This window comes from Haliotis rubra, unplaced genomic scaffold, assembly GCF_003918875.1.
Source record: "Haliotis rubra isolate DU_JTF1 unplaced genomic scaffold, ASM391887v1 Scf114, whole genome shotgun sequence".
NCBI lineage: Eukaryota > Metazoa > Mollusca > Gastropoda > Lepetellida > Haliotidae > Haliotis > Haliotis rubra.
The window spans coordinates 1,377,258-1,521,436 of record NW_025765048.1 but is presented as its reverse complement, the minus strand read 5'-3'; the positions used below and the strand labels follow the sequence as shown (position 1 = coordinate 1,521,436).

Genomic DNA, 144,179 nt, shown 5'->3' with positions numbered 1-144,179 from the left:
ACATAACCTTGCACCACACAACAATGTTGTAACAACATAACCTTGCACCACACAACAATGTTGTAACTCCATGAGTGTGAACTGCAAACCAAAACCCTGCATAGCACATCAGTATTGGATAAAAACAGCACATATCAAACATGAAATTGATTAAACTGCCCGTAAGGCCGTACAAAGTATTTCATTAAACAATAAAATTACTACGCACAGTTACGCAAATGTTCAAAAAGTTCAAATGAACAAAATGTAATTGCCACCTGACGTTCAAGGCTCGAGTGGCCACAGCAGCCGTCCACAGTTGTGAGTTGTGTCTGCTTCTTGGGGGATGAAATCCCGACGTCATGCAGGTCCAGAGATGTGATGTGTCGATCTGGGCATAATCGTGGTTCATATTCTGGATTTAGTTCACTTTATTTATTCAAGAAGACCACCAACGGTGGTGCACAAGAGACCAACAATGTACGACATGTTAAAGTGAACAGGTCTGCCAGATGGTCGGTACTGAATTTCACATAGTTTTACATATTTTTCTTATTATGTCAGCATTTCTTTCAATTTAAATACGTGTGTTGTATTGTACAGGTACAATGATGAATCTGGGATGTAACAGTACTTCACATTTAAACAAGTAGTGGAATTCCTCCCAACTCAAGGATAATTCCACGAATTACACGGTCTGCCTCCTGCAAGTACATTGTTCCACCGTCTCTGCAGGTGACTTATGGTTTATAGCTGAGGATCTGGCAAAGATACGCTACCAGGCAAGAGTACATCAATGTCCGGTAGTCACTAAAATATTTATGGTAATGTCCATTTGAACTGTGTCATTGCCAAGTATAAATCACAAAGAATGCACTTGTCACACATAAGGGAAGCAGCTTTGTCAAAGGACTGCAACCATCAGCGAACTCACTTGGTACGGCCTCGACAAGAATTGGCACCCCTGGCACGAGCGGAATCACATAAATATATATTTGTATAAAAAATAAACACATTTCATGGGTTTTAAAATGGCACTTTCGATAGCTCCGCAGTGGAGGTTGTACTTCATCACATGGAACTTTCCTTTTCTGCAGAAAATAAAATCTTCTGTAACACTATAAATACAATTTGATGAGTGTGTCAGGTTTTATACAGTTGTTTACAACACTCCAGTAACGTCACAGCAAGGGACACCAGAGATGAGATACGCACGGGAATCGAACCCGTGTCTCCTTCAATACGAACAAGTCTTCACCCCTGGCCACCCATGTGTAGCAATTCCAGCAATTTCCCTCTATACACTTCAGGCACAGGTTTCATGCATACAGCTTTGGTCTTTCTGTTGACATAGATAGGCAGTTGGAGGGCTTGTGTCAGGACTCGAACACACCATTCAGCATTCTTACAGGTAATCACAGAAAATACGTATCACACAGTTCTTATGCTTCATCTAAAACTGTTGAAATCTTCGCTGTCCCACTTAAGTATTACATAAACAACTAACCACGTGATGTGATACGACTACAAAAGGCACTCCATGACGTGGTATCACCAGAGTCTATCGGCGTTATTTGGTAACGTCAACACGACAACATACGTCGAGGTCACTGCGGCGTCACGACGGAGGGCCATTCGATAATGCCCCTTTCGTAAAATATGTTTCCAGTAAAATATATAGAAAAGCCCAAATATAATTTTAGACATGATTTCATTTTCACAAGCAATGGCATTGTTGATATATATGTTAGCGTCAATAAGGAAACTCCGTCAGTAGCGTTACTGACTAAAACGTCTAGACAGTAAGTCTACTGACTGAATTATATCTTTTATTCTTCCGCTTATTGCCTAAGTCAGTAGTGTTACTGACTACAACATTTCCCAAATATTTAGATTTAAATAGATATTTCTTTATTTCTCCATTGATGGTATAAGAGTGAAATACGGTGAACAAAACAAATGTTAAAAGTTAGTACCGACAACCATAACACAATGCACAGCGCATAGTTTGTTAATTGCTAGGTGAATCACTACTCCCTCATGATGAGTCAGCTGGTGATTGTCAGCTGTGAGCTTACTGTGCCATCTCACGTCAGATCAAGCCAGCTTGGGTAACCAAGATTGTAAAATTGTAACCTGCAGAGTTTGCTTTTCAGTTGGTTTTTAAGTTCCTATTTGAAAAGATGTCTGAAATTGAGACAGGACCACTTTACAAAGTTCTGTCTTACGGCCCCTTGAATCCAAACGAAGTGCAGAAATCGCAAAGAATTTACTGGACATTTTCAGTATTTTTGGAGCCCCTCACATCTTGCAGAGCAACAATGGTCGAGAATTTGTTTCTCAAGTTATCAGAGAATTGAAAGATATGTGGCCTGAACTTGTCTTGGTAAATGGTAGAGCGCGGCATCCCCAGTCACAGGGAAGTGCAGAAGGATCGAAATGATGACGTACATAGCATGCTGAATGCCTGGATGGCTGAGAACAGAAGCACAAGATGGTCTGTATAGGGCTACACTTTGTATAGCTTCAAAAGAATTCTTCACTGAACATGTAATATGAATATGTAATCAATCAATTTACTCTTGTGTGTATGTGAGATGAGATAAAAAAAATCAGCTTTTATGTATTAGGGAGTAACGCTACTGCCTACTATAAATTTCAGGCAGTATCCTTAAAGACTCAGTCAATAAGCTTACTGACTAACCTTAGGCATCAGTTCTCTTATTGACTAGGCTGTACCTTATTGACTAGGCAGTAACGCCAAACTGAGTTTCCTTGTTGACGCTAACATATATATTGAGATCAGTTTGAACAAGAGCGAGCTGATTCACTAGTCATCCTCTTGCAGCAACAGAGCATACGTTCATTCTTCACAACGTCTCAATGTAAATTACAACAGCAAATGTATGACAGTGTCCCATATCGGCTCTTATGATAAATATTACAACTACCCCCTTCTTGTGAGAAAAACAGCCACCCGCGTGACCTCCTGGGTTCGTTCTGAACACCACCAGGGAATATGTTCCGCCAACACTCGCGTCTTTCCGTTACTTACGAGAAGATCCGGACTGAGTCGATTTATCACGATGGAAAGGGTGGCCATGAGTTGGATGTTTACGAGATGCTCCATGCCCAGAGTCCCGAGTATATCAACATGGAGATGCCGATGAGCCCGACGAAAGACAAGAGAATCGTTGAGTGCCTGGTGTGACGAACGGTTTCGATGACGCGGAACGGGAGATGGGACTTGAGGATGACGAAGAGCAACAACATCACCACAACCACTTGCACCATCACCAACATGGAATCCTTGAACATGTCCTGCAACACACACACAGCACCGCAATGAATGGATTGATATAATACAGTACTGATGATGCCAATAAATGTCACTCAAGGATGTTTAAAGGCACTATATCACACCACACTTCTCAAAAATAAATACTGCATGCGCATTTCAAGTCAAAACATTGATTAAACATCAGTCTCGTTTCCTGTTTAGTGGGTTCCGTCCTATTGCGCAACTTAGTACAATAACCAGTCCAGAATTTTGAGACCAATTCATTTAACCGGATACCTAAATATTAATCAGTAGTATTTGATACATCTAAGCAAATGTATATTGCAACACTACGCTCCTTATAATCCTTGCAAACTTGTCGTGCAGCGGGTTCTGTCGTACAGCGAGCACTGACAAACAGAAACCTGGGAATCGTGGAAATCTCAAAACGAGGCTCTGCCGCTAGAAAAGTTTGGCGGACTGGTACGGACTTGATATTATATCAATCACATTGTGCGTTACAGAACTAAACTAAATAAGCGCAAAAGACACATAACATGTGTAACCAATGAGCCAGATGCATTGTGAATCATTTTACGACCTCATCAAACTGGGACAGTCTGTGACGTCTTAGTTAAGGTCATGCTGCCTACACCTCGCCATAAAATATAGAAATACGATGCTATTAAAGTTTCACCACACAAAATGACTGTATTACCCAAATTTACTAACATTAGGGAATATACGTTTCATCCGGCGGCCATATGAACAACGTTTGAAATCTACGTATCATCTGGCTGTCAGATTTACACACGTTTAAAGGGGTGTTAAAATAAATGAACACTCAACTCTGTATTTACTTGTATTTCACAGGTGTGTAAATCTGGCCATTGTTTTCATGTGTTTTCTAGCATGTGTAACGTATGTAAATGCTGTGATTGTAGGACATGCATTTCAATACCTTTGAAATCTCGTATGACCAGGGTTAGGTTTGTCATATATTTAGTACACGCGTAAATGGTTGGTAATGGGTAAATATAGTGTTACAAGATTAACACTACTTTAACATGTATTTCAATGGTTCTGTAATGTAACTGTCACATCGGGTTCGTTAGCGCGTCGGACCACGCCATAATGCACGGAGATCATTAGAAACACATGGCGAAGTGATACCCATGACTGAGCACCACTATTAACGTGCCTGCCTTTCTTGACATACACATGATGTCTGTTTAAAAGGTTACAATATTGGGTCTATGGGCCAGAGCGATATGCATGTTAGGGTGTGTGTGTGTGCATGTGTGTGAGAGGGTGTGGGATGGGGTAGGCCTAGGGCGGGGTGGTGGCGGTGGGGTACTGATAAGCCTTTCTGATCAGTAGGTAATACCGTTTATACTTTTTGTAATGGAAATTACATTATAGTTTAAATAATTGACCTTAGGTACACTTCTTATATATGACATACAAGGAGAGACTGCTTATTGCAATAAAACACAGACAGGTGTGTTCACATAGCTGCACAAATTTCATTATCTATACTTTCGAAAAAGATGATTACAATGTATTAATGATGTGAAGTCCTGTTGTAAATGTGTAAATATGCACATACTTGGTATTAGAGCTGTGCTTCGTAGTCTAAGTGGAGAGACGATATATCCTGATACCAGTTTAATGAGGCGAGACGATATATCATGAGTGAGTGAGTGAGTTAAAGTTTATAGTCACAGTGGCAGTATTTCAGCCATATCGTGACTAAAAATAGTTATAAATTCATTAAAACCTGTGTTACATTCACACACACACTTAAAGAGCTGTTGATCTCATAAAATTTCAGCATTTCATGTTTAAGTAGGTACAGTCAAACATGTTCAGCACGCCTTAAAATAATTTGAAACTGAAGTTTCCTTTGGGAAGTTGTGTTTCTACACCAATTCTTTCACAAACAATTCAATGTAATTTATATCAGAATTCAGAATCACTGAAAAAACTCTTAAGTCTGCTGTCTAAATTGTATCTTATCTTTGTTCTCTTTCTTAACAAAGCTAAGACATCATTCATAGTTGTGAATAAATGGTGTTATTTGTCAAACAACTAAAACATATTTCAATTGCTTGAAGACAAGTATTGTACAGTTCACAGAGTTTGAAATGTTCACACTCTATCACTTCTACACCAACTACTTTGTTCATGTAACAGATACAAACAAATATTCCTACTGTCCAACCAACATTAGAATGAGGTGCGCGAAAGACGCGTTTGTGAAAGGACAGCTGGGAGCGTGCCGTGAACTGATCCTCTATCTACTCGAAGGGGGAACAGGTGTGAAAACTTTGCGCACGTGATTTTTGTGATCCTCGCAGTAATCACTTTCTACGCAATGATTCGGAAACGTTGTGTTTCTGCTCGAGCATGTGTATACTAGTATCTTGTAAAGTGGACTGTTAAAAGAGTATTAAACTCTGCAGGTATTTGAAACTTATCATGTCGCACTCTAAATTGGGTAAACGGGGTCAAGTCATTCATTCACAAACACGTGAGGTTGCCTACAATGTCATTCAGTACATGTGTACTATTTCCGACAGCACACACAGTGCACTCAAAAAAGCCAGCGATGCTACTGGTATATCTGTCAGTACCTTGCGCAAAATAAAGGACGAAGGTAAACAGGGGCGTAGCTACCATCATGAAATAAAGCCCGGGCTCACACATGATTTTGAAAAGTTGGGCAAGCTCTCAACACTAACTAAATATAAAGTTTTGCAACCTACCGGGCTTACACGAAAAAAAAATTAATTCTTTCTTTCTTTCTTTTTCTTTCCTTTCTTTCCTTTATTAGTTTACACTTCGATGTATTAGTTTGAACACTTCGATGTATTAGTTTGAACACTTCGATGTATTAGTTTGGACACTTCGATGTATTAGTTTGAACGCTTCGATGTATTAGTTTGAACACTTCGATGTATTAGTTTGAACAAAACATTGTAGTTTGTGAAACATTGTCAACGTGCACATGATACTTAACACTGACGTAGTTTCATAGGTGTCGTGTTGAACATTATTTTGGTCTGTGTACCTCAATGATAACTGTGCTGAGCTATGACACCTCTGTGAACTGTAGCAATTTAATCAATGTAATGGTATGTTATGGCTTTGCCGGGTTTAACAGAAACCAAGTCAGAATCTCGCTGCTGGAATCAAGAGAGCTACGTGCTGTTGTAAGACCATACCCTCTTTTTATACCTGAACTGGTATACATTTTCTGGACAAAGAACTAAGTCATATTCAAGGTTGCGGTACTTCTTCTCATAGCTACATGCACAATTGTCCTAAAGGTGCCTCCACATGACGAATGTGAACCTTGCTCTCTCCTCTCGGTGTTCATATAGTACATTTGTTTGTCACAGGTGCAGTAGTTAAGCTGTCGAATGGTGTTTACAGGTTATTCATTGAAGACAAAAGATGTTTACCAGTCGTTGTCAAGTTAAGATGATAAGTGCTCAGTGTAGGTATTTATGCAATATGGAAATCCGTAATGTATGGTGAATGCAGTGACATAATGGCTATATTGCACCTGCAAGCAGGACCATATGAGTGTAAATAGTATCAACAGGGCACACAAAGGGTCCTGTGTAAACTCAACTGACACCTTTCACACCAAAGTGTGAAGAAGGTGGGTTACTTAGAAATACTAAGCTGTATATATGGTATACTTTGCTGTACATAACCAACGCATGCATACAAAACATCTGGAGTGACAAAAGACTTAGTGAGTGAATACGTAAATATTGCTTAAAGGTGAGTCAGCAGTATTGCAAGTATTTGCAGCTAAGTTTGTAAGAATATATGGCGAAACACTTAATTGTGTATGATTATATCAAAAGTGTGATATTTATTATCCAAAATGTCTTCTGGTGGAACTACGGAAACATAAACGACCCACTCTACTAAAATTCATTGTGTATGTAGAATATTTGTGCATATAATATATTGTGAAGCGGTTGCAATGGTATGTATGTATGTCCGCCCACGTGTTGGAAAAAAACCACTCATACACTCACTTGACTTTCTATGGCATGTTTGAACAAACACAGCTGTTAACCTTAATGATCTTGAAGAATATCTCATTTGTAATCGGTGTGATGGTCTGAAACTAGAATACGATAATGATCACGTGACCAGCTACCTTAAACTCTTAGTGATTTTTTTTTCATTTGTTCCCATAATTGAATACAAGCATATAAAGTAAAGCCAAAAGTGTACATATGCATGATCAAAGTTCATCAACTGGTAGCATGAAGAAATTATAATGCAATAAAGTTATTCAAGTTTGATTACAGATTAAGTCAGAGATTGAAAACTGAGGATAAAGGAAACCATTTCTCTGAAAATTATCAAAATTATTGTTCCTTCTGGATATATGAATATTTCAACCGTGTAAGTTCTTTAACTTTTAAGAATTATTTTCTTTTTAAAGTGCTTTAAAGTGCAAGTATATATATATGACTTTTAGCATAAAAGATTATATGATTTAGCAATGGCTTATTACCAAAACCAAACCAAACCCAAGTCTTTCTTATTTCAAATTTCTGTTTGTTTTGGATTATCCAGTTTTCAAGTTCTTCATCAAGAAGGTTTGGGTTACAACTCATTCCCAATTCATGACATAAAGTTTCACTATCAACATTACAAAAACCATATATGTTCCTCCAATATCAAATTTAAGTTTCATGATCTTCAAAAGACTTAAAATATCATTACAAAGGTCCTTAATTGTTAAAATTCCATTTTTAGCCCAATGCCTAATAAAGTGATTTCGGTTTTTGAAATTATCACCATGAAAAAAGCCCCGGGCTTAGACATGATTTTGAAAATGAAAGTTGGGCAAGGTCTCAACACTAACTAAATATACAGCTTTGCAACCTATCGGGCTTACACGACAAAAATTGGCTTGCTACGCGCCTGGTAAATGCGTTCCCGCGATGGGTACCAGTACGTTCACAAGTCCAAGGAAAGTGCGTACTCGTACCGAAGGGAAAATTGAATTTGATGATTTTGATAAATGCGCAATTCGCAATTATTGTTCCTTCTGGATATGAATATTTCAACCGTGTAAGTGTCTTTAAAAAGTTTTAAGACATTATTAACTTTTGGTATTAATTTCTTTTAAGTGCAAGTATATATATATGACTTTTAGCATAAAAGATTATATGATTTAGCAATGGCTTATTACCAAAAACCAAACCAAACCCAAGTCTTTCTTATTTCAAATTTCTGTTTGTTTTGGATTATCCAGTTTTCAAGTTCTTTCAAGAAGGTTTGGGTTACAAACATTCCCAATATACATGACATAAAGTTTCACTATCAACATTACAAAACCATATATGCTCCTCCAATATCAAATTTGAGTTTCAGATCTTCAAAAGACATAAAACTATCTTCATTACAAAGGGTCCTTAATTGTTAAAATTCCATTTTAGCCCAATGCCTAATAAAGTGATTTGGGTTTTGACATTATCACCATGAAAAAAGCCCCGGGCTTAGACATGATTTTGAAAATGAAAGTTGGGCAAGGCCTCAACACTAACTAAATATACAGCTTGGCAACCTATCGGGCTTACACGAAAAAATTGGCTTGCTACGCGCCTGGTAAATGCGTTCCCGCGATGGGTACCAGTAAGTTCACAAGCCCAAGGAAAGTGCGTACTCGTACCGAAGGGAAAATTGAATTTGATGATTTTGATAAATGCGCAATTCGCCAGTACATTCAACACTGCTACACAGTAACCAAGACAATGCCAACACTGACAGTTTATCGCTTTACATACCCTCGGCACCTTAATGGTAAAATGGACTGCACCGCTATTCAGATGCACGGGTTCAAATGACAGGTCGGCATTATTCTTAAGTTCGTCTCACAGTACAAGGTTCACTTCAGAAGAATTTCAAAGAGACTCCCTTCCTATTCCTAATGCAATACTCCTTACAACTTTCAGCAGTACTTCAGTAGCATCGGGATATATCGTCTCTTGTGGCGATACATCGATGTATCACGGACCCTTGCGATATAAATATCCTGATGTATTGCCTAAATGTGTTTTGTATTGATGCATTCGTATCGCATAGTTGACTATGCAAACATCGATACTATCGATGAATCGTTACACCACTACGTGAGATGGCCTCTTTTGATTCGGAATACAGATGTTGTCCCATACGGACGTTTTCTCAAATTTCAGTTACCCGACGGAATATACTGTACACCTATTTTGATTCCATCTCTTGGGTAGATTATAGAAAACTGTTGTGATTGCAATTAGTTCATAAAGTTAGATAACTAAGCAGTTTCTGTAATTATTGAAAGCTTACTACCTGACATCATTTATGTTGCTCATGCGTTTTTAACTTTTGCTTTTTGCTGTCTGATTTGTTATACATTATATAATAATGTTAATCATTTTGGCATCCCAATATCATGGAATATAATGTGAACTTATTAATCTATCAAAGTACCGAAACGTTTTATAACTATGCTTTACGGTTATTGGGTGAAACTGTTAATTAAATGTACCTCCGTACAAAAGTTCCAGAAATTATTAGAAACAGAAAATTGCTAAATAAATGGAAAACTAAACTGGGTAAAGGTTGCAAACAGTTATTATTTATATACCTGTTTTAAATTATCAGTGTGCAGATCATGTCACAAACATGAATAAAAAACTGAAGGATGGGTGTGGAAAGAGTGGGGAAAACACGTGCAAAGTCTCTGAGTCAGCTGAGATTATCCGTCTGAAGGATGGGTGTGTGAAAAAACATCATATGTACATTTAACAATCACTTATCATTAAGTGCAACCAAAGCATTACAAAAACGCCATATTTCCAGACAGCATAACATCACCTTTGGCTGGAGTTCTAAATATTTGATACCGAAAGCCTGTCAGTTAACTCAAAGGAAATAACCCTTGTGTTTTACAGTGATGGCTTAATCATAGTCACAATGAATTATAGGCTGCTATGTGTTTCCAATGTGATTGAGTCAGTGAAATACTAATATTTACCAAATCAAATTCTAAAGGAGCTTTTCTTCAAGCAGTGACTTAAAGCCATACATAGCTAGACTTGCTTAGATTATAAACTTCATATAAGGCATCACAGATATTTCACAAACATGGTACAGGACCCTTAGCCTCATTAGCGTATTGCCTCACCACTTGCGAATTAAGCGTTGGCAGATGTAAATGTTACTGAAGATGTTGGTCCCCGCCAGCCGCCGGTGTTCGGTATTGTTTACTCTGTAACCCGAACCCTGCAGTGAGTTTTAACAGACGCTGAACCTGGGAATATCTAGATATGCTTCATTTAGGGCGTAAGCATTACAGTAAGGGCTGGGCGGAAGGGAAAATAATATCGTTCTCTGACTATGATAAAACAGAGACTATATAATAGACTATTGTATGGTCTCTGGATACAGATTGGGACAAGATATGGAAAACAAAATATTTGGACAAGACCATTGTTTGGGTCTTTTAATTGTAAATATGATTCCAATAGCTTAACCTAGATTTCGATATCCTTCGAATGTACATTTGGTTGAAACTGGAAAGTATACTTGTATCCCGTGACAAGAACGAATACTTAATAATTCAAAAGCATAACAGCACGAGTATCCATTTTGTCTTTTGCCTACATACGCTCAATCACATGAATTGTGTCTCCAGGTCACGGAGCATCAGTGGTTTAGGGGCCCGTATTGCAATTCTCGTGCGTTTCCATGTGTTGTTGACGCGGCATGGACGCCTTGTAACATCACTATTTGATTATGATTCACAAACACATGCTCATGATATGGTTGGAATCGTGCCATGGATTAGCAGATATTTATCATGAAGGTTTTTTATGTAAGTGGCTTGAAACGCGCTTTGACAAAGGCCTATAGGTTCGATCACATTAATATTCGTTTGACAGCTTCTTTTCTCTAAACAAGCTCACGCCAAAACTGATTTAAATTCTAATCGCAGATAAAAGAATAAGACAATAAATAGTATGCCAAATTATCGTTACCATGACAACCTTGTGACATTTCACCTTATGTAAGAGAGAAATAAATACGATGCTGGGTATGGCAGTACTACTGCAGATGATAGTGTATGTCGTAAATTTCAATAAGTTGCTGCAGCGCTATCCCTAATCACTGGATATCTATACAATTATATGTGTGATGGAGGAGAACTTGCGTCGCTACTTTTCTCAATAATCTGAATACATGTATGTAGCGTGAAACAGGCAGATACCTACAGAAGAAAGTGTTTGCCCTACCTGTAACAACCATGTCCCGTGTCTATAAAGGGGATATAATGTGGGAATGAATGACACACGTACTTTTATCTGGGCCCGTTTATGATGATACATATTGCGATCTTTCACAATAATCTCACTGGCTATCAGATTGAGGGTACGTTTCAAACATAACCGGTATTTCTATTATTGTATTTATACAGCAACATTCTTCGAACTTTCTCCATATACGTCCGCCAGATACATTGCACACTACCCCTTTCTCTCTTGATCTTCTCAAACGACTGTTGCAAGTTCGAAGAATCCTGGTCAAAGTAGAAAAGTCTTAAGACTATTCCCTACAAATCTGTAACTTACACATTGTACCATAAATGAGTAGAGCTTCCGTTCGGGGGAATATCAGGAAGACAACGATACCATTATCTCCAATGTTGTAGAAAGCACTCCACTTACTTAGGAAAACAATAACCCACTGAGATATTGCATTCTTGTCGGAATCAATATTTTCGGCACCTGTCAGATCTGAACTTGAACATGCGAGGTCTGCGTCTATGTCAGGTTAAAGGTCTGCAAGATGTTTAGCAACACTGGGGCGTAATAGTCATAGGCCTGCTCCAAACAACGGAATATATATCTTGTTAGAAGGACTTCTCCGACATGGAAAATTACAGCAATGCAACATCACGTTTACTTGTGTGACATTTGCTTTCGGAATCTGGGTTTATGGATCGTCAATTTAAACAGGACAATCAAGACGAATTTTACAAAAGGCACAGAGGCCCAACATGCCAATGGTATACGCACCCGCCTGTGCCATCCGGTCATAATCGCTACACGATAAAAACTATTCTTTTGTGTGGCGTTATTACAGCAAAGGCTGAGCGGAAGGAGAAATAACATGGTTCAGGCACTGTGAGACTATTAAGAAAGGTCACATGCAGTGCAATAATATTCCAATCATGTACTGCCAAAACTTATTTTACAGTACAGATGACTAAAGAAATTACGAGTTGGTTCGTGTAGCGTATTTGGCCGTGCTCAAAGAGAGATAGACTAATGCTTAGTCTCTGAATATATATAATTTTGATAGTAACAAACAAGCCCATTTAAATTGAAAAGGATCTACTGGGAGACTAGAGATTCAGAACCTGTGGAAATCTAGACTTGCTTTATTTAGGGCTTTAGCACTGCAGAGAGGGCTTGGCAGCAGGGAAAATAATGTGGTTCAGGAACTGTGAGACAGACTACAAGAGAGATAAAGTGCTATTCTGTTGGGACAGCTAGGGACACTTGCAAGGACAAAGGGGCAGCTCATCGCCCTTTTGTTCACCACTCACAAGATTTGCCAACACCGCAGACAAAGCGTAACTGATACTGGCAACAAGTGCGAGCGCAGCTTAATAAGCCATGTTAGCTTGCGTAATACCGCTTTCTTAGTCAGGCTCTTTTGATGATAAGAATAATGAGGTCACGTGAATGTTGATTTCAAACGTACTAAAATGTGTGAAAATGAAATTACATGAACCAAATAATTCACATGATGGAAACAAATGATCATCTTGCTTGAGCACAGGTAACATGAAGGTGTATGAACCGTTCATATACATACCCCTGAAATCCGGTATGATACATAAATATCTAAGGTGTGTAAACATTTGCACATGTGAAAATTTACAAGTGTTTCCCCACCTAAGTAAATTTACATGTTTCCAACCTGGGTAAACTTAGAACGAAATCGGAAATTTCAGCACCCATTGAAATTCAAAGGAATGCATCGGAAATACTGTATGATCATGTATTTACTGGGGTATCTGTTTTGCAATTCATGTTTGGAAATACCTGACAATCCGGTCATGGCATACATGAACGAGGTACTTGTGCATACGAAAATGTACGATGAGCATATGTTTCAAAGGTATAGATTCATATGAAATATATGCCCGAAGTTAGGAAATATCTGAAAACATACGTAAATCCGGTCATGGCATGCATTTCCTACTGTATTTAAGTTTATTTAATGGTTTACTATCCGGTTTTTGGTCCTGTGTTTAAAATTAAAATTCATTTTGTAAATACCATTTTCATAAAAAAAAATAAGGAATTGAAATTCAGTCTAACCATAGTTGTTTGTGATGTCTATTTTCACTTTCACACGAGAAAATGCGGATCGGCTGAAAAGTAGGTCATTGTCTGAATAGGTTAAGACTCATGTTTCGGTTTGTCTCAATAATACTAACTATCAGCCCTCTGGGAAGCTACCATATAAGTTATTCCAAAATAATTTACGTATTTATATTACAATATTAAATAAAAAAGTTCGAATGAATTAATGCAACATTGCATTAAATCGACTCTCGCCGGCCGAACATTATTTCAAGCGAATCCCATTGAGTTATAAATCAGGATAAATCACAAATGGGCTTCACACATTGCACCCATGTGGGGAATCGAGCCCGGGTCTACAGTGACAAGCGAACGCTTTAACCACTATTCCTAGCAACCACCATATCACCTCTAGCAACCAAAAACCAAACTAATATTTTTCAATACATTATATTCAGGTATTTGGCAGATGATAAAGCCATTAACATGTAGGTACAGTTATCTCCATAGCTGAATAGTAAAGATGAATAAGTTAGTGAATAGTGATTGTTTGATTAGCATTCTAAAAGTTGCTCAGTAACAAAGGTTACTGTGGATCACCAGCTGATAACGGTGTAAGAATCATCACCGAAACGTCTCTCTATGCAATAAACAAAAAGTTGTATCCATAAAGATTACCTTTGTAATTGATTGAACTGTGTCAGAAATGCTTCAGACATATCATGGCAACATTTTAAAAAAAAGTCTGTGCCAGACAAACCAGTGGTTGATAGCATGAACAATGATCCACGGGTAGGAGAAGATGTCAGCCAGGCTGAAACACACTCCATTCCTCGATCCCATTATAGTGCTAACAGCGACCACATCGACCCCCGGGATGCAAGGGGGACAATACTGGCAATGTATTAATGTATTAGTACGACCACAGAGACCATGGTTCAGGGAGAGCTGGTTTACGTCATGGACACGCGGGGGTTACATGGCAGGACATACGTGACACCTCTGAGAAAACTGGTTGTCAACTCTGCTGTGAAAACAGCTTCAGGTGAAGTCACAATGTGGACCTGGCGGGTCAAAATCTCTATAGTACCTCATCAATTATATGTAAAAATATAGATTTTCCAGGTTCTATTCCTTGAACAAACGTGAACCTTACACAGTGGTTATCATTCACACATAGTGCTAGCTCCATCCAGCCGTCTCGGGAAATATATAATGTATAATGTGGTCGCATGTGCACGAGCCATGTGAGCTAGACAATGGATCCTCGGTGGTGCTATTAGTGGACTGACCATGTGGAAACATCGGACGAACAAACTAGGCTAGTTGCTTCCCAACTACAAACTCTGTTACCGCCATAATAGGTTCTGTGATGTCATGGCAGGGCGGTGGGGTAGCCTAGTGATTAAAGCGTTCACTCGTCACGCCGAAGACCCGGGTTCGATTCCCTACATTGGTAGAATGTGTGAAGCCCATTTCTGGTGTCCCCCGCAGTGATTTTGCTGGAATAACGCTAAAGCCGGCGTAAAGCTAAACTCAGTAAGTCAGTGACATCATAGCGAAGACTTGCTGTTCGTCGTTGACGCACGAGCAACACGTGTCCAGTGGTGATGTTCTATGTTTCTGTGATAAGCTAACATCATAATGACTGGCTATACCAAGCGGTATTTCTCTCCTGATGTGAAGGCCGACATATTGGCCATAGTTACCTTCTCACCATACTGTTCTTAATACATGAATTATTTCCAAATGAAACTAGTGTTCTTACTATATATACTACTTACGTTTTATACTACTACTACCACTACCACTGCTGCTACCACTACCACTACTACTGCCACTACCACTGCCACTACCACTGCCACTGCTGCTACCACTACTACTGCCACTACCACTACCACTGCCACTGCTGCTACCACTACCACTACTACTGCCACTACCACTGCTGCTACTACTACCACCACTACCACTACCACTGCTACTTCTACTGCCACTACCACTGCTGCTGCTACTACTACAACAATTGCAGCTGCCACAACTATTGCTGCTTCTTCACTACTACTACAGCTGCGGGGTCCCTCAATTACTATTGCTGCTGGTACTACTACGAGTGCTTCTGCTACGGACTCTTACTTGGCACAACTTTGAGATACGATCACATTGCACATGATTACTTTCAGAACGGAGTATATCACGGATCATCAGTTCTGGCAGGTACACACAACCGTCCACCCAAGACAACGTCCGCCGTTTTGCCATTTCTCTCTATGTATAACCGATGAATTAATCGCCACGTTTCAACAGTGTCATATCCATTGATACAACAGCATCATATCCATTGATACAACATTGCCATATCCACTGATACAACAGTTTCATATCCATTGCTACAACGGTTTAGTATCCAGTGGTACAACCGTTTCAGCAGAATTTCTGCAGTCAGTGGCATGTCCTGAAGCCTTCGAAATCGTGTGGCCCATTGGCTACGGTTAAACTACAATTCATGTTTAAGTCCGCCAGGAATTATGTGCGACGTGTGTGTGTGATTATGTGTGACGTGTGTGTGTATATATATAAGTTTTTTGTGAAACATGGCTAGAGACCGACAAGGGATCATAGTCAGGTCAAATAGGGGATTCGAGCCCACAACCAGCTATACCTGTTTTTCTTCCCAAACAACAAAAACGTAAAACTGAAATTCCAGCAAGTTTGTCGGTGAAAAATATATAGATCATCTGGCAGTTACAATCAACCTATATGTAGCGGGGACACGTAAAGACATCCAGCAGTGTTCATGTTGAGGGCTCCAGTAGAATACCTGGAGTCCCGAACCACATGGCGCGCACGTCCATGTGTTCAACTTAAATCTTATTTCGTTGCAGACATTGGAAATTGCGTTCGCAAAGATATTTCCGAAACACAAGACCTAAAGGAAATACAAGTCATACAACAAGATTGGAAGCTGTTTACATCGTATAGTTAACTAAATAAACTATTCTAAGTATTTTTAATCCTCGCGTAACTACTGATCGTCAGTGATTAGGAGGCAGATGATAATCTGGGTGGATTATCATCGGGTCTAATTCGTGTGCAACAATCTTATAATGAATGTTAAATTTGTTGTCTTCACTAAATGGCGGGCATATACGGTAAAACAATCACATGATTAGGACATATGCAATGGAAGACAAACCATGCTCCCAAAAGTAAACCATTTCCCCACTCATGTTCAATAAAATATAAAGTAATTTAATCGAGAGTCACAGCAGCACATATAAGATATTTACCACATACCAGACTCGTTAACTAATGTGTTTTGTAATCACATACGACTTTAATGTCGACCAGGTGTGTGACCACGCCGTGATGTATCTGAAATACTGTTCAAAGCAGCTTTAAACCCAACTCACTCACTAAGTCACATGTAAGACCCGGTTTTCTACCCGTCAAGATCCGGGTTAGAATTCGTCTTCAGCAACCCATGCTTGTCGTAAGAGGCGAGTAACGGAATCGGGTGGCAAGACTAGGTTGGCACATGTCATCTTATCCCAGTTGCGTAGATCGATGTTCATGAGGTCGATCACTGGATTGTCTGGTTCAGACTCAATTATTTACAGACCGCCGCCATATTGCTGGAATATTGCTGAGTGCGGCGTTAAACACCAACCAACCTGGTTTTGTCTCCAACAATAACACTTACCACTCTCCCATAAGGTCTCCGGACGCTGAAGGCCCCTGGCACTGTCCAGTCATGGCCGCCAACACGACCCTTCCGGAGACAGTAGTCGGGGCCGCTGATGGTGTCCACGCTGAGACCGCGACTACAAACCAGAAATACATCAAACATAAACATTATCAAATCTACAAAAACAATTCTCGAATATACACAAGGAATTGTCAACTTGGGTGGAAATCTAAACAATACACAAAGAACTAACTCGAAGAAGCACATGTAGAGAGATGATCATATGTAGTGATGTGATGGTGTACAGTGATGTATCCATATGTGGTAATATAACTACATCAATGGTTGCCGTGAATGATCCTTGTAGTATTACTGCAAAAGTCATAACCCCACCATCCCACCCCTCTACCATATACAAACCCAACCAAACATCCCACCCGTACCCCACAAAAAATAATATGCCAAACAACAACCCCACCCACCCCACCCCCACACACACACAGACACAGACACAGACACAGACACACACACACACAAACAAAAACTACAAGCTTTATGACCACGGTTCATGTTTTCCTCCAACTTGACTTCCGGTGTATATTAAAAAAATATAGGTTCAAATGCTCGATTGATACTTAAATGTCAGTTCCAATATTACGATGTTTCTTTTGCCTTTCAGTATATATTGGGCCAGACAATCCAGTGACTGGCTACACAAGTAATAGTAATGCCTCTTGTCTGTCGTTTGGCCGCCATCACTACACGTGTAGTAGCCCAGCATACCTCAACATGCGACAGCGCTGTTCCTGAAGACGCGGAGCAGCTTCATCTAAATCCTTAACGTCTCTGGCGCTCCACAACCGTTCCGCCGCCGCTGACGCCCTTGGCCTGCAAATATAGAGTGTGTCTGTAGGTGGGAGAGATCACTGTTACTCACTAGCAATATTCCAGCAACATGAGAAAATAGTTTATTATATTGACAACGGTATAAGAATCTACACCGAAACGTCGCATCATAATACGCACAGAGAACTTAGTTAAGCATCCCTGACACATCTCATGATTGAATGAGCCCCGATCTTAACCCTTTGTGGCATATCTGGGACATGATTGGTCGTCGTGTGCAACAAAGGGATCCTCCTGTACAGAACCTGGCCCAGTTGGAGGCTGCTTTACACGAGGAATGGCGTAGACTGCCCCTTCATAGGACGAGGAGGCTGACAGGGGGTATGAGGAGGAGAGTGCTGCTGCTACAGTCACACAGAGGTTAAACTCGGTATTGACCTTGAATCGTGTAAGACACGCAGATGACATTTTGAATGTTCACCAATAAAATCAACATGAAACATACTTGTACAGACATGGGTTTGTTTAAAAGATCAGTGTGTTTTATTTAAAATGAGCAATTATTATCATCATAAAATCAACATGGATTCCAATAATTTTGTCGTTTTGTTTGAGTCAAAGGATCATACGGGTCAGAAAAACTCATATTTGTCGATCGTGGTCACCACGAGATGTTTTATGTACGTGTTGAAAACCTATCACTGCAAAAATACAGGGGTTCTTTGTGTACACAATAATGAAGTTGTTATCCATACAGTGGATGTACACCTGGCTCTAACTGTTTAACCAAATGGTACTGGTTACAACTGAACAAAACCACGTACCACTAATTGTTCTTTCATCGACCAGTACTTCTACCCGAATAAAGCATATACAGCCAAGGTCCTCAAGTACGAATGATCTCAGTAATCCACAGGTCACGGCTCAATGCTTTGCCTTTATCCAGATAACAATGGAAGACTTCCGACTCAAAGACAGAAGAGCTCATCTGGGACCATGTCAACAGGAGCGTATTGGGATCAGAGACAGACAGACAGACAATATATTTACGTCTCACGCATATCTTATCTTGCATTTAGCCTGTAATCTATGTCTCTATCCATCCATTCATCCATCTCTTCATTTTATCTGTCCATTCTGAAATGCTGAATGTATGAAGTACCTGCCAAAGTCGGGGCGGTGGGGTAGCCTAGCGGTTAAAGCGTTGGCTCGTCACACCGAACACCCGGGTTCTATCCCCACATGGATACACTGTATGAAGCCAATTTCTGGTGTCCCACGCCGTGGTATTGCTGGAATATTGCTAAAAGCGGCGTAAAACTATACTCACTCAGCTGCCAAAGTCTTTCTCTACTCGACCCAGTATGGTCAAATTGCATGCTCTCCGCCAGTGTAATAAATTTGGTCTCATTAAATAATAATATGAAATGTGTTAAATCCAAATTCTCCTCGCCATTATGTGAAAATTGTTTGTTCCTGAGATGTGTATTAGTACCTCACATGCCAAGTATATCGGCCTGAGCGAAATGAAGTTCTGTTCTGCTCTGTCGCTGTTACCCAATGAGGAGCCTCAAGGAGCTTCCTGGGTCTTGTACCAGCCCAGTTTATCTATCTGTATCTACCCGTATATCTATTGGTATCTAGCCAAATGTCTAGCCAAATGTCTAGTTGTATCTACTGTGGTACTGGTTGTACACCGTCTGGTGCGAGGGATTGGCAATATTTGATAGGACTGATGCATTCATATATATCTGTGATATTGTGTGTTAGCGGACTTGCACAATACAACAGCCATTAGCCCGACAAGTACATCGTCACACATATGGTTGTACATTGCTGTGTAAGTCACTAATCGTGAACACGATGTAGATCCCCATTTCACGTCGCCTCACCCGATGGGATTACCTGAGAAAGTACAATCGATATCACAGCACCCTGACACCAGAGTGCACAAGCACCTTCATCACACTACACAAATACACTGCTATATATCGATAGATCAGCCCGCTTATCACCCAATTCATCAATACCATTATGTTTTACAATGTGTAGCGTTGTCGCGGTAGACACTGAAACCACTTTAGACAGTATTGACGTGTATATTGTTTAGTCAGCCCAGATTCATTGTGTGGTTATTTATCCACGAGCTGCTGGGCCGAGTCTGTAAACCCTTTTATCGTACAAAGTGTAGCATCACGTTATCTGGAAAAATCAGACCCGCGTTCATGGTAGATCTGTTGAAAGTCCTGCACATTTGCGCAATAGTTAACCTCTGATACCGCCCCACTGACTCGTGTAATGTAACAATGGCCATGTTATTTAAACATCACAAATCGCCCCATTTATTAAGTAGATTGTTAATTAACAAACATACTAATATGTCCACTGTTAGTTTCTCCTCATAATACCGGGGCGGAGGGGTAGCCTAGTGGTTAAAGCGTTCGCTCGTCACGCAGAAGACCCGGGTTCGATTCTCCACATGGGTACAACGTGTGAAGCCTATTTCTGGTGTCCCCCGCCGTGATATAACTGGAATATTGCTAAAAGCGGCGTAAAACCCAACTCACTCTTCTCATAACACGAAACTTTTACTATTTGGGTATCTTTTTCATGCCTGGGAAAGTCTGTAACATCATTCCTTACCAGAGTCGGGTCATGAGATTCTCGTTGTCGACGTACTCTGCCCAGAGACACGCCTCTCCCCCCCCAGCACACGCGTCTCGTCCACGCCCTGGCCTGCAAGGGTAGAAAGCGTCGGTCGTCTCAACAACACATTCATTAAAATACATTTCTGATTTCAGTGACCGAATGATGTTTCATGTAAAGCATTCTAGCTGCTTAACAGAGCCTTGTATACTATGTACCCAAGATTGAGTAGCGTTATTCAGTAAACTTATCCCGATGGGATCTATATGGTCCTATATTGCAGATTAGACGTTAAATTCTCACCCGCTTGCATACTCTTTCACCCACTATTGGGAGTAAGTATGGGAAGCATAATGCTTCAAGGATGGGTGTGCAGGAAGCCTAATATTTCAAGGACAAATGGGTGAAAAGGAAGCCTGATGCTTCAAGGATGGGTGTGTGGGAAGCCTAATGCTTCAAGGATGGGTGTGTGGGGAGCCTAATACTTCAAGGATGGGTGTTTGGAAAGCCTAATGCTTCAAGGATGGGTATGTGGGAAGCTTAATGCTTCAAGGAGGGTGTGTGGAAGCCTAATACTTTAAAATATGGGTGTGTGGGAAGCCTAATGCTTCAAGGATGGGTGTGTAGGAAGCCTAATACTTCAAGGATGGGTGTTTGGAAAGCCTAATGCTTCAAGGATGGGTATGTGGGAAGCTTAATGCTTCAAGGAGGGTGTGTGGAATGCCTAATGCTTTAAAGATGGGTGTGTGGAAAGCCTAATGCTTCAAATATGGTCGTGTCGAATGCCTAATGCTTCAAAGATGGGTGCGTGGAATGCCTACTGCTTCAAAGATGGTCTGTGGAAAGCCATAGCTTCAAAGCTTTAAAGCTTCAAAGTCGTGTGGGAAGCCAAATGCTTCAAAGATGGTGTGTGGGAAGCCAAATGCTTCAAAGATGGGTGTGTGGGAAGCCGAATGCTGCAGGAAGCCAAAGATAGGTGTGTGATTGGAAGCCAAATGCTTCAAAAGATGCTTCAAAGGGTGTGGGAAGCCAGGAAGCCATAGCTTCAAAGATGAAAGCCAAATGCTTCAAAGATGGGGGTGTGGGAAGCCTAATGCTTCAAGGATGGATGTGCAGGAAGCCATAGCTTCAAAGATGGGTGTGTGGAAATCCTAATGCTTCAAAAATGGGTGTGTGGAAAACCTGATGCTTCAAAAATGGGTGTGAGGATAGCCCAATGCTTCAAAAATTAGTGTGCGGATAGCCTAATGCTTCAAAAATGAGTGTGCGGATAGCCTAATGCTTCATAGGCGGGTGCATTGGAAACCCCTCATGTTACAAGGATATGTGAAGCCTAATGCTTCCCGCAATGGCTTGTCATACCAAGCACATGCTAATACAATGAACCGTGGTCTTTGAGTTTCTAACATGGGCATGCCTGACAAATTGTCAGAAGCGGCACTCACTCACTCACTCATTTACCTGGGAACGCGGGATCACAGCTGTAATACTTGTACCAGTCCGGCCCAAACGACACCATGTCCAGGTACCAACACGCGGAGTATAACACCCGGTACCCTCTCTGGATCGCCTCCCGCATCAGCAGAGCGTCCCCCATCCAGATCTGGGCCACTGTGTCGTTCACCATCTGAACACACACATGTCACAGCGTTGTATGGATGAGAGCGTGTTTTATGCCGCAGTAACAGAAATTAGTATGTATTTTATTAATGATCTCGTTTGAATAACCACAGCGTCACTAACGAACACTGAGAGCAAACAAATCATGTTTTCATAGTTGTTATATGTAAATATGTTATTTCGCAGATCTTGAACTGCTAGGCAAATGGAAGTGTGCACAAATGTTTGATGGCGGCTAGAAATGACTGAAACAAGAACTTGTAATATACTTCCCATCAAAAGTGTAGACGCACTATTGTAAATATAGCCACTTACTTCAGGCAACTGTTCTAAACTAAATTTTGCAAAATCTTCCATACTGTTAAAATGTACTGTTTACACATGAACTGATGTATTGTAAAACAAATTCGTACAGTTGAAATGCTTATTGTCATGAGTTCAAGAAATGATAAAACCCAGTGAAAATTGGCGAATTCTTAACAAAACTTTACAACAAAAAGCATTACAGTTGTGGTATGGACATTAGGCTTCCAGTGTTGAGCGACTATTTTTCAACCCATCGTATTGATCCAGTTTTCAAATGTACATTTTCCCCCCGTTAGGTAACATCCTGAAACATGCTAACAGAGGGACATGTGTACTTGAACCTATTGTCGCTGTTAGATGTACATAATGTAACAGAGCCATATCGCAACTGAGAAATCTGATCTTGCATCAATCATCCTGTGATATTTCCGGGTTAGTCGCTCCCTCCCCCCTATCCGAGGCTTGCCCTGTTTCACCCTGTGGTTGATATACTAATGGAAATGAATATGGGAACATGTGAAAGTACAAGATTTCCTATATTCTTTTCCAGTTCTCTTCACATGCTTTGTTTTGCACTATGGGCGAAACTTTGGAATTAAATGGAGGAACACTTGAACCTTCTTGTGTTCCCTTATTAGTTTCCATTAGCATATAATTATAAGTGTTTCACCCTGTAACTGACCTGTTTTAAGATCAATTCTATCTTTCACCCAAAAGTAGACGTGTGTGACACCCTAACGGACATGTGTTTCCACTGATACCTTGATCTCTGTTTTAGTAGATGCTTCTTGCCACAGAAGGAACTTGACTCCCTGCACGCGCGATCTGCTGACCGCCTTGACGTCCTTCATGAATCTGTGGATGGAAGTATGAAGACAGTGGCCAAGTCAGAACTAGTGGTCCGAGGTATTCAGTGCGTTAAACAGTGCGTCTCATTCAAACAGGAGAGTTTGTACAGCACATACTGTGATGGCCAATAGTCAAGGGAGATAACCACATATTGTGATATCCAATTTTCAAGGGAGATAATTATATATTGTGATGGCCAATAGTCAAGGGAGATAACCACATATTGTGATGGCCAATAGTCAAGGGAGATAACCACATATTGTGATATCCAATTTTCAAGGGAGATAATTATATATTGTTAAGTCCAATAGTCAAGGGATATGACCGCGTAGGTCGAGAGACACTATACTACTTGCCTATTCTGGAAATACTGCCACAGAATTAGCGCATCGACTGGTGGATTTCGGCGCTTGGTCACAGTATTTTTAATCTTCTTCTCCAGATTCTCCAGGAGCCCTTTCTCACTGTTCACTAGCTTCGTACCGCTTTGCATCACCTCGTTGTTCGCCGTCCTGTTCAGTTCAAGATCAATGTACCTTTCTCTATTTGTGTCTCTCCATCTCTAGTATAGTCGACTCACGAAACTAAATCTACCTTAACTGATCACATGTTATCACAGAGACCTTGTACATGAAGTTGTGTAGCCTGTGCTACCTCTGTACCTCCTGTAACGGTCAAATATTGTCAAAATGAAAAGTTTAAAATAACAACAACAACAACAACAACATATATTAATTTAAAAAAAACCCAGTACTTACCAACAATCAGACGGAACTTCATCCCCACCAGCGTGAATGTACTGGTCCGGAAAAAGGTCAAGGATTTCCCGGAACAGTTCCTTAAGGAAAGCATAGGTGGAGTCTTTGCTGGGGTCAATGGGGCCTACCATTCCGTAGGTAGGATCATCATCATTATAGCACTTAGTAACCAGCTCTGGCCGGCCGTGTCCCCAGGCGTACGTGTGACCTGGATAGAACAACAAGTTGACACCGGATTTAGTCAACTGAAAAGGACAACAATATCAGTTTCCTCATCCAGCTATGAAACATATACAACCTTGCTTCACATTTCTTTCAAAACTAACCGGTGGGGCGCTAGTATTAATTTTCTTTACAAAAAGTTACAAATCTGTAAAAAAGGAAACGAGCCTCGTCGTATTAAGTATTACACCCTCTTTTTGAAATGAGGTGAACAAGACCCAGACCATAGCCACGCCTCTTTGGCTTAAGGTACAAGACGCAGGCTACAGCTACGCCCCTTCGACTTAAATTACGAAACACAGATCACAGCTACGCCTCTTCGCCTTAAAGTACGAGACACAGATCATAACTACGCCCCTTCGCCTTAAAGTACAAGACACAGAACAGTTACACCCGTTAAAGTCCGAGACACGGACCACAGCTACACCCCTTTGGCTTGAGTGAGTGAGTAAGTTTGGTTTTACGCCGCTTTTAGCAATATTCCAGCAACATCACGGCGGGGGACACCAGAAATGGGCTTCACACATTGTACCCAAGTGGGGAATCGGACCCGGGTCTTCGGCGTGACGAGCCAACGCTTTAACCACTAGGCTACCCCACTCCCCACCCCCCTTTGGTGTGAAGTACAAGACTCGGACCATAGCCATGACACAGACCACAGCCATGACACAGACCACAGCCATGACACAGACCACAGCCATGACACAGACCACAGGTCCAGGTCAGTGACACCGCCCCTGGTCCAGGCCACATAAAGGGGGGAGAGGTTTTGTGTACGGGTTCTTGGAGGTGGGCGGGGAATGGGGGTGGGGATATTTACTGACACCAACTGTGGTCTATGATCAATCTATGATCAATCACAACGTATAACAGGTGGAGGTCGGCCGGAGACAGGGTAGTGTGTAAGTGGCTATGATTTGCAGGTGATAGATAGATACAAGTGATCGAACTCTCACAGTCACGAGGCCGTTGCGTAATGCAGTCGGGTGGAACCTGAGAAAGTCTTCACAAAGCCCCCGAGTCCATAATGGCAGATACCCAGAGACGGAGACACATCCATTTGTACGACAACAGCACCATGTCGCCCTGATCTCAAAACATAGCCATCTGGTAGAGTTACCTGTTATGTCCTTTCAGTGTATTTGTTTTGCTGTCTGAATTTGTTTGTTATGCCTCAGTACATTTAGATACTGCCTGACATGCATGTCTGTACTTTTATAATCAATGTCACAGTTGTCTACGAACCGTGTATAGAATTGATGAAGTCATTAGAGAGAAATTCTTTTGACAAGAGAGAGTACAAAAAGTCATATGCAAATGTGTAAATATGGTTGCGACTATGAAAATTAAACATAGCCCTAATGACTCCTACTGGCTCGTTGTAAGGCAAGATAGCAACATTGGCAGACATCATTTCCAGAGATAACATATAGGTAGTAACATCGACTTGCACCATGTCCCCTGATATCATTGTCAGATATAGCATATAGATAGTAACATCGACAGACACCATGTCCCCTGATATCATTGTCAGATATAGCATATAGGTAGTAACATCGACTTGCACCATGTCCCCTGATATCATTGTCAGATATAGCATATAGATAGTAACATCGACAGACACCATGTCCCCTGATATCATTGTCAGATATAGCATATAGGTAGTAACATCGACAGGCACCATGTCCCCTGATATCATTGTCAGATATAGCATATAGATAGTAACATCGACAGACACCATGTCCCCAGATATCATTGTCAGATATAGCATATAGGTAGTAACATCGACAGACACCATGTCCCCTGATATCATTGTCAGATATAGCATATAGATAGTAACATCGACAGACACCATGTCCCCAGATATCATTGTCAGATATAGCATATAGATAGTAACATCGACAGACACCATGTCCCCAGATATCATTGTCAGATATAGCATATAGGTAGTAACATCGACAGACACCATGTCCCCTGATATCATTGTCAGATATAGCATATAGATAGTAACATCGACAGACACCATGTCCCCAGATATCATTGTCAGATATAGCATATAGGAAGTAACATCGACAGACACCATGTCCCCTGATATCATTGTCAGATATAGCATATAGATAGTAACATCGACAGACACCATGTCCCCTGATATCATTGTCAGATATAGCATATAGGTAGTAACATCGACAGGCACCATGTCCCCAGATATCATTGTCAGATATAGCATATATATAGTAACATCGACAGACACCGTTTCCAGAGACGTAGCTAGTAACATCGACAGACCCCATTTCCAGAGATATAGATAGTACTCCGTTGGGGACTATTTGCAACAATGAGCTGATAACAGAATCACTCGGAGGACTTACCTGGAACGTCGAACTCTGGAATGACTCGGATGCCTCTGAGTCTGGCAAACTCGACAATATCCGCAATGTCTTCGTGTGTGTAGATGTAGGAAGGGTGGTACGCTCCCTGGTGATGTACAGATATCACATATATACCTTTAAACACAATTCGAGTCAGTCCAAGCTCGATACAGCCATAGTTTACAAGGTTACTCCCACAGTCAAGAAATATCGTTAATTCGAAATCCTTCAAATATACATATCAAATTATCCATATAAGATCTATACCGGACGAATGTCGAGATTACTGAGAGAGAAGTAACAGTAAAGCTGTACTGAATAGAGTGTACTACCGCATGACCCCTGTGTGACCACGCCCACCACACATTAAGGCAGGTGCCGACACACAGTGACAAGGCTTGCTGGGCCAGTTTAAGTGTTCTAAGTTAGATATATCTTGGTCCTTATCATAAAAAAACAGCTGATCGTAATGACCCCTTATTTTGTAATATAAGTACTGTTACACAGCAGTGGAAGACTTGAAAATAACTCAACAATGTTCAAAATTCATTATAGTTTTACTTACGGAAACATGAACTTACGATATAATTTGACGGCATTATATAGAACAATATGTCCTAATTTGACATAACACGACACGGTCCTTATGTGACCACCGAAACCACCATATGGTCCAATTGAAGTCCTTATTTGACTTCTTACAAAATATGCCATGATTTGGCACTATAAGAGACATTCGCCGACAGCGTGGCTGCTCTATCGAAAAACAAAACGAAATTTCTGCCATGTTCAGTGACAATGTACACTGTCGCAAGCTATTGCACATTCTGCACGTGGTTCACAAACCGATTTCCACCCTTTTCCAAGTGGTGCGTTCGTGCGAATGTTTGGGTTTGTTCGGACATTCTGTCCATTTCCCCCACAATGATAACTCCATGTCTATCATAATTATACAACAATCATTACAATGTAATATTCAAACAATAAATATTCACATTTCACATGTTCTGAACCTGAAAAATAATAAATGTCAGTTCAAAGTTCACTCTCATTCTTAAAAGAAACACTATGAGTCCTCTCTGAAAAATAACAATCACACATATTCACACATGAAATCAATTCCTTGAAATGCACAAATGTTCCTGTGAATGTCAATAATGAAAATCTCTAACATACATACAATATTGCCCTTTCTGTGTCTCTTCTCTATTCAGTCCTCTTCTCTGTTCGATCCTCTACTGTTTTCCTGTTGCCTGTTCTGTTCCATCCTGTCGTCTGTTCTGTTCCATCCTGTTGTCTGTTCTGTTCCATGTGTCCATTCCAAAGGGCATACTTTTGTAACTAGTCTAGTAACTATGGCTTTGTCTGTTTTAATGTCCACAACTCTCACGTGGCCATCTGTTCCTGGATATGTCCTTGTGATAATCCCAAGCTTCCAACTTCCTCGAGGTGCCTCTGGTGATATAATGGTAACCACGTCATCTTCTTGTAGATCACGGCTGGGTGAAAACCATTTCCTTCTTGTCTGTAATGACGGCAACCACTCCTTCATCCAGCGCTTCCAGACATGACGCACAAGTTCCTGTACTCTTTTCCACCTCTTCATCGGACTGTAAGCCGTGACATCCACAGAATCCGGAGCAAATATCCCCCCACTTTGAACATGTAAAAATGGTTTGGTGTCAAAGGCACATCATCATGTTGGTGAGCACTTTGAAATGTCAGAGGGCGGGAGTTAATTAGACCATCAAGCACCAACAAACGCTGTCACCAGCTCCTCATCTGTTATATCTCCAGATCCCAGAACGGCATATATAGCTCGCTTGGCAGTCTTAATCATTGACTCAAACACTCCACCAAAGTTGGGAGCATGAGGAGGACTCAACTTCCAGATCACCCCTCTATTAGCCAATGATGACTTCACTTTGTCTGTATCCAGTTGAGCAACAAGTTGTTTCAGTTCATTTGCAGCGAAAATGAAATTTGTACCGTTATCTGAAAGAATTTCTTTGGGTAGCCCTCGTCTACTAGCCATCCTGTAGAACGCATTAAGAAAGGAGTCACTGTCCAATGCATGCGACATCTCCAAATGTACTGCTCTTGCTGCTAAGCAAGTGAAGAGGCACAAATAGCGTTTTTGCCTCGACTTCCCACGTCCTTGAATCGTAAGAAATGGCCCAGCATAGTCAACACCTGTCTGCTCAAAAGCTCTAAGCGAGTACCTCAAACGCATCTTTGGAAGTGGCGCCATTATTTGAGCTGTTAATTTTGCCTTTTGTCGATGACAATGTGAATATTCCTGTTCCCATTCGCGGATCTCCTCACGACCAGCAATTATCCAAAAACGAGATGACAAAACAGCAAGCATGTGATTTGTACCAATAACACGATTGCCGTCCTCATGATGTTTCCTGACAATCAACGTAGTCACCCAGTGTTTTCTAGGCAAATTGATTTGGAACTTTGTTTGGAACGGCAAAAAATCTGCATGTCTGAGTCTGCCATCAGACCTAAGCATTCCATCATCACCCAGAACAGGATGAAGATTAATGAGTTTGCTACCTTTGGAAATGGGTTTTCTATTTGCCATTGCCAAATTTTCCTCAGAGAATGCATCTTTCTGTGCATTACAAGGGCATTGTTGAGAAATATGTACACCCATGCAGTAATGCGTGTATACCTATTCCAATCTGAAAACCTAGCAGGTTCCAATAACCAAACTGAATCTGAAATTGTCACGAGTGATACAGCTTTGTTTTTTAGTTCAGCGTTGTGTGATGTTTTGACATTCACTTTTTGTTCTGGCAGATATTCTGGCCCATACATCCAAGATGCAGAGAACAGATTTTGAACTAATGTTCCTCTGGTGAGAATATCTGCTGCATTTAACTCTGAAGGAACTTGCTTCCACTGAGAAGTATCAGTGTGCTCCTGAATGAATGCAACGCGGTTGTCTACAAATGACTTAAAGTAACGACTGTGATTCTTGATCCAACATAATACATTTAGACTATCAGTCCACAGTACTGAATAGGAAGTACTGATTTCAAGGGCACGTGAAACTGCCAACATCAATCGAACTCCCAAAACAGCTGCCATTAACTCCAGCCGAGGAATTGTCACACTCTTTAAAGGAGCAACCCGACTTTTAGCGGCTACTAGATGACTTGAACTGTCACCGTTTTGGTAAGTGTTCACAAAACATAAGACTGCACCATATGCTTCTTCAGAGGCATCAACAAATGCATGCATTTTTGCTGTTCTGATATCAGATTTCACTTGTAAACATCTGGGAAATCGTAATCTAACTGATTTCTCTCTGTGAGCCACTGTGATGCTTCATTTTTCACATCATGATCGAGCACATCATCCCAGTCCATGCCTGACAACCACAGTTTTTGCATGATGATCTTTGATCTTATGTGAAATGGAGCAACAAAACCCAGGGGATCAAACAGTTTGGCTAACTCTCTGAGAAAGCCTCTCTTGGAAAGTGACAAGTCCTCTTCTATGATTGGACGACGAAAACTGAAATCATCATTCTGAGCTAACCAGACAAGACCTAATGTTTTTGCTGATGGTAACTCATCCTTGGCCAAGTTGACCTCAGATGCTTTATCTTCAACAGGTATGTGTTTGAGGACCTCTGGAGAATTTGATAACCATTTTGTTGATCACATTCCAGCTTTTCCCGACAAAGCAGTAAGCTGTTTGTACACTTCGATACCAACATCCACTTCTGGAACAGAATCCATACTATCATCCATGTAAGTGGATTTACAAACAGTGTTTGCAGCTTTTGTGAATAAATGCTCAAATCTCCTTGAGATGCATTCATGCCAAAAACTACTCTCCGAAATTCATATATCTGTGGTATTTCTGATTGGTTTAGTGATCTCCACAAGAACCTAAAGTAGGAACAGTCTTTGGCTGGAATTCCTATTTGTAAATACACTCTCTCAAAAAAGAAACGCAACCCCTGTTTTTTTTGGTAATGTTTATATCAATTTTAACTGGTTATTACATTTGTATTTTTAAAGATAATGCCATGAAATTTGACATGGTGAACCTTAGGTCAGCACGGTATAAGGTAACAGTTAATGCAGGTCAGTATCGAACTCTCAATTTACGCTAGGGGGCGTTGTCTTTAGTATCTCGTTGTAGAGCCACGAGCTCTAATCACAGCAGTGCACCTCCTCGGAACAGAACGAATCAGACGGCGGATGTTTTCCTGGGGGATTGCTCTCCACTCTTCCTGGAGTTCAACCAACGTGTGCGGTTGTGGTGTACGTGCACGAACACGACGATCCAGCTGGTCCCACAGATGTTCGATAGGATTGATGTCTGGCGATCTGGAGGGCCACGGCATCACGTTGACGTTTGAATTCTGTAGGAATGCCACTGTTGCACGAGCTGTATGAGGGCGGGCATTGTCATGTTGAAACAACTCCCTCTGTTGGTCGATGATCGGCAGAAGATGTGGCTGTAAGACGTCATCAATGTACCGTTGTGCCGTCAAATTGCCACGAATGATGACCAAGTCTGACCGTTGGTTGTAAGACATGGCTCCCCATACCATGATGCTTCCTCCTCCAAATCTGTCGACCTGTCGAACGCAGTTCGGTGCAAAACGTTCATTTGCTCGTCTATAGACACGTTGTCTACCGTCACGTCGTTGAAGAAGAAAACGAGACTCGTCACTAAACCAGACTCTTCTCCAGTTTCTTAGGGTCCATCTCCTTACGTTAGTACACCACCTGAGACGTTGGCGTCGATGTTGGCGTTTCAAGACGGGCCCAACAACTGGTCTTCTTGCACGTAAATTTGCCTCATGTAAACGGTTCCTGATGGTTTGGGCCGATACTCTCCTCAAACCTGGCACCTGTGTTGCAGTGATGGTGGGTGTGGCATGCCGATTACGTAGGTGGCTGAGTCGAATAAAGCGATCCTGAGCCGGTGTGGTGATCCTAGGTCTACCGCTCCTGGGACGATCTTCAATTGCATGGAACTGTGTGTAACGATTCCAAAGTCGTGAGATTGTTGTTTTGTGTACGTTTAGATGACGGGCAACTGTTCCAAAGCTTTCCCCGGCCTCAATGCGACCAATGGCAATATTTCGATTTGCTGTACTCAAACGGGGCATTTTCGAACTTGATTTGCAGAGCAAATTATGAGAGAAAAATTACAAACTACGCGTGCTTTTAAAACCCTCTACATGAACTGTGTTTTCAACGATTTGCACGTGCAACAGGCTTTTAGCATTTTGTACATGACAATTTCGCACTTTCTCAAATAACACGGATACAAAGGTCATCATGTGTGAAAATGGTTCCGTTTGGGAGCTATACTGATCAGATGGGAACGTATTAACAGTATTTTGAAGAAAATTCTAATTTACATTCACCATCTTTATTCTAGAAATGATGTCAGATATTTAGATAGGGGTTGCGTTTCTTTTTTTGAGAGAGTGTACATTTCAGCAATGTCACAAACCAAAGCTATTTGGTTTTTGCGGAATCTAAGTAATATCTCAAACAAGTCGCCCTGAACTTTCGGACCCTGGTGTATGATATCATTGAGCGAAGTACCCTGACTTTGGTTGTACTTCTGTCCGGTCATATCACAGGAAAATATGGTAAGAACCACTGACTGTCGGAGGTGTCTTCATTTGCAGAGACAATCTGAATATATCCCTTATCAAGGTAGTCTGAAATATACTAAGCAGCAAAAGAAACGTCAGTTTGGAATTTTCCTTCGCGAAACGGATAACTGTAAACACATTTAATGTTTTGATTGCATTTTTTTGACAACATCTCCAACTTTACCTGAGCAAAGACAATCCTTCCCAAACTCAGAATGGAGCCCAGGAAATAGTCGCAAAAACGCAACCTGATCTCGGAGATGGTACGGTGTTCTCCATGTTTTTCATGCAACTCATGCTGCACGTGCTGTTCACAAGGACCAGCCCTATAAAATGCACCCCCAAACCTGGTTGAAACATTCACATTACAACGTCAGCAGGATGCAGCGACTCACGACAGCGCAGAGGAACCAGGCGCTAGGAAGACTAGAAGGTCAACGTTCGGACCATCTACAGGCTGCAGCAACGTTTCTGGGCCACCAACACCATAAATGATCGCCCCCGTACTGACAAACCAAGGGTGACCACAAGACAACAAGACCGTCATGTTGTGCGACAGCATGTACAGAATCATGCAGGCATCCGAAACAGCACGCCAGACAGTGGGAACACACGGAAAACCAATCAGTACTGATACAGTACGCAGACGTCTTAACAGCGGGAACCTCCATTGCCGTAGACCTTACCGTGGACCTATCCTCACCCCTCGTCATCGGCGTGAACGTCTACAGTTTTCCCTACAACACCAAAACTGGCGATAGAGGCAATGGAGAACTGTTCTGTTCACAGATGAGAGTCGGTACTGCGTATCAACTGCAGATGGCAGAACAAGAACATGGCAACGACGTGGCCAGCGTTACTCCAATGTGTTATTGAAAGAGACTCATGGGGAGGTGCAAGCACCATGGTATGGGGTGGAATAGGCCTGAACCAGAGAGAGGATCCTGTGGTGTTCAAGAACCTTGGACCAGGGAGAGGAGGTGGCATCATAGCGGTGCACGTCACCGGAACAACATTTTCCAGCATGATAACGCCCGGTCCCATACTGCCAGAGCTACACGGGACTTCCTACAGCACAACGGTGTCAACATAATTAAGTGGCCAGTCCTTAGTCCCGATTTAAACCACATTGAACATCTTTGGGATTAAATTCAGAGGAGACTGAATAATGGCATACCAAAGCCGAACACAGCCGATTTATTGCGCCAGGCCTTTCACAGAGCGTGGTTCCTGGTGCCAATGGCCTTCATCAATCGATTGTTGCACTCCATGCATAGACGCTGTGCTGCAGTTATTGCCGCTCGTGGTGGCCACACTAGATACTGAAGTCAAGAGTCTGAATGAACTGCAAACGTTCATGTAACGAGTTATTTATTGGTGTGTCAGGATATTGTACACAAAAATGATTTTGATCCGCTTATTATTTCAATTTCTGTAATGATTTGATTACAGTGCCAATCTCATTTTGAATTCGTACTGACATTTTTTTGCTGCTCAGTATAATTTTATTATAAACTTCAGCTACGGTTGCGTCTTTCAACAGCTTTTTCTCTTTATTACAGAGACGTTTATCATCCATGCTGTAATTGTCAGGAAGTCTTTTTGAATCTGCTTTCCAAGGTATGCCTACCTCATATTGCCCATTGTCATATGCGACAGATTTTTGCACAATGTCAACAATCGCTTCATCTTGCTTAGTCAAGATGGGTTCTGATGACTGAAACTCTTCTACCTCCCAAAACTTGTGAAGCATAGAGTTAAGTTCAATATCCTTGTCATTTGAAAAGTAAGTGCTATAAAGTCTCTGAAGTCCTGATTGTTCAGGAACACAACCCACACATGTCCACCCAAGGGGAGCAAGTCTGGCTATTGGTTCCCCATCAGAACCAGAAACATCCTCATAAGAGCGATGTAATTCCAGATAATCCATACCTATAAGTAAATCTACAATGTGAGGGGTTTTTACTTTATGGAACTGAATATGTTGCAAATGCGATCATCGCTTGGAATGCTTTTGCCAGTCAACAATTTGCATTTGGCCGGTGACCCGAGTGGTAGTTAAAGCATTGTCAGATCAACTGACCCATCCATGCTTTTAAGACCGAACTGAACAGCCATGGTCTGAAATTCCTACTTTGTCCATGAAGAACATTGACGGAACTTGACCTACTAAGCCCATCTGTGAGGATACATCTTCATCAATGTACGTTTGTGTACTTGCATCGTGTAACAATGCATTTACAACAATTCTGTTTGGGCCGTTCTTAAGAACAACAGGTACCGTCCGAAGTGAAAGTAGAGTAGACTTATCAGGTTTTGTGGACGACATTGGTGAGACCTTTGAAACTTGACCTTCATAACTGTTACTTGTCACAAGTTGCTGTGCTTGTTGTGTATTGTCGTTGTTGCCATGAGTTACGCCATGGATACTGTTATTTCTCTTTGAATGGAGTAACTGATTATGCAAAGCAGGGCAGTTGTCAATACCACATTTGATATTGCGTCTGCATGTTTTTCCAAAGTGATTGAAACCAAAACAACGGAAGCAAAGCTTTAACTGCTTGACAGTTTCCCATCTCTTCTGAACCGTCATTGCTTTCAATTTCCTACATGTCACAATGTCATGGTTGTATATATGACACAGCTGACATCTGTGGTCTCTTTCAGTCTGCTTGTTACCAAAGAAAGACCCTAATTTGTTAGGACATTTATAGATTGTTGCCTTTCCTTTAGCAGATACTCCATGGATTGTTTCCGAAGCAATGATCTGGAATTCTGCTTCCATTAAAACCCGTAACGCTTCAACTGATTCCTGTCGTTGAGCTTCAGAAATCCATCTTTGGTACTGACTAATCATGGATGCCGTCATTTTCTCCAGGAGTTGAACATACAGGGACCCATTACCTAACTCTTCAAGCCTATCAGAATCCCTCATGTTTACAACAACTACATCCAACGTATCTATACATGCTATAAATGCAGCCTTCCAGGCTTCATATGACTTGGCATCTCCAGTAAAGACAGGTAGCGACACTCGTTTCAACTGCTTCCACATGTCTTTACCAATGTCATAACTGTGTGAAAGTGTAGGTGCCCTATGATCATAACTATCTGAGTGGTCCCTCACCATGTGAACTGGTTCATTGTTTTGTTCATGAATGGAGTATTGTTTGGAGTAGTATTGTTTGTCCTATTCCTGAGATAATCCTGTGCATCATCTTGAGCTTCGGAACCTATTTCTTCTAACAGTTCACCTTCTTCAGAGACCTTAGGCATTTTTTTGTTTATCACCAACAGTTTCGAACATTTCTGACAGGTTCACGATAACTTCCAAAGCCTTAAGCTGGCAACTGCTTAATTTGTCTTGGTTTTTAACGTCACATCGGCAATATTTCAGCCATATCGTGACGAGTACAATTTATACAATATAAAAATGAAAACATTCTGAAGAGTTAAACCTGTCAACGATGGACAGTAACAATCTTAGAGTATCACAGATATTAATATAAAACTAGAATGTAAATCTAAAACATTTTAATTGAAGAAGACAGTACAATATAAAACACGGGCTATAGATCGCCAACAACTGAAGGTAGATCACCGGTCCCATACTAGGGTCCATGGGGACTTACAGTACCTTCGCTACCTACATGGACCCAAGCTGGATTTATATCAACTCTTCAGCCATTGGTGATTGTAGTCAAACCTAGCCAAAATTAAAATTACAAAAATACTACATTTAAAAGGCCGGTAAATTTAAATTTCCTTTGAATGTTTTGGGACTTACGTATCCTCTCAGGAGGACAATAATTTTACAATACTTCAACACCCTTTGAGGGTACAGCCACTAACAATCTGAGTTACTAATCTAAACTACCAATTATAAAATATTTAGCTATTTACAGATCAGTCAACATATCTAATTCTTTTAAAAATTCAACTATTAAATGATAATTAACATAATAAAAACGATCCTTCAATGTTTTGACATGGAAATACTTATCCCTTGTGATGGAATATTCAACACAGTCAAGCAGGACATGCTTGGCTGTGATTCTTTCATCACAAGGGATGCAAAACGGAGGATCTTCGCCTTTCAGTAAATATTAGTGAGTATATCTAGTGTGGCCAATGCGACATCATCGCATAATGACCTCTTCAAATCTGGATTGACAACCCAAGTAGGTGTAACCAATATAAGGTTCTATTTCCACTTCGTCTGCATCAGATCACGGATGTAGGTTCTAATGCCAGCTTTGTAATCAGAGTATGGAATAAGAAGTGGAGTCACAGATTTGTTGAGTGCTGCCTTGGCAGCAAGATCGGCCATTGTGTTCCCAGAAATGCCAACGTGGCTGGGTAACCAACAGAAGACGATGTCGTATTGGCCAGTTGCAAGATCATTATACAATTCAATGATTTCTATTAAAAGTGGATGTTTACAAGAAATATTTTTAATAGCCTGAAGGCAAGAAAGAGAGTCAGAAAAGATTATGTATTGTATATATTTCGGGTGTCTTTGAATATATTTAAGAGCCGTTAATATGGCGTTTGTTTCTGCTGTAAAAATAGAGCTATTATCTGGTATTCTAGAAGATATTGTCCTGGATCCAATGACAGTGGCACATGCCACTGCGCCACCATCATTGGACCCATCTTTAAATAAGGATTTGTAAGTATACTAGCCACATAAAGAAACTGTGCATTGTCAAAATATTATCCCAGTTGATAAGCACGATAACAATGTCAAAGGTACATATAAACTTTAATGGAAGGATCATGAGACCATAACAAGTCGGGAGAATTTCAATTGAAAAGTCAATCACAATGACGTCACGAGTCCACAAGCGGGACAGGGGTCAAACGACCATGTCACAAGCTCAATAACGGGTATGTCCACCATCGGCATTGAGAACAGCAGTGCATCGACGACGCATAGAGCCTATCGAACGTGCAAGGAAGGCTTGTAGGATGTCACGCCAGATTCTCTCAAGTTCTGTTGCAAGGTCAAGGACGTTATCTGGCGGATGAGGAAGACGGCGTAGACGTAGATCCATCTCGTCCCAAACATGCTCTTTCGGGGAGAGATCCGGTGAATTTGCAGGCCAAGGCAGTAAGTCAACGTAAGTAAGAAATCCATAGCAACCCTTGCCGTATGAGGGCGGGCATTGTCCTGTTGGAATGTTAACACAGGGCCATGACGTTGCAGAAAAGGAATTGCCACAGGTCGAAGAATTTGATCCCTGTAGCACACACCAGTTAAGTTGCCCTGAACAATCACCAAAGGAGTTCTTTGGCGTGCTGTTATTCCACCCCAAATCATCACGGAACCACCACCAAAGCGATTCCTCTCCAAGACACAGGCCTCTGCATAACGTTCTCCCACGCGTCTATAGGCTAGTTGACGTCCATCACTATGGGAAATGTTAAACCTGGACTCATCTGTAAAAACAACATTTCTCCACCAAAACAAAGGTCTGCGGACATGATTTCGGCACCTCATTCGGCGAGCTTGTCGATGACGTTGTGTCAGGATAGGCCGTAGATGACGTAAACGTTGTCGAACTGTGTTGGGGTGGATACGGCGAAGTCCTGGGACGGTTCGGGCAGTCATCACTGCAGTCTGAAACCTGTGGCGAAGATGGGTCACCCTTATCCATATGTCCTGTCTTGGCGTTGTTACACGTGGACGTCCAGAACGTGGCCGATCGATGACGTCATTTGTGTTCTGGAAGCGTCTCACCAGTGCAGAAATGGTGTTCCGGTGGCAGTGGAAATGTGCAGCCAGTTGTCGTTGAGACATTCCCCCACGGACCATCCCAATGGCCTCCTGACGTTGTGCCGACGTGAGTCTTGGCATGCTATGCGTTTCAATAGATGTTTAATTTTTTGAACGATCGCAAGGGCAGGGTTGAGCTTTCCAAAGTGACGGTATTGTGTGGCATTCATTTGCTCTGTTTCTCTTTCCCGGAATGCACGTGCAACAACGTATTGCACGTCTCAAGGAAGAACACACTGACGTCACGGAACGTGGCACGTGCATGCATGTTGGATACATGTCTCTAATCTCTGAGTTTAAATCCTTATGTGTCTACACAGGTTTGTATGCACAGTTTCTTTATGTGCCTAGTATATTTGATAGCGGTAGAGGATCTGTCGAAAGAGCAGTTTGTGATAATGCTGATGACATAGTAATATGCTCAGCATTTACTGGATATAATACAATTTGCTCATCTGAGGTCCAGCTGATAGTGGTTTGACAAGCAGTATCAACTTTGAGTGGGGAAGAGGAGACTGCAGCTGAATAGGTAGTGTAGAGAATGAAGTAGATAACTCATTATCAACCAATTTCCTTGCATCTGGAAAGGAAATGTCATTAGTGTACTTCAGTTTCAGGATTTTTGTCTGTCTGACAAAAGAAGGACATGTTTTGGAGGAGGACATATGGTCACCTTTACAATTTGCGCACACGATAGCATCAGTGCAGTCAGTGCCATCATAATTGTTACTACACCGGGAGCAAACTTTGGGGTTTCTGCAAGACCTCGCACCGTGACCAAATTGGCATTTAAAACAACGGAGTGGATTTGGTATGTACACATCCACTCCGATGTTGAAGTACCCTGCTTTGACAGAAGATGGAATCTTTGAGAGAGCAAACGTGAAAGGTAGGTATTTGTTTTAATAGTGTTGTCACCTTCTCTCCTAGTGAACCGTTTTACAGTCAGTACTCCTTGAGATTTCATTTCTGCCACAATCTCCTCTTCAGACATATCTGAGAGGCACTTTGCACGGTCACGTACGATGCCTCTACATGAATTTAGCGTCTTTTGGATTGATACGACAATCGCAGTATTGGCAAAATGATGAGCCTTGAGGAGATTGTGAGACTGTTGTCTCCTTGCGCATTCCACAAGAAGAGAACCAGACCGGAGACGTGTAACATTTTAACAGTTCCACAAATGCCTTCAATGGATTTTGAAATAATGAAAGGATTGATTTTGAGGGGTGTGAAATCAATTCCATCGACAACAAGAAATCGTGGCCAAGAATCAATATTGATTCCTCATCAGAAGATGTTGCAGCATCAGTATCAATGTGCCTTCTTTTCGTTTTTGATCTGGAACCAATGGGTAGTTGGGTAGCCATAATGAAAGATATATTCAACATCCTTGCTCCCCACCCACCATGGAGTGTCAACAAGGACGGCATTGCAGCGGAGGCCAACTACAACACCAGGGCTACAAGGATGCTATACTCCAGCAAGAAACACACAGGTAGCTATAATAGTCAAACAGAGTAAAAGGTCAGGCTGGCCCGGCCCTAGACAATTACCTGATGACAAATAGACTGACTGACTGAGTTTGGTTTTACGCCGCTTTTAGCAATATTCCAGCAATATCACGGCGGGGGACACCAGAAATGGGCTTCACTCATTGTACCCATGTGGGGATTCGAACCCGGGTCTTCGGCGTGACGAGCCAACGCTTTAACCACTAGACTACCCCACCGCCCCGATGACAAATAGAACTTATATTAAATAGGTCATTAATGCCAGATTGGCCCATGAGCCACCGCCTTCTGGCATAGGACTCTAGGCAAAGTTGGAATATATTCTGAAGTTGGTGGTTTCGATATAAACCACATGAAATATCAGTATATACAGGAATTATACTTATCCATGCTCAGGGCACGGCGTGACCAGCCGATTGATAGAACCGGGCAAGTTCTACCACCCGTCTAGGTGAAGTAAGGGTCGAAGTGGTGTCTTGGGCAAAAGGAACACTGTTCCTGGCTCCTTTGCCCTCAACCACCAGAATCCCGTCCTCCACCGACACAGGGGCGCAACCCACGGCAAACAGGTTGGTGGGTCCACAACGGGGGGTTGAAGAGCTCTTAGCGTTACCCAGCACCCCCACTGAGGAGGTGGCTCTTCACGGGTGCCCACTTATGTGTGATAAAGCAAAGAATGGTATCGCAACAACCACGCTCTGCTACCATTTGTTACGCAGCAGTGGAAGTCTTAAAAATAACTCAACAATGTTCAAAGTTCATTATAGTTTAACTTATAGATACATGAACTAACGACATATTTTGACGGCATTATGACCTAATTTGACATAACACGACACGGTCCTTATGTGACCACCGAAACCACCATATGGTCCAGTTGAAGTCCTTATTTGACTTCTTACAATTATGCCATGATTTGGCTCTATAAGAGACAGTCACCGACAGCGTGGCTGCTCTATCGAAAAACAAAACGAAATTTCTGCCATGTTCAGTGACAATGTACACTGTCGCAAGCTACTGCGCATTCTGCACGTGGTTCACGCACGGTTATCCACCGTTTTTCAAGTGGTGCGTTCGTGCGAATGTTTGGGTTTGTTCGGACCTTCTATCAGGTGAGGTGAGGTGAAATTGGGTTTAACGTCGTGCTGGAGAATATTTCGCTCATATGACGACGTGCATGCGTGTGTATATGCGGCTGCTTGTACTAGCCCAGACTGCAGCTGGTTTTATAGTGCTAGCCCACTGAGATACCATGCCGCAGTGAAGCATTAAAACCCCACTCAGACACATTATACTGACTCCGAGCCGACCAGTCCTTGTTGTACTCATGAATGCCGAGCGCCAGACAGGGACCAACAAGTACCATATTTTCACGTTTTTTGGTATGACGTGGTAGGGGATAGAACTACTAGTACTGTGATAGTACTGCTATTATAGGATAGTCCTGCTAGTATACACTATCACTGGGATAGAACTACTAGTACTGCGATAGTACTGCTATTATGGGCTAGTCCTGCTAGCATACAATATCACTGGGATAGAACTACTAGAACAGCGAGAGTACTGCTATTATAGGCTAGTTCTGCTAGTATACAATATCACTGGGATGGAACTACTAGTACAGCGATAGTACTGCTATTATAGGCTAGTTCTTCTAGTATACAATATCACTGGGATAGAACTACTAGAACAGCGAGAGTACAGCTATTATAGGCTAGTCCTGCTAGTATACACTTTCACTGGGATAGAACTACTAGTACTGTGATAGTATTGCTATTATAGACTACTCCTGCTAGTATACACTATCACTGCGATAGTATAGATAGATCGTCTTTATTTCCTCCAAAATTGAAGATACATATGCATGATTTAGCAGATATTACATTTTACAAGGTACAAGTGTATGAAAGTTATACAATACAAAAACATTTAAAGATATGTATATATGGGGATGTAAATCTAGTAACATGTGATGAAAACCGTTTCCATTCATGAACAGCTTTACTCGTGATTTTCATACATTGAATCCATAGATCAGTATCAAGATCTCTAATGTTGTCATTTGGCACTCCTCCAAGTAGAAAACTAATCAGTGCATCATCATCATCATTCCAAACACTTACAAAGGTTGTAACATCCAATAGATCAATGAGGGAGCTAAGTAGTCGCTCTCTGTTACATTCCGTTTGTGGACAAAGGAGAAATACATGTTTTACAATGTCATAAGCATATGTGCCACATAAGCATTCTTTAGATTGTATAGCGAAAGTGCCGACACGGATAAGGTAGGATATGTCATAGAAATAATCTGAATCATTAAGAGCTATTAACCAAAGTTTGTTACTAGCAGCTGGATTGCGTAGGAGAGCGTATCTGTGGAGATTGACTCTGTAGTTAAGCTCAGAGGTAACGACATTTGCTTCAAATTTTGAGACTTTATCTCTTACAAGATTTGACCATTGATTTTTGGTAACAAATACAGATGAGTTACGATAAATGTCAACATATTCAGTAAGATCATATTTACAGGTAAGATATAACATATGGTGTAAAGGAGAGGATTTACACTTCAGCATGTTTTGCATACTATCCTTACAATCATGTTGAGCTAATCTATAGTGAAGAATTCGTTTGAAAATGAAACTAATATCAGTGTTAAGCAGTCTTCCCAGGAACAATAATGCTCTCTGATCAATATACGCACGTAGTGATACAAGTCCAAGACAGTCTCTGGCAATGACCGAGCACGTGCGTTTAGAGAACCCTTGTACTTTTTTACAGAAGTACTTTTGCACACATTCAAGCATATCGTATTCTTTAGTTGATATGTTACACCACATATTACAGGCAAATAGACCACAGGGTAGTACAATACGTTCCCATATGCGTACAGCATGCATAGGGTGAAGACCACCAAAATACAATCCATGACTGTGGTTAACATTGACTAGCTTTCTAAGCTTTCACATATTAAAACAGTACGATTAAGGGTAGATTTAGCGGTGTTTATGTACAGGCCCGCATATACGACATCGGTTTTGCGGTTAATAACATGATCACCCAAAAATAGCTCTGGGCATTCGTGTTTATGATAATCACCAAACAGAAGGAAGGCACTTTTACCAGCATTAAACCTAAGGTGCCATGTTTTGCATAATCAGATATAACATTCAATAAACATTGAAGACCATCGGGTGTACAACTTAATAGGGTTGTATCATCTGCAAGTAGGATACCAGGGTAGTGGCCCAGGGCAGGTTTAAGCCTCTTCCTGAATTATCAGCAGCATTTAACAGATCGTTAATGTACAGTGTAAACAACCAAGCCGATAGGACCCGTCCTTGCCCAACACCCTGACGTATTTGAAAGGTATCCGAAATATGTCCGCCAATGCTAATACGTGATTTCATTGATGAAGAAAGTATGTATAAAAGTCTCCACATTTTACCTTTAATTCCAAAGTTGTGCAGTTTTAGGAAAAGACCATTAAGCCAAACCCGGTCGAATGCTTTTTCATTATCGACAAATGCACAGTATACTGGCGTTTCTCTTTCATTGTAGTAAGCAATAGTTTCTTGGAGCGTAAATAATGCGGTCTCTGCTCCAGCACCTTTTCTAAAGCCAAACTGAAAAGGGTGAGGAAAATTCTTTACTTCTGTTGCCCAGCTTTCGATTCTATTCAAAAGCAATCTTTCAAAAAGTTTACCTAAAACTGGAGTAAGTGTGATGCCTCTGTAATTAGAAGGGTTATCCTTACTTTTACCATGGCCTTTGTGGATTGGAAGTATATTCCCCACACTAAACAACTTAGGAACATATTCATAAGAAACAATATCATTATAAAACGTAAGAAGGTGGTTGATGAGTGATCTTCCACTAAATTTAACATGCTCATTTACAATATGATCCGGGCCTGGGATTTTACCGTCTTCAATGATTTTACAGTTTTCAATAGTTCATCACCAGTAAATGGACATAAAAGATTCATACTGGTGTCATTACAGTCATCAACGTCTTGTCTTGTGACAAGATCTTCAATAAAACTATTAACAAAACAGGTAAAATCTTGATCAAAATTGATATCTTCATACGGCTGGGAGAGATCCCTAAAGTACTTAGCAAATAGGTTACAGATACTTTCTGGAGCGTCACAGGTCTCGTTCTCGTACACAAGGGTTTTAACTCGTTCTTTATTGCGTTTGTACTTTTTTTGTAACCCTGGTATATTCCTGAATATCAACTTCGGCTGCTTCATAGATGTCCCTGAACTTTTCATCTTGAAGTTTACGTTTTGATCGGCGATGTTTTTTTTCGAAAGATTCTCTTAGCCTGCTTATATTTTACGTAGTGAACATCGTCCTTATTTCGTGGCTTACCCATATGGACCCATTCTTTACGTGCGTGTCGCATATCGTTATGACATGGCTTTAAATTATCCCTCTTCCAGTAGGGTTTTAAATGGGATTGAAATTTTGAAGCAGGAATACTGATATTGGCTGAAGCATGTAATGAATCAAGGATGAAATTATGGTAGGCTTCAATATACTCCTCTGGTGTGTTGTAATCAGCTATATCTAAACTGACATTTCTGAAATAATTTTCAGTCTCATAGCGATAAAGCATCAGATCAATGCTGTTGGCCTTTCGCCAGTTTAACTTTTCACCCCCATAGTGATATTGACGTACATCATCAGTTACATGCATACAAATAAGTATAGGGTAGTGATCTGAGACAGAGTACGGGATGGAATAGTCAATATCATAGCCAACAATGCTACTTCTACAATCAGTGTTAACAAAAACATAATCGATCATAGTTTTAACCTGTCTACATTTACTAGTGTAGGTGTAAGCATTTTGATTGTCCAGTGGTACAATCGAGATCAGGTCACGTTCCTTCAAAGCTCTCTGCAAACACTTAGCTCGAGGTTTTAATGCTGAGAGAGTCCAAAGGTCAGTATTAAAATCACCAAGTATTACAGTTTGTCCATGATATGAGCAGGTATCGTATACATCCATAGCATTATGGACTTCTTCTGCGTAGACAGTGTCCATGACATTAGACGATGGAAGTCGCACACCAACTATGTACACTGGAATGCCACATTTAGTCATCTTAACACCAATGATGTGTTCACTGTTCGGTATATTTAATACCGAGACACTACAATTATCTTGCTTCCTGATGAACAATGCAACTCCACCAGCTCCTCTAGGTGAAGAGTGGTTCTGCTGGCATTTGACACACACATGGAAGTCGTCATGAAGATCAGTGAGAATTGGTTTCTGATTGTCATTCAGCCAGTGTTCACTTAGGAACAGTATATCACAGCTATCCAGTTTATACTTGAGTTCCGACAAACAGTTCGTAACACCACGAATATTCCATGTAATTGCAAGACATATATTACTGTCCGTTACCTTCATGTCCATTATCGCCGTACCATGTATTATACGGAACCCATTCCAGACACTTCACGTTTTCAGGCCAGAAATAGTCGTCATCCATGATGACGTCAGCAGAGTCTCTAGTGACTGTAATTCGTATGGTGTATGTCGGGTTACGCGGACTGTCCCAATGCTTCATCAATCTGGTATGAGATATCACAACGCCACGGTCTTTAGCGTAATCCACTATAGCGTCTTTGATGATGTCAAAAGACTTGTCAGCCCTGACATAACTTAGCACTAAACGTGGCTGGTCCTGCTAGTATACAATATCACTGGGATAGAACTACTAGTACCACGATAGTACTGCTATTATAGGATAGTCCTGCTAGTATACACTATCACTGGGATAGAACTACTAGAACAGCGAGAGTACAGCTATTATAGGCTAGTCCTGCTAGTATACAATATCACTGGGATAGAACTACTAGAACAGCGAGAGTACTGCTATTATAGGCTAGTTCTGCTAGTATACAATATCACTGGGATAGAACTACTAGAACAGCGAGAGTACAGCTATTATAGGCTAGTCCTGCTAGTATACAATATCACTGGGATAGAACTACTAGAACAGCGAGAGTACTGCTATTATAGGCTAGTTCTGCTAGTATACAATATCACTGGGATAGAACTACTAGAACAGCGAGAGTACTGCTATTATAGGCTAGTTCTGCTAGTATACAATATCACTGGGATAGAACTACTAGTACTGTGATAGTATTGCTATTATAGACTACTCCTGCTAGTATACAATATCACTGGGATAGAACTACTAGAACAGCGAGAGTACAGCTATTATAGGCTAGTCCTGCTAGTATACAATATCACTGGGATAGAACTACTAGTACTGTGATAGTATTGCTATTATAGACTACTCCTGCTAGTATACACTATCACTGCGATAGAACTACTAGAACAGCGAGAGTACAGCTATTATAGGCTAGTCCTGCTAGTATACAATATCACTGGAATAGAACTACTAGTACAGCGAGAGTACTGCTATTATAGGCTAGTTCTGCTAGTATACAATATCACTGGGATAGAACTACTAGAACAGCGAGAGTACAGCTATTATAGGCTAGTCCTGCTAGTACACAATATCACTGGGATAGAACTACTAGTACTGCGATACTACTGCTATTATGGGCTAGTCCTGCTAGTATACAATATCACTGGGATAGAACTACTAGTACTGCGATAGTACAGCTATTATAGGCTAGTCCTGCTAGTATACAATATCACTGGGATAGAACTACTAGTACTGTGATAGTACTGCTATTATAGGCTAGTTCTGCTAGTATACAATATCACTGTGGCGGACTGTCAACTTATTGGACTACCCCTATTGTGTAGATCGAGTTTCAGGTTCATAATTGTTGCCACTGGATTGGCTGGGCAAGTTTACAGACAGATGTGACATAACTTGAAACTTGTTTAGTGCTACGTTCTGCAACAAACATAATGGAAAACGGAACATCCATAAACAAAATGGCGGAACGTACACGGTCACTGCACTTTCTCTGCGGCTGTTTCATATGCAAAATGAACAGTGAATGAGTACAGTACTGAAGTTTATGCTTGTCAGCCTTTGTGTTTTAATGGATCAATACAAACTATTGGTATTCATCAAAGTCTTTCTATCAGACTATGAACAACTAACTGAATCGATTGTTCAGCTAGATGATGATTTGTTGTCTACACGGGAGTCATCTTGTACAAGCAGTTTCTGGTAGTGGATTGCTGAGACGGCGACTGTCCTGTTGTTGACGCCTTTACGGCGGATACAGGTAGCATGACTTACCTGAACAGCGTGCAACCAGGGGTCGACTTAGCATTGTTACAACAGTAACATTTAATGATTAAACATGAAACGAAAACCTATCATTGTAAATTGCTGTACTGCATGTACTAGTATACTCTCCAAAAAGGTATAGGTGTATTTTCACGAATTTTATCTGCTGACTTTAAAGTGAGATAACACATGCAATTCTGGATCAGTTACAGCCAAATTACACAGTATATACGACCATTTGTCTGTTAACACGTATAGCGTATAAAAGGTTCAATACGTGAAGGAGTCGGCCGAGGTCATCCCACAAATACTCGATCAGGACAGGGGATTTGGAAGGCCATGGAAGCACTGTAATGTTCTCAGTCTGAAGATACTGAATAGTGACATGGTGCTGTGTGAGGCCTGGCATTATCTTGCTGGAACAACTCCCCCTGGTGGTCAATGATCGGAACCATGTGAATCCTTAACATTTCGTCTCTGTGCAGTTAAATTGCTCTGAAGGCGCACACAGTTAGTTTGTAGGATATGGCTACCCTGATCATGACATCTCAACTTCCATATCGGTCAACCTGGGAGACACAGTTCTGGGCAAAATGACATTCATTTCATCTCGATAGACGTGTACTCTTCCGTCATGACACTGAAGCTGAAAGTGTGATTCGTAACTGACCCATAAACGTTGTGCCAGTTTTGTAGAATCGAATGTAATTGCATCACTGGACCCGTCGGCGTCGATGTAGTCGTTGCAGCACAGCTCCAAAATAGGGTCTGGCTTCTCGTAAGCGATTGCGAATGGTTTGTGCCGACACACTCCTCATTCCAGGCAGTGCAGTGGCAGTTACAGTTGCTGTGACAGTTCGATTCTTCGAGTCCGATGTTGCGTAAAATTGGTTTGTTGATATCGGTCCCAAAAACGACTGATGGTACTCCAAACGACTGATGGTACTCACATTGAGGAGACTCCCCAGCCCACAGGCATGTTTCGATTTACAGCAGTGAGTCGCGACATAACGATATTCTTTCATTTAGCTAAAAAATGCCTATGACCGCCTGAAAGCAAAACGGCCTTATATTCAATCCGTTCAATTGTGCCGAGATCTGAGAAGCATATACTCCACTGCTGGCTACCTGTACACTGACAGGAACTGGTTTAGGGAAACAATCACGCCCAGATGAAACACGTATTTTTCGTAGAGTAGACTGTTCATCTTAAACTGACACCTGTATAAGTGATATTTATGCAGGTTTATGTCTCCCATGTTATGTATGGGCCGGGTGCCTTATAACACAGTGGGCAACCGGCTCGCAGTGTTGGCGAGTCTCCGCGGTCTTGTTGATTGGGCGTCAACGTACAAGGCTACAATCACACGCACGCACGCACGCACGCACGCACGCACGCACGCACGCACGCACGTACTCACACGTACTCTTGCACGTCCATATGTTGTACACAGGTATGTATATAATTCACTACAGGTGTGCCTACCCTAAGCGCTCTGCTTCCACTCTGGAAGGGGAAGGACTGGTCGTGTCTGCCAGTGAAAACACATTCAGCTTTGTTCTGTTCCTGCTGCCACAAACAAAGGTGGATGCTGCTGGACTGCTGCTACTACTGCTGCTGCTACTGCTGCTACTACTACTACTGCTGCTGCTGCTACTACTGCTACCTGCTACTGCTGCTGCTACTACTGCTGCTACTACTACTGCTACGCTGCTGCTGCTGCTGCTGTTACTGCTGCTACTGCTACTATACTACTGCTGCTGCTGCTGCTGGTGCTGCTACTACTACTACTACTACTGCTACTGCTGCTGCTGCTGCTACTACTACTACTACTACTGCTGCTACTGCTACTGCTACTGCTGCTGCTGCTACTGCTGCTGCCTTTGCTGCTACTGCTGCTACTACTGCTACTACTGCTGCTGCTGCTGCTGCTACTACTGCTGCTACTGCTACTGCTACTGCTGCTGCCTGCTGCTGCTACTGCTACTACTGCTACTGCTGCTGCTACTGCTGCTGCTGCTGCTGCTACTGCTGCTGCTACTACTGCTGCTGCTGCTACTGCTGCTGCTGCTGCTGCTACTGCTACTACTGCTGCTGCTGCTGCTGCTACTGCTGCTACTGCTGCTGCTGCTGCTGCTGCTGCTGCTACTACTACTGCTGCTGCTGCTACTACTGCTACTGCTACTACTACTACTGCTGCTGCTGCTGCTACTGCTGCTACTGCTGCTGCTGCTGCTGCTGCTGCTGCTCTTCTGCTGCTACTACTACTGCTGCTACTACTGCTGCTACTGCAACAACTGCTACTTGCTTGCTGCTGCTACTGCTGCTGCTACTACTGCTGCTGCTACCACCACCACCACCACCACCACCGCACCAACAACTACTACTACTACTGATGCTACTTCTACTACTACTACTACTACTACTACAGGGAGACAGATGGAGTCATCACCTACCAGGACGTCGTAGATGACATCTTTGAAGATGAAGTGGCGGGCCGTGTCGATGAGGACACCTCGGTGAGGAAACCGAGGCTTGTCTAAAGCTATTGTCTCCATCACATACAGCTGCAATAGCAACAAGGATGAATGTTATATAACCGCAATCATACAGATAATTTTATTACAGCTAACCAGGCCACGCATACTGTTGGGTTTTCCAGAAAGACTGGTAGTCAATATAGATGGACCAGGGGACTTCATATTCATGTCATATTGACAGTCAGAAAGAGTCAACTCACCTTCCCATCTGTGCCTCTCCAGACCAGCTGACTGAACGTCTCCAGGCCTCGCAGAGCTCCCTACACCTCGTTGGCAACTATGAGCTTGCTACTGTCTTTAATCACGAGCCTAGCGATAGATATAGATCTCTACAGTGACAGGTACCAATTGGCATATCAGTGAATGAATGAGTGAGTGAAGGAATATATCAAACGTTTCCCACTTTGGTGAGACCAACAAACACGCGTATGGTGTTTATGATAACACTTTACCATACTAACGTTTCACATTACCACATTTGTTGTTATTTTCCTGATCGACAAAGATGTGCTGCACACTCCCTTACTCACTCACTCACTAGGAATGTGGTCGCAAGGTTACGCTCATCCATTAATAATTTCTTGAGAGTAAGATTCTATCACATCGCTCGCAACTCATACAATACAAATGTAGCTTTGGTATCTTAGCAAAGAATGTCCAGGCGTGAGTAAGGTCATCGTTGCCAACTTGCAACAATGTCACGACGTATGACATTCCAGATTTACAGTATTTCCAACAAGAAAGCCAATAATGGGAACGGTCACTTGTGGCTCTCCGACCTAGGTATAGAGTCATGTGTCTGTACATAGTGGCTATCTGACCTAGGTATAGAGCCATGTGTCTGTACATAGTGGCTATCTGACCTAGGTATAGAGTCATGTGTCTGTACATAGTGGCTATCTGACCTAGGTATAGAGTCATGTGTCTGTACATAGTGGCTATCTGACCTAGGTATAGAGTCATGTGTCTGTACATAGTGGCTATCTGACCTAGGTGTAGAGTCATGTGCCTGTACATAGTGGCTATCTGACCTAGGTATAGAGTCATGTGCCTGTACATAGTGGCTATCTGACCTAGGTATAGAGCCATGTGTCTGTACATAGTGGCTATCCGACCTAGATATAGAGTCATGTGCCTGCACATAGTGGCTATCTGACCTAGGTATAGAGCCATGTGTCTGTACATAGTGGCTATCTGACCTAGGTATAGAGTCATTTGTCTGTACATAGTGGCTTTCCGACCTAGGTATAGAGCCATGTGTCTGTACATAGTGGCTATCCGACCTAGGTATAGAGTCATGTGTCTGTACATAGTGGCTATCTGACCTAGGTATAGAGCCATGTGTCTGTACATAGTGGCTATCTGACCTAGGTATAGAGTCATGTGTCTGTACATAGTGGCTATCCGACCTATGTAAAGAGTCATGTGTTTGTACACAGTGGCTATCTGACCTAGGTATAGAGTCATGTGTATGTACATAGTGGCTATCTGACCTAGGCATAGAGTCATGTGTATGTACATAGTGGCTATCTGACCTAGGTATAGAGTCATGTGTCTGTACATAGTGGCTATCATGATCTGACCTAGGTATAGAGTCATGTGTATGTACATAGTGGCTATCTGACCTAGGCATAGAGTCATGTGTCTGTACATAGTGGCTATCTGACCTAGGCATAGAGTCATGTGTATGTACATAGTGGCTATCTGACCTACGCATAGAGTCATGTTTATGTACATAGTGGATATCTGACCTAGGCATAGAGTCATGTGTATGTACATAGTGGCTATCTGACCTAGGTATAGAGTCATGTGTCTGTAAATAGTGGCTATCTGACCTAGGTATAGAGCCATGTGTCTGTACATAGTGGCTATCTGACCTAGGTATAGAGTCATGTGTCTGTACATAGTGGCTATCTGACCTAGGTATAGAGTCATGTGTCTGTACATAGTGGCTATCTGACCTAGGTATAGAGTCATGTGTCTAACACAGTGTGGCTATCTGACCTAGGTATAGAGCCATGTGTCTGTACATAGTGGCTATCTGACCTAGGTATAGAGTCATGTGTCTGTACATAGTGGCTATCTGACCTAGGTATAGAGCCATGTGTCTGTACATAGTGGCTATCTGACCTAGGTATAGAGCCATGTGTCTGTACATAGTGGCTATCTGACCTAGGTATAGAGTCATGTGTCTGTACATAGTGGCTATCCGACCTAGGTAAAGAGTCATGTGTCTGTACATAGCGGCTATCTGACCTAGGTATAGAGTCATGTGTCTGTACATAGTGGCTATCCGACCTAGGTATAGAGTCATGTGTCTGTACATAGTGGCTATCTGACCTAGGTATAGAGTCATGTGTCTGTACATAGTGGCTATCTGACCTAGGTATAGAGTCATGTGTCTGTACATAGTGGCTATCCGACCTAGGTATAGAGCCATGTGTCTGTACATAGTGGCTATCTGACCTAGGTACAGAGTCATGTGTCTGTACATAGTGGCTATCTGACCTAGGTATAGAGTCATGTGTCTGTACATAGTGGCTATCTGACCTAGGTGTAGAGTCATGTGCCTGTACATAGTGGCTATCTGACCTAGGTATAGAGTCATGTGCCTGTACATAGTGGCTATCCGACCTAGGTATAGAGTCATGTGTCTGTACATAGTGGCTATCTGACCTAGGTATAGAGCCATGTGTCTGTACATAGTGGCTATCTGACCTAGGTATAGAGTCATGTGTCTGTACATAGTGGCTATCTGACCTAGGTATAGAGTCATGTGTCTGTACATAGTGGCTATCTGACCTAGGTATAGAGTCATGTGTCTGTACATAGTGGCTATCTGACCTAGGTGTAGAGTCATGTGCCTGTACATAGTGGCTATCTGACCTAGGTATAGAGTCATGTGCCTGTACATAGTGGCTATCTGACCTAGGTATAGAGCCATGTGTCTGTACATAGTGGCTATCCGACCTAGATATAGAGTCATGTGCCTGCACATAGTGGCTATCTGACCTAGGTATAGAGCCATGTGTCTGTACATAGTGGCTATCCGACCTAGGTATAGAGTCATGTGTCTGTACATAGTGGCTATCTGACCTAGGTATAGAGCCATGTGTCTGTACATAGTGGCTATCTGACCTAGGTATAGAGTCATGTGTCTGTACATAGTGGCTATCCGACCTATGTAAAGAGTCATGTGTTTGTACACAGTGGCTATCTGACCTAGGTATAGAGTCATGTGTATGTACATAGTGGCTATCTGACCTAGGCATAGAGTCATGTGTATGTACATAGTGGCTATCTGACCTAGGTATAGAGTCATGTGTCTGTACATAGTGGCTATCCGACCTAGGTATAGAGTCATGTGTATGTACATAGTGGCTATCTGACCTAGGCATAGAGTCATGTGTCTGTACATAGTGGCTATCTGACCTAGGCATAGAGTCATGTGTATGTACATAGTGGCTATCTGACCCACGATAGAGCAGAGTCATGTTTATGTACATAGTGGATATCTGACCTAGGCATAGAGTCATGTGTATGTACATAGTGGCTATCTGACCTAGGTATAGAGTCATGTGTCTGTAAATAGTGGCTATCTGACCTAGGTATAGAGCCATGTGTCTGTACATAGTGGCTATCTGACCTAGGTATAGAGTCATGTGTCTGTACATAGTGGCTATCTGACCTAGGGTATAGAGTCATGTGTCTGTACATAGTGGCTATCTGACCTAGGTATAGAGTCATGTGTCTGTACATAGTGGCTATCTGACCTAGGTATAGAGTCATGTGTCTGTACATAGTGGCTATCTGACCTAGGTATAGAGTCATGTGTCTGTACATAGTGGCTATCTGACCTAGGTATAGAGCCATGTGTCTGTACATAGTGGCTATCTGACCTAGGTATAGAGCCATGTGTCTGTACATAGTGGCTATCTGACCTAGGTATAGAGTCATGTGTCTGTACATAGTGGCTATCTGACCTAGGTATAGAGAGTCATGTGTCTGTACATAGTGGCTATCTGACCTAGGTATAGAGTCATGTGTCTGTACATAGTGGCTATCCGACCTAGGTATAGAGTCATGTGTATGTACATAGTGGCTATCTGACCTAGGCATAGAGTCATGTGTCTGTACATAGTGGCTATCTGACCTAGGCATAGAGTCATGTGTATGTACATAGTGGCTATCTGACCTACGCATAGAGTCATGTTTATGTACATAGTGGATATCTGACCTAGGCATAGAGTCATGTGTATGTACATAGTGGCTATCTGACCTAGGTATAGAGTCATGTGTCTGTAAATAGTGGCTATCTGACCTAGGTATAGAGCCATGTGTCTGTACATAGTGGCTATCTGACCTAGGCATAGAGTCATGTGTATGTACATAGTGGCTATCTGACCTCCATAGTGATAGAGTCATGTGTCTGTACATAGTGGCTATCTGACCTAGGCATAGAGTCATGTGTCTGTACATAGTGGCTATCTGACCTAGGTATAGAGTCATGTGTCTGTACATAGTGGCTATCTGACCTAGGTATAGAGTCATGTGTCTGTACATAGTGGCTATCTGACCTAGGTATAGAGTCATGTGTCTGTACATAGTGGCTATCTGACCTAGGTATAGAGTCATGTGTCTGTACATAGTGGCTATCTGACCTAGGCATAGAGTCATGTGTCTGTACATAGTGGCTATCTGACCTAGGTATAGAGTCATGTGTCTGTACATAGTGGCTATCTGACCTAGGTATCAGTGTCTGTACATAGCGGCTATCTGATGTAGAGTCATGTGTATGTACATAGTGGCTATCATAGTGTGGTAAATATCTGACCTAGGTATAGAGTCATGTGTCTGTACATAGTGGCTATCTGACCTAGGTATAGAGTCATGTGTCTGTACATAGTGGCTATCTGACCTAGGTATAGAGTCATGTGTCTGTACATAGTGGCTATCTGACCTAGGTATAGAGTCATGTGTCTGTACATAGTGGCTATCTGACCTAGGTATAGAGTCATGTGTCTGTACATAGTGGCTATCTGACCTAGGTATAGAGTCATGTGTCTGTACATAGTGGCTATCTGACCTAGGTATAGAGTCATGTGTCTGTACATAGTGGCTATCTGACCTAGGTATAGAGTCATGTGTCTGTACATAGTGGCTATCTGACCTAGGTATAGAGTCATGTGTCTGTACATAGTGGCTATCTGACCTAGGTATAGAGTCATGTGTCTGTACATAGTGGCTATCTGACCTAGGTATAGAGTCATGTGTCTGTACATAGTGGCTATCTGACCTAGGTATAGAGTCATGTGTCTGTACATAGTGGCTATCTGACCTAGGTATAGAGTCATGTGTCTGTACATAGTGGCTATCTGACCTAGGTATAGAGTCATGTGTCTGTACATAGTGGCTATCTGACCTAGGTATAGAGTCATGTGTCTGTACATAGTGGCTATCTGACCTAGGTATAGAGTCATGTGTCTGTACATAGTGGCTATCTGACCTAGGTATAGTAGAGTCATGTGTCTGTACATAGTGGCTATCTGACCTAGGTATAGAGTCATGTGTCTGTACATAGTGGCTATCTGACCTAGGTATAGAGTCATGTGTCTGTACATAGTGGCTATCTGACCTAGGTATAGAGTCATGTGTCTGTACATAGTGGCTATCTGACCTAGGTATAGAGTCATGTGTCTGTACATAGTGGCTATCTGACCTAGGTATAGAGTCATGTGTCTGTACATAGTGGCTATCTGACCTAGGTATAGAGTCATGTGTCTGTACATAGTGGCTATCTGACCTAGGTATAGAGTCATGTGTCTGTACATAGTGGCTATCTGACCTAGGTATAGAGTCATGTGTCTGTACATAGTGGCTATCTGACCTAGGTATAGAGTCATGTGTCTGTACATAGTGGCTATCGACCTAGGTATAGAGTCATGTGTCTGTACATAGTGGCTATCTGACCTAGGTATAGAGTCAGAGTCATGTGTACATAGTGGCTATGTATAGTCATGTGTCTGTACATAGTGGCTATCTGACCTAGGTATAGAGTCATGTGTCTGTACATAGTGGCTATCTGACCTAGGTATAGAGTCATGTGTCTGTACATAGTGGCTATCTGACCTAGGTATAGAGTCATGTACATGCTATCTGTACATCAGTGGCATAGTGGCTATCTGACCTAGGTATAGAGTCATGTGTCTGTACATAGTGGCTATCTGACCTAGGTATAGAGTCATGTGTCTGTACATAGTGGCTATCTGACCTAGGCATAGAGTCATGTGTCTGTACATAGTGGCTATCTGACCTAGGGTATAGAGTCATGTGTATGTACATAGTGGCTATCTGACCTAGGCATAGAGTCATGTGTATGTACATAGTGGCTATCTGACCTAGGTATAGAGTCATGTGTCTGTACATAGTGGCTATCTGACCTAGGTATAGAGTCATGTGTCTGTACATAGTGGCTATCTGACCTAGGTATAGAGTCATGTGTCTGTACATAGTGGCTATCTGACCTAGGTATAGAGTCATGTGTCTGTACATAGTGGCTATCTGACCTAGGTATAGAGTCATGTGTCTGTACATAGTGGCTATCTGACCTAGGTATAGAGTCATGTGTCTGTACATAGTGGCTATCTGACCTAGGTATAGAGTCATGTGTCTGTACATAGTGGCTATCTGACCTAGGTATAGAGTCATGTGTCTGTACATAGTGGCTATCTGACCTAGGTATAGAGTCATGTGTCTGTACATAGTGGCTATCTGACCTAGGTATAGAGTCATGTGTCTGTACATAGTGGCTATCTGACCTAGGTATAGAGTCATGTGTCTGTACATAGTGGCTATCTGACCTAGGTATAGAGTCATGTATGTACATAGTGGCTAGACCCAGGTATAGAGTCATGTGTCTGTACATAGTGGCTATCCGACCTAGGTATAGAGTCATGTGTCTGTACATAGTGGCTATCTGACCTAGGTATAGAGTCATGTGTCTGTACATAGTGGCTATCTGACCTAGGTATAGAGAGTCATGTGTCTGTACATAGTGGCTATCTGACCTAGGTATAGAGTCATGTGTCTGTACATAGTGGCTATCTGACCTAGGTGTAGAGTCATGTGCCTGTACATAGTGGCTATCTGACCTAGGTATAGAGTCATGTGCCTGTACATAGTGGCTATCCGACCTAGGTATAGAGTCATGTGTCTGTACATAGTGGCTATCTGACCTAGGTATAGAGTCATGTGTCTGTACATAGTGGCTATCTGACCTAGGTATAGAGCCATGTGTCTGTACATAGTGGCTCTCCGACCTAGGTATAGAGTCATGTGTCTGTACATAGTGGCTCTCCGACCTAGGTATAGAGTCATGTGTCTGTACATAGTGGCTATCCGACCTAGGTATAGAGTCATGTGTCTGTACATAGTGGCTATCTGACCTAGGTATAGAGTCATGTGTCTGTACATAATGGCTATCTGACCTAGGTATAGAGTCATGTGTCTGTACATAGTGGCTATCCGACCTAGGTATAGAGTCATGTGTCTGTACATAGTGGCTATCCGACCTAGGTATAGAGCCATGTGTATGTACATAGTGGCTATCTGACCTAGGTATAGAGCCATGTGTCTGTACATGGTGGCTATCTGACCTAGGTATAGAGTCATGTGTCTGTACATAGTGGCTATCTGACCTAGGTATAGAGTCATGTGTCTGTACATAGTGGCTATCTGACCTAGGTATAGAGTCATGTGTCTGTACATAGCGAGCAATGTGAGCACTTGGTCTTATAAACATGTCGCTTTCATAATGAAATGTTCAATCTACAGGATCGTTGAAAATTGACATTGTCTTGATGAAAAGAACCATTGTGCCCTTTGAACAGTTTACAATCGACTACATACACAGTAAACGTATTCTTGCCAAAGGGTTCAGAAATCAATAGAACACCAGGGAAAGGTCACCCTGACCCTGGCACCCGCTACCAAGATCTAAGGGAATAGTCGCTGTCAGCGATAAGTGAGGTTGGTATAAGGCCACATTGAACTATACCCCGTTGTATCGACGCGTGTTCGCTCGGGGTGGGAGTAAGCCGGAAGCAAGGCAGGTTTTGATGTATGATTGGAAGAAACGTATAGGTGATCAATGAACAAATGAAGGGCGGTTGGATAGCACAGTGGCTACAAAATTCACTCGTCGAAGTCCGGGTTCGATTCCCTACATATACGTACGACGTATGAAACTTATTTCTGGTGACCTCCCTTTACTGGACATACGGATCAGCTGCTCGGGGACATGACAGCGTTCCACCGCACAGCGGGAAAACTGGTTTCTCTTGATATCAGCAAGACGTCATAAACCCATGACGGTCATTACACTCAGAAATGACATACGTTACGCCGGAGTTAACGGTTCGACTCAGAAAAACTCCATTAGGCTAGGAAGTCCATGAGGTTATGGCGGGTGTGCCTCTCACTGAGCCAACAGTACAGGCAGGCTGGATGCGGTGACGATCACCTTAACCAGACAGACCAGGTCTGGGAAGTAGTACTTGTCACATATGAGTGAGTGAGGTTTTGGGTTTACGCCGCTTTTAGCAACATTCCAGCAATATCACGGTGGGGACATCAAAAATGGGCTTCACACATTGTACCCATGTGGGGCATCGAACCCGGGTTTTCGGCGTGACGAGCGAACGCTTTAACCACTAGGCTACGCCACCACCCTTTAACAGATTAGTCGAGATACGTCTAGAATGCACAAATTGTCGTGAACGAGTGTGGCGTGGATAACAATTTCAGGATTCAAACAGAAAATGCGAAACATGACCTCTATGTAAAGGGGTTCAGTTGGAATTAGTACGGCTGGGAGATCTCCATGCCCTCCACCGGGGCTAACGACGGGTGTGTGCTACAGGGATCACAGGCTGGATGTGCTCGTGAGACCATATGCTATCGGGACAGACTTCATCCTAACGGACGACCTTATCGTGACAGAGTCGTTAATGCGTACTAAGAGCGGGACACCATTGCCCACACGGAGTTGCGAGCTCGGCCACCAGATCTCAGCCTTATATTATCGAATACACGTGGAACGAGTTTTAGGTCGCCCTCACGTGACGCTCTCTCATTCAGCCAGCTCTACAGAAACTCGGCAATGCTCTTACTGATGTGAAACAATCTCTCCCTGGCAACCATCCTGACACACTTTGGGAAAATGGGACAACAGTGCAAGGCTGTGATGGCATCGCGTGGACCACGTACGTGCTACAGACATATTGTGTTTTGGACAATGAACTTTATTTCGCGATTTTGTTAAGGTTCAGTCCCATACTGTTTTTTGACGGGTGATCTGATTGATTATTGGTCACATGTAATTTGTTAGTATTGTGTGGCATATGGCAACGGCCTTTAACATGTCCTCTGCACGCGATATGGTCTTTTCATCGTATGCAGAGTAGTACAATCGTATGTATATGTCCGCCGTATACTGTTATCTATTGTCTTGCCTTGTATGACTATAAAACCCAATCCGGTGTAGTTCAATATCATTTGTTGATTTTTAGTGATATTTTGTTGTTATTAACTGGTTTCACAATCTGGTACTGTACATATAGAGTTTTTAGAATCAATTTGGATAAAACCCGTAACACACGTCGCAAAAAATACCCCAGGAAAACATCGCAAGGTGTTAAGTATAGGGCGTGTGTGCCATGTCACTATTTACTCGCTACACAGGTGACACGTAGTGGGACCTGCAATACAAAAACAGAAGGATACTTACATGATTCGTCCATGTCAAGGCTTGGGTATTTGACACACGGTTTATTGATGATTATCTCCACCTCATACAGTTCAGATGCTTGTCTGTACACATCACTCTCATACTTAATTCGGGGATCATTTATATTTGTGTTCTCAGCGTTCTGCAAATTATCATACAAATCTTCCACCGCGTCCTCCACTATATGTTTCCGGAACCGCTCTATGGCAAGGTCGATTGTATCACAGGAGTGATTCTTTATCACGAATTTAAAACTGCCTTCATCCACTTTAAACACCTTCTGTTCATTTCTGGCATAGCGACGAGGCAGTGGCCAGGGTGCTCCGGTACTAGCGTGCGGCGCCCGGCGGATGGACATCTGATCCCCCAAAGAGCCATACGCCCACCTTATGAAGAACATATCTCTGTCCCACTTCACCTTCATGTCCCCGTTCTTCTGGTCGGAGGCGGGGTGATCATTTTGAGGGAGTCGCTTCATTTCATTGAATTCATTTGTGAGGCTGTCCTTGCTCTTGGCTTCAGCAACAGGCTTGGGTCTTTTGTTTTCTAGGAAGTCCATGACAGGGTTCCGTGGCCTGCCGCCGCCGTAGTTCTGCCCCTTCATGTTGTTAACAGGTGTAACGACGTACTGTGACGGCTTCGTGTCCGTGCCTGGTCTCTGATTCATTTTTTTCATTTTATATTTTTTCTTCTTAGGTCTTGTACCACCACGAAGCAGTGATTTATTTGTTCCATCTTGCAAAGCCTTTCCTCCTAAAACGCCAGGTTCATCTTCCCCAAGTGCCTGAGCCTTCCCGGAACCCGACGCTGACTGTGCATTGTTAATGACTGTAGCTGAAGAGTTGTAGTGTTGACGTAAATTCGCCACAATATCTGGAACAGTCAACGTGTTGGTTCCACATGTAATGCTAATACACGGCACACGGATCCAATATCAATATATTCGGGGTGGGATTATACATCCATCACATTTCAATAGCCACATGCCGGCTTATAGATCTTGCAGTCAACATAAAGTGACATGGTACAATCAGTCCATCGATATTCCACGACTGGAGACGAACCTAACTACTAATCGATTCAGGTGTGATAATAGCAAATGTAGTTTTGCGGTTTTTTTATTGACACGTCTCTCGCCATACTGTCTGTACATGTAATGTTTTAAAACCATGCAAAATAACATTTAAGGTGAAAATATTTTCTATTATGAGAATGTATTCGCGTGTGTTAACATGTTCAGATCAAGGATTCAGACTAAGACGTGCCACAGGTACACTATCCGAGTTAGGCTATCATGAGTCACAGTAGAATCTCCAACTAACAGTTCTGATACCTACACTATCCGAGTTAGGCTATCATGAGTCACAGTAGAATCTCCAACTAACAGTTCTGATACCTACACTATCCGAGTTAGGCTATCATGAGTCACAGTAGAATCTCCAACTAACAGTACTGATACCTACACTATCCGAGTTAGGCTGTCATGAGTCACAGTAGAATCTCCAACTAACAGTACTGATACCTACACTATCCGAGTTAGGCTATCATGAGTCACAGTAGAATCTCCAACTAACAGTTCTGATACCTACACTATCCGAGTTAGGCTATCATGAGTCACAGTAGAATCTCCAACTAACAGTACTGATACCTACACTATCCGAGTTAGGCCATCATGAGTCACAGTAGAATCTCCAACTAACAGTTCTGATACCTACACTATCCGAGTTAGGCTATCATGAGTCACAGTAGAATCTCCAACTAACAGTACTGATACCTACACTATCCGAGTTAGGCCATCATGAGTCACAGTAGAATCTCCAACTAACAGTTCTGATACCTACACTATCCGAGTTAGGCTATCATGAGTCACAGTAGAATCTCCAACTAACAGTACTGATACCTACACTATCCGAGTTAGGCCATCATGAGTCACAGTAGAATCTCCAACTAACAGTTCTGATACCTACACTATCCGAGTTAGGCTATCATGAGTCACAGTAGAATCTCCAACTAACAGTACTGATACCTACACTATCCGAGTTAGGCTATCATGAGTCACAGTAGAATCTCCAACTAACAGTTCTGATACCTACACTATCCGAGTTAGGCTATCATGAGTCACAGTAGAATCTCCAACTAACAGTTACTGATACCTACACTATCCGAGTTAGGCTGTCATGAGTCACAGTAGAATCTCCAACTAACAGTTCTGATACCTACACTATCCGAGTTAGGCTATCATGAGTCACAGTAGAATCTCCAACTAACAGTTCTGATACCTACACTATCCGAGTTAGGCTGTCATGAGTCACAGTAGAATCTCCAACTAACAGTTCTGATACCTACACTATCCGAGTTAGGCTATCATGAGTCACAGTAGAATCTCCAACTAACAGTACTGATACCTACACTATCCGAGTTAGGCTATCATGAGTCACAGTAGAATCTCCAACTAACAGTTCTGATACCTACACTATCCGAGTTAGGGCTATCATGAGTCACAGTAGAATCTCCAACTAACAGTTCTGATACCTACACTATCCGAGTTAGGCCATCATGAGTCACAGTAGAATCTCCAACTAACAGTTCTGATACCTACACTATCCGAGTTAGGCTATCATGAGTCACAGTAGAATCTCCAACTAACAGTTCTGATACCTACACTATCCGAGTTAGGCTATCATGAGTCACAGTAGAATCTCCAACTAACAGTTCTGATACCTACACTATCCGAGTTAGGCTATCATGAGTCACAGTAGAATCTCCAACTAACAGTTCTGATACCTACACTATCCGAGTTAGGGCTATCATGAGTCACAGTAGAATCTCCAACTAACAGTACTGATACCTACACTATCCGAGTTAGGCTATCATGAGTCACAGTAGAATCTCCAACTAACAGTTCTGATACCTACACTATCCGAGTTAGGCTATCATGAGTCACAGTAGAATCTCCAACTAACAGTTCTGATACCTACACTATCCGAGTTAGGCTATCATGAGTCACAGTAGAATCTCCAACTAACAGTTCTGATACCTACACTATCCGAGTTAGGCTATCATGAGTCAGTAGAATCTCCAACTAACAGTTCTGATACCTACACTATCCGAGTTAGGCTATCATGAGTCACAGTAGAATCTCCAACTAACAGTTCTGATACCTACACTATCCGAGTTAGGCTGTCATGAGTCACAGTAGAATCTCCAACTAACAGTTCTGATACCTACACTATCCGAGTTAGGCTATCATGAGTCACAGTAGAATCTCCAACTAACAGTTCTGAAACCTACACTATCCGAGTTAGGCCATCATGAGTCACAGTAGAATCTCCAACTAACAGTTCTGATACCTACACTATCCGAGTTAGGGCTATCATGAGTCACAGTAGAATCTCCAACTAACAGTTCTGATACCTACACTATCCGAGTTAGGCTATCATGAGTCACAGTAGACTCTCCAACTTAACAGTTCTGATACCTACACTATCCGAGTTAGGGCTGTCATGAGTCACAGTAGAATCTCCAACTAACAGTTCTGATACCTACACTATCCGAGTTAGGGCTGTCATGAGTCACAGTAGAATCTCCAACTAACAGTACTGATACCTACACTATCCGAGTTAGGCTATCATGAGTCACAGTAGAATCTCCAACTAACAGTTCTGATACCTACACTATCCGAGTTAGGCTATCATGAGTCACAGTAGAATCTCCAACTAACAGTACTGATACCTACACTATCCGAGTTAGGCTATCATGAGTCACAGTAGAATCTCCAACTAACAGTTCTGATACCTACACTATCCGAGTTAGGCTGTCATGAGTCACAGTAGAATCTCCAACTAACAGTTCTGATACCTACACTATCCGAGTTAGGCTATCATGAGTCACAGTAGAATCTCCAACTAACAGTTCTGATACCTACACTATCCGAGTTAGGCTATCATGAGTCACAGTAGAATCTCCAACTAACAGTTCTGATACCTACACTATCCGAGTTAGGCTATCATGAGTCACAGTAGAATCTCCAACTAACAGTTCTGATACCTACACTATCCGAGTTAGGCTGTCATGAGTCACAGTAGAATCTCCAACTAACAGTTCTGATACCTACACTATCCGAGTTAGGCTGTCATGAGTCACAGTAGAATCTCCAACTAACAGTTCTGATACCTACACTATCCGAGTTAGGCTGTCATGAGTCACAGTAGAATCTCCAACTAACAGTACTGATACCTACACTATCCGAGTTAGGCTATCATGAGTCACAGTAGAATCTCCAACTAACAGTTCTGATACCTACACTATCCGAGTTAGGCTATCATGAGTCACAGTAGAATCTCCAACTAACAGTTCTGATACCTACACTATCCGAGTTAGGGCTATCATGAGTCACAGTAGAATCTCCAACTAACAGTTCTGATACCTACACTATCCGAGTTAGGCTATCATGAGTCACAGTAGAATCTCCAACTAACAGTTCTGATACCTACACTATCCGAGTTAGGCTATCATGAGTCACAGTAGACTCTCCAACTAACAGTACTGATACCTACACTATCCGAGTTAGGCTATCATGAGTCACAGTAGAATCTCCAACTAACAGTTCTGATACCTACACTATCCGAGTTAGGCTGTCATGAGTCACAGTAGAATCTCCAACTAACAGTTCTGATACCTACACTATCCGAGTTAGGGCTATCATGAGTCACAGTAGAATCTCCAACTAACAGTTCTGATACCTACACTATCCGAGTTAGGCTATCATGAGTCACAGTAGAATCTCCAACTAACAGTTCTGATACCTACACTATCCGAGTTAGGCTATCATGAGTCACAGTAGAATCTCCAACTAACAGTTCTGATACCTACACTATCCGAGTTAGGCTATCATGAGTCACAGTAGAATCTCCAACTAACAGTTCTGATACCTACACTATCCGAGTTAGGCTATCATGAGTCACAGTAGAATCTCCAACTAACAGTTCTGATACCTACACTATCCGAGTTAGGCTATCATGAGTCACAGTAGAATCTCCAACTAACAGTTCTGATACCTACACTATCCGAGTTAGGCTATCATGAGTCACAGTAGAATCTCCAACTAACAGTTCTGATACCTACACTATCCGAGTTAGGCTATCATGAGTCACAGCAGAATCTCCAACTAACAGTTCTGATACCTACACTATCCGAGTTAGGCTATCATGAGTCACAGTAGAATCTCCAACTAACAGTTCTGATACCTACACTATCCGAGTTAGGCTATCATGAGTCACAGTAGAATCTCCAACTAACAGTTCTGATACCTACACTATCCGAGTTAGGCTGTCATGAGTCACAGTAGAATCTCCAACTAACAGTTCTGATACCTACACTATCCGAGTTAGGCTATCATGAGTCACAGTAGAATCTCCAACTAACAGTTCTGAAACCTGTACTTGACATTTTCTACATATATTCAAGGCATTCGATGGCATGTTTGGTTGACACAGAGCTACGCATTTCTGTAAAAGTTATAACGTCGAATATTTCCATCTCCTCATAAATCATTAAATTTATGCGGTTTGACCGCCTTTATTTTATCTACACGAAAGTGGTTTTGTTATCGGAATCTGATATAAACTGACGAGCGAAAGAAAGTACACAGGTGTAAATGTTGATGCAATCCCAAATATGCGTTATAACTAATAAAATTATTGAAAAACATTGATTGTATAGAACGCAACCATCATGTTTCATTTGCCAAAATGCAACCCAAAACCATTTGTACATGTTTTGCACGAATTTTTGCAAAATTGTGATTATTGTCCCATGCACCAGCACTTTTCTGAAAGAGAGTATAAAACCTGTTTGTCGCGAAGACTGAACAATCACTTGACAGAAATCTCACAAGGGAATGCCAAGATTGACGGCGGCGCAACGAGAACGGGCCAAAGGAATGACACAAATGGGTGCTTTCAACAGCGATATTGCAAGGACATTGGGTTGCACAAGACAAACCATAATTCGTCTGTTTAACCGTTTCAGTACGACAGGCCAGACATGTGATCGACCCAGAAGTGGACGTTCCAGAGTCACAACACCCCAAGAGGATCGCTATCTGCGGGTTATTCACCTACGCAACTGGATGTTGACGGTGACGTCATCAGCAGCCACATCATTGGGTCATCGCGTAAGCCGATTCACAGTGACAAGACGACTTCGTCCTGCTGGCATGTATGGGCCTACCGACCGCTGCGTGGAATGGCCTTGACCTTCCAGCATCGTAGGAACCGTCTGCAGTGGTCATCACTACATCGCTGTTTATTGTTGAAATGTCATTTTGCTGATGAAACATGTGTATTGCAGTGTGCTTCAACATACATTTTCCATTTCATCAAATGGTTTTGTTATTTTTATCTTATTGGAAGAAACACAACCTGTGTAATTTCTTTTGCACATCAGTTTAGTATCCGAAACTTGTCTTAACTGTTTTTCTTTTTCAGAAGTTTTGTTTTTGCTCAATTACAGTATCACCAATATGTTCTTGATTAATGTGGGTGTCTTTAGTCAATCATGGCCGTAGGTTAGGCTGATGGCTGATGAGTCCACTCGCACCCAACTACTAGGTTAACTTGAGAAATAATTATATGCCCGACGGCAGTACCTGAAGCGGACGTAAACAATGTCCACCCACGTCCACAATCATCAGCTGACGCGTGGACGACACACAGCCATTCTAGTCAGATACCACTGTTATGAAACGAGCGGACTTTCTATTGACGTCAATCTGTGTGATAGCAGTTGGATATAGCTCCATTTTTATATGTCTGTAGTAAACCTACTGTAAATTTAAAAGTGCAAAAGAAAATCGTGCCAAGTTGGTGTTCATGTTATCTAAGTAGGCGGCCGGCTGCCCGTGGATCAACTGATACGTAACAAGGACAACATACTCGAGCCTATACCAGACTACACTGTCAGCACTTACACGCTGCATCACTCGTGTTTACGTACGCGAGCGTCTTGTTTCACTTATACTAGGTCGGTTATTGTCATCCATTATAATAAATTGTTTTCATCCATAAAATAAATTATATATCATTGAAATATAAAGCGAAACCAATGTGAAAACTGAAGCAGAAATGCATGAATTATAATGAACACAGCGAAAAGGTCATATTATCACGGATAATTCATTAATGTATCTATTAATATACGATTATCATTTGATTTAATATCTGCTTTATTTTACAGAATCGAAACAACTGGCATGGAAATGATTAAACAAAACTAATTCTGTAACACATACAATTATTCAATATGTGAACATGGTCACGCCAACATTAAACTTATTAGAAATGCTATGGTATAGTTCTCATGCACCTGGTTACAACGTGTCAGGTCCTTACCGAAGGAAACATAGCATTGACATCAGTGAACATCATTAAACTGAATTCACACATCGAGTGTACATCACTGGTGTACAACCTCTGCATGATATACGACTGTCTCCAATACCAGGCATGACTGCATCCCATGTTCCTGCAGCAGGACCTACCTTTTCTGATCACCCTTGCTCTCGGCCGGAGGGCGTCTGTTGTCAGTACTTGACTTGCAATCACACTGACGACGATGGCAGTGAGCCGCATTCTTATTAGCTCCTGAAACGCAGACGTTGTAGTATTGATTGGTTAAGTGTGTATGTCAAATGATCAAGTATTCATAATTTGACATTCGACAACCCCTGTACATGGTATTTTCATAGCTACGCTTGTTATCAAGATGTCATACATGAATTAATAACAAGGAGAGCGAAACGTTTAGTATTCTTGTACCGATAAGGTGGCATTTGTACTGTTAATGGTAACAGGAGGAACAACTACTAGTATAGAGTTCGTGTGAGAGAGAGAGAGTGAGCTATATATAAATGTATAGAGAGAAAGAGAGTGAGAAGACAGCGATTAGAGAGAAAGAGTGAGAGAAGAGAGAGAGTGAGAAGAGGGAGAGAGTGAGCAATACTACCGGAGGTTGGAGGTGACACACGTTGCTCAATACTGAGTCATAATGAACTAGCTCAAGAAACTGGGTATAAATGGTTCCAATGTTCCCGCTGGATTTATCGACACAGTGGATCTACGATATTAACTCACAGATATGGATACAGGTGCCAATGTTTGGCTGGATCAACCACTTGTTCCAGAGATTACCACACAGGTGCCTGTTCGTCTTACCAGCTGTAAATGGCACGAGACAGGCCGAATGCGGTAGTTTGTACGCTCCCAACAATCGCACCTCTCTGAGATCGAATCGAATCTATTGTCTAGTCTCATGGCACATAAACATTTAACACATCATTCGTGTGTGACGCTACCCGGTCTACCGCCCACTACTCCCACTTGGTGGGACCATCCACACCATGCCATGCCATAGTCAAGGTAAAGATGGAAACCATTCCGTCATTAAAATAACCTTAGGTCATCACCATGGAGTAGCCAGTCAGGTGATGTCACACCTATGTTTGAGATACAATACGGGTCTGTAGCCCACCTGTATTTGAAATTAATGTTACAAAACTGACAGGTCATCCGTAATCCCTCCTAGGTTGTATGTTGTTCTCTAAATATTATGAAATTCTCAAGATTTAGGGCAACAAGTTGCTTGATCATTCTTGATCCTGTTTTAAAGTAATTCTCAACAGATACCTCACACGGAACAGGTTTCTTTGTCAGCTTCAGATGATAGCATATCGTTCCTTTATGGGGGCGGTGGGGTAGCCTAGTGGTTAAAGCGTTGGCTCGTCACGTCGAAGACCCGGGTTCGATTCCCCACATGGGCACAATGTGTTAAGCCCATTTCTGGTGTCCCCCGCCGTGATATTGATGGAATATTGCTAAAAGCGGCGTAAAACTAAACTCAGTCAGTCAGTCGTTCCTTTATGTGAATATTGATGGCTACATTCATCGAACAAGGTAATGGCCTGATATTATTGGTATAATTTTAGTCGGCATTAATGTTGATATTGGTATAGGAATAAGGCTTAATCCTAATAACCTTTGGGCAATTAATACAAGAAAAAGACTAGAAATTATTAATAGAACTCTAGGGAATTGGAGGAAAAGAAAGTGGACATTAATAGGGAAAATAACTGTTATTAAAACTTTAGCATTTTCATCATTGGTGCATATATTCACTTCACTTCCAAATCCTCCAAAGGAATTCATTGACAAATTAAACAATATATTTTATAAATTCATCTGGATGATAAGCGGGATAATATAAAGCGAACGACACTTATTAGAAAATATGAAGAAGGGGGACTCAGAATTGTTAATGTAGAGGTATTCATAAACTCTTTAAAACTGTCAGTTTTACATAAATATCTTCAAAATAAAGGCAGTACTATCTTTCCATTCAAAGATATATATCTGCTTGGAGCCAATATTGAAAATTATGTCAATATTATGAATCCCTATTGGAAAGATGTATTGGCTGCATGGGGAATATTCTATAAAACACATAAAACCGATTTTACAGATATTGATCAAATCTTATCCGAACCCCTTTGGTTAATCATCAATTCCAAAATAGTAATGTCATTATAAGACATTGGCATCTCAAAGGTATTCACTCTATAAGAGACTTGTGTAATGATCAAGGTATTTTGTCAATTAGTGAACTTAAGAAAACTTACAAAATTATAGGCACAATTCTTAACTATTATCAAGTTCTTTCAAATATACCCCCAAAATGGAAAGATACTATAAGAAATAATTTATTGATTGTTCATAATCATTATCTTAACACATCACTGATAGGTTTACTTTCATAAATCAAGACAGTTAAAATGTAGAAAAATATATGCTATCGTCCACGTAATCGTTTCCTTCGAAGATTTCTTGGAATGTTTGTCATGAAAATTCTGCAAAGTGCGATTGAGGGAGGTATGTATTGTGTGCAGGGACCAGTATCACTCTCTATTTGCGCAGTATGCTATGCGCACTTGCAGACAACTGTAGACAGGAGTCGAGTTTAAGAAATTCGCACCTCCACCGTTGAAGAGTGCGATCTTAGCTAAGATCGCGATCTTAAATCTATGCGGTCTTACAATCGCGCTAAGATTGGCTTCGTGCAAGTGGATGAGGGCAATTGTATGGTGATTGTAAAGTTGATTGTAAGGCCCTAAGATTGATTGTAACTAAGATTGCTCTGTGCAAGTGGGCCATGTCTGGGTGCCGTTCCACTAACCGATCTTAGCCCTATGCCAATCGTAAACCCCTAAAATCCCAATCTTAGCGTGACGTTACGATCGGCATACCGTTCCACTAACCAATCTTACCTAAGTCAATCGTAAAGTTAAGATTCAAAGTCTAAGTTGCTCATGACCAACTTAGGATAGCTAAAATCAATCGTAGAGAAACCAAAATGGTGGCTTTCCTATTCTATGTGAAAAATAAGAGCGAGCATTTCACCGTGAGCGTCCCCTAAAGTCCCCCATGAAATGAATTTGTATATTTCTGTGATGTAAACAAACACTGCACTAAAGCCTTACAAATGTCAGGCCAGTCTGACCACTGTCGTCATGGGAACACAACCGAGCGTGTCGGTATAACACATTTGTACAACAGTATTGCAACGTCATGGTTAAGAATAGGGACAGCCGTAAAGTGAACAATGTTCTGAAGCAAAAAGATACAAATATGTTCGATTTCACTGCGCATATTTGGTGGGGGATTCTAAAGGCAGGCCGCGTGTTATTCAAGACCACTGACAGATTCTACATAGGTTATAGCCTCGTCACGCCTTGTTTATTCTGATTGACAAGGTTAAGGCACATATTAAAAGCTCTGACACAATTGACATTTTTAAAGTCCAGACTTAAAACCTGTTCTCTGTATATTACTTATAATCTCGGCTGTAAATATTCTCGAGTAAATTATCTGTACACAGCGCTTTGAGCATGCCCAAGGATGTGGAATAGGCGCACTATAAATATGCATTTATTATTATTATATTATGCTTGATACCCAGCGTTCACACGCACTTGCACCTGAAACCAAGGTGCTCACTACCCTAATATTTTGCTCTAGGTTTTTTTCTCCACGTTTGCACTTGGTTGGAAAAAATACCCATGAAGGCCCGGGTTAGAATATTGAACTTCAATAACCCATGCCTGTCGTAAGAGGCCACTAACGGGATCGGGTGGTCAGGCTCGCTGACTTGGTTGACACATGTCTTCGGTTCCCATTTGCGCAGATCGATGCTCATGCTGTTGATCATTGGATTGTCTGGTCCAGACTCGATTATTTATAGCTAAGATACATAGCGTTCACTAACATGAACGCTCATGTTAGTGAACGCTATGCATCTTAGCTAGATTATTTACAGACCGCCGCCATATAGCTGGACTATTGCTGAGTGCGGCGTAAATCTAAACTCACTTCGTAAACTACTTTCTATCATTTGCTAGACTATGCAAAGGGAGATAACTCGTGCCTCGCATTCCTAATATGATCGCTGTGAAAGGCCCTGAATCAAGATTGTGGTTGGAATCAATGAAGCTAGAGGAACTATCTCTATGTCCTGCAGCGGGGCTCGATGTCAGGTGTACGCTGCAGGGATGCCATCTGAATGGGTACGTCAGACCCCGTGCGATACAATCGGACCAGACTTCATCCCCCCACGAACTTATCGTGACATGGTTGTTTATCGCCTATTAAAACAGGATACCTTCGTCTGTAGGGAGTGGCCAGAACGGTAACAAGACCTCAACCGAGTCGAACTCATGTCAGTCGAGCAAAAGACCCTCTGTCAAACTGTATATAAACTCGGCAATGATCTTACTGAAGAATGGAACAATTCTCCCTTTGGTAACCATAGATACGCTTAATGGGAGCATGGGACGAAGACTGACATCGCATCACTTCTGTGCTGAGAGTAGGTATTCGTGGGTAATGAAGTGTTTTCGTGACGTTTTGACGTTACGGTATTGGTGAGATACTTGGACATGTTAATGTGTGATCTGATTCCTTGTCACATGTTGGTCGCTGGCATTGCGAGGCACACGGAGTTAACGTATTAAACGTGTCTTCACGCTGTATTGTCTTGGCTATTTCAACAGATGGATATACACCTGTTTCGATTTTAAAAAACTGTTGAATAATCAAACTTTCATGTTTACTGTTATATTTGCTCCAACGCGACGTGTTTTTAACCTGTCCGTGTTGCCGAGTTCTACATGTATACTTGCTATGTATTGTTTACACCGAGTGGAATACCATACTGAAATAATACACGTGTTCTGCTGGGGGAACATTGGAGATTAAAACGCCGGATCAGGCGCTGTATATACACGACTGCCTTGCCAAAGGGAACTGTTTGTATTCAGATTAATGTGTTTAAAACTTGAATACTTCCGACAGACGACTCACGTAATTTTGACACTGTGATGAAAATACGGGAAACGTACAGAAGCAGAAAAATGACATGGATGTAAACATTTGTAAAGACGCATCTTACTTTCAGGCATGAGGTTTGACATAACCTCAATATGATTATTATCATTTCTGAAAAAAAGAAGAAAAGAAAGTGGAATGATTTTGATTGAAATATCTGAGAGTTCCAATGTTTATTGGAGTAAACCATTCTATCAGAATTGTAACTAGAGTTTGATATCAAATGTTAATTTGATTGTAATATATGCAGCTAAGTTCCTGCTCAACTACATACTGTCCACAGGTACTACTGTACGTCGACAATCAGCTGCTACCATGGCAGGTAAAAAGGCCACACAGACATCTGCAACGTCATAGGTGAAAGCTAAAACTGGACTGGGAAGTAGAATACTTTCAAAATATAGATTATTGATTTGATCACAACCAGTAATTGATCTGTACCTGAGCTTGAATTTTAGTAAAACTTTATGCCACTTTAAGCAATTATCCAGTAATATCATGGCGGGGGACACCAGAAATGGGCTTCACATATTGTACCAATATGGGGAATCGAACCCGGGTCTTCTGCGTGACGAGCGAACGCTTTAACCACAAGGATACCCCACCGCCCCCTTAGTGAGAGAAATACAATCCTAGACGCGAACTCGAGTAAAATATTGTGTTGCACCCATGAATTATTCACAACTAACCTTTCTGATAATATACATATTGATCCTTCAGCTTGAAAACGGTCTAAGAATCTGCACCGAAACGTGGCTCTATGAAATAAACATGAGTGTCATCCATGAGTCGTATGCTTTAATATTGACTCACAAACTTCTAGAAAGCCGATCAAACAATAACCTTTAAACACGATTGTCCAGTGAACGTTTCGGTTAACTGCGGCAGTGCATGACCTCGGGTCCCGCTGGGGACAGGCATGAACTCGGGTCCCGGTGACCTACCTAACTGTCAAGGACAAGTAAGTACACCGTAACTTTTAAACTGCCATCCAAAACGAAAGAAATGTCATTCGTATATCTGTGTAGGACAAACACAGGATTGTCATCACAGTGATTGACGCAATGTTTCGACATAATGAAATACGTTTGATCTGTTGAACCAGATCGGGTCGCGACTCCAGACAAATGGTGAATCAACCACCTTCCTCATGTTAGTTCTTGAATACGAAATAATCAGTCTAACTGACTGAAAATCATTTAACTGGGGGAAGAGATTTGGGAGTCATTACTTCTTTATGAACATAACGATCAGTTGTTAACGACGACTACTCCAAGCATGGCCTAACACGGAGAGGAGCTGTGCCGGGTGGCCTCGATAGAGGAGTGAACTCTGCTGTCCCTATAGGAACCTGAATTCATCTGGGAAATCTTTAGGAAAAAGACGACATTAGCTAAAATTATAAATAACGACAAATAGAAAATCCCTTGTCCAAACTCACCTTTCCACCGTCTGGATACATTATTGATATTTGACCCCATACCATAACGGTAACAGTTTGAAGATCAACGTCTGATGTAAAGGAAGCTATTGTCAAAGGTGTTAAAAAGACCCAGTAATGAGGCAGAGTGAGTGGAAAGGATAATATTGTCTTTATCTGAGTTACCTCCCCTTTCTTACCGCATATTTACAGCAGTTCACTCCTCTGTTACCAGAACTACAATGGAGTCTGGAACCAAATGGTTCCAATGTGTCCACAGTGGCACACACTAATTGTATTCCCACATACACAGGCCTCAGTACCGGACATACGAAACAGTGACGCCTTGGCCTTTCGTCAGTTGGGGAGGTTAAGGATCGTGGAATCTGATACTGAACTCCGATGTGATACAAACAGGTACGGGGACAGGCCTTCTACACTACCCCCCATGAGGGCTCAGGTGCATGTCTTGCAACACTTCCGTGCACACGGTCATATTATCAGTTGATATTGACACACTGCACCCAGACCCGGTAATATGATATAATCGTCTAAACATTTTGGGCGAAATTGAAACAGAAAACGAACCAGGATTAAGATCAATAAGTGAAAGTCTGGAGCAGTATCAGCTGCTGTCGCTACTCCCTGCTCCGCTGAAGTCCTCGTAGTTGCTGGAACAATTTGCATTTGATATAAGACTGTCGGTATTTATCTATATTTCAGCTTTGTGTTTACCTCGTGAATAGATTTTCTGTGAAGTGATTTCACTAGTATAAGCTAGAGGCCTGTCTGTAGGAAGCCACCTTAATAGTGTTTACTTCCTGTTGTTACACGTGTACCATATGCTACATGAAGACATTGGGTAATGAGTGTGTACTTCTCAAAGTCGGATATCACTTATACACGTCAAACATTAAATTCGTAAAAACAAAAACAAAAACAAAATAAAACCAAAGAGTGTCTGCTTGACATTAAAGATGTTTTAATCATATTATATATTGAAAAAAATATTTTCCCTTTGACGAACGAAGTGCTTTCAATTAACATGACGACATCATTCCGTTATTGCGACCATGAAGCGGTATCTGATGTCACTTCAACAATACATGAACAGAGTGGTTCTCTTGACGATTCGCCAAAACACACTTTTCTTCATTTATCAAAATATATCGGGTAAGACAGAGATTACAACTGGGATTTGAGATTGTCTGATATTTGTTTTTAATGTAGTGATTGTGGATTCGGTACTTCGTAAATTCATTCGGAATCGGAATTCTACAAAACACAAAAGATACCAGTCAAGCCTAAAACAAAGCTTAAAAAAGTACTGTCGGAAATGCTAGAAAAATGCTTTTTGACTTATATTTAAAATTCAGAGGTATTACAGTTACTTAAATAATAAATATCACTTTAAGAAACATCTACCTAATGTAGACCGAGGGAATAAATTTTGAGACATGCCCTAAAATGTGTTTTTACTGATGAAAATACGAAAAAATTAGAAAAATATCGGGTAGTGGGACGTTATTTGATACAAACATTAACTGCCTGTGTTACGTCATCAGCATGCACGGTATCGACAGGTGAAATTGACACCTGAGCGCACGCTCGGGGGAGGGGTCATCTCAATAGATGTTTTCTTCAAAATGTTGAATATGTGTACGTATAGTATACGTATTGGTTATGTAAGGGATCATTTGTGTATGTGTGTTTGTTTTGAAATAAACATACGAATTACTGTACATTGGAGGAATCCTATCACATGTGTTATCTTATCGATTGATTGTAGAAATGTGCAACGTTGTAATAAATGTTTTGCATGTCAACAGTATATTTCATTGCAAAAATATGGATGTAATTCGGTCAGTTTAATCTAGTTGTGAACATTGGCCAAAGATTTAACGAAGTCACTGGTGTAGCTTCTTTAGAATATATATATTCTTCTTCTCATAAAGTTTGTAGACCGCCCGTCTAAGTACTCCCTTGTCAAAGTTGTCAAGGATGGTTTTACGTCCCGGTTTTGCTTTTGAGACGGTCCCTGTCTTGTCTGATTTGTTTACAATATTGTAAACTTGTTGGTAAGACATACCAACAGCTCTACAAGTTCTGTAATAAACCATTTCTATGCTAATGAAAGGTTTACCTCTGTATTTTTCAAGCACAGAAAACTTATAAACCATTGCAAGAATTGACTGCAAATAGTTGGCCATAGTGGACGCTGTGATAAAGAAGTGCATGCATGACGGGAAACTTATTAATCAAGACTTAACATTTATATTAATATTTCTTCAATAAAGAAACGATAATTAAGTAAAGTAACACAAACATTCAACAGTTATTTGTTAAAGAAAAACGTTGATTCATATTTTTACACCACCTGTATTATTAGCATAAATGTAAAGACTATTTCAGATTTCTGTTGTTGAACTGTGAAAAAATCCTAAGTTGTTGTTTTGGTACCATATTCTCTCCTGTAAACTGCCCTTTAAATGCATGGGAATGTTAAATCGATTGAAATACAAATTAGGTACACTATAGGCGAGTTGATATATTGACAACATTGTACATTTATCGCCTTTATCAAAGTATTACGGCTAAAAAGCATTTTTCTAGCATTTCCGACAGTACTTTAGTTAGATGGTGGAGTCAATCTGGCCAGAATGTTGTAGACTGGAGTGGGATTGTTTCGTACAGTAGTCTCTAGGGTCCGGTCCGCACACTTACCACTACCACTGAGATAAACCACGTGCCGCTATTACATGTATATATGTATATAAATCTAATCAATGTCATGTAATAATCAAGTCCATGAACACCAACATGACCAGCAGGTAACTATGTTCATTATCTACCGCCTTTGTTATGGTTATATGTAATTCCCAGATGCAATGTCATTTTACTGAACATGGACCATCGTAGTGGACCTGTGGTGAGTGAGGTGTAAAGCGAGTGAGTGGGGAGGAGGAGTGAGAGTGAGTGAGTGAGTGAGTGAGTGAGTGAGTGAGTGAGTGAGTGAGTGAGTGAGTGAGTGAGTGAGTGAGTGAGTGAGTGAGTGAGTGAGTGAGTGAGTGAGTGAGTGAGTGAGTGAGTGAGTGAGTGAGTGAGTGAGTGAGTGAGTGAGTGAGTGAGTGAGTGCATCCATGTTTGTTGGCGGTGAAAACAGCAAGAAATGTTTATGTTTGATATTACCTGACATCTAACACGCAGGAATGGCAGTTTCACAGTACACAATGTTGGGTAGATTGAAGTGTGAATTTTCAGGTGTATACATTCTTGTTAGCCACTGTGACATGAGCACTATTATGGCTGAAGACTGAACACTCGGAGTGTATAAATGTCTGCTTGACATTTTGTAGAGAATTCCTGTTGATGTCATTGAACTTCTGTGTCTACCAAGTTGGATCACTCGAGAAGATCACTGGATTTCTGTGCAACAATGCAGTGAATCCTGAATCCAGGAGGCCACCAGTCGTGTTAAAATTGGACATTTCGTCAAGTAGACAATTCCCCAATGCATAAACAGAAATCTAAAACGTCACATGGAACAGAGGTTGACATTTTCCATTTGGAGTAATCAAGAATTTTGATCATTTTCAAGGTCAAACAGCGTGGCTCAACTAGAATTCTTCAAAACGAATTACACTTTACAACAATGAGTTCTAGTTCTAGGGCACACTCAGCGCCACATGTCAATCTTGACATTCGATTGACGAGAAAAAAGAGCTTTTTCTAAAGCAGGACCGTGCTGTGGAATAACGTGCCATTAAACATTCACCAACAGCTCTAAACAACACGCAGTGTCATAAGCAGCTCTTTACAACACACTCTGTCATAATCAGCTCTAAACAACACAGTGTAATAAGCAGCTCTACACAACACAGTGTAATAAGCAGCTCTAAACAACACACAGTGTTATAAGCAGCTCTAAACAACACAGTGTCATAGTGGCTCTAAACAACATACAGTGTCATAAGCAGCTCTTTACAACACACAGTGTTATAAGCAGCACTAAACAACACAGTCTCATAAGCAGTTCCAAACAACACACAGTGTTATAAGCAGCTCTAAACAACACACAGTGTTATAAGCGGCTCTAGACAAAACACAGTATTATAAGCAGCTCTAAACAACACACGGTGTTATAAGCAGCTCTTAACAACATCCAGTGTCATCTAAACATCTATGGGGTTGTATCCCAAACATAAAATTCGTACAATTCCAAACACCAACGAGACAATAATCTGAAAGATCTGTAGACATGAGTTACCATTCATCAGGTTAATCAAGCTCTTTCATGTTCTGGGTTGAAAATAGTTATACATACCAGCTATCTAATAAGCTGTTGATATATCACATAGTATATGTGACACGCTTCTACAAACCATACTAAAATACAATCTTTTTAAATATACTGACCAGCCAAAGAAACGCAATTCAAGAAATCAAGACAATTGTGTTAAAGCATCAAATCCAAACTCATGCTGAAAAAGTACAATTTTCATGAATTATGAGTTGCGTTTTTATTGCTGGTCAGTATATGTGGGTGACTATCTTGAAATTGGGAAGTTTCCATGTAAATCCTCATGGCAGTAAAGAGTTATTAACTGTGTTAATGGAACCGAAACTGTACGATGAGCTACTCAAGTCAGCGTGAGACAGGATATGTCCAGACACCGCCTCACCCACTGTACCTTTGTAGTACATGTATGTTTATCAACAATATAGAGACATCTTACAATTTTGTGTACAAATCAAATCTCCTGCACAATCCTGTGAACTCTCTGAAAGGCACTGTACTGACTATGACTGCCATATAATTCTACATTGTGAACATTATTTGTACAACAGGAATCAGTTCTTTTCCAAACTGTTAGATCTTTTTCATGTCAGTGTGTCTGTAGGTGAAATACTGGCTACTGAGCACATATATGAAATGTAATGGAGATGTGTGATTGTCCTATTTTGTAAATACCTGTATTCCATGGTATCCTCACTCAAGTGTGTATTATAGATCCTTCCTTGCCTTTGCTCTGTCCATGTGTGTCCTTGCCTTGTGAATTGAATATGTTGATGTATATATGTATATCATCTTCGGATTGAAATCTGCATTCATTCATTCATTCATTCATTCATTCATTCATTCATTCATTCATTCATTCATTCATTCATTCATTCATTCATTCATTCATTCATTCATTCATTCATTCATGGATTCATTCATTCATTCATTCATTCATTCATTCATATTCATTCATTCATTCATTCATTCATTCATTCATTCGGTAAGTATGTTTCTAATGGCCAAGAAGCAGGTCTGCATTGCTTGATAACGTATACATACCTTGGCCGGTGGGCGCGATTGACCAGTCTGCTTACATGTCACAAGTCACGTGTCCGACAACTGACCAATCAAACCTGAGGCTTACAGTGTCATCATAAAGGCACCACTTTCGCTTCAGGTGGACGAGTTTCATTCAGGCCCTTTCTGGAAAACAAAAAATTATAATCAGCTGTTCTTTTCATTTAAATGTAATTCTCCTCAATATGTAGTTACAAAGTCCTAGGTTTCTGCCTGTTACAGGGGACACGCGTAAATCCGTCACAGCCGAATAAACCGACTTGATATATTTGGTCTTTATATTTCATTTGAAGAATTACGTAGGCGTTGAAATGAAATAATAATTAAAATTGCTACAGTCATTACTAGCATGAAAACATTACGACCAGTTGTTTACGGTGAACGGTTGCACACTGTGAACTAAACTCAGCAAGATATCCTCGGAAACCACTTGCACAGAACGATCTTAGCGCTACAATTATTGTAAATCCATAAGATCGCGATCTTAGGCTTCGGCTACAATCGCCATCGACTTGCACAAAGCGATTGTAGGCTAAGATCGTTGTAAGTTACAATCGAAACTTACAATTGGTCCGGACCAATTGTAAGGAGCTAAGATCATTGTAGTCTGTGACAAAATGGTGTTCAAGTTTCACGCAAATAATCAGCTTTACGTTTGGAGATAGCGTGCTTTTATATTGCATAAAACTGTACTGTATGATTCGCCTCGACACTTCAACAACACGGAGAATGCACAACCGATTTAACGTCGGATACATTGTTATATGCTGTAGTGAACCACAGAACTATCGAGTCGATATCACAAAGTACTATTCCCACCCGATTCAATGTTGGAATAAGTGTGAAACAACATACCTCTTTGATAATCAAGGAAGGATACTAGCAAATGGTGTCCGCGTGCGATTAACAATGGCCGTGACCTTTTCATTAACTCAAGAGCAGATAATTTTAGTTTATGGGCAAGATGGGAGTGGTTTCCCCTGGCCTATGCCGTTGCCGTAGAGTCTGTCATGCCCAATCGCAGAGCTCAAGATATTTTCTTTTCGGTGATGGAGTGATTTTGTCTTAGTTAATCATTAAAGTAATCAAGTTAACGTGCAAAATCAAGATTCAATTTTAATTTCACTTTTAGAAAAATATTTATCAACGCAATAGGGTCATATCATTAATATACTGTGAATGAGTATTTAACAACTGCTCTCTCGATATATTATTTGATATTCGTATTTCCCTGTCATGAATTCTTTACAACATTTCTGTAGCCATATTACATTTTCTGGTTATATTGTGAGAAAACCAATACTTCTAGGGTATATTTTTGATTTTACACACACAAAAAAAAAAAAAAGGAAAAAAAACAGCTGTGCATTAAACAATGTCTCATTGACAACCAGTGGCAAATCTGTGCAAGTGGGCCCATATGTCCAAGCGGCCTGCCTGGATAAGGAGGTGACTTCATGGGCTGATAGAGCGCCACCTGTTCTACACATCGGTAAATGTTCCATTATGTCACCGGGACATCGTAAGGCCAACACTGTCGCAGTGAATTAAGACACTCGTATCATAAAGGCTTGTGGAACGAGGTCCTTGTGAAGTAATATATCATTCACTCAATGACAACCGGAAACTCTGCACAACTCGCGTTTTTCCGGAACGAACAGGACGCTGTTCGGCTTGTCCCGCAATAACAATGGAATGAGAGATGTATTGACCTGACACGGCGATATTTCAATCATTACTTTATCATCAAACCTTCGCAGTGATTGGTATTATGGCACTGATTGCACCACAAAGATTTCACCGAGCAACTTTCATAATCATTTTGTTCCGTGTGTTGAACCCGCCTGGGCTGCCTCCAGTTTATTTCCTGTACAGCACCATGCCTTGCCCGCATTAGCAGCAGTGCATACGTGAGTTGATAATGAATGAATGAATGAATGAATGAATGAATGAGTTTGGTTTTACGCCCCTTTTAGCAATATTCCAGCAACATCACGGTGGGGGACACCAGAAATGGGCTTCACACATTGTACCCATGTGGGGATTCGAACCCGGGTCTTTGGCTTGACGAGCCAACGCTTTAACCACTAGGCTACCCCACCGCCCCGAATGAATGAATGAATGAATGAATGAATGAATGAATGACAATACATGCATACTTGCATACATGCACGCATCCATCCATCCATCCATCCGTACGTATGACGTATGTCCGTATGTATGTATGTACAGTACATACATACATACATACATACATACATACATACATACATACATACATACATACATACATACATACATACATACATACATACATACATACATACATACATACATACATACATACATACATTATATCAAACAGTTTCGTGGCTTGATCAATGTGGCAGTCTGTATACTACCAACAAATGGAGTAATCCACGTCCAACAAATCGCTTATCAGTTTTGACTGATATATGGCATTCTACACAAATACATACTGGATCGTGATTGGTTAAGTAAAGTCACTCAGAGGTATATAATCATTGATTTTCCAACACAGTATGTATTTTAAAAAATCCTAATACAGAGATCGCATGTACTGTGTTGGAAAATCAAAGGTATATGACGGAATTATAGTAGGTGTAAACGTTAAATAGGTGAGGTTTTAAATCTAAAATTGACAGCTATTATAATTTCGTTATATACCTCTGATTTTCCAACACCGTATGTTTATCTCCTAAGTGAATGGGTCTACAAACAATGAAGCGCTGTGCACACGTGACGACTTATCAGACCTTATCTGATACAAGTCCAGATTGCCGAGGAAACGTGTCAAGCAGACTGACACATCACATTCGATCTGTGATATCCCTCACATATACAGGAATTAGCTGATGTTGCTCGTTCAGACCAGCTCCACACCTACATCACGAAAACAACGATGTGAGTGGGGAAGTGGGTTGTTGGTTCTCTAGAACATCTGGCAAATAGATACAGCAGGATCCTATTACTGCACCTGTTGAATGTGTGCGTGACTTTACACCTGATGAGTTTACAGATAACCTGCAGGTAGAAATATAACGTTAACGTCGACTGTATGGTGAGGGGGTGTATCAAAATAACTAAGACTTACATGTTCGTGATAAATGGACATTATCATCTTGCAGGTTGTAGCTTACGGTTTTGATTATCAGTCAGCGATCAATCTGCCATCTTCATGTCAAGATAAAACAAGGGAGTGTGTCAAAGGTTTCCAAGGAGCGAATATTTCACAGAATATTAATAAAGTTAGCATTGCTGAACGTAATCAGTGTTGAAAGGGTGATTTTGAGTAAATTAGTGAGTGAGATTGAGATATTTCACAGATGGCTAATGTAAAGTGATATATGATATGGATAAAATGCTACTGATCCAACAATGCATAATTTATCATTCAGATCTTGTTGAATGTACGCATTACAAGTTTTTACACGTATGTTTTGTTTTTTTATTCCTGTAAAACCTTTCGAGATATTCCCCGGACACTAAAGACTATTGTCTTTGCCTGCTGACGATAAGGTATCAATATACGTCGGTATCACTCGTGTATACTAAGTTCAAATCATTAATATCACCGAAATGTAATATTCAGTACTTACATATATATACTTCAGGCATGATCTGGAGACGACAGTGTACAAACTTGTACAGACCTATAGGGTGACACGTGGCCCAGATACGTCTAGCTCTGATTGATAGGGCGATCAGTCACAGGCGACTAACATGAGTGTTTTTATGCTGAATTATGTAGATCAATGAATATCGTGCACAGTTTATCGTTTATTAACTTTCAGATTTACAACGTAAATTTACATATGTGCCGTTAGGGTTAGGGGAAGTGGCGGGGGTGGTGATCGGGGTGAGGGGTGGGGGGGTGGTGATCGGGGTGGGGGATGGGTGGAGCTGTACATGTTTCTCAGAGAAATCCCTTTTGAAAAGTCACGGCTGGCTGTAACACTTTAACAGACCATATTTCACCTTGACCACAGAAAGTTGTAACACCTTAGTATAACATAGTTCACCTTGACCACAGACAGTTGTAACACTTTAATAGAGCATAGTTCACCTGGACCACAGATAGTTGTAACACTTTAGTAGAGCATAGTTCACCTAGACCACAGATAGTTGTAACACTTTAGTGGAGAATAGTTCACCTGGACCACAGATAGTTGTAACACTTTAGTAGAACATAGTTTACCTAGACCACAGATTGCTGTAACACTTTAGTAGAGCATAGTTCACCTAGACCACATATAGTTGTAACACTTTAGTAGAACATAGTTCACCTAGACCACATATAGTTGTAACACTTTAGTAGAGCATAGTTCAACTAGACCACAGAGAGTTGTAACACTTTAGTAGAGCATAGTTCACCTTGACCACAGATAGTTGTAACAGTTTAGTAGAACATAGTTCACCTAGACCACAGACAGCTGTAACACTTTAGTAGAGCATAGTTCATCTAGACCACAGACAGGTGTAACACTTTAGTAGAACATAGTTCACCTGGACCACAGATAGTTGTAACACTTTAGTAGAACATAGTTCACCTTGACCACAGATAGCTGTAACACTTTAGTAGAGCATAGTTCACCTAGACCACAGATTGCTGTAACACTTTAGTAGAGCATAGTTCACCTAGACCACAGATAGTTGTAACACTTTAGTAGAACATAGTTCACCTGGACCACAGATAGTTGTAACACTTTAGTAGAGCATAGTTCACCTAGACCACAGACAGCTGTAACACTTTAGTAGAGCATAGTTCACCTAGACCACAGACAGCTGTAACACTTTAGTAGAGCATAGTTCACCTGGACCACAGATAGTTCTAACACTTTAGTAGAGCATAGTTCACCTAGACCACAGATAGCTGTAACACTTTAGTGGAGAATAGTTCACCTGGACCACAGATAGTTGTAACACTTTAGTAGAACATAGTTTACCTAGACCACAGATTGCTGTAACACTTTAGTAGAGCATAGTTCACCTAGACCACATATAGTTGTAACACTTTAGTAGAACATAGTTCACCTAGACCACATATAGTTGTAACACTTTAGTAGAGCATAGTTCAACTAGACCACAGAGAGTTGTAACACTTTAGTAGAGCATAGTTCACCTTGACCACAGATAGTTGTAACAGTTTAGTAGAACATAGTTCACCTAGACCACAGACAGCTGTAACACTTGAGTAGAGCATAGTTCATCTAGACCACAGACAGGTGTAACACTTTAGTAGAACATAGTTCACCTGGACCACAGATAGTTGTAACACTTTAGTAGAACATAGTTCACCTAGACCACAGATAGCTGTAACACTTTAGTAGAGCATAGTTCACCTAGACCACAGATTGCTGTAACACTTTAGTAGAGCATAGTTCACCTAGACCACAGATAGTTGTAACACTTTAGTAGAACATAGTTCACCTGGACCACAGATAGTTGTAACACTTTAGTAGAGCATAGTTCACCTAGACCACAGACAGCTGTAACACTTTAGTAGAGCATAGTTCACCTAGACCACAGACAGCTGTAACACTTTAGTAGAGCATAGTTCAACTAGACCACAGATAGTTGTAACACTTTAGTAGAGCATAGTTCACCTAGACCACAGATAGCTGTAACACTTTAGTAGAGCATAGTTCACCTAGACCACAGATAGTTGTAACACTTTAGTAGAGCATAGTTCACCTAGACCACAGATTGCTGTAACACTTTAGTAGAACATAGTTCACCTAGACCACAGATAGTTGTAACACTTTAGTAGAGCATAGTTCACCTAGACCACAGATAGTTGTAACACTTTAGTAGAGCATAGTTCACCTAGACCACATATAGTTGTAACACTTTAGTAGAGCATAGTTCAACTAGACCACAGACAGCTGTAACACTTTAGTAGAGCATAGTTCACCTAGACCACAGATTGCTGTAACACTTTAGTAGAGCATAGTTCAACTAGACCACAGATAGTTGTAACACTTTAGTAGAGCATAGTTCACCTAGACCACAGATAGCTGTAACACTTTAGTAGAGCATAGTTCACCTAGACCACAGATAGTTGTAACACTTTAGTAGAACATAGTTCACCTTGACAACAGACAGCTGTAACACTTTAGTAGAACATAGTTCACCTTGACTACAGATAGCTTTAACACTTTAGTAGAACATAGTTCACCTAGACCACAGATAGTTGTAACACTTTAGTAGAACATAGTTCACCTAGACCACAGATAGTTGTAACACTTTAGTAGAACATAGTTCACCTTGACCACAGATAGCTGTTACACTTTAGTAGAACATAGTTCACCTAGACCACAGATAGCTGTTACAGTTTAGTGGAGCATAGTTCACCTAGACCACAAAAAACTGTTACACTTTAGTAGAACATAGTTCATCTAGACTACAAATAGCTGTTACAGTTTAGTGGAGCATAGTTCACCTAGACCACAAATAGCTGTTACACTTTAGTAGAACATAGTTCACCTAGACCACAAATAGCTGTTACAGTTTAGTGGAGCATAGTTCACCTAGACCACAAAAAACTGTTACACTTTAGTAGAGCATAGTTCACCTAGACTACAAATAGCTGTTACAGTTTAGAGGAGCATAGTTCACCTAGACCACAAATAGCTGTTACACTTTAGTAGAACATAGTTCACCTAGACTACAAATAGCTGTTACAGTTTAGTGGAGCATAGTTCACCTAGACCACAAATAGCTGTTACACTTTAGTAGAACATAGTTCACCTAGAACACAGATAGCTGTAACACTTTAGTAGAACATAGTTCACCTTGACCACAGATAGCTGTTACACTTTAGTAGAACATAGTTCACCTAGACCACAGATAGCTGTAACACTTTAGTAGAGCATAGTTCACCTAGACCACAGACAGCTGTAACACTTTAGTAGAACATAGTTCAACTTGACCACAGATAGCTGTAACACTTTAGCAGACTATAGTTCACTTAATCCACAGATATCTTTCAATCTTTCACATTATCCCCCTTACGAATACACTTGTACAAATCTTCATCTTGCCTATGAAAAAACAGCAATTTCGAACCTAACAAGCGATGCCTTGGATACCATTGGTAACGAAATAATAAATACGTTTAACGACTTCGATGTAACGAAATGAGGAGACCGTAATGAATTGTCAGTTGATAATAATGACGTCGTCATTGATTAAATGAATTGTAATATACACCAACCCGTAACAGGAAATCTCTGAAGCTACATGTATTAAGAAATCAAAATGCTCTGAGTCTCTTGATGAGCTTTATTCAAGAATTTCCGAAACAGTCAACTGATCTACTAATAATTAATATCGAATTGTTATTTACAATTTGGTTTGATTCTTCTGTGTTTCCAGATAACATGGCAATAGTTGTACCATTGTATTTAAAGGGTAACCCACGGGATCCTGACAACTATAGGGGATTATCACTGCTCAGTACATGTAGCAAATTTTACACGTGAGCACTGGATAATAGGTTAGCGTTTCGGGCAGATTCATACGATGAGATTGTTAATTCACAAGCATGGTGCACAACGTATAGCACAATTGATTATATGTCTCAATCAGCTATTTATTTAAAAATGGAAAAATCTATGCACATTGTCTTGGCTTAATAAAAGAACTTTATCTTGTCAATAGTTCCAAATTATGGTATATTCTTAAACGTAGAGAAGTTTTGCCCAGAAAGCTGACTTCTCTTTATGAGTGTGTCCCTGATATCTCGCCTCACTGTCTGCCCACAAGGTCTGCGTCAAAGATGCGTGTTAAGCCCTTTGCTGTTCTCCATCTTTATTAATGAATGAGCGTTAGGTGGAGCTGTTACCGTGCAATAAATTACATCTTGGTGCTGGACAATTGTTACTTTTGTTATTTGCTGATGGTGTATATAGTCGTCAAAAAAACATTATGTTTTAGAGAGGTTTGTGAAAGTCATCAGCAATCTGTAAAACAACTAAAATGGTTGTTTTAAAAAATACGGTAAATTATCGAAATGTGGGGAATGTTTTTTCAATGGGAGTCGTCTAGAGATTCTAGCATCATATAAATATTTAGACGTAATATTTTCTAAATTCATGCCTAGGACCTCAGATGTGACCGTGCAGCAAGGAGCCCTAATTACAAAATCGTTATTTTTGAGTTTTTAGGGGTTTTGACCCCGGAACTTGATAGTACGTCAAAAATGCATTCTAATGGTCAAGGTCACTAAGGTCACGGTGTCAAGGTCATTTGACCGGTTTCAGGCGAAAAAAAATTGGTAAACTAAATCTTTACATATGCTTAATCCTTTGCCATATGATCTATTTTTGAAGATTGTGTAAATGTTAGGTGTAAACGTTATATCCTCCCTCCACGTCGGGAGAATGTGGACGTTATCTAGGGTATTTCTCCACTTATAAAGCCCCTTTGCGTGTTGGCATAAATTATGCACTACGCCTGATGCCAGACTTCCGATCGATGTCACAAGTTAATAATTCCAGATTGTATCACTGGAAAAAACTAACTGGCCGCTAAAATTAAACGTATTCTGGATCAGGCTCTGTTTGCAAAGAACCATGTATAGTTTATGCCAGCAAGTGTATGTCGGAGTCAAAACAAACATACGGAGGGCATGCAGCCTTGATAGCAGCTTTAAATATTAATCTTTCAAATTATCCGTGTGTGAGAACAGTATATCAAAGAACTCATTATTTCAAAAATCAGGACAACAATCTCTAAGCTGGACTTCGAATTAAAAGAACCTAAAGCTGATAGATAATGTATGCAAACAACGATATACTGAAGATGAATACAATTTTATGTTAGTGTGTAGTGTATACCAATATTTATAGTCCTAGTACATGCCTTGGAAAGTCTAGTAATATCGTACTTTACATGCATTTAACATGTTGATGACATTAAAATATCTAGCCATGCTTGTATGCGATACGACTCAGACATATGTACATATTGGTACATAAAAGAACCGTGTGTAATGTAGGTGTCTTGTACACATGCCGTTCCCGTAGTCAGTGGTAAATGTATATTTGGGCTGTGGCTTCCATTACAACGATGTAAAGATAGGATAAGGCCAGGTGTTGGTCAATTATCAGCCGAATTCCAAACTGATTTCATTGGGTATAAAAGGCAAAAGAGTGATCAGAATTAAATGAATGGAGCCGTGAAAATTCAAAATGACACCAGATGTTCATGTAAAAGGTAAAAATGTCCTACTCTACAGGGAGTCCCCACGACCCGTACTACAACGTTGGTGTTTGTGTGGTGCCTGACGCCACACCCCAAAATCCCCGAAACACTCATTTGTAGACATTTACTACTTTGGCGCACGAGTACAGCAGATCATGAATCACAAGATGATCTGATCCTAGAAGGGCAAAGGGAGGGAACTGTAGACAAGAGGAAGGGAGTATCGCCATGTGTCTATGTAAGGAGCTCCATCTCACATGTCTAACCCGAAGTATCTTATAAACCAAGCATGTTTACTCTGCGCTTGCATAGGATCGTTTTACTGCTTACAATCCCATAAAACTGTCACTGTGGTATATTTATGTCTTTACCCAGATGCAGTCTAAGCAGGATATGAATTGTACACCTGCTTATAATTATTGTTATTGTAGGATATTTATATAGCGCACGTATCCACGCAACTAGTGCATGCTCAAGGCGCATAATGCATAATCTATGGTGCTGAGCCCCTGCTAGTGTGCTACTATTCATGTACATACGGCAACTTTCACCAACACCGTGACACAGCCTCTATACAATAATGCACTAACTATTTTGACGAGATATACACACAGCAGATCAGGTTCCTGGGTCAGCTTGACCAATGGGTGTGACATAAGGTAAGACAGCTGTGACAACAATCCATACTTCCTGATGAACTCTCTGATCAATAACATATTCATTACGACACTGCGCAAGACCCCGTATGTGAATGTGAGAATCCCTCTACATCGTTTGTGAATGTAGAATCCCCTGAAGTGTTTGAATGTGGAATCCCTGTAGTGTGTGAATGTGGAATCCCCTGTAGTATGTGAATCTGGGATCCCCTGTAGTATGTGAATCTGGGATCCCCTGTAGTTTCTGAATGTGGAATCCCATGTAGTGTGTGAATGTCGAATCCCCTGTAGTGTGTGAATGTGGAATCCCCTGTAGTGTGTGAATGTGGAATCCTTTGAAGTATGTGAATGTGGAATCCCCTGTAGTATGTGAATGTGGAATCCCCTGTAGTGTGTGGATGTGGAATCCCCTGTAGTACGTGATTGTGGAATCCTTGGTAGTGTGTGAATGTGGAATCCCCTGTAGTGTGTGAATGTGGAATCCTTTGAAGTATGTAAATGTGGAATCCCCTGTGTGTGAATGTGAGTGTGTGAATGTGGAATCCTGTGTAGTGTGTGATGAATGTGGAATCCCCCTGTGGTAGTGTGTGAATGTAGAATCCCCTGTAGTGTTGTGAAATCCCCTGTAGTGTGTGAATGTGGAATCCCCTGTATGTGGTACTGTGAATGTGGAATCCCCTGTGTTGTGTGTGAATGTGGAATCCCCTGTAGTGTGTGAATGTGGAATCCCTTGTAGTGTGTGAATGTAGAATCCCCTGAAGTGTGTGAATGTGGAGTCCCCTGTAGCGTATGAATGTTGAATCCTTGGAAGTGTGTGAATGTGGAATACCCTTTTGTGTGTGAATGTGGAATCCTCTGTAGTATGTGAATGTGGAATCCCTTGTAGTGTGTGAATGTGGAATCCCTGTAGTGTGAAGTGTTTGAATGTGGAATACCCTGTTGTGTGTGAATGTGGAATCCCCGTAGTGTGTGAATGTGGATTCATGTAGTATGTGAATATGGAAACCTGTATGTTTGAATGTGGAATCCCTGTAGTATGTGAATGTGGAATCCCTTGTAGTGTGTGAATGTGGAATCCCCTGTAGTGTGTGAATGTGGAATCCCTTGAAGAGAGTGAATGGGGAATCCACTGTTGTGTGTGAATGTGGAATCCAATGTAGTATGTGAACGTGGAATCCCCTGTAGTTTGTGAACGTGGATTCCCCTGAAGTGTGTGAATGTGGAATCCTCTCTAGTGTGTGAATGTGGAATCCCTTGTCGTGTGTGAATGTGGAATCCCTTGTACTGTTTGAATGTGGCATCTCCTGTAGTATGTGAATGTTGAATCCCCTGAAGTGAGTGAATGTGGAATCCCGGTAGTGTGTGAATGTGGAATCCCCTGTAGTGTGTGAATGTGGAATCCCTTGTAGTGTGTGAATGTGGAATCCCCTGTAGTGTTTGAATGTGGAATCACTTGTAGTGTGTGAATGTGGAATCCACGTAGTGAATGAATTTGGAATCCCTTGTAGTGTGTGAATGTGGAATCCACGTAGTGAATGAATGTGGAATCCCGTGTAGTATGTGAATGTGGAATCCCCTGTAGTGTGTGAATGTGGAATCCCTGTAGTATGTGAATGTAGAATCCTCTGTAGTGTGTGAATGTGGAATCCCTGTAGTGTGTTAATGTGAAAGCGCCTGTAGTGTGTGAATGTTGAATCCTCTGTAGTATGTGAATGTGGAATCCCTTATAGTGTTTGAATATGGAATTCCCTGTAGTGTGTGAATGTGGATTCCCCTGAAGTGTGTGAATGTGGAATCCTCAGTAGTGTGTGAATGTGGAATCCCTTGTCGTGTGTGAATGTGGAATCCGTTGTAGTGTTTGAATGTGGAATCCCTTGTAGTGTGTGAATGTAGAATCCCTTGTACTGTTTGAATGTGGTATCTCCTGTGGTATGTGAATGTGGAATCCCCTGAAGTGAGTGAATGTGGAATCCCGGTAGTGTCTGAATGTGGAATCCCCTGTAGTGTGTGAATGTGGAATCCCTGTAGTGTGTGAATGTGGAATCCCCTGTAGTGTTTGAATGTGGAATCACTTGTAGTGTGTGAATGTGGAATCCACGTAGTGAATGAATTTGGAATCCCTTGTAGTGTGTGAATGTGGAATCCACGGAGTGAATGAATTTGGAATCCCGTGTAGTATGTGAATGTGGAATCCCCTGTAGTGTGTGAATGTGGAATCCCTGTAGTATGTGAATGTAGAATCCTCTGTAGTGTGAATCCCTGTAGTGTGTTAATGTGAAAGCGCCTGTAGTGTGTGAATGTGGAATCCTCTGTACTGTGTGAATGTGGAATCCCTTGTAGTGTTTGAATGTGGAATTCCCTGTAGTGTGTGAATGTGGAATCGCTTGAAGAGAGTGAATGGGGAATCCACTGTTGTATGTGAATGTGGAATTCAATGTAGTATGTGAACGTGGAATCCCCTGTAGTTTGTGAATGTGGAATCCCCTGAAGTGTGAATGTGGAATCCACAGTGATGTATGAATATGGAATCCTTGGTAGTGTGTGAATGTGGAATAACCGGTAGTATGTGAATGTGGAATCCACAGTGGTGTATGAATGTGGAATCCTTGGTAGTGTGTGAATGTGGAATACCCTGTAGTATGTGAATGTGGAATCCCTGTAGTGTGTGAATGTGGAATCCCTGTAGTGTGTGAATGTGGAATCCTCTGTACTGTGTGAATGTGGAATCCCCTGTAGTGTGTGAATGTGGAGTTCCCTGTTGTGTGTGAATATGGATTCCCCTGTAGTGTGTGAACGTGGAATCCCCTGTAGTATGTGAATGTGGAATCCCCTGTAGTGTGTGAATGTGGAATCTTCAGTAACAAGTAATTATATGACCCCCAGAAGCAAGTGAATGTGATACCCCTGTAATGTTTGAATATGATATGTGATGAGTCGTGTGTTTCCTAGGAAACATAATATTATGGAAGAATATTTTGTGGACTTTAATAATATATTACTTGTTATGTGAAGCTGATAGATGCTACTGAAAGGTTATTACTGTTGGGCTAATATCTTCCCACAAGCATGAAGCACTCTTGCTTCTTGCTATAAGTCTGGCTTGTAGTGTCCGTTATGAGTAAATGTATGCAAATACAAAGCGGCTTAAATAGGATTCAATAAGTGCAGTTTCTATGGTTACAGACTGAAGATGTAAGGAGTAAGCATCATGGTGATGCTAACACTTTAGATGTAAATGTGCTCTATTTGTACTGTCTTTGCCAAGTTCCGTAAGCGCATTGTGCATTGTGCAGTATATTTAACCATGTCCGTGGTTACACGTATCTAAAGGTCCAATAAGAGATGTTCGGTGGAAATAAACACTCGTGAGATTAATGTTTGAACATATGTGTATTAACAGTGTGGTGAAGTGCACAGACTTTGGCGGATTGTTTTAATACAAAATCGATACTTTTGCCTGTTTGCCCTTAATAATAAACAAGTTGACTTTCAAACTTCATCTTCCGCAAAGACGTATATGTGTTCTTTTTTCACCGGGTATAGTGCCAAAAGGTTTTGAAACATACATCTGATCGCTCAGGGGCATAACTAGCGGCACATTAGACGCCATATGTTCAACATCGTACTGTTGGCATGAACACACACATACGCACGCACGCACACACGCACGCACAAACAAACACATATATACTGAAACCAACGAGGGCTTCTGAGAAAACTGGGAGGGCAACTCTGAGTGTGACAGATCAGATCAGATCTTACAGGTCATTATGGTGAAAGCCATGGCGATGACGAGGGACAGTATCAGGACAACTTGTATTCGTCAGGTGGCTCCATCAGCCCTTTGTTGACCTCGTGTATCGACAACTGCGAAACACTGTTGACACAATTTCATTACCTTCAACAAATGTAATCTATAAGCACTTGACCCTACGATCCCATGTATACCATGTGTGCTGTGCACACACTATGAGAGGGCCAGGCAAAGGACGCATTTCACCTTGATAGGAGATAAACCGTTACGAATATTATTAGCCATTAAGATGTACCATATCTCCTTCACTTCGATTCCATCTATACGGGGTTTTCGATAGTAATTTTAGCTTTTACAAACTACGAGTAGTCTGGACAACGAGGTCCTCACTATACTAGGTCTGGACAACGAGGTCCTCACTATACTAGGTCTGGACAACGAGGTCCTCACTATACTAGGTCTGGACAACGACGTCCTTACTATACTAGGTCTTGACAACGATATCCTCACTATATTAGGTCTGGACAACGATGTCCTCACTATACTAGGTCTGGACAACGATGTCCTCACTTTACTTGGTCTGGACAACGATGTCCTTACTATACTAGGTCTTGACAACGATATCCTCACTATATTAGGTCTGGACAACGACGTGCTCACTATACTAGGTCTTGACAACGATGTCCTCACTTTACTAGGTCTGGACAACGATGTTCTCACTATACTAGATCTGGACAATGAGGTCCTCACTATACTAGATCTGGACAACGAGGTCCTCACTATACTAGGTCTGGACAATGAGGTCCTCACTATACTAGGTCTGGACAACGAGGTCCTCACTATACTAGGTCTGGACAACGATGTCCTCACTATACTAGGTCTGGACAAGGATGTCCTCACTATGATAGGTCTAGACAACGAGATCCTCAATATACTAGGTCCGGAAAAAGAGATCCTCACTATACTAGGTCTGGACAATGAGGTCCTCACTATACTAGATCTGGACAACGAGGTCCTCACTATACTAGGTCTGGACAACGAGGTCTTCACTATACTAGGTCTGGACAACGCGGTCCTCACTATACTAGGTCTGGACAACGAGGTCCTCACTATACTAGGTCTGGACAACGAGTTCCTCACTATACTAGGTCTGGACAACGATGTCCTCACTATACTAGGTCTGGACAAGGATGTCCTCACTATGATAGGTCTGGACAATGAGGTCCTCACTATACTAGGTCTGGACAACGATGTCCTCACTCTACTAGGTCTGGACAACGAGGTCCTCACTATACTAGGTCTGGACAACGAGTTCCTCACTATACTAGGTCTGGACAAGGATGTCCTCACTATGATAGGTCTAGACAACGAGATCCTCAATATACTAGGTCCGGAAAAAGAGATCCTCACTATACTAGGTCTGGACAATGAGGTCCTCACTATACTAGATCTGGACAACGAGGTCCTCACTATACTAGGTCTGGACAACGAGGTCTTCACTATACTAGGTCTGGACAACGCGGTCCTCACTATACTAGGTCTGGACAACGAGGTCCTCACTATACTAGGTCTGGACAACGAGTTCCTCACTATACTAGGTCTGGACAACGATGTCCTCACTATACTAGGTCTGGACAAGGATGTCCTCACTATGATAGGTCTGGACAATGAGGTCCTCACTATACTAGGTCTGGACAACGATGTCCTCACTCTACTAGGTCTGGACAACGAGGTCCTCACTATACTAGGTCTGGACAACGAGGTCCTCACTTTACTAGGTCTGGACAACGATGTCCTCACTATAGTAGGTCTGGACAACGATGTCCTCACTATACTAGGTCTGGACAACGAGGTCCTTACTATACTAGGTCTGGACAACGAGGTCCTCACTATACTAGGTCTGGACAATAATGTTCTCACTATGATAGGTGTGTACAACGAGGTCCTCACTATACTAGGTCTGGACACCGAGGTCCTCACAATACTAGGTCTGGACAACGATGTCCTCACTATGCTAGGTCTGGACAATGATGTCCTCACTATGGTAGGTCTGAACAGCGAGGTCCTACATATACTAGGTTTGGACAACAACGTCCTCACTATACTAGGTCTGGACAATGAGGTCCTCACTATACTAGGTCTGGACAACGAGGTCCTCACTATACTAGGTCTTGACAACGAGGTCCTCACTATACTAGGTCTGGACAACGAGGTCCCCACTATACTAGGTCTGGACAACGAGGTCCTCACTATACTAGGTCTGGACAACAAGGTCCTCACTATACTAGATCTGGACAAGGATGTCCCTACTATACTAGGTCTGGACAACAAGTTCCTCACTATACTAGGTCTGGACAACAATGTTCTCACTATGACAGGTCTGGACAAGGATGTCCCTACTATACTATGTCTGAACAACGAGGTCCTCACTATATCAGGTCTGGACAAGGAGGTCCTCACTATACTAGGTCTGGACAACTAGGTCCTCGCTATACTAGGTATGGACAATTTGGTCCTCACTATACTAGGTCTGGACAACGATGTCCCTACTATACTAGGTCTGGAGAACGAGGTCCTCACTATATTAGGTCTGGACAACAATGTTCTCACTATGATAGGTCTGTACAACGAGGTCCTCACTATACTAGGTCTGGACAACGAGGTCCTCACAATACTAGGTCTGGACAACGATGTCCTCACTATGCTAGGTCTGGACAACGAAGTCCTCACTATACTAGGTCTTGACAAAGATATCCTCACTATACTAGATCTGGACAACGAGGTCCTCACTACACTAAGTCTGGACAACGAGGTCCTCACTATGCTAGGTCTGGAAAATGATGTCCTCACTATGGTAGGTCTGGACAACGATGTGCTCACCATGATAGGTCTGGACAACGAGGTCCTCACTATACTAGGTCTGGAGAACGATGTACTCTCTATACTAGGTCTGGACAACGAGGTCCTCACTATACTAGGTCTGGACAACGATGTCCTCACTATACTAGGTCTGGACAACGAGGTCCCGGCTATACTAGGTCTGGACAATTTGGTCCTCACTATACTAGGTCTGGACAACGAGGTCCCTACTATACTAGGTCTGGAAAACGATGTCCTCACTATACTAGGTCTGGACAACTAGGTCCTCGCTATACTAGGTCTAGACAATTTGGTCCTCACTATGCCAGGTCTGGACAACGAGGTCCCTACTATACTAGGTCTGGACAACGAGGTCCTAACTTTACTAGGTCTGGACAACGATGTCCTCACTATACTAGGTCTGGACAATGATGTCCTCACTATGGTAGGTCTGGACAACGATGTCCCCACCATGATAGGTCTGGACAACGAGGTCCTCACTATACTAGGTCTGGACAATGGGGACCTCACTTTACTAGGTCTCGACAACGATGTCCTCTCTATACTAGGTCTGGACAACGATGTTCTCACTATACTAGGTCTGGACAATAAGGTCCTCACTATACTAGGACTGGACAATGGGGTCCTCACTATACTGGGTCTGGTCAACGATGTTCTCACTATGATATGTCTGGACAACGAGGTCCTTGCTGTACTAGGTCTGGACAGTGAGGTCCTCACTATACTAAATCTGGACAGCGAGGTCCTACATATACTAGGTCTGGACAACAACGTCCTCACTATACTAGGTCTGGACAACGAGGTCCTCACTATACTAGGTCTGGACAACTAGGTCCTCACTATACTAGGTCTTGACAACGAGGTCCTCACTATACTAGGTCTGGACAACGAGGTCCCTACTATACTAGGTCTGGACAACGAGGTCCTCACTATACTAGGTCTGGACAATTTGGTCCTCACTATACTAGATCTGGACAAGGATGTCCCTACTATACTAGGTCTGTACAACAAGGTCCTCACTATACTAGGTCTGGAGAATCAGGTCCTCACTATACAAGGTCTGGACAACGAGGTCCTCACTATACTAGGTCTGGACAACGAGGTCCTCACTATACTAGGTCTGGACAACGATGTCCTCACTATACTAGGTCTGGACAACGAGGTCCCTACTATACTAGGTCTGGACAACGAGGTCCTCACTATACTAGGTCTGGACAACTAGGTCCTCGCTATACTAGGTCTGGACAATTTGGTCCTCACTATACTAGGTCTGGACAACGAGGTCCTCACTATACTAGGTCTGGACAACGAGGTCCTCACTTTACTAGGTCTGGAAAACGATGTCCTCACTATACTAGGTCTGGACAATGATGTCCTCACTATGGTAGGTCTGGACAACGATGTCCTCACCATGATAGGTCTGGACAACGAGGTCCTCACTATACTAGGTCTGGACAATGGGGACCTCACTATACTAGGTCTCGACAACGATGTCCTCTCTATACTAGGTCTGGACAACGATGTTCTCACTATACTAGGTCTGGACAATAAGGTCCTCACTATACTAGGACTAGACAATGGGGTACTCACTATACAGGGTCTGGTCAACGATGTTCTCACTAAGATATGTCTGGACAACGAGGTCCTTGCTGTACTAGGTCTGGACAGTGAGGTCCTCACTATACTAAATCTGGACAGCGAGGTCCTACATATACTAGGTCTGGACAACAACGTCCTCACTATACTAGGTCTGGACAACGAGGTCCTCACTATACTAGGTCTGGACAACGAGGTCCTCACTATACTAGGTCTTGACAACGAGGTCCTCACTATACTAGGTCTGGACAACGAGGTCCCTACTATACTAGGTCTGGACGACGAGGTCCTCACTATACTAGGTCTGGGCAATTTGGTCCTCACTAAACTAGATCTGGACAAGGATGTCCCTACTATACTATGTCTGTACAACAAGGTCCTCACTATAGTAGGTCTGGACAACAATGTTCTCACTATGATAGGTCTGGACAAGGATGTCCCTACAATACTATGTCTGGACAACGAGGTCCTCACTATACTAGGTCTGGACAACGAGGTCCTCACTATACTAGGTCTTGACAACGAGGTCCTCACTATACTAGGTCTGGACAACTAGGTCCCCACTATACTAGGTCTGGACAACGAGGTCCTCACTATACTAGGTCTGGACAATTTGGTCCTCACTATACTAGATCTGGACAAGGATGTCCCTACTATACTAGGTCTGGACAACGAGGTCCTCACTATACTAGGTCTGGACAACAATGTTCTCACTATGATAGGTCTGGACAACGATGTCCTCAATATACTAGGTCTGGACAACGAGGTCCTTCACTATACTAGGTCTGGACAACGAGGTCCTCACTATACTAGGTCTGGACAACGAGGTCCTCACTATACTAGGTCTGGACAACGATGTTCTCACTATGATAGGTCTGGACAACGGGGTCCTTGCTATACTAGGTCTGGACAGTGAGGTCCTCACTATACTAGATCTGGACAACGAGGTCCTCACTATACTAGGTCTGGACAACGAGGTCCTCACTATACAAGGTCTGGACAACGAGGTCCTCACTATACTAGGTCTGGACAACGAGGTCCTCACTATACTAGGTCTGGACAACGATGTCCTCACTATACTAGGTCTGGACAACGAGGTCCTCACTATACTAGGTCTGGACAACGATGGTCCTCACTATACTAGGTCTGGACAACGAGGTCCTCACTATACTAGGTCTGGACAACGATGTCCTCACTATACTAGGTCTGGACAACGAGGTCCTCACTATACTAGGTCTGGACAACGATGTCCTCACTATACTAGGTCTGGACAACGAGGTCCCTCACTATACTAGGTCTGGACAACGAGGTCCTCACTATACTAGGTCTGGACAACGAGGTCCTCACTATATACTGGGGTCTGGACAACTAGGTCTGGACAATGTCCTCACTATACTAGGTCTGGACAACGATGTCCTCACTATACTAGGTCTGGACAACGGGGTCCTCACTATACTAGGGTCTGGACAACGATGTCCTCACTATACTAGGTCTGGACAACGAGGTCCTCACTATACTAGGTCTGGACAACGAGGTCCTCACTATACTAGGTCTGGACAACGAGGTCCTCACTATACTAGGTCTGGACAACATAGAGGTCCTCACTATACTAGGTCTGGACAACGAGGTCCTCACTATACTAGGTCTGGACAACGAGGTCCTCACTATACTAGGTCTGGACAACGAGGTCCTCACTATACTAGGTCTGGACAACGATGTCCTCTCACTATACTAGGTCTGGACAACGAGGTCCTCACTATACTAGGTCTGGACAACGATGTCCTCACTATACTAGGTCTGGACAACGAGGTCCCTACTATACTAGGTCTGGACAACTAGGTCTGGACAATGAGGTCCTAGGTCTGGACAACGAGGTCCTCACTATACTAGGTCTGGACAACGATGTCCTCACTATACTAGGTCTGGACAACGAGGTCCTCACTATACTAGGTCTGGACAACGAGGGTCCTCACTATACTAGGTCTGGACAACGAGGGACACTATACTAGGTCTGGACAACGAGGTCCTCACTATACTAGGTCTGGACAACGAGGTCCTCACTATACTAGGTCTGGACAACGATGTCCTCACTATACTAGGTCTGGACAACGAGGTCCTCACTATACTAGGTCTGGACAACGAGGTCCTCACTATACTAGGTCTGGACAACGATGTCCCCTCACTATACTAGGTCTGGACAACGAGGTCCTCACTATACTAGGTCTGGACAACGAGGTCCCTCACTATACTAGGTCTGGACAACGATGTCCTCACTATACTAGGTCTGGACAACGAGGTCCTCACTATACTAGGTCTGGACAATGAGGTCCTCACTATACTAGGTCTGGACAACGAGGTCCCTCACTATACTAGGTCTGGACAACGAGGTCCTCACTATACTAGGTCTGGACAACGAGGTCCTCACTATACTAGGTCTGGACAATGGGGTCCTCACTATACTAGGTCTGGACAACGATGTCCCTCACTATACTAGGTCTGGACAACGATGTCCTCACTATACTAGGTCTGGACAACGAGGTCCTCACTATACTAGGTCTGGACAACGATGTCCTCACTATACTAGGTCTGGACAACGATGTCCTCACTATACTAGGTCCTCACTATACTAGGTCTGGACAACGAGGTCCCTACTATACTAGGTCTGGACAACGAGGTCCTCACTATACTAGGTCTGGACAACGAGGTCCTCACTATACTAGGTCTGGACAACGAGGTCCCTCACTATACTAGGTCTGGACAACGAGGTCCTCACTATACTAGGTCTGGACAACGAGGTCCTCACTATACTAGGTCTGGACAACGAGGTCCTCACTATACTAGGTCTGGACAACGAGGTCCTCACTATACTAGGTCTGGACAACGAGGTCCCTCACTATACTAGGTCTGGACAACGAGGTCCTCACTATACTAGGTCTGGACAACGAGGTCCTCACTATACTAGGTCTGGACAACGAGGTCCTCACTATACTAGGTCTGGACAACGAGGTCCTCACTATACTAGGTCTGGACAACGAGGTCACCTCAACTATACTAGGTCTGGACAACGAGGTCCCTCACTATACTAGGTCTGGACAACGAGGTCCTCACTATACTAGGTCTGGACAACGATGTCCTCACTATACTAGGTCTGGACAACGAGGTCCTCACTATATACTAGGTCTGGACAACGAGGTCCTCACTATACTAGGTCTGGACAACGAGGTCCTCACTATACTAGGTCTGGACAACGATGTCCCTCACTATACTAGGTCTGGACAACGATGTCCCTCACTATACTAGGTCTGGACAACGAGAGGTCCTCACTATACTAGGTCTGGACAACGAGGTCCTCACTATACTAGGTCTGGACAACGATGTCCTACTATACTAGGTCTGGACAACGATGTCCTCACTATACTAGGTCTGGACAACGATGTCCTCACTATACTAGGTCTGGACAACGAGGTCCCTCACTATACTAGGTCTGGACAACGAGGTCCTCACTATACTAGGTCTGGACAACGAGGTCCTCACTATACTAGGTCTGGACAACGAGGTCCTCACTATACTAGGTCTGGACAACGATGTACTCACTATACTAGGTCTGGACAATGAGGTCCCTACTATACTAGGTCTGGACAAAGAGGTCCTCACTATACTAGGTCTGGACAACGATGTTCTCACTATGATAGGTCTGGACAAGGACGTCCTCACTATGATAGGTCTGGACAACGAGGTCCTCACTATACTAGGTCTGGACAACGATGTACTCTCTATACTAGGTCTGGACAATGAGGTCCTTACTATACTAGGTCTGGACAACGACGTCCTCTCTATACTATGTCTGGACAACGATGTTCTGACTATACTAGGTCTGGACAATGAGGTCTTCACTATACTAGGTCCGGACAACGATGTTCTCACTATACTAGGTCTGGACAATGATGTCCTCACTATACTAGATCTGGACAATGATGTCCCCACTATACTAGGTCTGGACAACGAGGTCCTCACTATACTAGGTCTGGACAATGAGGTCCTCACTATACTAGGTCTGGACAATGAGGTCCTCACTATACTAGGTCTGGACAACGAGGTCCTCACTATACTAGGTCTGGACAACGAGGTCCTCACTATACTAGGTCTGGACAACGAGGTCCTCACTATACTAGGTCTGGACAACGAGGTCCTCACTATACTAGGTCTCGACAACTAGGTCCTCACTATACTAGGTCTGGACAACGATGTCCCTACTATACTAGGTCTGGACAACGAGGTCCTCACTATACTAGGTCTGGACAACAATGTCCTCACTATACTAGGTCTGGACAACGAGGTCCTCACTATACTAGGTCTGGACAACGAGGTCCTCACTATACTAGGTCTGGACAACAAGGTCCTCACTATACTAGGTCTGGACAACGAGGTCCTCACTATACTAGGTCTGGACAACGATGTCCTCACTATACTAGGTCTGGACAACGAGGTCCTCACTATACTAGGTCTGGACAACGAGGTCCTCACTAAACTAGGTCTGGACAACGATGTCCTCACTATACTAGGTCTGGACAACGAGGTCCTCACTATACTAGGTCTGGACAACGATGTCCTCACTATACTATAGGTCTGGACAAGGATGTCCCTACTATACTAGGTCTGGACAACGATGTCCTCACTATACTAGGTCTGGACAACGAGGTCCTCACTATACTAGGTCTGGACAACGAGGTCCTCACTATGCTAGGTCTGGACAACGAGGTCCTCACTATACTAGGTCTGGACAACGATGTCCTCACTATACTAGGTCTGGACAACGAGGTCCTCACTATACTAGGTCTGGACAACGAGGTCCTCACTATACTAGGTCTGGACAACGAGGTCCTCACTATACTAGGTCTGGACAACGATGTCCTCACTATACTAGGTCTGGACAACGATGTCCTCACTATACTAGGTCTGGACAACGAGGTCCTCACTATACTAGGTCTGGACAACGAGGTCCTCACTATACTAGGTCTGGACAACGATGTTCTCACTATACTAGGTCTGGACAATCGAGGTCCTCACTATACTAGGTCTGGACAACGAGGTCCTCACTATACTAAGTCTGGACAACGATGTCCTCACTATGATAGGTCTGGACAATGAGGTCCTCACTATGATAGGTCTGGACAACGAGGTCCTCACTATACTAAGTCTGGACAACGATGTACTCATCTCTATACTAGGTCTGGACAATGGGGTCCTCACTATACTAGGTCTGGACAACGATGTCCTCTCTATACTATGTCTGGACAACGATGTTCTCACTATACTAGTTCTGGACAATGAGGTCCTCACTATACTAGGTCTGGACAACGAGGTCCTCACTATACTAGGTCTGGACAATGAGGTCCTCACTATACTAGGTCTGGACAACGATGTCCTCACTATACTAGGTCTGGACAATGAGGTCCTCACTATACTAGGTCTGGACAACGAGGTCCTCACTATACTAGGTCTGGACAACGATGTTCTCACTATACTAGGTCTGGACAACGAGGTCCTCACTATACTAGGTCTGGACAACGATGTTCTCACTATACTAGGTGTGGACAACGAGGTCCTCACTATGATAGGTCTGGACAACGATGTCCTCACTATACTAGGTCTGGACAGTGAGGTGCTCACTATACTAGGTCTGGACAACGATGTCCTAACTATGATAGGTCTGGACAACGAGGTCCTCACTATACTAGGTCTGGACAACGATGTCCTCACTAAGATAGGTCTGGACAACGAGGTCCTCACTATGATAGGTCTGGACAACGAGGTCCTTGCTATACTAGGTCTGGACAACGAGGTCCTTGCTATTTTCTAGGTCTGGACAACGATGTTCTCACTATACTAGGTCTGGACAACGAGGTCCTTGCTATTTTCTAGGTCTAGATAACGAAGAAGTCAGCAGCAGAGGCTGGAATACCATTGTTCCTTGTAATTTTTTCATCATCGTGAGAAACCCATTATCCATTTTAGGATTCAGACTTTACCTTTAGTATGTGTTTAATGATCACTAGCAGACAGACAATAACACACACTGTATGGAATACGGCATTTCCATGTGTCCTCTCAGGTTTGGAATAATCTCCCATGGCAAATGATACTGGTGTTTAACTGGCTTGAAATCGACGCTAAGAGAAAGGACCATACTTCAACAGGATTTAAAAGTGATTATTTACACACATCCCAAATATGATGAACGATGCTCATGCTGTTGATCACTGGATTGTCTGGTCCAGACTCCATTATTTACAGACCGCCGCCATATAGCTGGAATATTGCTGAATGCGGCGTAAAACTAAACTCACTCACTCACATGATGAAATGACACTGGGTACGTTTGTCAGTCATACACGTTAGATCTTGTGTTTTGGACGTTTAAATCACATTGGGTATACTTTAGATATATTGATCGTGTTTTAGTTGTAACCTAAAATTACACCCCAGTTGTGAGTTGATGTCTCATTACATTAGTGGTACGCCAGGTTGTGCTCGTTGTGGATTATTGAAGATTTATTGAGTATTGAGCAGCCGTTTGTATTCCCTTGTCTGGATCTGACGTGTGCGCCTATTACATGGCCTTACCAAATTTGACGTGGGCTGGCATTGAAAATGTTCGTGACTGTTCCTGCCAGTGGGGCGGGCTGACCTGACCTTCACCTCGTCCCATTACTTTTGTTGGTTTGAAATGAACCCATTATCGTATAGAGACGCAAATACAAACTATCCAACATAAATGTACTTGTATATCATAGTACAAGGCTGAATGTAGACGCCGTCCGAACTGGAAAGCTGATATAGGAATGTGCTTCGGTGCACCCATTGTTTCATTCCGAAAGATCCACTGATAAACGGCGGGGAGCAGTTTCTTGTGCCCGTTAGTTTATATGAATTCCTTCAGGAACGTGAATTACGTGTGAAAATGTTTTGTTTGTTGTCTAACGCCGCCCCAAGTAATTATATAACGGCCCAGCCACACGACAGCGGTCTGTAAATAATCGAGTTTCGAGATAATCAACCAAGGCACCACTCGATCCCGTAGTCTCCTACCACAAGGATTGGTTGCTGAAGACCAATTCTAACCCGGATCATCTTGGATTTTACATAATGCCTGAAGTGACACGACGTTATCAACAGGCAATCTGTGAAAATGAATATGATTTGTAGTCGGGTGTTTTTTGTTTTAACAAAACGTTGTGTGATTAAGATCCGCCATATGAGCAATGGCCTTACCGATCAGCCGTCTTGAGATCGTCTTCAGATTAGCCCTATCTTGTTTTGTGATATTCAGAGGCTATTGTGACATGGCAATTTTCATCGGTGGTATTGTGGTTGAGTTTAATTCCTAGCAGTGAAAACCCACATTTTATGTGAAACAATCACTTTTGCCTTTGAGTATATTTAGGCTTGTCACCTTTCTCTTTCCTCCAGACATATGTCGCTGTTACTTTCAAAAACATCAGCTTATGTGGAAACAAAACAGTGTGAACCCAATATTTCACATAGCATAAACTTCTGTGACCATATTGTTTAAGAACTGGTAATATGAACAATGTATATCTAGTGTTGATACATACCCATGCTATCTGGAATTGTACATAACTTCCTAAGGCATGAAAACATTTAAAGAATTGCAAACCACGCATACGGAAATTTCCACATTTCAAACCGTAATAAACTTCAAAGGTTCGGAAATTTTAGCACCTATTGCCATTAAAATGAATGCATTAGGAATACTTTGTGACCAAGTATTTACCGAGGTATTAACTTGTGAATGCATGCTTACAAATGTCGACCAGTCCGGTATTCGGATACGTGACGAAGGGGCTTGGTATATGGCAATACGCGATGAGCATTTGCTCCAAAGGTGTAGTTTCATTTGTAACACATAGTCAGGTCATTGTAGGAAACAGACGCCAATCCGACCGTAGCATTTTTATACTGAAACAGCGTTTGTTTCAGTGGTGGTTTTATTGTCCAAGTTAACGAGTTGTAACTTTGTTTACTGACTCGACTGTGAAAGAGCCTGCAGAAATATGCGTTTTTAGATGCCTTTATATGTCCAATATATTTCTTATAATCTGAATGAAAGATGATGCCTATATGGGGTCTTGACGGGACATTAATAGTCCTTGAATTGGCACGTTTCAAAGTAGTCCAAGTGTTTTGATGTGAATTGTATCTCATATATGCCTGACACGCGCACAATATTTTAAATTGCACAATTTTAATTACATATCACTCCTGCCAGGATTTGGGTACTGATGAGAGGATTGTAGTTCTACATTTCAAAACATTCCCATACGTGTGAACATAAACAGCTGATTGGGAATATGTGAGTGCATCCACATCAAACCAACACCTTTCAAAAGACAAGGAAGACCTGTCAATAACAGAACACGAGAAACTAATGATTGATATACATGGACAGGGAAGCTGGGTTACTGGAGTTAGAGAGCTACTTTTCAGTAGTGGTTATGGACAAGTTTGGCAAAATGAGAATGTGTATTCCAAATCAAATTTTGTATTGTCATTAACACAAAGGCTAAACGATATGTATATACAGACATGGACTGTTTCCCTGGCTTTATCAAATAAGTGTTTTTATTACAATCTATTCAAATCACAAATAATTCAGGAAGATTACCTTTATAAGATTACTGTTACAAAAATCCGAACAGCTTTCACGTTTTAGATGTTCCTTCCATTATCTTCTCATTGAAACGGGACGTTGTATAAACATTAGTCGTAACTTGTTTGTAACTTAAGTTCAGTTGAAGATGAGTATTATTTTGTGCTTGTATGGCCTGTTTACTTACAACTTAGAGAAAGATATATCCAACCCTATTACTTTACATACCCAGATTTAACTAAATTTTATTTATTGTTATCAAATACAAATGGTAAAGTTCTGCAAGTTTTAGCTATGTTCATTTAATCATGCCTCCATGTACAGATCTAACATACATGCAAAGTGAGAGTCTGCAATCAAGCTGGGTGAGACTTTACAATTCTATTTATATTTGTATACTATGTCTGTTTGTATATTTTATATTGTAATGTACAATAGGCCTGGGGCCTTATTGGGTACTGAAATAAAGATGACATAAACCCACAACCAACTAGGTCACTGACCACGACTTGCAGTTGACCCCTGTAATATTCCCATTTACCAGGGCAGTGATCTACACCCAGGTACAGAACAAATCAACCAATCTTTGGCTGAGAGAGTATTTACACAAACATAAAATGTACCCATGAACCCCTTCTGCAACAACTGTAGTTTTGTTTCCGTAATGATATAATTGTACTTTCATGTATCCTTCCCTTCATGGTTTCCACAGTAACCAAAAACAAACATATAATAGGCGCAGGCCTTCAAAGTGGACGTACAAACATGTTGTCTTTGAAACAAAATCAGAAGTTGGAAGAATATGAATACATGACACATTTATGGATAACAACTTCTTTGTCACTGATAAAGAATAAAAGTAGTTGCTATCCATAACAAAATGCCGTGCATTCAAACTATATTCCTTAGAATCGATGAGGAAGCAAACATATTCACAGGTTTACCACCAAGTGCAGTGACGACGCACAACGATGATGTCCACGTCTTGCACTAAGACACGAAACTACCTCCAGTCATACTGCACGGTAATACCTAAGTACAGAGTGTACGTACCAGAGGAGTATACACTAGTGTCAAACTAGCATCTCAGAAAGATACAAAGTGTTATATTGAATGCAGCAAAGTCTTAACAAGTCCCAATCCCTAGGGAATGTGCGTGCAGTTAGCTTTTGTTGGTAAATAGTTATTCCTGATTTGTCAGAGAGGCAACTCAAGATCAAGATGGTTTATTGTACATAAGGCCTCTGGCCCGTATACATAGTATTGTAATGACAGGCAAGGTATGGACATTGCAAACAGTGGAAAGCATCATAACATTGTTAGATTAGTTGACAGGAGAAATTAGACTCTTCCTTAAAGACAGCGAATGTGTTAAAAACAGGGCTAATTTTACATGGACAGATTCGTCTTTTGATGATAAAATTCTTATAAGTGTTTCCCTTGTAGGGTGACCCAGATATTTTTGTGGAATGTACTCCTTTCTTAAATCGGCATAAGCGTCACATATAAATAACAGATGATATTCGTCTTCGATATCCGCCATACAGACAGGGCAAAATCTGAGATGTTTGGCGAGTGACTTGTTACGGCCAGTATTGATCATTATATCTGTCAAGCCAAGTCTAAATCTAATAACTGTATTTCTAAATTTCTTGCTTGTAATGTTTGATAGATATGTCTCAGGTTCGATCAATGTTTTAAAGGATCTATATACATCAAATCTTGAACTTAGATTAAGGGTATTCATCCAATTCTGGCGAAACATATCCACGGCTCTTTGGCGAAATTCATTCATAAACAGCCACTCGTTACCGACACCTTGGAAAATCCACACATATCCAAATCCATACGAAAATAACAGATATCTTATATTTGATGCCCATGTTACATAACCAATATTATCTAAATTAAGTAGCATGTTATATGACTTTCTTGGTAGACGCTGTTCATGCATTTTCAGTATTTTGAACCAGTATTTTATGCAGCGAAGGTGAGAGTTTATATAAAGTGGGTATCTTCCACATTCTCCATATACCATATAGTTTGGTGTTGTAATGTTAACATTAAGGAACTTCTTACATGCCAATAGATGTATCTTTTCAATCGGTTCAAAAGTCTGGAAACCCCATATCTCCGCCCCATACAAAAGCATTGGTTGTATCTGTGCATCGAAAAGTTTAAAAAAACATCTTTGGTGTTATTGGCGCTAATGGATATAGTGATGAAAGCAGATACACCAGAGCCTTTTTTGCTTTTGCTGATAAGGCAATAGCAGTTTTACCCATATTCAATGTATAATTAAAAAGTATTCCAAGATATTTGTATTCAGAAACTATTTGCATTGGAATGCCGTTATAAGACCATTTTTCGCCATTAGCGATTGGTCCACCCCTTCCAAATACAACAATATTTGACTTATCAATATTAACATCTAATTTCCATTCTTTCGAGTAGTTCTCCAGAATGTCTAATTGGTTCTGTAAACCTACCACTGAGTCCGATACTAATATCACGTCGTCAGCAAACAGTAGCATTAAAATCTCCAAAATATCAGGATATAGTTGTACACCATGTTTGCCTTTATGAATTATTGCATTTTCCAATTCGCTAATGAAGAAGGAAAAGAGAATAGGGCTTAACAAACATCCTTGCTTCACACCCAGTGGGCACTCAAAATAGTCAGTGAATCCCCCCATTGCTACGCACACAAGCCTTTACGCTGGCATAAATACCTCGTAACATAAATAACATTTTCCCATCTAATCCCGCCCGCTTTAAACAAGCCCACAATTTCTGTCGATTTACAGAGTCAAATGCTTTCCTAAAGTCAATAAATGCTACATATAATTTACGTTTTCTTCTTATTAAGTACTTTTGCACAATTGCATACAATGTAAAAATATGATCAGATGTGGAATAACCTTTCCTAAAGCCAGCTTGTATTTCAGGAATTTTATCTCTAATATTAGCCCACATGTTCAATCTTTTGTTGAGGATAGATGTAAACAATTTACCAACACTCCTCGTCAGAGATATGCCTCTGTAATTGTCAGGGTTATTGATGTCACCCTTCTTATGTAGAGGTACTATGATAGACTGTGCCCAGGTTCTTGGAAAGTATCCAGTCTTAAAAACATAGTTAAAACATTTATGTAAAAATGGCAATATAATGTCTTGGGAAGCTTTTAACATCTCCACTAAAATCTTGTCCGGACCAGGTGATTTTCCGTTTTTAAGATTTCCTATGGCATCGACAATTTCGGTTTCGGTTATTATTGAATCAAGGATTTCAGCATCAAGTTCTGTATAACCACTGGTCTCCAAACTAGCCTTAGATTCCTGCAAGCTAGCTGTATCATTACATTCATATTCTTCATGAAAATGTGAAAAGACAGAACGGAAGTGTAACAACCACTGGTCAGTTGTTATCTTACAAACCACATTATCTTTACTTTTCAAGGAACGAATCTCCCGCCAAAATTTATCAGAATTTTGAGTGAAAGTGCTAAGTTTTTTCAATCGGAGATCTCTTGTTTTGCTCTTATATTTTCGACATGATTCTTTATATTTATTTCTCAAAGTACAAAAAGTCTTTCTGTTGTAGTCGTTTCGTGTAAGTCTAAATTTCCTAAGCGCCCTCCTCGCTTCACGCTTTGCAGACCTACACTCGTCGTTTAAGGGTTGGCGTCTTAAAGTCTGGCATCTAAAAGCTGGTCTTTTCATACATTTGGCTGCATCCAGTAGATGACTTACGAACTGGCTAAGAGCACCATCTAGATTAGTATCTATATATTCAGTTAAACTGTGAAAAAAAGGCATTAGCTTTGCCTGTTAGGCAAGCTATAAAGTGATCTGATAAAGCACTGTTCCACCTGTACGTTTCCGCGAGATTAAGTGTAATGCCTGGTTGTTTATCTGACAGCGAATTAGGAGAGTAACAAAAAAGCTCCAATGGCTGGTGGTCAGATTCAAGACGTTGACCCACATTTAACATAGCTATTATGTCGAAAAACTCAGCTGAAGAGATAAAATAGTCATTTACACTACTTCCTTGTGCACTTATGAACGTAAATTCACCTTTAGCATCGCCAGGTACTCTGCCATTAACAATGAACAATCCATATGTGTAGCATATATTTAACAATTTTCGACCAAAAGCGTTTATCACACTATCGCTGGATTTCCTCTCGCTGACAGGATCATTATCCCCATCAATAAAGGAAGAACCGATAATATCGTCAGCCTCGTTTTCAGCCTCAGGTGAACACGGATTGTTCTCACTTGCAGTTCTAGCATTCATATCGCCACAAAGAAGAATTGCACAATTACTAAAGGAAGAAATATTTTCAAATAGGAATTCCTCAAGCTTATCGAGTGCACAAGAGAAGTTAACTGTGTGATAATAATTTGATCCCGTGGGAGGGATATATACGCAGATAAGTATAATATCCTTGGTAAAACCAAAAACATTTTTGCCAATCTTTATACAAATAAAGTTGTCCACCCCCATCGTGAGTATCTGGAAATGCTCACTGAACTTCTTCTTTATACATACGCATACACCACCGCATAAGCGACCATATTTTGCCAGTTTAACAGCAGGTGCAAAACATATATCGAAGTCCGCAAACCAATCCTGTGGTATTGTACTAAGGAAGGTTTCTGTTAGACACACAATGTCAAATGAACTTATATAGCTAGTAAAGTTTGCGTCTTGATATTTACCTATGAGTCCGTTTACATTCCATGATAGAATGCGCAAGTTTACCCCCTCATTGACAGACGTAAATGTGTTGCCATTACAAAGGCTAAAGTCATCAACGTTATCATTTTCACTAGTATCGCTGTTAAAGTTTCCTGGTTACTGACACCCGAGCCTTGGCCACACCCCTATGGCTGTGAATTCCGTTCTGGCGTAGTGCGAGAGCTAGGGCGTCGTGCTGTCAGCGTTCTTCGGGTTGTAGTGGATTCATCGAGTTGATTTCGGGTTGTACGACGTGTATCCGGTTCAGTAACTAATTTGCCATACTTGAAGTAGTGAGTGAGTGATTGACCTCTATGTGACGCCGCTATGAACAGTATACATTATGTTTTGTTACTGTATGCCAGCTTGATGTGACAGGAAGGCCACAAGCCCCAAAATAACTTTGGTGTCATCACCCCGAGTCAGACTCGGATCCAATATCAAGTTTCTAGTTTCCAGTTTCTGGAGACGGCTGATTGCGGTGACCTCGACGACTGGCCCACCCGCGCCCCCTCTGCTACCAATACATACAATGAAACCTCTGTCATGTGTCAGTGTGAAAGGTAATAACCACAAGAGCAGGTTAACCCTGAGCTACAGTATTTATAACATTCCTGTGTGTAATGGCTGTGCATGACAGTGTAAATTAGATAGATCTTGATATTTCCTGAAGGGAAATAATTACTGTTCTTATCATTATATTTGAACACGGGTCAACGAGAAGTCAAGACTCAAGTGCACGTTATCAAACAGACATATGACTAACTGGAAGTATGGCAGCCAGACAGGTGTTGTATTACAGCATGGATGTCAGCGGAATTCACTTATTAATAATTCACCTTACAATATCTGTCCTGTAGTCGATGTGTAGAAACCACGGTGATGGTTCTGTTCTGAATAAGCTGCACAATGTCCACGTCTTGTTGGTACATGTCGTGAGTTCCACTCCCCGAGCCCCTGAGTTTGTATCTAGGATTGTCTGCACCATGTTGGGTTTAACCTAACTGATAAGAGCAAGACATGCATCACTTGAGGCTGTCCTTACACATCATGTTCAGGGGCCGTGATTACACTGAAATACTCATCAGTGATGGTGTGATGGAAGTCACTGATATACATGTCCACAGACAATGGAGGGGACAATGGTCACCCACTTTAACCTTGATACTGTGGTATAATAACATATCTGAGAGACGTGTGTTCATGTACAGCTATGATACTGAACAATAGGAATTACTTCCTCTGATTTAATAAAATTCCTTCACAGAACATTTCACCTGTTGTGCTAGTTACACTGCCTCATTCCATGTTTATGATATGGGAACTGCTACATTCCAACACTATGAAACACACGTGCCGAGATTGGACCTATTTTCCTCTTTTGTTTTTAATTTTAAATGTCTAAATTTGTTTTGTTGTTTGGGCGAGAGTACATTGTGTGAGGGTTATTTCAGGTGTGTTCCTTCAAGAACAATGCATGAGAGGCCGGACGGTCATGCTGGATCTTCATGCAGGTCAACGATATAGTGCTGATAGTGGTCAATGTAATTATGTTATTGGTAGATCGTATACCTGTCAAAACAGGTGAGTCTTACACCATTAACACAGGTAGTTCATCTACCAATTAACAAAGGTGTGTCATATTCCGTGATATATATGCACACCATGTCGATGCAGAACATTCCTGTTTGTGTTTCAGTACACCATGTAGATACAGAACATTCCTGTTAGTGTTAGTACCCCATGTAGATACAGAACATCCCTGTTTGTATCAGTACATCATGTAGATACAGAACATTCCTGTTAGTTTCAGTACACCATGTAGTTAGAGAACATTTCTGTTTGTATCAGTACATCATGTAGATACAGAACATTCCTGTTAGTATCAGTACACCATGTAGATACAGAACATTCCTGTTGGTATTAGTACATCATGTAGATACAGAACATTCCTATTTGTATTAGTGCACCATGTATTTACAGAACATTCCTGTTAGTGTCAGTACATCTTGTAGATACAGAACATTCCTGTTAGTTTCAGTACACCATGTACATAGAGAACATTCCTGTTTGTATCAGTACATCATGTAGATACAGAACATCCCTGTTTGTATCAGTACACCATGTAGATACAGAACATTCCTGTTAGTTTCAGTACACCATGTAGATAGAGAACATTCCTGTTTGTATCAGTACATCATGTAGATACAGAACATTCCTGTTGGTATCAGTACATCATGTAGATACAGAACATTCATGCTTGTATCAGTACACCATGTAGATAGAGAACATTCATGTTTGTATCAGTACATCATGTAGATACAGAACATTCCTGTTAGTATCAGTACATCATGTAGATACAGAACATTCCTGTTAGTTTCAGTACACCATGTAGATAGAGAACATTCCTGTTTGTATCAGTACATCATGTAGATAGAGAACATTCATGCTTGTATCAGTACACCATGTGGATAGAGAACATTCATGTTTGTATCAGTACATCATGTAGATACAGAACATTCCTGTTAGTTTCAGTACACCATGTAGATAGAGAACATTCCTGTTTGTATCAGTACATCATGTACATACAGAACATTCCTATTTGTATCAGTACATCATGTAGATGCAGAACATTCCTATTTGTATTAGAACACCACGTAAACACAGAACATTCCTGTTAGTGTCAATACACCATGTAGATAGAGAACATTCCTGTTGTATCAGTACATCATGTAGATACAGAACATCCATGCTTGTATCAGTGAGGTGAGGTGAGGTGAAATTGGGTTTAACGTCGTGCTTGAGAATATTTCGCTCATATGACGACGTGCATGCGTGTGTATGTGTATGTGCGGCTGCTTGTACTAGCCCAGACTGAAGCTGGTTTTATATCACTGAGATACCATGCCGCAGTGAAGCATGAATACCCCACTCAGACACATTATACTGACTCCGAGCCGACCAGTCCTTGATGTACCCAATAATGCCGAACGCCAGGCAGGGACCAACAAGTACCATATTTTAACGTCTTTTGGTATGACGCGGTCGGGGATCGAACACGCGACCTTCCGCTCTCCGGGCAGACGCTCTAACCACTACACCACGGAGGCGGTCTCTTGTATCAGTACACCATGTAGATAGAGAACATTTCTGTTTGTATCAGTACATCATGTAGATACAGATCATTCCTGTTGGTATTAGTACATCATGTAGATACAGAACATTCCCATTTGTATTAGTGCACCATGTATTTACAGAACATTCCTGTTAGTGTCAGTACATCTTGTAGATACAGAACATTCCTGTTTGTGTCAGTACATCATGTACATACAGAACATTCCTGTTTGTATCAGTACATGATGTCGGGCGATCAGGTTTCGAGACGACATGCACCTTCATGTAACATATATACTAGCGACATAAAGAAACTGTGCACACAGAAAATTCCTTCAGAATTGGAATACAACACAGAAAAGACGAAATGATGTAGACACTTTATCAGCTGAAGTATCGGGCCTCAACAACATGTCAAAAGAACATGAACAATATCCGTAACGATGACGTCAGAAGTTCATAATTGAGTCGGGGGTCACACTTCGAAGTCACAAAGTCAATAACGGGTATGACCATCATGCGCGTGAAGCACAGCAGTGCATCGACGACGCATAGAGGCTACCAAATTTTCCAAATGAAGGCCTGGGGACTGGTTTGGGACGTGGTCACTGCCGTCTGGAACCTGTGTCTGATATGAGTCACCCGAATCCATCTGTCCTGTCTTGGCGTCGTTACTCGGGGACGCCCAGAACGTGGGTGGTCGGCGACGTCAATACTGTTTCCCTAACGCCTGACCAATGCAGATATCGTGTTACGATGGCATTGGAAATGTGCTGCCACCTGTTGTTGGCTCATGCTTGCTCGAACCATTCCAATGGCTTCATGACGTTGTGCACATGTTAATCTTGGCATGATGTGCATGTGACTTCTCATGTGAATTTGTGAACGTTTGAATGACCAAAGATCAAGCTTTCGACAGTGACAGCAATTTTTGAGTTTCAAATGTTGAGTGCAGCTGCACAGGCTGCACGTGCAGTAACACATTGCAAGTCCATAGGCCACCATTAATGACGTCACGTCGCCTGGCACCTGCATGTGCGTTTGATTGTCTCCAATACTTGCTATGTTCACACCTATATTTATGCATAAAGACGCTGTCTGCCTATCTTTATATTTTCTGTGTGCACAGTTTCTTTATGTGGCCAGTATACACTGTACAGTTGTAGAGTTGGCCACGCCATGACCTGTGTTTATCAGTAGATTATACAATAGGCCATCGCTGATATCGTTACACGCCACCGTAGAAGCCTTGGCGACATGTACTTGGTTGGCTGAGGAAGCCAAGGTTTACAAAGCTATAAATACCCATACCCGTCCACATTTCGTCAGGGCACAGATATCAACTATTCCACGTCACAGTTCAGCACTATATCTGAAGACGTTAAGGTTCACTGTATTCGGCTTGGCAGGCTGAGGGCCGAGGGAGGCTAAGGGGCTTGGAAGGCTGTGGGGCGAGGGAGGCTAAGGGGCTTGGAAGGTTGTAGGGCGAGGAAGGCTAAGGGGCGTGGAAAGCTGTGGGTCGAGGCAGACTAAAGGGGCTTGGATGGCTGTGGGTCGAGGGAGGCTAGGGAGCGTAGAAGGCTGTGGGTCGAGTGAGGCTAAGGGGCGTGGAAGGCTGTGGGGCGAGGGAGGCTAAAGGGCATGGAAGACTGAGGGTCGAGGGAGACTAAGGGGCGTGGAAGGCTGTGGGTCGAGGGAGGCTAGGGGGTGTGGAAAGCTGTGGGTCGAGGGAGGCTGAGGGGCGTGGAAGGCTTTGGGTCGAGGCAGGTTACGGGTCTTGGAACGCTGAGGGACAAGGGAGACTAAAGGGGCTTATCTTCGTCATATATCTTCACACACAATCATTTCCATAGCTGCACGAGTGGATTATACGATTCCAACTGTACCATGATCATGTGTTTATGAATCACTATCAAATAGTAATGATACCAGAAGGTATTACACCTGACAAAAACACTCGCGAAACCAAGTGAGCTGTCTGCGCGAATAAAATACGGTTACTTATGGTACATGTCAAATTGCTGGAAATTTTGATTCGGTGGACGTGACTGTCTCTCTGTGGATTGGTATGTGTGTTTTGGTCGTTATTTACAGATTTAACACAACAAGAGGGCCAGGAGATACATTGTTAAGCTTGGCAACTGATAAGAGTTCTGGTCTCATTAATCAGTTACGGTATTACCAAAAGCGATTTAGAACCATTGTATATGTATACACGTATATGCAGGAAAAATAGGTATACCTGGAATATACTGAAAGATGGACTCTTCAGGCCAGGTGGTAAAAGGCAAACAATGATTGTTCATCTTGAATATTTTACTAAAAGGGAGAGGTTTACCTGTTTCAAAATTAGGAAAGAAGGGTATCTGGCAGCGATTAGAATCACAGCAATCAAATGTTTGATGTGAGTAATAATGTTGTTAGCAAGTGGATCTCGGCATTAACGTCTGTACATGTGAAGTGAAGCCGATGCTTCACACAATGTAGGTGTAGTCCCGCCTTCACAAGTTGAGTGGAGTCACTTGTTTGTAAATGAAGCTCAGTGTCCAAAATGTTGCTTGTAAGTGGTCCCCATGTTCACATGCTGCCTGTAATTGGGGCCCCATGTTGAAATGAATACTACTCCAATTTCATAAAGAGCAGCGATAGTCGTAACAGATAGTACTCACTGAACATTGTTGTGCATCTACTGAATGAGGTTGGGGGGGAATTACGGATGTCAAGTTTTCTATTATGAGGAACAAATGACTCCGGAGTATTTTCTTCCTTCTTCATCAGCTGAATGCCACCAGATAATGAGAAGATTCCCTTGTCTACAGAGGATGGTAAATAACACAGGTGCATTCCACGAGATTATCAACGTGGATTATTGACAAAGAAATGTGCACACGTGACGACATAAAGAAAACACTACCAACTATGTAATCGAGCGGACACGTCTGTAACAACACTCCACGTGTTTTTCCTGATCGTAAGCAGTCCAGGTGTGTATACGTACAGTGTAAACCTGATAATGTCAACGTGAAATACAATACAGAGAAAATAACTTTCCACATACATACGGCCACAACATACGTGAACGTGAACCATGTTTCCGCTGAGTTGTGAAGGACGAGGCCTTCATCCATAACAAACATAACACTAGAGGTACCTGGTGGGATGAGTGAGTGAATAGTGTTTACAGCTGCGTTTATGCAGATATGAAATCATGTTTTAACGCAGAGAACCTATGCTGAAGCGACTGACTCGACTCAATACAAACATTAGTTCATACCTGAGTTGATAATTTGTCAGTATAAATGTCTGGGACAAACAGGACACAGGACACCTGACTGCAATCAATACATTGTGCCATAGAGAGCAAACCCAGCAAAAGTGTCCCAGGTGTCTATGACACCGTGATTCGCGATTAAAGTATGTAGAAAGCACACTCTACGTGATAACAAGGTCAAGCGAGAACTTTCCTTCGAGTGACGGCAGTAGTATCAACATCACAACATCGAGAAACCACAACCACACCAACATTCATCCACAAACATCACAACATCGAGAAACCACACCCACAAACATCACAACATCGAGAAACCAAACCACAAACATCACAACATCGAGAAACCACACCCACAAACATCACGGTATCGAGAAACCACACCCACACCAACATTCATCGACAAACATCACAACATCGAGAAACCACACCCACAAACATCACGGCATCGAGAAACCGTACCCACAAACATCACAACATCGAGAAACAACACCCGCAAACATCATGGCATTGAGAAACCACACCCACAAAAATCACAACATCGAGAAGCCGTACCCAGAAACATCACAACATCGAGAAACCACACCCGCAAACATCACGGCATCGAGAAACCACACCCACAAACATCACAACATCGAGAAACGACACCCACAAACATCACAACATCGAGAAACCACACCCGCAAACATCACGGCATCGAGAAACCACACCCACAAACATCACAACATCGAGAAACCACACCCACAAACATCACAACATCGAGAAACCACACCCACAAACATCACAGCATCGAGAAACCACACCCACACCAACATTCATCGACAAACATCACAACATCGAGAAACCACAACCACACCAACATTCATCCACAAACATCACAATATCGAGAAACCACACCCACAAACATCACAACATCGAGAAACCACACCCACAAACATCACAACATCGAGAAACCACATCCACAAACATCACAACATCGAGAAACCACAACCACACCAACATTCATCCACAAACATCACAACATCGAGAAACCACAACCACACCAACATTCATCCACAAACATCACAATATCGAGAAACCACACCCACGAACATCACAACATCGAGAAACCACACCCACAAACATCACAACATCGAGAAACCACAACCACACCAACATTCATCGACAAACATCACAACATCGAGAAACCACAACCACACCAACATTCATCTACAAACATCACAACATCGAGAAACCACGCCCACAAACATCACAACATCGAGAAACCACACCCACAAACATCACGGCATCGAGAAACCACACCCACAAACATCACAACATCGAGAAACCGTACCCACAAACATCACAACATCGAGAAACCACACCCACAAACATCACGGCATCGAGAAACCACACCCACAAGCATCACAACATCGAGAAACCGTACCTACAAACATCACAACATCGAGAAACCACACCCACAAACATCACAACATCGAGAAACCACACCCACAAACATCACAACATCGAGAAACCGTACCCACAAACATCACAACATCGAGAAACCGCATCCACAAACATCACGGCATCGAGAAACCACACCCACAAACATCGCGGCATCGAGAAACCACAACCACACCAACATTCATCCACAAACATCACAACATCGAGAAACCACACCCACAAACATCACAACATCGAGACACCACACCTACACCATCATCGAGAAACCACACCCACAAACATCACGGCATCGAGAAACCACACCCAGACCAACATCGAGAAACCACATCCACAAACATTAAAACATCGAGAAAGCACAACCACAAACATAACGACATCGTGAAACCGCACCCACACCAACATCGAGAAACCACAACCACAAACATTAAAACATCGAGAAACCGCACCCACAAACATCACGACATCGAGAAACCACAACCACAAATATCACAACATCCACAAACATCACAGACAAACATACTTGTAGTATTGTGTATTCCATCGGCCATAACCGACGTTCCATGGCAGGAGTACATAGACATACACAGTTCAAATGCGTGGAATGAACGCCGATCATTTTAACAATACTAAACCGTTCGTTTATTAAATAGCGTCAGGTAAATATAACTAGCCAGCTGACACTTCTCTAATCATCACTCACAATATATAGTGAGTAAATAAAGTATATGGAAGATATACACCACACACATATACCTTACACTGAAACGGACACACATACTTAGAAGGCATTTAGAAGTTGGACGAACACGTATGCATGACACGTTTTATGGATTTCAACTTTCAATATTTTTGTACGACGATTAAGAGTTAATTCTTGGTCCTTCGACGGGTGAATACTGAGTCAGTGCACATAGTGAATATATATAGATAGAACATGTTTCTTCTTACATTGTTATACCGTTAATCTCATTGTCTTCGTCTTTACATTGTAAGCTGTGTACATTAATCCTATCTCATCAGCTTCGTGATTATATTTTTATCTTTGTACATTCTCACATCCTGCGTTGTGCAACCCCTCTCTACACGCATTATCACATTCACCATGTGTCATGTGCACACAACGCACAAAGAAATACAAACACACACACACACAGAGAGAGAGAGAGAGAGAGAGAGAGAGAGAGAGAGAGAGAGAGAGAGAGAGAGAGAGAGAGAGAGAGAGAGAGAGAGAGAGAGAGAGAGAGAGAGAGAGAGAGAGAGCTAGTACTAACCACCAGCAATACATATTTCCAAATGCCCTCCGTAGAGTGATTACCAGATAAACAGTTCGCATTGTACTAGTTAAATAACAGTTCCTGCCCTTCGAAGAACGTAACCAGAAATATAACAATAACAGGATATGGTTTTATTGATTTGATGTCGAACGTCAGTCAGTACAACCAACAAGACAACAGGTCCTATAGGTCAACAAAGGTCCTGTAGGTCCCAGCATGTGAGGGACAACAAAGGTCACGTAGGTCCTATCGGGCCCAGCATGTGGGGGACAACAAAGGTCATGTAGGTCCCAGCATGTGAGGGACAACAAAGGTCCTGTAGGTCCTGTCGGGCCCAGCATTTGGGGGACAACAAAGGTCATGTAGGTCCTAGCATGTGGGGGACAACAAAGGTCCTGTAGGTCCTGTCGGGCCCAGCATGTGGGGGACAACAAAGGTCATGTAGGTCCTAGCATGTGGGGGACAACAAAGGTCCTGTAGGTCCTGTCGGGCCCAGCATGTGAGGGACAACAAAGGTCCTGTAGGTCCTGTCGGGCCCAGCATGTGGGGGACAACAAAGGTCCTGTAGGTCCTGTCGGGCCCAGCATGTGAGGGACAACAAAGGTCCTGTAGGTCCTGTCGGGCCCAGCATGTGGGGGACAACAAAGGTCATGTAGGTCCCAGCATGTGAGGGACAACAAAGGTCATGTAGGTCCTGTAAGTCCCAGCATGTGGGGACAACAAAGGTCCTGTAGGTCCTGTAGGTCCCAGCATGTGAGGGACAACAAAGGTCCTGTAGGTCCTGTAAGTCCCAGCATGTGGGTGACAACAAAGGTCCTGTAGGTCCTGTCGGGCCCAGCATGTGGGGACAACAAAGGTCCTGTAGGTCCTGTCGGGCCCAGCATGTGGGGGACAACAAAGGTCATGTAGGTCCCAGCATGTGAGGGACAACAAAGGTCATGTAGGTCCTGTCGGGCCCAGCATGTGGGGGACAACAAAGGTCATGTAGGTCCCAGCATGTGGGGACAACAAAGGTCCTGTAGGTCCTGTCGGGCCCAGCATGTGAGGGACAACAAAGGTCCTGTAGGTCCTGTCGGGCCCAGCATGTTGGGGACAACAAAGGTCATGTAAGTCCCAGCATGTGAGGGACAACAAAGGTCATGTAGGTCCTGTAAGTCCCAGCATGTGGGGGACAACAAAGGTCATGAAGGTCCCAGCATGTGAGGGACAACAAAGGTCCTGTAGGTCCTGTAAATCCCAGCATGTGGGGGACAACAAAGGTCATGTAGGTCCGAACATGTGGGGGACAACAAAGGTCATGTAGGTCCGAACATGTGGGGGACAACAAAGGTCATGTTGGTCCGAACATGTGGGGGACAACAAAGGTCATGTAGGTCCGAACATGTGGGGGACAACAAAGGTCATGTAGGTCCGAACATGTGGGGGACAACAAAGGTCATGTAGGTCCGAACATGTGGGGGACAACAAAGGTCATGTAGGTCCGAACATGTGGGGGACAACAAAGGTCATGTAGGTCCGAACATGTGGGGGACAACAAAGACAAAACGCATGGAGAGTGAAGGCCAATGTCACTACACTGTTGCCTCTCTTCACATTCTGTTACCTTCCACTTGTTCAAGATGTCAATATTCTTCAAAAGACAGATTGGTCGTAAACGACAGTATACACCGGCATGGTCTAGTGAACAGAGCGTCTTATGAAACACTTGGTTGTGCATGCCTGATCTATACAGTTCTATCTGATAACCGATCGATCACTTCTGTCTATTAGTCACATGGCAAGTACAGCAGTACCCCACAGATTAACGGGTGGTTAAATACAAGCGAAGAGCATGTCCTGAATAACTATCAAATATCTATGATACCAGCTGTTAACACAAAGGTGAGGGTAACCTGCCCTAGTGATGTCACCCGTTACAGGAGGCAAGTCAAGTGACAATGCACCTGATACAAAACGTCAAAGCAGTATCTGGAGTTGTGTGGAGGATTGGATGTTCTGTGGTTCAGGTGCTCTGGGGTTCTCGGGTGCGTATGTTCTGGGGTTGTGGGACTCTGGGGTTCAGGAACGGATGTTCTGGGGCTCTGGGATTCAGGGGCGGATGCTCTGGGATCAGGGACGATGTTCTGGGGTTCTGGAATTCAGGGGCGGATTTTCTGGGGTTTTGGTAAGTGCTGATCTGTGGATCTAGGGTTCTGGGGTTCTGGGATTCCATGGATACACAGATATGGAGCAAACTTCGGTTTTCCGACTTCACCCACGGCCATAGTTTGTGCAATGTGTACTGTGGTTAAGCTGATGGTTCACATGACATGGATCGATTAATCACATCCACGTAGTGTGGTCGAAATACACGCGCTAGTGAGCTTGTCGAAACAATGCCAGCAATTATATACAGCCCCTTGTTGAACAATAAAGATTACGTAGATAGTGCATATATATCATGTACAACTACAAGTTTACACGCCTTCCCACTGAACCGGGTATTGGCTACCCGTTGTGTTATATTAAAACTCCAACCTGTGTATTATACAGACATATCAACTAAAGACTGCCAGCTGGTTGCATATGTTGTCACTTTCAAGTGCCATGTGTAAAACAACGGACGTCTAGTTCACAGTTTTCAGGAACCTATCCAGCCATGCAGTTGACAAACGTGTGTGTAGGATATCCACGTAACTACGTAGGTGGCAGTGCGTATATAAACGTGGAAACTGTTAGACAAAATGTCGATATTTTCAAAAAGAAGGAAGCAAACTTCACTGCGACTTACCGTGGATTTCCTGACCCGGGCGACGTGTTGCCAACCACCCTGATAATAGAGACCTAGATATTCGGGTTGATAAGACGGTGATAGTCGTGGCAAACCGCGCGACTCGCACGCAACCGGGGAAGTCAAGCACACGTTTCTCACATTTAACGATAGGATAACGCACTCAGTCAATGCTTGTCTCACAGGGAGATTACTGAATATGACTAAGGAAATTAAGAACTATGACACGATCAACCATATTTGTGTTGTTTCAACGTCTGTGTATCCGAGGTGAGGCCGGGTGTGCTGTGCGCCCTGCAGTATGCCAGCTGTATGACGGCGGTCTATAAATATGGACTTCTGACCAGACAATTAGGGTACAATGACACGATAAGGCAAGTCTCACTACCCAATAGTTTTCTTGTACGATAAGCAGGTTTCTGTAGATTAGTTCTTGTCGTACCTCTAGAGAGGATGAACAGCCAATCAGTGAAAGCGGGATTCCTTGCAAGTCACAGGTGTACCCGACTCACGGGTTAGATGCAGTTGTAACATATATTATATTTGGGATTACACTTTCTCAGTAAAGTACAGATTCTAGTACTTTTGTTTGGGTTGAGTCCCATTTGGGATTCGAACCCATACCCTCAGAGTTAGGTGCCAGAGATACATTTCCCTAATGTCACAGAAACGTTTTGTCAGAAAGATATGGTCAGAGACAAGAATTGAAAAGAAACCAATGGATTAACTTCATAATTTTTATTATTAACTTATAAGTATCTCCACACTAGAACACATTCACATCCCCTCGAAATAAGTCAACACACAGCGGTAACTCGAGACTCGAGTTCCGTGTATAGTTCAAGTTATCAGGGAAATAGAGAGGCAAGATAAGATAAGAAAAAGGCAAGAATTTGCCTGATCCTGAGGTGACATCGAGTTAGTCATGGTGAAGCTGCACCTACATTCTCACCACCATGTAACAGTGCAGAGCATTCATATGTACACGCTTGTCTTGTATGGCATCGTTGGTGTTATATAAACCTGAAAACACAGAAACACCTGCCATCAAGTACATTCCGCACTCAGATAGTTAGGTCAGTAGAAACGTAAACTTAAATGAACGATGTGTGGATTTAAGCCTCAAGATGCCAGCCTTCACTAGCCACGTCAACCTGACGGTCTTGGGCGGCGCACCAGGAAGAAGACAGAAACAAGAAAGTGTGTGTAGAGGAGATAATTTAGAGGATTTCTGCAACATTCAGAACTGCTCGTGTACATTATATATTTTGGCGACAAATGTAACAGCGTTGTATAATAGTCTTGGACACACCAAACACCTTGCAGGTAGAGTAGACTTGATTACACCTTATCCCTTCTCCATACAAGAAGGATGGATAGACCGTGTACAACACCCATAAAGAGAGTTGTGTGAACCAAATACCTTCCCCATGTCAAGAGTTGATATACCGCATACATTCGGCATCAGGAAAGTTGGGTTAACCCACTACTTTCCCCATATAGAGAGTTGGGTAAACCCACTACTTACCCCATATAGAGAGTTGGGTAAACCCACTACTTTCCCCATATAGAGAGTTGGGTTCACTTTAAAACGTTCAGTACACAGAGACATTGGAACACGGTGCCTGGCGAGATAATTGGAGAACAGTCCGGGTTCCTGGAGTCTGGGGCAGCCCAGTGTCCTTATAGTCACCTCAAAACATCAGGGGAAACTACAACTGATCCTTCTCTTCATTCTAACCATAAAGGACATCGTTCCAATAATCCACATGAGAAACACTGGTGGAATTAAGTTATTTTCAAAAGTAACTGATCTCAGTGTTAAGGATAGCCCAAACATGGTGCGTGTCACTGTGAAACCGAAATATATCAATATACAGTATTTTACAGGCGCATCATTCTGAAACTCACTTACTTTATCCAACATCAGACTTCACTGACGAGTGTAGCACCCATTGTTGTTAAGCACCAAGTCTCGTGTATGATTCATCTCTCTTGTGGTGCCTCCAGCATGCCTTCAGCAAGGTATACACGTGTGACCAGTCATTTTAGTAAAAACAAATCTTAAAAGTTTATGAAAAGTGAAAGATATACTCTTCCCGTCTTCATTTCCATGTTGTGTTTACTTGAAACAAACCCCCGTTTATACGGACAGTCACAGAATTCAACAGTTTTGTTACAACATCTTTATTACATCATGATTGCACGTTTACACAGAATAAAGGAGTGAGTGAGTGAGGCTACCCCACCAACCCCACAGAATAAAGGAACATGATGAAATAATACCGCCTGTTTAACATTGTGGGGTTTCCGGACTCCCGATATCAGCACTGACGAGGTTTAACTGTACAAAGGCATTGATCGTTGTCTTCAGCAGTGGCGTTCAGTAAGTTTCGTAAATGAGTGAGGGAAAGATACTTGACGTGGCATTCACTACTAGTCCTTCTACACCCACATAGCCTGTAGGTTATCGAGACCGACCCCGGCACAGGAACAACTTTCAACACCATCGGAGAATGATGACAGACTGTCACGGAATCATACGATCCTCACTTTGCTGGTTCTCGTAAACATTTGAATGGGTGAGTATGGTTGTACGTCGCCTGACTCTCCTTTAGTAGTAATTCGGGGTGGTGGGGTAGCCTAGTGGTTAAAGCGATGCTTGTCACGTCGAAGACCCGGGTTCGATTCCCCACATGGGTACAATGTGCAAAGCCCATTTCTGGTGTCCCCCGCCGTGATATTGCTGGAATATTGCTGAAAGCGGCGTAAAACCCAACTCACTCATTCGTAGGAATTCGCAACGGACGACACAAGAACGCTCTCCACACATTGTACCCAGGCGAACCAGTTTTTCGTTAGGTCAAGCGAGCGCTTTAACCACGCTATCCCACACATGAGCCGTTGGGAACTATCTGCCTTTAAGTGAGTGAATAAAGATTACGGCTGTTTGAGCAATAGCAGTGTCGGGGGCCATGAAATGGGCTCAACACTTGTGCAATCAGCATATGGAGTCTCTGGGATTGGACAGAAAGATGTGCAGAGTGGTAACGCCAGCCGTGTGCTTGGAGAGGCAGCGGGGCACTGGGTCCAGGAAATACTGAAAAACAACATAACATTTCTGAGTGACTTTCGTTTGACAATGGTTTAGATTTGCACATGACTCAGTTTCACTGAAGTACAAATCTGTGTCCTCGCCACCGTTACCTGCAAATCTAGGACTAGATGAGGCGATTGATCTTTCAAATGTGCAGTCCCCACTATCTGGAACAAACTTCGTCTTACTTTACTTACCCTCTGTACAGGCTTTCCGCCGCCACCTTTAAAACACACTTATTCTCCTCACAATGATGTGTTATGGTACCAGAAACTGACATTACAATAATACAGCTCCCGTGAGCAGCCTAGCTGGAGCTCGGCGCTATATAAATAGATTGCCATTATAATTAACAAAGATCTGAGGTCACCCTGGCACGGGTCACGTCTGACTTTGAGAAGTGAACTAGAAACATAAATGGAGCGAGCATTGCATTTTACTCCCCAAGGTAAAACTTTGCTAGCATATCTTAGACGACTGGTCAACTCTTGTCTTCTATTTCTATTTCTTGTTCCGGAATATATCATTAAGAGTATCATGGCCTGTAGCTTTCTGCGGGACGTTCATTGCGAAATATAATCTCAGTTCCAGCTACCGCTATTTACCAAAGACCAGCAGACATTGCACGACGGGTCACGTCAGACCGACCATTCATCTAACCAATCAGAGGGTTAACTAAAAACGTGAACTTCGGGGTATTTCGAACGCGGGCTACAGGCTTTAATTTATGACTGTTTCTTTGTATCGATATGGTATATTTTGTGCACAGTAATATAATCATTTGGATAGGAAGATTTTCCACAGTAAGCACTGGAATACAATCAAGCCCGGGAATATTTTAGACATTGCAGTTTTCTCTTGTTCACTTTTTCAGATTTTGATTCGAGAACTTTGTCAAACTATATTTAAAACACAGTTTGGAATGGAGGTTGTTAAGGACAGGTGTGTCAAAGGTGTGAAAGTTTCTGATTGATTAATGTAGAGTTTCCTACTGGTCATGTCATTGGTCGCTTAAGTTCGCTAAAAGACTTTCTGACGTCACCTATAACGGGATTTCCTTAGACCTTGGTGTAGAGGTGTCGAGCTTTAAGACCTGAGTTTAATGAAATTGCAAATGGCCTACAGTGTGTATTGGTGTAGTCTGGACCTTACCTGGGAGGTCGCATGGTTTCGATAATTTTAGACTCCAGGAGCACGATCGCTAGTGGACACATCCGCGCCGTCGGTACGACGATCAGTTATTTCAAACATTGTAACAACCCGGTCTTCATTGGTCGCTAGTCCACCCCAGTGGGGATACCCAGTGGGGATCAGTTTACATTGTCATATAAACAACTCCAAGCGGACTGCGGGGTAGAAGTATTTCGTCCCGAGGCAAGGGGAAGAAGACGATAGATCAGGTGTGACAACGTGCTTGACAGCATCTTCTCGTACTCCAGCAAGTATATAACATATAATATAAGTTACTGGATTGTCTGGTCCAGATTCGATTATTTCCTGGTTGTCTTAATAGTGCCGAGTTGAACCACAAAGAAGTCCCTAGGCACTCTCAGAACAAGTATGGAATATTTGGTTTTCATCAAAGGTGATTAAAAACGCAACTTACCCCAAACGCGCGATTCGGTGGATATTCAAAGCGGGGAGAGGCTATGGTAGTCATGAAAGACCACCCGAATGCGTCAAGTCGGCCGCCATTATACAGCAGGAAGACTGGGAAGAAGTTGTCACAGGGTGCATCCAACCGGGCGTCATACCAGTAGTGTTGACCTGTGGTGGAGGATGTAGACTCGTATACACCACGCTGATATAGACTAGTATACACCACACTGATATAGACTCGTATACACCACACTGATATAGACTAGTATACACGACACTGATATAGAATCGTATACACCACACTGATATAGACTCGTATACACCACGCTGATATAGACTCGCATACACCACGCTGTATACGACACTGATAGACTCGTATACACCACACTGATATCGTATACACCACACTGATATAGAGTATACACCACACTGATATATCGTATACACCACACTGATATAGACTCGTATACACCACGCTGATATACACCACACTGATATAGATCTGATATACACCACACTGATATAGACTCGTATACACCACACTGATATAGACTAGTATACACCACACTGATATAGACTCGTATACACCACACTGATATAGACTCGTATACACCACACTGATATAGACTCGTATACACCACACTGATATAGACTCGTATACACCACACTGATATAGACTCGTATACACCACACTGATATAGACTCGCATACACCACACTGATATAGACTCGTATACACCACACTGATATAGACTAGTATACACCACGCTGATATAGACTAGTATACACGACACTGATATAGAATCGTATACACCACACTGATATGGACTCGTATACACCACACTGATATAGACTCGCATACACCACGCTGATATAGACTCGTATACACCACACTGATATAGACTCGTATACACCACACTGATATAGACTCGTATACACCACACTGATATAGACTCGTATACACGACACTGACATAGACTAGTATACACCACACTGATATAGACTCGTATACACCACGCTGATATAGACTCGCATACACCACGCTGATATAGACTAGTATACACCACGCTGATATGGGCTCGCAAAAAACACGATAATGTGGACTCGTATACACAGTAAGACGTCATAATTTCATGACCAAGTTACCGAAGCGGTGTGCCATGCGTTACTTTCGAACTACGGAGGTTCTACTGTTCAATATACATACATATGCAAAAAAGTATCGCAACAACTCTGATTTTAACCCACAAACCTACGTCACTGATATACAGGGGCAGTACACCTCGAGAATGGGCGAGAATTCTAGTCGGTAGCAACCTTGGCCCGCCTTGAGTCCAGATCTCAACCCCATAGAGATTGTTTGGGACATCAGAGAGATCGTCCAGTACAAACTCTTGATGCATTGAAAATAAACCCTCCACCAAGAATGCCACGAAATACCTCAGTCAGTTATGAGGAGGGTCAGCGATAAGTTTGCAATGGCGGAGGTTACACCAGATATTGACAATGACCAATTTCAGTTGATTTCGGACCTTGCTGATAGCCCTGGAATAGCCCTCAGTGACATGTCAGCAGTCCACATACCAATAACCTGCTGCCATATATGACCAGTTGCCAGCACAGGAGGCACCATATTTGCTTTAGTTTTGATATTTATGTGATTTCCTGAGGCTGGCATGCCAGTATCTTGAAAATGACCACGCTATTACCACAACATCATTATTTAATATGCATCTGTTCGCAATGAATTAATATTAGATTTACATAGAGATTTTTTCTGGGTTACATCTTCTTTTGAGAATAAAAAGAAGATGTAACCCAGAAAAAATCTCTATGTTCATCAAATATCATCTTCTAAAATGCCAATCAAGCATCTAAATATTAGATTTATTCCTTGCATGTTAGAAATGATATGCGTGATGCAATGATTGTATATACTTATCTATGTTTATATGTTTATCCTGAAATTGGCGCTTATTGTGTAAACATGTGTTTCAGGGTGTCTGTCAATAAAGAAATAGATCTCACAACCCGTAACCAGTGTCTGGTCCTCTGTATATCCATACACAACCCGGTTACATTAACGTCATATGACCAAAGTTATCAGCACTACAAAATGAGTAAATGTCTCCGAATAAACTAGAGTGTTTCGTTCTTATTGAGTTTATATTCGCCACTTAATTATTCTTTGACGGTCAGTTTATCCAGATAAAAAGAAAAAATTGAGTTCCTTTCTTCTGGTTAATGGTAACATATTTATACTATGAACAACACTGTACCCATAGTGGTATAACAGCGTCCCTTGGTCCACAATGTTCCGCTCAAACCACTCTCCTGCCGAGGAACTCTATGACTGTCGTTGGGACTGGTGTTGGTCTGGATCCACAAGTCCGTCCCAGTTCCTTCCATAGCAAACTGTTTGGCCGTTCTCCCTGTGCTGCAGAGGGAGCCTAGATAAACAAGTTACACATGTGTGGGATGTAGTACAAGTGTGTGGGATGTAGTATGACAAGTGTGTGGGATGTATGGACAAAAGTGTGTGTGTGATGTAGAACAAAATGTGACAAGTGTGTGTGATGTATGACAACAAGTGTGTGTGATGTGATGATGTATGAACATGTGTGTGATGTATGACAAGTGATGTAGAACAAATGTGTGTGAAAAATGTGTGTGATGTAGAACAAATGTGTGTGATGTAGAACAAGTGTGTGTGTGATGTAGAACAAGTGTGAATGTGTGTGATGTATGACAAGTGTGTGTGTGATGTAGAAGTGTGTGTGATGTGAACAAATGTGTGATGTATGACAAGTGTGTGTGATGTAGAACAAATGTGTGTGATGTATGACAAGTGTGTGTGATGTAGAACAAATGTGTGTGTGTGTGTGTGATGTAGAACAAATGTGTGTGTGATGTGATGTAGAACAATGTGTGTGATGTGACAATGTGTGATGTAGAACAAGTGTGTGTGATGTATGACAAGTGTGTGTGATGTGACAAGTGTGTGTGTGATGTAGAACAAGTGATGTGATGTAGAACAAATGTGTGATGTGTGTGTGATGTAGACAAATGTGTGTGATGTAGAACAAGTGTGTGTGATGTATGACAAGTGTGTGTGATGTAGAACAAATGTGTGTGATGTATGACAAATGTGTGTGATGTAGAACAAATGTGTGTGATGTATGACAAGTGTGTGTGATGTAGAACAAATGTGTGTGATGTATGACAAGTGTGTGAGATGTAGAACAAATGTGTGTGCTCTAGGACAGGTATGACAAATGTGTGTGCTCTAGGACACGGTCGTGTGCTCTAACACCAGTGTGTGTGTTCTACGACAAGTGTGTGTGATCTAGGACAAAACTGTGTGAGATCAATAGCAATTATAAAGAGGGTGAAGGTTATGAATGTCAATTCTGCAATGTGGGGAACAACGTTGACCTGATAAAACAGTAAGAATGTAACTAAGTAGTACACGTGCACCAGCGGTACAGTATTCCACATGGAATGTGAATGAACGGTGGTATAATTCCAGAAAGCTTGAGCTCTTGGAGTTATTACCCACGGTTCCCAAACTATGATGTATTTCTCCTGACAATATTTCATAGACGTGCATAAAGCAAAATGAGTGTTACTTGGTTCCACAAAATAGGCTGTGATGTACTGCTTGCCGTTGTACTCCACAAATGGCTCGTTCAACAGGCTGGCGTGGGGGTACCCGTTGACGCTCTCAAACTAGACGTAAAACAAGTAGGGAATAAAACGCTTGTGTCGAACTTATATCATTCATGCATTACTTCGGCACACATAAATTTGGTATATCATGTAAAATAAATGTTCTAGTGAGGGAATGTAAATTTCATATTCAAACAGGCAATCTACATTTCACTTCAGTAAAATACGACGAGGTAACCAAGCATGTAGAAGTTGTACTTGAAGGCTGAGGTTACTGTCACGTGGACATTGTTCACCCACACATCGATACATGCTTTTTACGATTGTTTTTAAATATGTTTATATCATCATTACACCCTACCAGTCAACTGGCAATTGCATCTACATGATGAGAGATGACTAATGCGAATGTTCTGTGTATAACTCTCAATATCCACCCGATATCATTGCTATAGTCGACAATCTTAGGAAATACCGAATTCAGAAAGGCATCACTTTTATCGTTTCGGTGAGATTTCACATCACCACAGGGAAATTGTGAAATGGCGAGCCATGGTAATGTTTGAATCCGCGGTGTGACGTCATACGTCGCTTCAGTGACGACGACATTAATAACAGAACAACCACGTCAAGTCGATTCAAGTCTTCACGTAAGGACTAAACAATACAGTGTTTTTTATCTAGGATGATCCCTAAGAAATTGCATACTGAATATTTGCAAACTAGCATTTGTTAATAAGAAGGAGCAATAATGATAACGTTATGTTTGATGCATCACATTCTCAATGGCATTGTTTACAATAGTGTATATGGTATTATCATAAAGTCATAGCGCTCAGAACATTATTTTAACATCTTAAACTACATCGAAAACTGTACCCTAGGCCTCCTGGCCTTGAAATACAATAAACTTCCGTTCTGTTCTGTTCTGTTTGATGCATCATTGTGGGGCTAGGCCAATAACAGACTAATAACAAACATATGTATAACTGTTTAAACGACATTACGCATGACTTCCTATCATGCTTTGCCCAATGGCATGACGACATCTGAGCGCGCTGGGTTCGGGGAATGTACCTGCTCAGATGTGTGTTTGTTTGTTCTAGAATGAGAGGCATTCTAGAAGTTGTAAGTAATAGAGATGACAAGTCTTTATCGATAACCAACTTCTTTATTGTACAATGGCGACGTGTATAGAAACGGTATACCGAAACGTCGCCATTGCACAATACAGAAGTGAATCCTCCATAAAGACTTGTCATCTCTGTCTGTTTGTTGTATACCGCTGCACCCCAATAGTCCAGCTGTATGACGGCTGTCGTTGAATAATGGAGGCTGGGCCATACATTCAAGTGATTGACATCATGAGCATCGATGTGCGCTACTGCGATACGATAACAGGTATTAAGCAAGAAACCTTGACCACCCGATCCCATTAGCCACCTCTTCCGACAAGCGGGGATTGCTGAAGACCAATTCGAGGCCGGATCTTCACTTGCTTTAAGCGTTTTATCGGTTAATATGAAGTAGAAAATGAAATCAAAGTTCTTACGTAATGTTCGAGAGGGACTAGTAACTCAACAGTTATGAAGCCAGGTACCCTGCTGGTAGTAATAACTGCAGGCTTGGATTTAACCTTTCACGACTGCAGTGACGTCTCACGGAGACAGCACACTAGTTGACACAATGTTATGTTAATGACTGTACATTCTACGTATCAATATTTGGTTGGTTTGTATTGATATGTCGCTCATAATATAAGTGATTGGATATGAGGTTTTGCAGCTCATTGTTTTGTGTACTACATGTTTAATGTGTTCACCAAGGAAAAGGTAATGAAGTAACATCCCTGTATCTTATGAAAACATATAATTGGATGCGTATACATAAGGCCGTACACTCACCCCTGCCTGTATGCCGGCGATGTAGCCGTTCACATCGTAGATGAGGACCACGGCAGTGTCACCGTCCTTTACATAACGTCTACCAGCGAACTTAGAAGTATCTGAAATGTACGAAATGTATTATGATTATTATTATTGTTTGCGTTGGACGTGTTGACCATTCGTCTAAGTTACCTCCCTTTGCCACGCCAGAAACCTGGTATGATTGTGGCTTCGATTGGAATTTCAGTTCCATGCTGGAGGTATTAACCAAAATGGTAACAGGTTTAACACCTGCATTACTTCGGTGTTTTCTCCGACATTAAGCTGACACGCTGTGATATAACTCGTATATCGACCTTCTCTATTGTATAAACTTAATTATACATCATGTATGATTTGGTTGTTAATGGTTTGTTGTTTAACGCCGCACTCAGCAATATTCCATCTATATGGCGGCGGTCTGTAAATAATCGAGTCTGGACCAGACAATCCAGTGATCAACATTATGAGCATCGATCTACACAATTGGGAACCGATGACCTGTGTCAACCAAGCCAGCGAGCCTGATCACCCGACCCCGTTAGTCGTCTCTTACGACAAGCATGGGCTACTGAAGACTAATTCCAACGTCCGAATTCCCCTTGTGCATAATGTTGTGTATCCATTTCTTGATAACGTTATTAGCGTCTACAAAGCGTGGCATCTATTACAATAAAGACGTTATTAATACATAAATCTTGTTGTTCTTCGTCAGACCAGCTTCTACATGCCTCAAAGAAACTCGTCTACTGTGCACATAGGCGTTAAACCCGACTCACCCACTATATATTAGTTGTATTAACATTTTTCATGTACTTGTAAGATATATAATTATTGTATCAGTGTGTTATAATAAGTCAGTACATTAAAACACAAGAAAATGTATATTTAAAAGCAGATTTAAGAGAGACATCAGATGGGTAACGCTTGACGAGAAAAAGGGGGAAATCTCCATGAGTAGACGCTCTCACAACAAGTGATTTACGTGTCTGTTTTGACCCTTTTAACAACAGTTACTTCTGCTACACACCTCCGCAGTCAGACACTTTGAGCCAGCCTTTCCTCAAGGCATCTGCTTCAATCCGGGGCATGGTGTCGAAGGCGATGTCGCTGTTGCTGTTTGGGGGAGCCCACGTCACTGGAGCATTTCACAAATATTTACTATGACTAACAAAGGTGTGATTGACATGTGATTGAAATATATGGTTAAGAAATCACTGAGCATCAACCACGGTATGAAGGCTACTACAGCGGAAGTATATACAGGTATGTAATGTCAGCCTGTTGTAACTGTTATGATACATTACAGATATATCACGGCGACATGTATAGGCAATATAGGCATTGTTACATACAGTTATATGACAGCAGGTTGTAATGAGGTATGTGAAACATAAAGGTATACCTTGTAACGTTTCCCACTCCGGCGCTGAAAAACAAAATATGTTACTATTGTTAAAAACATCACGAATGTGAAACACTGTAAGTATCTGATCTCAAGACAAGAGTATGCACTTTTCTGTTAGTATAAACAGTGAAATATTTGAATAGTGATACTTTCAAAGGGATGACTATTTGACATCTGGCTGTGATTAACATTTGTGTGTATGTGTGATGTGCATGTGTGATGTGCGTGTGCGTGCGTGCGTGTGTGTACCTTTGATACACAACCTATGCTGAGTTATCGGAGGAGTGGTCAGTGCATATTTTGGGCAAAAACTTACCCTTCATGTCACTTGAAGCCGCCCACAGCAACAAGAACGTCGCATGGAGCAGCATGACGTCGACTTGCACCGTGTGTCGTCGCCTTGTTAAACGTAATGGTGAGAGAGGTTCTGTTCTATACTATTTTCTAATCCTTGTTCTATGAGCTGGGACGGTCAGCAGTCGATGTGGGTGTTCTGCTATAAAAGCGTGTGTGTTCTGCTATAAAAGCGAGCGGTCCTGACGTTAGCTGGCTGGCGTGCGGTTTCAGCGAGGCGTAACATTGGATCACCAATTATTTATATCTCAGTTAAGATTCTGATAATTTCCGGATTGTTATCAGCTCTTTAACGGCGGAATCCAATTACAACATTCCATATGCTCGTTCAGTTACCACAATTACAGATGCTGAACCTTTGTGGGCGCCTGTTGTTTCAACAGTGCTGACGACCACGGGTAGTGCTATGATGCTGACAAAGATCAGTGAGTGAACATGGTTTAGTTCCAAGGCGAGCAAGTGCTGAACCCACCAGGCCACCTCTTTGCTCCCTTTCTCAAAAGAATTCGTGCATACATGTTTTAGATATTATTTACAGTCTTATAGTGTGAATAACATTGCCCAGCCTTTGTTGTTCACATAACATAACATCGTTACTTTACATTGTTCAGCTTGTTAACACGTAAAGTTCAATGACAACATCGGATCCCCTACTTCAGTCAGAGTTCAATGACAACATCGGATCCTCTACTTCAGTCAGAGCTCAATGACAGCATGGGATCCCCTACTTCAGTCAGAGTTCAATGACAACATCGGATCCTCTACTTCAGTCAGAGCTCAATGACAACATCGGATCCTCTACTTCAGTCAGAGTTCAATGACAACATGGGATCCCCTACTTCAGTCAGAGCTCAATGACAGCATGGGATCCCCTACTTCAGTCAGAGTTCAATGACAACATCGGATCCTCTACTTCAGTCAGAGATCAATGCCAACATGGGATCCCCTACTTCAGTCAGAGTTCAATGACAACATCGGATCCTCTACTTCAGTCAGAGCTCAATGACAACATCGGATCCTCTACTTCAGTCAGAGTTCAATGACAACATGGGATCCACTACTTCAGTCAGAGATCAATGCCAACATGGGATCCCCTACTTCAGTCAGAGTTCAATGAAAACATGGGATCCCCTACTTCAGTCAGAGTTCAATGCCAACATGGGATCCACTACTTCAGTCAGAGATCAATGACAACATCGGATCCCCTACTTCAGTCAGAGATCAATGACAACATCGGATCCCCTACTTCAGCCAGTGTTTTACGACACATAGTACTGTGATTGACTTACAGTTAGTTATATAAACATTTCTCAGTTGTGTTATTTAATATATTTGTTACCACAAACTTTAAAATATAGTTCCGATCAGCATATTGAACTTTTTGTTTTGAGGATTACTTCTTCCAACTAAACAGCTGGATTCTCTATGGCATTCTGAGTAACCAGGTAGTATCACGTACTGCATCAATTTCCTATGCGTCCGTGGTACGAAACATAGCTATTGAAAAACTGACTTCACTATCCACGGATTACACAATGTGCACACTGGTTTTTACATTTATACCACTAAAGTCAATTCTTATAGATGAATCATACACTAATGATAATTTCCCAGACCGACAAATTATTCATTATTAAAACCCAAATTGTTGACAACCATACTAAATGAATGACATCGTTCAGTGCATTATTGGAACACATGCGACAAGACAAATGTCAACCAGTTCAATGTCAAGTTCAACCCCTATCACATCATTATCAGCCTATTATCAACTAGAACGAGGTCACGGCCAAGATCATGGTGCTTTCCTGGTCGTTGGCGCCAGGTGAAAGGTTCAACACACGGTTGATGAAGCTGGAATTTGAGAAGAAACCTGATGTCAACGAACACCCTTGGAGATACCCTGCAGTTGATTTTACAAGGTTCATTCCGGAAAGGAACCAAGGCCTGGTCAACTGATGGTGCCACCTGAGACGAAGGCTGAACCGAGATGACAGAAACCACGGAGCACAGAGCATGGCTGGTGTGTGGTTTATGTGTCGTCGGACAATGATGATGATAGCTTCTCACGGAACTTTCATTCTTGTGGCCACTCATGAACATGATATGTCTCAGCTCAAAACCAGCATAATTCATTGCTCGAATGCTCGTGGTGTGGAGACAGTGTACGTTTTTGAGCAACCTATATTTCGCGAGATTTCATTCATGAATCTCGAAAATTGATAGGGTTTACATTTTTTCCAAGTGCCAAGTGTATTTAAGTTTGAATTTGCAATTGCCTCTTTTCGACAGTGGTTAAACGGTGTTTCGCCAGTAGGACCTTATTTTGTTGTATTAAAAAGAGACAAACATTACCATTGCCGGTAGGGTACACCCGCTTATCGGATGCCTACTGTGGAGTCGACCCTGACAAATGTTCTGTTTTGTCTCGTGAGTCAGTGTCACATTCTTGTCACCAGTATCGTCCAATCAGAAGAGGACTAAGTTCATTTTCAGTTCTTTGTGAACATATGATTGATCTTCCTACCATACTCGGCGACAGAGGATAACAGGATTTGAGGTCGAAAGAAACTTGGAAAGGTGTTGTAAATCTTCTGGTGGAAATATATCTTTATGTTTCGCTGGTCTTCAAAGCTCATTTCCAGCACTGTAATTCCGTTTCCCGTCGAGAGTATTTGGCTGGTCTGAACGTTTGTTTCTCTAACAATGTTAATATTTCCCGAGAGAGAGTCAGTCTGTTTGTAGTTACATGTTCGAGTTGGCGTCCGTCGTAAAAAATACTTTGTTACCAAATCAATGCCACGTAATCACTTGCAATTTATGTTTATTCTTTAATAAGAACTGATTTTCACTCTGTGCGAGTTCACCACTTTAGTGTGAACCTCCATAGAGAGAGGGCCAGACTCTTGAAGTCACTAGTGTACGATGATGTTCATACCATGCGTGGCTGTCTACATAGTTTTTTAAACTTGATGATTTTACTGTCGCTTAGTTGACTTAGTAAATTAGTTGGAACAAAGACGAAACTGTGATTGCGGCTTATCTGTATCAGGTTTGAATTAGCAAGCAAATGTAGAAAAACCATTAGTTGCAGGTGTGGTGTTCAAGTCGAGCAATGTCACTCAAGATGTGTTGGATGTATGGTAAGGTGGCAGGGTCCTATCCCAGTGAGACAAAATGCCACAGTTAAACCCGGATACTCCGCTCAGACACACTTGTCTGACACAATCACCGGGTGTATATATAGTGATGTAAATCTAGAACTCCGTTCAAACTAACATTGGATACTTAAACAGGGAAAAATCGCGACTACCATTATTTAGAAATTAGAGGACAGCAATTATATGGTTCAGAAACTTTGAGTAACTACGCTAGACAGCAAATATTTTCCAGACTCACCAGAAAAACAAGGAATGGTACGCCGATATTGAAAGCAACCTCGAAAACTAAATGGTATTCTTACTCTGTTAGAACCTTTACATATTCGTACAGATCGACCCTGATAGCGTACCTTTCACAGTTAAAAATTTAACAAACACGGTCACACTTTGCCTTTAAACAGAATAATTTATTGAAAGTCAAAAGAACAGAACAGACTTATTTGGGTTCAAATGACCCACGCGACTTTAACAAATCAAAACAGATTTACTATAACTGGCACCGCGTGATTCAGGTCACGTGTCATTATGACCCACTCAGCAGAAGGAAAGGTAGGGGTCAGACATGTAGATATGCAATGTGGTTTGCCCATCCGTCTGGGCGTACAGACAGTCTGGCACAGGGTCCAGGAAATACTGTAAAGACGAAAATACAATACTCTAGTCAGTCTGTATGATGATAGTCAGACCACAGGCCTTTCATCGTTTAGTGGAGATATATTGAATAACACTGCACATCAGCTGTACACACCATTAACAAAGATCTCTCAAACGACGATCTGTCAATGATGTCATTATTGAGTGGCACATAATGTAAAATACGGGCTCATTTTAAAACGGTGTGCCATAACGCAGCCCACATGCACGTGAAGCTTGTTACCCGCGTGCTATCATGAAAAGCAGTGTCTTGTGAATATGCCATCCATACACGAACATGGCGAGGCGAGATGGCAGATGTTGGATATGCATGCAATTGACATGCCATTCAAGGCCATCAGTCGTCAGTTTGGTCACTGCCACTCTGTCATCAGTAGACTTATTAGGAAACACCATCAAGCAGGCGCTGTCCATGATCAGCCAAGGCCAGAGCAACCAGAGAAGACCACTCCAGCGGAAGGTCGCAACCTGGCCCGTAACGTGAACCCTTCGCAACGAGCACTTGTTTGAGGCAACTCTGGGTGTCCAACAGACAATTGTCAACCGTATCAAGGCCCTTGCTATGAGGTTCGAACCCCCCTGAAACATATTATTGTTCTAAAACAGGGCTGTGCTTTATTACGATCCATGTGTATATGTTACTGACGTACCCCAAAAGCTGTCCGAATTGGGTGTTCAAATCTTGTGGATGTGGTGATGTTGGTCAAGAAGGCCCATCCGAAGCCATCCAAGATACCTTCATTGTACAGTAGAAACATGGGGAAGAACTCATCACAACTCTGGTCCTTCCGCAAGTTGTACCAGTAGTGTACGCCTGCAACAGTAACAACACATAACATGTTTATAGGCCTACAGGCGTTTCACAGCTGATGCCATTTAACATTACCGATGAAATAAACCAACACATTGAACTTGACCCCTAACTACTTTACATTTCCAAGTCTTTCTTGTTCTGAAACGGAATCATCAACCCACCCATGGTTCTGAAGCAGTGTCCCTTCGTCCACAGTGTGGAGCCTATGTTCCTCTCCAGCTTAGGGATCTTGTCGCTGTCTGAGGGGCGTGTCCCGTTCTGGATGTACAGGTCACTTCCGGTGCCTTCGCTCTCAAACATGGCGGAGGTCCTTCCTTCACTGCATATATCACCTGAGAAAGGAATACATATGGCATATATACTCATTTACAGCAGAGATGAACGGTTGTGGACCAGACTGAAGTTTATTCAAGTGAACGGCATTTTCTAATACACATAGCAGCCCCCTTGTCTCAGGTGCCGATATTCTTTGCACTGAGTTGCAAAGAGCTCCAACGATTCCGCTCTAAGATCTACATGACCATATGTTGGTATAAACCCCATCTCCCTCACTCACTTGGGTCAGTGAAGTAGGCGGTGATGTACTGTTTCCCGTCGTGCTCCACGAAGGGGTGGTTCTGCATGGTGGGGGGCGGGAACTTGTTGGGCTGAGGGCCAATCTGGCAACACAACAAAATGACTCGATATTATCAAACGGTTGAGATATATTATGCAAATCTGTCTGAGGAAGAGGAGAGGAACAATGGTTAATATGTGATCTTCAGTTTGTACACTGCTTCAGATAACGAGTACAGGAGATCCAGTAAATAGAGACAACTTGTCTGACTTTCATTGTCTTGCGATATTCAGACAATCATTCGGGTCTCCTCGGCATATTCCGCCAAGCGTTGGAGCACTGTTGACATAACATGATTTATCGGTAAACACGCAAGACCAAACAGCACACATTGGGGCCATTCATACCAAGACCGATTTTGAAACGAGCGTAATGCAGTCTGCTTGACATATGAATCGTGTATACAACATTTTTTTATTTGAGAACATGGACCTGGTCGTACGCTCACCCCTGCCTGTATGCCGGCGATGTATCCCTTCACGTCGTAGATGAGGACCACGGCAGTGTCATCGTCCTTCACATAACGCTTACCAGCAAATTCAGGCGTATCTGGAGATGAATTGATATCAGTGTGTTAAATGTGGAGACACAACACGGTCAGAACTGATGGTTAATTGTTAGCAGGGCCTCGCAATCAGCTGATCGACAACAGATGGTGGTGCACAGACATAATCATGTATTTTACAGCGAGGCAATCACGGTGGCCTGCTCAACCTCAGTAGGGTCTTGATGAACACACAGATGACGATCCGGCCCCGGTGATACCTATGTCAGACTTACGAGAACAGTGATCCAGTACATTCAGACCAGTTAAGGTAACGCCGCATACACTGAACCGAATGGCGAAACCATGGTTACAATAAAACAATCTCAAGTTCCCATACAGGTAATCTCTCTGAAGTTAATCACCCTTCAAGTAATCTCTCAACTCGTGGCTATAGAAGTGCACGGGGCATATTTTAATAAAACATTACACGATGAATCGAATGAAACCAATGTACAGCTTCGAGAAAGGGCAGGGCAATGATGTTTAATGTCCTTAGACAGACAGCCATCACCATCGCTATAATGTTCCATTGCAGTGTCCAAGCGCCATGTTGGTTAAACCATCGAATATCAGTCTGAAGTCTTTTGAGAACATCATTCTTAAAGTTGCATGGGTCCATGCAGTAAACATTACAAGCATAATCAGTGTGGCTTTCCTAATTAACGGGGTTAAAGTTTACTGCCATGACAGTACCAAATCAGTGTCCATCTTGAATGACAGGGTACCCACCATAACAGTCGGACATCATCGTCCATCCCTCCAGGAGGGCCTGCTTCTCAGTCCGAGGCATGTCGGAGAAGCCTCGAGCACTGTTGCAGTCGCTCGCATCCCATGTCACTGAAATAAAACATCTTTAGATGGTTACCATGGTTACTTCGTATTTTGGGTTTTTTCTCCCTTGTGAGTTAGGTCAGAAGTAGTGAGTGTAGTGACTGAGTTGTATATACAATGTATATTTAAATATGTGGATTTATGATAAAGGGCACGTATGATAGATACCGAAAGTACAACGACTATAATGGATGATATAACACTACACCTTCCCGATAAGCTTTACAGCAATTTACAACCTTCAATAAAAGTGCTATCACACATCCTACACATTCAACAAAAAGGAAGTGCGCAATTGTTTAGAGTGATATATTGAGAAACAAGATTGTGTAATGAGTTTTTATTAGTAGTGGAAGTGAATAAACTGTCATACATACATGGTGCAACAGGCACAATCGTGATAAGATAACTAAGTCGTTAACAGATAAATATTAATGCATTAGCCTGAATAACAAGAACGCTTGTCGTAAGAGGTGAATACATGGACTGGTGGGCAGAAGGGCATCCGGTGAGGTGGATCGCTGCTCACAATATCATTCATTGGTTTGCCTGGTCCAGGCATGGCTGTTTGTGAACCGCCGTCTTAAAGCTGAATGCGACATTAAACAGCAAACAAAAACACAAACATGTCAAGACATCTGCTGTCTCTGTCCTCTCCTCTAAAGCCTTTCATCAAGGTACATAACGCCTTGTGTACAGTCATGAACTGCTATGCACATCATGTCATCATGTAGCGGTTGTCAGTAGCAGCAAATCACTGAAACGCTCGTAAAATATCGAGATTTGTCACTTTCTTGAAGGATGCCCTTTCCCATGTAATAGCAACCCGAGGGCGATTCCAGGTTTTCTGACTTGAAACACTGAATTCCTGCTAGCTTCTGATACTATTCCGGACTCAGGAGTGGAACACAGGCCTCCTTACAGATTCTCGACACTGACAAATTCTGGATTGGGTGAGTGCGCTGTCACATGTTATAGCGCCTGGTACTTAAACCTGCAGTGTTTAATTTGGTCCTAAATATTGTCTTTTTTTAATTACAAAAATACAACTTTGTATTTCAATATAATTCCATCTGTGTGTAGTCATTTATCGATTTCAAATTTAGTTCTGTAAGAACGGTTTCTGTGGTTTACCTTTGATTTTGAATTAGGGAATCAACTCGTAAACTATTTAATAATGGATATAACAGTTTTCCTTGACCTTTGGTGAATAAGGTCGAAATTCACAGTATCACATCAAGAGTAATAATAGATGACACGATTGCTGGGATAAACTTAACAGATTTCATACAACTCAGAGAAATCAAATAAAATTGAATCATTTATCATATACATTCCTGTTCAATAAACCCAAACAGAGAAGTTTGAAGAGAATTGTTGTTATTCATTCAGTACATGTTCATAATTAGCAGTTGAAAATATCTACCTCCCGATCTCTAAACAACGGAGCTGAATGTTATATGTCACATGCTGAATGTGAGCTCAGTCACCCAGTGAACCCCCTCCCCGAGGCTCCTCGTCCCTCGGTCCACTTGTAAATCGGCAAACGCCAAGACCAATGAGTCCACACATGACAGTCCTGAATTATCATACCGTGTGTGTGCCGCTATAGAACCTTACGCGGGAAACACTTGACGGTAAGAGTCGTACTACGCTTCCAGGTCTAGTTACAAAATAAACACTGCAGATACACGCAGTAGACTCCACAAGTAGAATGTGGGATCAGTCAGCCACGGCCCGGAAACAGGCTCCACAAACAACTTGTTCAAGTAGTGCAGAGGTACTCAACAACTTGTTTCAAATGTAGTTCAAGCCTGGCTCAAACTTTCTGGCCGTAAAACAGTCATTTCTAAATATTTTAAAATAATTCGGCCAAATTCGTATCACGCACCTTTCAAATGATCCCAGTCTGGAGCTGAAAAGTACATATTCTTGCATTAAAATGTTATAATGATTGTAGTATCTATCATGAATGTTATACATACAAAAGCAGGAAGATTACAGAATGAATTGATAAACACTATTTGGTAGCTGTGAAGTTTCACAATGCTCAATGTTAGCAAAACAGAATCAGTATTAGACATCATTGTCATTACCCCTAATCAAACATCGTTATAACTGAAAAATTCGTACCACAGAGCATGGGGACACGACTGTCGTAACAACACACAAAACATGGATCCAATGTCCTGCATGTATTTACCCTGACAAACTCACACCATACACAAAGACGCGCTTAGGACGACATGACTCCCGCCACCCTCGAGGGGAATACTGTATCTCACAAACATGTCATATACTCAACTACATAAATAAGCAAACATATGTAACAGAACAACGTTACTTACAGCCCCAGAAAGCAGCGGCAACGCCAACACAGAGCGTGAACAGCACGACCCGCATCATGTCGAGGACGACCGTGGCTATCCAAGTGATGGTTGTGTAACGTGCCTACCCTATATAGGTGTGCCATACTTTTTGTGATGTCACGGTGATCACTTAAAGACGACACCCGGCGACCCTCACACAATGTTTACTCTTAAAACTCACGAGCACCTGCTTTCAGCCAAACCATGGATCATAGTTGGTCCAATATGCACTTTGGACCCACGGTGGATGGACTTTGTTACCTAAGGGCAGCAACTACGTACAAAGAATGAAGTTCTGCTTGCTGACTGCCACACATTGTTGACGTGCATCATGCGACTCACCCAAAGCCTAGGTATCTGGGTCATCATTCGGAGAAAGACCTTTTCAGCTACATACATGTTTGTTCTTATATATCTCACTTTACCATCCAATGGCTTCATAAACGACAAGTTATTTGTAGGGGAAACATGCAGCATGACCTCGCCGTGTCTGCCCGGGGTGTCATGAACGTTGTGCAGTCAGGAGAGTGGAGCCGAATGGACCCAGAAAGTTTTTCATACGTTTCAAGACAAAGTAGTTTGAACAGTCTCATATATGTGGTAAAATACTCTAACACAAAAACATGCCCTCAAATACCAAAACACAGAAACATGTCCTGAAATACCCAAACACAGAAACATGTCCTGAAATACCCAAACACAGAAACATTTCCTCAGATATCCAAACACTCACACATGTCTTCAAATACCCAAACTCACAAACTTGTCCTCAGATACCAAAACACTCACACATGTCTCCAAATACCCAAACTCACAAACATGTCCTTAGATAGCCAAACACACAAGCATGTCCTCAGATACCCAAACATGTCCTCAAATACCCAAACTCACAAACATTTCCTCAAATACCCAAACTCACAAACATTTCTTCAGATACCCAAAACATGTCTTCAAATACCCAAACTCACAAACATGTCCTCAAATACCCAAACTCACAAACATTTCCTCAGATACCCAAACATGTCCTCAAATACCCAAACTCACAAACTTGTCCTCAGATACCCAA

The 144,179-nt window shown here is 41.9% G+C and overlaps 3 protein-coding genes and 1 long non-coding RNA gene across 4 annotated transcripts in view; all 4 read right to left on the bottom strand.

The window, feature by feature from the left end:
- Window positions 1-67,090, bottom strand: part of LOC124253196 (beta-hexosaminidase subunit alpha-like) — a 68,035-nt gene extending 945 nt beyond the window's left edge. Inside the window, 17 exon segments of the mRNA XM_046686921.1 lie at window positions 42-3,300; window positions 17,357-17,477; window positions 18,125-18,229; window positions 20,831-20,892; window positions 20,895-20,923; window positions 22,295-22,460; window positions 23,521-23,614; window positions 23,965-24,120; window positions 24,367-24,574; window positions 26,958-27,063; window positions 28,717-28,993; window positions 48,618-48,706; window positions 49,589-49,699; window positions 49,873-49,981; window positions 58,153-58,213; window positions 59,460-60,332; window positions 67,000-67,090. Coding sequence (XP_046542877.1) covers window positions 3,094-3,300; window positions 17,357-17,477; window positions 18,125-18,229; window positions 20,831-20,892; window positions 20,895-20,923; window positions 22,295-22,460; window positions 23,521-23,614; window positions 23,965-24,120; window positions 24,367-24,574; window positions 26,958-27,063; window positions 28,717-28,993; window positions 48,618-48,706; window positions 49,589-49,699; window positions 49,873-49,981; window positions 58,153-58,213; window positions 59,460-60,332; window positions 67,000-67,090 — 2,865 coding nt within the window. The 3' untranslated portion in view covers window positions 42-3,093.
- Window positions 67,091-72,620: 5,530 nt separating this feature from the next.
- LOC124252957 lies at window positions 72,621-122,404 on the bottom strand. Its single transcript, XR_006892072.1, has 3 exons — window positions 122,071-122,404; window positions 78,655-78,798; window positions 72,621-72,837 (listed from the first exon to the last, which is right to left on the bottom strand). It is a non-coding gene; the product is annotated as an uncharacterized LOC124252957 (long non-coding RNA).
- A 1,832-nt stretch (window positions 122,405-124,236) lies between these two features.
- LOC124252952 lies at window positions 124,237-134,331 on the bottom strand. The gene is made up of 8 exons (XM_046686648.1): window positions 134,084-134,331; window positions 133,765-133,788; window positions 133,390-133,497; window positions 132,339-132,439; window positions 130,395-130,494; window positions 129,045-129,215; window positions 126,774-126,934; window positions 124,237-125,170 (listed from the first exon to the last, which is right to left on the bottom strand). The coding sequence occupies exons 1-8, from the start codon at window positions 134,136-134,138 to the stop codon at window positions 125,072-125,074; spliced, it is 819 nt and encodes a 272-aa protein (XP_046542604.1). The 5' UTR covers window positions 134,139-134,331; the 3' UTR covers window positions 124,237-125,071.
- A 3,334-nt stretch (window positions 134,332-137,665) lies between these two features.
- LOC124253258 lies at window positions 137,666-143,355 on the bottom strand. The gene is made up of 8 exons (XM_046687003.1): window positions 143,093-143,355; window positions 142,636-142,659; window positions 140,643-140,750; window positions 139,815-139,915; window positions 139,307-139,409; window positions 138,912-139,082; window positions 138,587-138,750; window positions 137,666-137,915 (listed from the first exon to the last, which is right to left on the bottom strand). Exons 1-8 carry the CDS (start codon window positions 143,148-143,150, stop codon window positions 137,817-137,819), a joined length of 828 nt encoding a protein of 275 aa, XP_046542959.1. The 5' UTR covers window positions 143,151-143,355; the 3' UTR covers window positions 137,666-137,816.
- Window positions 143,356-144,179: the final 824 nt, after the last annotated feature.

Excerpts from the sequence above, each read along its gene's own strand:
- LOC124252952 (XM_046686648.1), bottom strand. The coding sequence starts at position 134,138 with ATGCTGCTCCATGCGACGTTCTTGTTGCTGTGGGCGGCTTCAAGTGAC. Across the intron at positions 133,498-133,764 it reads GGAGTGGGAAACGTTACAAG|TGACGTGGGCTCCCCCAAAC; the intron begins GTATACCTTTAT and ends GAAATGCTCCAG. Across the intron at positions 125,171-126,773 it reads CACCGAATCGCGCGTTTGGG|TATTTCCTGGACCCAGTGCC; the intron begins GTAAGTTGCGTT and ends GTTGTTTTTCAG.
- LOC124253258 (XM_046687003.1), bottom strand. The coding sequence starts at position 143,150 with ATGATGCGGGTCGTGCTGTTCACGCTCTGTGTTGGCGTTGCCGCTGCT. Across the intron at positions 139,916-140,642 it reads GATGATGTCCGACTGTTATG|ATACGCCTGAATTTGCTGGT; the intron begins GTGGGTACCCTG and ends ATTCATCTCCAG. Across the intron at positions 137,916-138,586 it reads CAATTCGGACAGCTTTTGGG|TATTTCCTGGACCCTGTGCC; the intron begins GTACGTCAGTAA and ends TCGTCTTTACAG.